At 55.3% G+C, this 130,069-nt stretch overlaps 3 protein-coding genes across 9 annotated transcripts; 1 reads left to right on the top strand and 2 right to left on the bottom strand.

Moving 5' to 3' along the window:
- The first annotated feature begins 14,414 nt into the window (after nucleotides 1-14,414).
- CMKLR1 (chemerin chemokine-like receptor 1) lies at nucleotides 14,415-26,506 on the top strand. 3 transcript variants are annotated; one of them, XM_074887052.1, is made up of 3 exons: nucleotides 14,415-14,553; nucleotides 22,192-22,306; nucleotides 22,873-26,506. In XM_074887052.1, exon 3 carries the CDS (start codon nucleotides 22,876-22,878, stop codon nucleotides 23,959-23,961), a length of 1,086 nt encoding a protein of 361 aa, XP_074743153.1. In that variant the 5' UTR covers nucleotides 14,415-14,553; nucleotides 22,192-22,306; nucleotides 22,873-22,875; the 3' UTR covers nucleotides 23,962-26,506. The 3 variants fall into 3 exon arrangements, with proteins under 3 accessions (XP_074743153.1, XP_074743155.1, XP_074743156.1); XM_074887054.1 differs by lacking the exon at nucleotides 14,415-14,553 and adding an exon at nucleotides 16,283-16,365; XM_074887055.1 differs by lacking the exon at nucleotides 14,415-14,553 and having other exon boundaries at nucleotides 22,066-22,306.
- Nucleotides 26,507-30,827: 4,321 nt separating this feature from the next.
- On the bottom strand, nucleotides 30,828-61,155 carry WSCD2 (WSC domain containing 2). Its single transcript, XM_074887452.1, has 9 exons — nucleotides 60,465-61,155; nucleotides 49,098-50,076; nucleotides 43,085-43,199; nucleotides 41,784-41,968; nucleotides 40,605-40,726; nucleotides 39,672-39,846; nucleotides 38,526-38,690; nucleotides 36,135-36,335; nucleotides 30,828-32,937 (listed from the first exon to the last, which is right to left on the bottom strand). The coding sequence occupies exons 2-9, from the start codon at nucleotides 49,471-49,473 to the stop codon at nucleotides 32,585-32,587; spliced, it is 1,692 nt and encodes a 563-aa protein (XP_074743553.1). The 5' UTR covers nucleotides 49,474-50,076; nucleotides 60,465-61,155; the 3' UTR covers nucleotides 30,828-32,584.
- Nucleotides 61,156-83,516: 22,361 nt separating this feature from the next.
- On the bottom strand, nucleotides 83,517-119,488 carry RPH3A (rabphilin 3A). 5 transcript variants are annotated; one of them, XM_074887273.1, is made up of 21 exons: nucleotides 119,372-119,488; nucleotides 110,306-110,522; nucleotides 109,823-109,837; nucleotides 108,887-109,030; nucleotides 100,693-100,822; nucleotides 100,272-100,358; nucleotides 99,629-99,794; nucleotides 98,606-98,647; nucleotides 96,034-96,186; nucleotides 94,574-94,666; nucleotides 94,340-94,399; nucleotides 94,027-94,266; nucleotides 92,758-92,837; nucleotides 92,320-92,394; nucleotides 91,057-91,166; nucleotides 90,362-90,488; nucleotides 89,812-89,868; nucleotides 89,467-89,618; nucleotides 87,603-87,684; nucleotides 86,949-87,045; nucleotides 83,517-86,581 (listed from the first exon to the last, which is right to left on the bottom strand). In XM_074887273.1, the coding sequence occupies exons 2-21, from the start codon at nucleotides 110,380-110,382 to the stop codon at nucleotides 86,451-86,453; spliced, it is 2,118 nt and encodes a 705-aa protein (XP_074743374.1). In that variant the 5' UTR covers nucleotides 110,383-110,522; nucleotides 119,372-119,488; the 3' UTR covers nucleotides 83,517-86,450. The 5 variants fall into 5 exon arrangements, with proteins under 5 accessions (XP_074743374.1, XP_074743376.1, XP_074743377.1 ...); XM_074887275.1 differs by having other exon boundaries at nucleotides 94,340-94,390; XM_074887276.1 differs by having other exon boundaries at nucleotides 94,340-94,387.
- Nucleotides 119,489-130,069: the final 10,581 nt, after the last annotated feature.

Genomic DNA, 130,069 nt, shown 5'->3' with positions numbered 1-130,069 from the left:
GAATTCATTAGCACAAGAACTTGTCTTATATGAAGAAAAGACTGGAGGAAAATGGGAAGTGCGGGAGTTATCATGAACATAATATATGAAGCAATTTGAATTCAGGAGAAGGCAATTTGAAATCTTATTAAATTTTCTTTTATTTTTTTTTTTATTGTGTGGGCATGCTTGGGCGATTTCTGAGGGAGCTGGAGATTAATAAAGTACATGGACAAGAAGAAGTGACCTTCCCTTGCTGCTGGGCTTGGGCTGTCCCCGCCGCCTCGTGGCTCTCGGACAGGGAAGACACGAGGGCTCAGGAGTCTGAAAAGCTCTGAAATCCACCCAAAACCAGAGCAGCCCATGCCTGATCATTTCACTTTCTTTTCCTAGTGAGTGCTGGAGTATTAATAACCTTTTGGTGTAAAATTACTCCATTTTAAAAATTTCATTATGTCTCTATATCATGGGACATAAAGCAGAGCCAAACCTAATTAATTTAAGGAGAATTAAACTGCTGGCCCCTCCAGCAAAGCCTGGGGGCAGGTGGATGATCCCTCCAGCTTTGCAAGGGATCCGATTTACTCAGCTCAGCTCTTCTCCCACCAAATCCAGGGCCGAGGTGCTCAGAGCCATAGGGAAGGAGCCTGGCTCAGCCCCTGCGCTGGCCGCGGGGAAGCTGGGGCAGGAGGGAAGTGATGCTCATGGCAGATTCATTTATTAAGGTCCGTAATTAATAGTGAAGCCATCCGTGGGAGAAGGAAACTGTCACCTCCACAAGGACAGGGGGAGGGTGGGATGGTTTTGGTGCTGTTTAAAGGAAAATCTAAAAATGCACCAGGCTGCAAATACTGAAGTTCCTGCACTCAGCGAAGCTGGTTCCTCCATCAGTGTCGATGTGGCTTGCACGGGGGGGACAGTCCCCAGCCCGGCTCCCGCTCGGCAGCATCCCCGCTGCTGCCTCTGCATCCCACACCCCGGGGCTGGTTATTTCAAAATACTTTTGCAGCCCTTTGATGTGGCCTATTTCTAAAACTCTGGCAGCAATTTGCTGAGGATTTCTTGCCATTTTGGGCCAGCCCGGGGCAGATGTAGCCAGCACCTTGCCAGGCCCCTTTGCTGAGCCACTGTTGCCTGCTGGTGTGGTGCCGGGGCAGCTGCCTCAGTGGCGTTGGGAGCCTTTTTGGTGTCAGGGGATGAGAACGACACCGCAGCCGTGGCACGTCATGCCGCATCCTTCGGGAGAGCGCTGTATCCATCCCCACTGGCGATGCCAGGGCTGTCTGGCGAGGTGAGGGGTAATTAAAATAACTGCTTATCAATAGAAAGGTGTGCTCCCCGTGACAGGGGATGTTCCCCCATGCAGGGGGACACAGGGCCAGATCCTCCTCCTTCCCCATGCATTTGAGAGCCAGACCAGACATCGCCAGGCTGCCGCCCTTTGCTGGCCTCAAGTTCACTGACACGGCCAGTTGCTTGTCCCCACAGTCCCAGGGTGACTGGGTGCAGCGGTGACATGTGGGACCCACAGCCCAGTTCAGGCCGGCTCCTCTCACCCCACCCCACATGCTCTGGGGTGCAGTTTTAACCCCCAAACCCCACCAAGGGTGCCGGGGGTACCCAGCACAGACCCTTCGGGCTGCGTGGTCCGTCCCGGAGGAGCCTCGCTGGGGCTGTTTGGTCTCCTGGGGCAGCAGGGAGGTTTGGTTTTGCTTTTTGAAGGCAGAGAGCCCCGGTCTTGCTGCTGTTCCTCATCTTTTCAGGTCCATGAGCTCCACTGGCAGATCTGCAGCAGTCTCAGCACCGGCCCTGCTGTGGAGGTGCGATGCAGGTGCTTTCGACAGCGCCGCAGCCCAACTGGGACCAGGAGCAGGGTCTTTAATCTGCTGATGCTTTGTTCCCTGTGAGATGAAAATTAGGCCTGGGCTGCTCTTGGAGATGGTCTCTGGAGGTGCTGCAAGCATGGCTGTAGAGGTTCGGATAGGATGATGTCTCACCCCCCCATCCCTTGTTTCTCCGTAATTGCTCCATACGTTTATACGACGGGGCTGGTAGCGATGCTGGGGGGCTGGTACCCTCCCCCCTGACCATGACCCACCCCGCTGCCCCCATGAGGACAGAGCCACCACAAAGTCACCTGCTCCAGCTGAAATTTCAGGTGCTGCTTCACTTGGTGCTGCAGGGAGGACACTTTTAGGCTGGGGAATAGTATTTCTCCCCATCGGGGACTACCAGCCACAGCAAATAAACAGCAGCTCTGCAAGGAAAAACACTTGGGAGATAATTACAACTTGTGACGAGGGCTCCGGAGCGCGGTATCGTGTGGGGAGGGTGGCTCATAAACCTCCTGCCCCCCGGGGAGCAGTGTCTCCGCGAGATGCCCAAGGCCACCGCGTCCGGGGCTGGAAAAGGCATTTTCTCTAAGTGGCAGTGTCAGAGGGAGCCACGCTGGCCTCTGCCTTGCCTATAATGACATTTTTAAACTAAACTTCCAGCCATTTATATATATTTTATTTTTTTATATATATATTTATTCTTTTTTAATATCAGCTCAATATATCCGCAGCAAGGTCGCCCAGCCCAGCACCCGCTGTGCACAGGCTGGGATGATGGGTGCAGGGACACCCATCCACCTGGGCTCCCCGTGTTCTTTGGGCCCCACAGGTGGGGCCGTGCCGGTGCTGACTTGGCAGGCTGGCAGCACGTGCCCTTTCTCTGACCATGCATCCCCCACAAACCATATTTTTAGGCAGTTGTGAACCCAAGAAGTAGAGTTCTATATGGGGTTCCCATTTTCTGCCCCAGCTGATAATGGAGACAGTAAATGCAGCTCATGTGTTATTTGCCGCTGCAGTTTAATACCTGTTACTCAGAGGGCTCAGGTTAGAGCCCTTTCTTCCAAGGTAAAAAAAAAAAAAAGCAAAATTGAAGTGATTTAAATAGACAGTTTATGCTGCTGGTGTTCCAGCAGCTATCACCAGTTCTGTTTGGTGCGGTATGTATTATTTATGAGATTTCATTAATATGCAAATCCGCACCACTTGATTGGCCTTCCTGGCGCGCTTCCAAGGCCCTAATAAATTATAGAAGTGCCTGGCTGCCTGGCCCCACTGCCACGCTGGGGCTGGGGTGAGCGGGGGGCAAGCGGGGGGCCAGTGGGAGCCCCGCGCCGGGCTGGGGCTGCCGCCAGTGCCTTGCCCAGCTCTGCTCTGCTCCTGCCAGCCCAGCATCTCCCCTGATCCCCCATTTTTCTCTCCTGCTTTTTCCCACTCCAGTCTCTTTGCAGGCAAACCCAGGGGTTGGCGTTGCATTTCCCAAGCTGTGCTATTTGGGGGGGGGAGCTCAGGATTGTTGGATCAGCTCTGCCTCCGCCGCGGGATGTGAGCGAGGTGGTGGGAAGCCGGGGGTCCCTCCCTACAGAGGAGGAGAGGAAAAAATCCCTCAAAAAGCTGGGGCTGGCACCGGCGCTCGGTGTTTTCTCTCCCAATCCCCAACGTGGCCGGAGCAGTTTGTTTTCCATGGGCTCCTACCATGCAGCGGGAAATTGCGCCTCATCCCGCACATCCTGGATAAAAGTCGTGATGCAGATGCATCTGCAGATTAATTAAGAGCGAGCAGGTTGCCCGGTGCAAACACCACGCTTCCAACCCTGCAGCCACGGGCAGAAACCTCTGCCGGCTCTAATGTGGGATGGGGGAAACATCCCAAGAGCCCAGCTCCCGACATCAGCCCTTTGCTAATTTTCTGCCCAGCTGCAAAGGTGTGAGCAGGACACAGCGAGCGGCCCTTCACCAGCGCTGAGCTGCCAGCCGGGAGATTCCCAGGCTCTGGAGGACACGTGGTTGTGGAAAATTAAAGCTGGATAACTGCAGAAGACCTCTGGCAGGGCATGTAATTAAAGTGAGGATTTGACAGCGGGTGGATGAGGGCAGCTCTCCCGGCTGGGCCCAGGGGTTTGACAGGGTGGGAAATAGCTTCTGCTTGGGAATAAAAAACCGAAGACAGAAAATATTGCTTCTGCAGGGGATAAAACATGAGAAATGATTGTCCTGCTGCTCCCCGGGCAGCATTTTCCCTTGCTCCTCCTTTAGTGCACACAGATTTGAGAGCAGAAGTCTGTGGCGGGAGCCCAGCAGAACTGCTCCGGATTTACACCGAGGGAGTGGGGCAGGGTTGGGGCAGCCCTGGTGCCAGCGGGGTCCGCAGCATCCCAGGGCAGTGGGGGGACCCGGCCTCTCGCCAGCTGTCTGTCTGTCCAGGAGCAGTCTCCTCGGAGGAGGGATGGGTTTCTCTTGGTGTGGGGAGCCTCGAGCTGTTGGTTTGCCGGTTGGGACTGAGAGGAATCGCGCCGAGCCTCTGGCTCCAGCGTCAGGGTCTGGGGCTTCAGGGACCAACACGGGCATGCAGGAGCCAGCGACTTCAAAACCTCATCGGGGGCATTTCAGGCCCCAGCTGGGACGTAGGTTTGAGCTGAACATGAAGGAAGCCCAAGCCCCCAGCTTTTAAATTATCCCAGTGGCCAATTTAATTTGCAGGAGGCAGCAAGAAGGCAGCAGCGATCCCGACATCGCCCACCCCACGCCTGCACTCACATGCTGCTGCTGCTGCTCAGCTGCTGGGGCCCTATGCAGACAGAAATTGGGGAGAAAAGACCTGAAAATGTCACTTCCCTGTGGGGAGAGTCTGTGGAAGGTGCTGCCAGAGCTGCCCATCCCTGCCTGCATCGCTGCTGGGGGCTCCCAGACTTGGTCCCTGCCCGTGACGGGGGATGAGTTTATGATGAATTAATCTCTGTCAAATGAAAATGGTGATTTTCCCACCTGGCAGATGCCACTTTGACTGCAGGTCTGGCGGCGGGTAAACATTAATTGCGGCACGCCTTTAAATAGAAACAAAAAGTGACAGGACTGAATTACTTCACTCGGGTCCCCTGATGCCAGGGTATAAATCACGCGCTGGAGTTTATAGAGACTTTATGTGTCTTGGGCTGGGCAGGATCAAAATTTTCTGAAGAATAATGACATGTTAATAATAGCCTGCCTCAGAGACAAAATTAGCAGAGGGTGGTTTTTTTTGCTTCTATTAAAGTCAAAGCTGGGTTCTTTTGCCTTCATATTGGTCTCTTACATGGAGAGAAATCCCTCGTGGGGTTGGATGAAATGATGCTGAGCTCCTTCCAGTGAGGGATGGTGAGCCCAGAGAGTCACCAGTGTGTCACCAGTGCGGTTAGGAACTGGTACATCCATTAGCTCAGCCATAAACTCCTCAGTATCTGAGCAAGTTGCTCATTTACGAATGTTTTTTATGACATCCCCTTGTCATCACAGCACAGGCTTGATGCGTGTTTAGCCCGGCTGTTGCTGGCGAGAGCATGCGTTGTCTGTGGCAGTGGACGGGCAGGGGTGGGTGTGCTGGCCGCCCGCTTTACACCCTCTTTAACCCTCAAAAACTCACATTTGCCCACCCGCAGGTCACACAGCCCCATCATGGCCTGGGGGGGGCTGTCACCGGGCAGGCAAACCCGCCTTGAAGAAGCATCACCGTTGGGATGAGGGCATGTCCCCATCTCTCTGCCACCCGCTGCAAGACTCGTAAGGGTGCAAGACTCGTGGGTTTGAGCTGAGACCTCCTTAGCTCATCACACGTGTGTGTGTGCAAAGCCAGCCATCACCTCCACGTTCCCTGGGAGCCACCATGAGCCTGTGCCCCAAAAAACCACCGTGCAGCACATCCCACCCAGAGGCAATCGCTGGCTGGCGGGTGTTAAGTCACTGCGAGCAGCAGAGGTGACTCATTTCGGTGCCGCTCCTGGGGGGCTGCCAGCTGCTCCCCACCCTCCCACCCCTCCAGCCCCCCACTCGGCCCCGGGGCTGGTCCTGACCCAGCCTCGGCCAGGAGGTGCATCCCAGGCACCCTCCCAGCTCCCGGGGTGATGCCACGCTCCGGATGAACTGCGCATCTGAGAACAAAGCTGAAATTATTCTTTTCCCCTAATTAAAAATACATTATTCATTATTCGCCGCTGCTCTGCCAGCATGTGCTGTGTGTGCCAGGGTGTCCTGCTGCCTGTGGCTGCCCTGTCCCTTGCCCTGGGGTGCCTCAGCTGCAGGGATGCTCTTGCCTCTCATTCCTGTGCCAGGTTTACAGGCGCTGCGGGATCAGCCTGGTCGGGATAATCCTGAAGGTGTTTTTTCAGCTCAGGATGCAGCCCTCTGCTGTCATAAAAAATGTTTCAAACCATCACCCTGAGTCAGAAGGGGAAGGGCGGTGTTTTCCAGCCAGGCTGTAAACAGGGACACGAGCCTCTGGGATGCAGGGAAGGGGGCTCCGGTCTGCTTGTGTTGCTCTGTCCTGTCTTACAGACAGACGGATGGATGGGCAGTGATGGATCAGGCTTGGAATGGTCGGGATGGATGGATGGATGGATGGATGGATGGATGGATGGATGGACGGATGGACAGGAAGCATTGGGTGCACGGCCAGAAGGGTGAGTCTTAGAAGGTTCAGAGCGGTCCAGATGGACGGATGATGTTGGAGCGGTCTGGACAGATGGACAGACAGACAGGCAACACCGGAGTGCTCCGGCCAGAAAAGGACACTGACAGCCAGAGCTGGCAAAGGTGACAGTGGCCACATGTTTCACCTCTTTCTCACCTTAAATCTCCTTGGTGATAGATGATGGATTTGATGTCTAGGCTGTGGTTTCCACCTGGATGGAGTTGACTCCGCACCTGGCTGGAGCTGCGGCAAACGGCTCCCGGCGCTTTGCAGATCGGAGCCGTAACAAGGCAGGGATTTACAGCTGCCATTGAGAGAGGCGAGGGGCTCTGCTCCCCCCAAAGTCCCCCCCGGGTTAGATTAGGCTGTCTGCGAAGAAACTTAATTGATTCTTTAGGTTAAAGCCTTTTCATCTGCGCAGACAAGCTGAAGCATTAATTCTGTATAATGTGACACAGAACATTTGCGTGCAGCTCTGCGGCGCGGCTTTCCCTCCCCGTGCTCCCTTTTGGGATCTGGCTTCCATCAACAGCGCTAATTAATCCCTTTTGATATATCCCAAAATTTATTTATTTTTTAAAATAATTCTCAGATAATGGGTGCATTTTGGGAGGAGGCTGCATTGTGCCAGTCCCAGGGGAGGATTGCATCCAGTGCAGCGCTGAGCTTTGGACATCAGGATGCTCGAGCCACACCTGGCCATGTGAATAAGCTGTGGGGGGACGCCGGTGAGGGCTCAGGTATCCCCACGGCTCCCCTGGCACCGCTGAGTGACTCTCTCATCACTCCAGAAATATCCCCCCACTGGCACGGGCTCGGGAATAAAACATATTTTGCTGTTATTTTTAACGGTGTGAGGGGAAGCACAGCTCTGGGGACCTGCACCAAGGCCACCCCCCCAGCCAAAACTAGACCGAAAATGGCATCTCTTGCTCGGAGCTGACAGCCGGAGCGGCCAGGACCTGGCAGGGATGCTGAGCCTTACTGCAAGGAAGCAGCGGCAGTTCTGCTTCCCAGCCCGGCGCCCCGCAGCCCCCGCGCCCGTCCCCACCGGCTGCCAGCGATGGGAAGTGGGACGAGGCCCTTGGCACCAACCAACCTCCAAAACACTTGTCTCTGCAAAGCCTTGCTCCGTGAAGCGGCGATTGCCCAGAAATTAATTGCAAAGAAAGCTGGTTTTATTTATTAAAAAAAACACTCCATAAAGAAGGTTTTCTTATCGGTGTTTGGGAAGTTGAAGCCCTTTGCTGTTATTAAGACAAATCCAGCCGGTGCCTTAAATAATTGTGTATTTCCTGAGGGGTTTATCAGCCGTGCCACATCGATGCTTCTATTTTTGCCGTGGGATTACAGGAATACTCGCCTCTATCTGTATGTTATATCTGGCCGCTGCAGTCCCTGCGCATGGGACACCGGCTGTGGGAAAAGCCCAACTTGCAGATTTTTCAGGTGATGCTGAAGTGTAGCAGGAAAGATGAGCCTGTATGAAGCTCCAGCAGTTTCGTGGTCAACACAAGGCATTAAAGACCCATCAGATCCTCCATCTCCCCAGTGGGATGCTCAGCATCCAAACCCGGAGCCCTGGTAAGGGCTGCGTTTAACCCCTCTCCATCCTAAATTACCCCATGGCCAGGGGTTGGTGGCCACTGGGCCACCAAAGGGAGAATGCAGGGACCTGAGGAGAGGGCAGGGGTGCTGACACCAAGCCTCGTTCTTGCACCCACCGAAGTCTGGAGGAGGTGGCTGAGCTTTGCACGATCACAAATGCCTGATTCTTCCTGTTTTCCAAACCTAGAGCTTGTGGGGTTTTTTTTCTTCTGAGATGCAGACACAAGCAGCCCTGACCTGAAGTGGTTTCCCACAAAAGATGTCACATTTAAAAAAAACACCCTAAGTGGGAGAAAAAGAGACGAATGACACATTTTCTGCAGGAAAGGGTTTCAGGGTGATGCAGTGCCTGGAGAAAACACTCAGTTCTGGCAAAATTAACAATTTTGGGGTAAATTGGGGGTGCTGAGCAGGGAAGACCTGTGCTGATGTCAAAGCTGTGTGGCCACAAACCTGTTTTAAGGATAATAAAAGCCCACGCACACGCCCAGCATCCCCCGTGTGCCAGCTTGCTCTGCCCATAGCGAGCTGTACAGCCATTGCCTCCCGCCTCTGCCAAACAGCTGGGGGAGAAAAATCCTTAAAATCGGATAAAATGAAATGGAGGAGCAGCAGCACGCTTGGAAATTCAACTTTCTGGCCCTCATGTTTCCAAACCACCTTCCAGGAGGAGGAGAGAGTGAAAGAGTTTGTTACGCCTCACCGACATGTAAAGGGCCCCGGGGAAACCCGTTTGTGAGTGTGAATCCCAAAGGATTGGGTCGTACACTCACTCTGAATATTTATGCAAAGGCGCTCGTTGGGGCTTTTTCCAGATTTATAGTGATGTCCCAAGGTAACAAATATAATTTTATATTCACCATTAATCTTGTACAACAAAACACACGGAGAGGATCCTGCGGGGAATTCAAATTAACTGATGGAGGCACGTCCTTCTCAGAAAGGAACCGAAATGGTTGTTTTAATCCCTTACTCGACGGCCTCGTTTCGTGGTTCCCGCTGCCTCCGTACGGCCGGCGGATGGGATGAACGACCCACCAGCACCTGCTGCCTCTCTTTCCTTGGTGGGAAAGAAAATAACCTCATTTTCTCCTTTATTAATAAAATCCAGCCAGAACCAGCCCCGTTCCCTGGCACAGGGATTTTCTTTCTGCAAGGGCTTTTACTCACGGAGTTTCTTAATTTCACTCATGCTGAAAAAAAAATGGGAACACGGAGGAGGGAATTAAAGGAACCTCTTTTAAAAAAAAGGGTCACATTAAGATATTTGTCTTTTTAAACTAAAGCTTCATCCTGCAGATGGGCACGATGAAGACCTACCCTTGTCCCTGTCCACACGCCTGTCCGGGAGCTCATGAGTCTCCTTGGCTGAAGGTTTATCCTGAAGCATCTCCTGCAATTTGGGATTTATTAAGGGTGGATCAGCTGTGTCCTTACCAGAGTGCCATTAAATTTCCAGAAATTAGAAGCATGAGAGAGAATTTAAATGACAAACGGGCTCCAATGAGCGGTGGGGCAGTCTCCTGGGGCGGGGAGCAGAGTCTTTCAAAGCTCAGAGGTGTCTCAGCATCGCTGAGAGGCACGGGGTTTACAGCAAGTGAACTAGAGACCCTCCGGGGAAACGCCCTCCAGTGACGGGAAATAAAAATAATTTTGAGAAGACAAATAAAAGGAATTTTATTTCATCAGCTGCTCTGAGCAAACAGAAATGCCCCGCTCTCGTGGTGTGGTTTTGGGCTGCGAGGTGGCTCCAGGACGCTGGGGTGATGAAGATCCTGTGATGGGGTGGATGAAGATGCTGTGATGGGGTAACGAAGATGCTGTGCTGGGCAAAAGCGGGTGGGGGTGGATGCCAAAGGAAGATTTAATTATGCGATGGATGAAGCGCATCTCTGGCACATGGGGGAAAAAGCAAAACCCAAACCAGTCACAGAATCACAGAACCAGTGCCATGGTTTTGTAAGGAATCAAGCTGTGGGAGAGAGAAATGCAGACTGAAGCTGTGCAGATGCCCAGCGTGGACGCACCAAAGCCTTTAGCTCTGCCCTGGCAGGGGAGACAGATGAGATGAGACGTGCTCGTTACCAGAGTAATTGCTTCCTTGGCTGATGTCGTGTGAGCGGGGCTGGGTCACCCGCACCCCTGGGTGGGGGATGAGTGTGTGGCTGCAGGCAGGGAGCCCCAGGCAGGGTGCCCTGTGATGCTCAGGACGTTTCACCTCCTGCTTTTCACCTCAGCTGCAGTGTCCCCTAATTCCCACTGACGCTGATTGAGTGCCCTGAGCCCCAGGGGATGAAGCGCTGTGTGCCAGAGCCTGGTGCTGCTCCTTGTCTCTCCCTTTGCAAAGGGAATTGTTATTCCCCCTTGGGTTTTATGACTCCAAATAATTTTTTTTTGGTGGAAAGATGTAGGAAACTCTTGTTCTCACCCCCTCCCACGGCTCTGGGCAGAGGCAGGGCCTCCCGTGGGAAAGGGGTGAGGCTGGTTGATGGTTCCTGCTGAGCAACAAGCAGCTGCTCATCCCAAATTTTCCTTGCTGTCTTGGGGACCGAAAGTGGTTCCTGGTGAGGACAGACAGACCCCGGGGTGCTGCTGGATCCGTCCATCCCAAGCATCGGTGCTCCCCATGCCTGAAAGGGACCTCAGCTGGGATGTGATGCCAAGAGCCACCTCTGCTCATAAATTGCTGGCTCGGTGATGTCCTGTCTTGTCACCCACTGGGGGGCTCAAAGGCAGGGAACAAGTGACTTGATAATTCTAGAAAGGATGCCCTGGGCTGGGGTTTAAAACTAAAACAAAGTGCCGGTGCCCAGCAACCCCTCATCCCCACGCCTGGAGCTGTTGGTGGCCCTTGACAGCTCCTGCGCAAATCAGAAACCACCAATAAATTGCCCAGCATGGGCACGTCCATCAGTCCCCCGGCTCAGCAGCTCTCCCTGGGGGTGAGCTGTCATCCTGCCCCCGCGACAGCTTCTCAGCCCCTTTTATGATGGAGGCGGATGGGTGGCAGCCGATGGGTGGGGGTGTGGATGGGGCAGGGTCTGCTGGCATCAGAGCTGTGTGCTGGGAGTGTTTCCAACCTGTTGCAACATCCTGGCTTTGCAAAGGGTGTTTTTCAGGTGTAGGGGGGTGAGAAGGGGCAGTGCTGGAGCAGTACCCCAGCCCATGGGTGGGCATTGCTCTCCTGCATGTGCCACTCGTGTTTCTGAGCGTGGCCCAAGTACCTGACAGTGGGGAAAAATGCTGCAAAATTGGAGTCAGAGGTGGGGAAGGTGCCAGGAGTGCTGTGGGCGGTGGTACCGGGAGGGTGGTTTGGGGCTCAAACAGCAGCTCTGGGCGCAAGCCTTGCAGCCTGGCATGGGTGCAGGAATGCCCTGGCCGGGCTGGCCCCGTCCCAGCGGTGGGATGTGGTGGGATGTGGTGGGATGCGGTGGGACACGGTGCCTCCTGCAACCAGCAGCACCATTTGCAGCCTCGGGACGGCGGCGGGTTTCGGCAGCGTGGTCCCAGCGCCGACACGGCTGTGTGGAGCCCTGCTGGGTTCCCGTGCCGCGTTGCTATTTATAAGCCCTGAGTTGCACAAGGTTGGGACTGTTTTTGCCATGATTGTATCAAATCAGCGAAACGGGGAAAGCGAGCAGTCTGTTTGACATCCTGTATGTGGGTTTTTTTATTTGTGCAGTGAGTTCTCATTTCCACTTGGATCGCGAGGCAGTAACGGGATACGTAGCTCGTTACTGCAGTGGGTGATGAAGCCTGGAGCAGGAGGGATGAGCTCCCCGCAGCCCGCCCGTGGGAAAGGCAGGGCAACCGTTATCCGTGGGGATAAACCCAGCCCTGAAACAGGTTTGGGCCTGGGAAATGTGGTGGGAGCACCATGTCGTGTTCTCACAGCTGAACCCAACTCCCTTTCCAGCCATTTCGTGTGGTCTTTTTTCCCCGTGGCTCTGCCCAGGGTGAGGGAAAGAGCTGCTGAATGACAGAGAAAGCTCCCCCGGCGAGGGAAAAGCTTCATGCAATTTCTTCCACATTAAGCGTGACATCTGCTTTGGGATGACTCAGGCAGGTTCCCACCACCCGCACAGGAGAGCAGAGGAGGGCGAGCATCCGCGCCGGCTGGGTCGGACCCGCTGGGCTCGGCCCTTTCACCCCGGCTCAGCAGGGAGGTGCTCGGGGGGTTATAATAAACCTAAATCAACCAGTTCCTGATACCACTGAATTTAGAGCTATAATTGCTTTGCTCGGTGTGGGTGGCACTGGCTGTGCTTGCCAGGGACATGAGGGATGCCAAAGCCTCCGCTGGCTTTGGTGCCCGGCATCGCCGCGGGGGCTGCCAGCCCCGTGCACCGAGCTGTTCCCCGCGGGTGCTCCTGCCGCGCCGCCGCGGCTTTTCTGCACAGTCGCCGTCCGTGGGAACGGGGTGTTTGTCCTTCCGCAGCCTGCTGCTCTTCGCAGTGGTTTGCTGAGCAGACGATGCCGAGCGCCTCGGAGGGAAACCCCAAACCATGGCTCAAGGCAGACACTCAGGATATGACATTTTATCCCAAGTCAGCGTGTTTTTTAACTTCACCAGCTTGCAGGAATAAGTGCCTGTGGGCAGGATCCTGCATCCTGCCTCACCCTGGGGAAGTGGCAGGTGCCTGGGAAAGGACTCGGTGGCAAAGGGATGGACTAATCCTGCCCAGGCACATCGCCCAGCTCCCGCCTCAGTGCCGTGGGGTCTGCAAAGCTCAGCCTTGCTGGGGAAACTGAGGCTGTGCCGTGTTTCGGCTCAGGACCCCTCGGTGCTGCGGGACTGACTGTCATCCCAGCACGGCATCGCTGCGGTGCTGTGCCCTGAGGTCACCCCTTGGCAAGGCCACGTGCTGGAGCACCCTTGGCTGAGTATCCCCAGGTTTTCGGGAGCCCCCAGGTCCCACCACGCTGCCGGTGCCATGCTCGGGCTGTGTGCTGCCCGGTGCTGCTGGGGGCTGTGCATCTTTCCGGGCCTCACCCAGGACCTGGTTTGCAGTCGCAGCGTTTGACACTGAAGGAGACAACATTAGTTTGTTTTTCCCCGCTTGCTGGCTTGGTCTGTAGGATGCTTTGTGGGCTGTCTTTACAGCCAAGGATAATTAATTAACTTTAATTAATTACCCTTAATGTATGAACATCCTTTCTGCTAGGGACATGGTGAGCTGGCTGGTGCAAACCCAGGGCAACACTGGAGCCACTTGAGCCGGTGCTGGTGTGTCCCAATGGGACAAATCCTGCTCCTTCCCCGGGCTGTGTCCTGCCAGAGGGAGGAAAGTAAAATGGGGGCATCACCCCCAAACCTGCTTGTGCCTCTGAGGCGATACTTTCGCACCCAAAACGCGGGGACCCAAATCCTGCGCTGGCTCTTCTCCTGGCTGGGTTAAATGCCAGGGCTGGAGCAGCTGTGGCTGAGGAGCGTCGGGGCTGTGTGAGGAGGGGAGGGATTCTTCTCAGTGCCACATCAAGCGTGGGGTTATCTGAGCCTCCTACTCCGTGTGGGTGGGGGCTGGCCTGGAAAACCTCCCGGTCTCCTCCCCATTTGGGGCTGGGGGCTGGGGTCCCCCCCGTAAACCCCATCCCTGCATCCAGCCTTGCCTGTCCCTCCTGCCTGGGGGAGCCCGGTGCCTCTCACAGCCCCTCGGTGCCCCCCCAGAAGAGTTTCTTTGCATGCGTTAATGGGGCTGGGGGGGAGGATGGAGCTGCTACCGCAGAGCCCCCCCTGCCGTGGGCTGGTGAGCGGGGCTGGGGGTGCTGCCTGGAAGCAGCTGCTGCATCCTGGGGGTAATGAAAGCCATGGGGGAACCAGCCCCTGAGCAGCAGCCGCAGTGTTTGGGAGCCAGATTTGACGAAGGGAAGTGACTCAACGTCTTGGAAGGAGTTGGGGGCGGCGAGGGGGGGGGGGGGCAGTGATGGAGGACAGCGGGTGACCCAGGGTGGGGACAGCACAGTGGGGTGGCTGGTAGCCACCTGCCTCCCCTCAGGGTCCCCAGCCGGGGCCGGCATCACTCCAGGACCCTCTGTGCTTCGTTAGCCCTTGTTAGGGTAGCCCGGCCGGGGGGGACGGGACAGGAAAAGAGGCCCCTTGGGAAGCGGCGTGTTGCTTCCTCGTGCTGGGTCGCGGCAGGATCCAGGCCAGCGTTCCCAGCTCCCGGCGTCACACCCTCTCCCAGCTGTTGCTCGCCGAGCATCGTGCTGCCAAGAAAACGCCGGTGATGGATGCTGCCGCCACTCCTTCCCCCTCCCCTCGCCCTTAAAACCGGCAGCACCGTGCCTGCGCCTGGCCCCGCTGCACCGGGGTCCGCACGGGGATGAGAGCCCGCTCGCTCCCAGGGAGCCTTCGGCTGTGGGGTTGGGCTGAGCGGCTCCTCTTCCTCGCCGGGCACAGGGTGGCCCTGGCACCTCGACCTCATCCTCCCCGGCACGGAGCAGCGGGAGAGCGTGGCACCGCACGAGGTATTTGGAAAGGTCACTGGAAGGCTTGAGAGGGGGATACTGGGGGGACTGGGGTGTGTTACTGTGGGAGAGGACAGGGTTGGCTCTGCTGGTGGAGCAATGGGGCAGAGTCAGCCCCTGCAACCCACCCCAGCCCGGACCATGTTTCTCATGTTTATTGCTTTTGGGAGTGAACTGTGTTTACCACTGAAGTGGGGGGACTGCGTCGCCTGGGCGCATTGGGGCGCAACAGGTTTGCATCCCGCTGGGGACCTGTCACATGCCCCAAATGCCACGAGCTTGGCCGGACTCTGCATCGCTGCTGGCACCCAGCACCCCGTGGAGCTGCTGCCCCATCCCAGGGGTCCTGCGAGGCCCTGGGAGTGGGGTGCCAGCGTGACAGTCACGAGCCCCCCGAGCTGGCACATCTCTGGTGTGGAGGTCTGGGCTTTTTGCGTCTCTTCTCCTTTCTCTGGTCCAGACCCGCTGATCTGGGCACATCAGCAAGTTTCCTCCTGATTCAGCTGCAGGGGGATGTTGTAACACGGCGTTGTGCAAAGGCGGACGTCAGCCTGGGCTCCAATTCCTCTTTTTAGCTCCTGTGGGAGCTCGGCCACATGTGACAGGGGTTAATGTCCCCACTTGCACAGGGCATGGCGTGACCGCAAGCTCCCCAGAGGCACCGCTCCTCGCCGGGCATCGCCTGCTGTCCCCTGGGTCACACTTGGGTGGCAGTTTTCCAAATTGCGGTGCCGCCAGCTCTGAGGAAATTGGGATTAGTCCCTTGTGCATGGCTGAAGCTACAAGCCAGAAAAAAAGTTGATATTGATGATGGCGAGCGGGTGGGGGCTCTGTGCCAGGATTGCTGCTGGCTCTGACTGACCGTGATGCTACCGGCACAGGTTGTGGTTCTGGATTTTTCCAGCCTCGTGTGCCCGTATTTTTAGTGTCTCTCTCCCTCTGGATGGGCTTCCCTGGCTCAGAGTGGAGGTTTATGGCCATCCAGGCTCAGCCCATGCCGGATCACCGCCGGCACAGGGCCGAGGCCAGGCCCAGCTGGACAAACAGCTGGGAACAGGCAGGACCTGGCGAGCGTGATGGAGGGGGCGTCACGGCAAAGCGGGGCGGGGGGGGACGCGGTCCCCTTCTGCCATGTGCCCCAGGGACGGCTTTGGGTTACCCCTCTCCTGCGTGTGCGAGGCCAAGAGCAGCCCAGGCACTGGGGCAGGGATGTGGGGGTCCTGGCGAGCGGCGACGTGGGGCAGCCTGGGGTGGAGATCCCCCAGCCCGGATCGCAGGGGGCCCTTTGGCTGCGCTCACCCCTCACCAAGAGCAACAAGACCACAGGGTTTTTTGCACCAGTAAGGGATGCCCAAACCCTGCCCAAGGGATCCTGCAGGACTCCTGAGCCAGCCGCGGGCAGCACGGGGGCTGTGGTGGCTGGGACACAGCACCGGCTGCCCCGTCCCCTCTCCGTGTCCAGCTGAACCATGCAAGAAAGTGCCTCTACCCAAGGTCCCGAGTTCTCACGTACTACCACCGAGCATCGCTTCCCCCTTCCTAGGCGCTGCCCAACTCCGCGCCGAGCCTGGCAGCTGGTTTATGCCACCGGCTGTGGGTTTTTTTTTTCTCGTGGCCTCCCATCGGCAATACGTGCGTGTCCTTCTCGGGATGAGAAAGCTCAGCAATATCCACGGCACCCTCTGCTCGGATGCCGAAGCGACGTAACCCCAGGGTCGTTTGCATGCGAGCCCTAACGAGGTTGTAGAAGAAGCAGAGATGTGCAATCCAGGCTCTGTGTGCTCGAAGTACCGGGGGATTTATCAAGCTCAGGTAAATACCTCCAGGTTTATATATATGTATGTATGAATTTATATATTTTTATCTATATTTGGGAGGGAGGGTTTTGCTGCAGCTGGCTCAAAATCATTGCTTTGCTCAAGGGATTTGCAACCAGTTGAGGTTTTTTTGCTCCTCTGTTATTATAAAGTGGGTTTGGGGTTTTTGGGTGGAGGACAGCGGGTGGAGGTGATCCCCAGGGTCCAGATACACACTACACATTGGGACCCAGGACGTCATCACCACCCATCATTCTCTGCCCCAAATCCCTACTTTTTCTAATTTTCCATAAAACCCCCAGCTCTTTTGGAGATGGGTTTTGCAGCCTGTGGTGATGGGAGCCCCCACGGTGGCTTTGCACGTGGGAAAGCCGCACGGAGGGGAGAGGATTGGGTGTGAATTGGGGGGGGGGTGTGTGTGATGTCCTTATAGTGTGGCAGTGTCCCCCCGGTGAGGACAGGGAGAACAGGGGGCTTTTCTTTGCCGTGCTGATCAGCATGCAGCTGGGAGCGCAGCACGCAGCTGCGAGCCGGGGGCTGGAGGATGCTCCTGCGGATCCGGGGTGACTTTCTCACTTGGGGGGGGTGGGGGCTGAGCTCTGCCAGCCCTGACTGTCCCCCAGCCCTGGCACAGTCACGTCCGTCCCTCCGGCAGCAGGAGGGACAGATTTATTTCCTTTTTCTTGGTTTCTTTCCTCTTTCTACACTCAAAATCCCAAGCGGTTGAGAGCAGCCGGAGCAGCCCCGCAGGTGGCACGCGAGCTGCTGCCTTTCGCCTCTACGCTGTGTCCCCAAGGCCGGTGCTGGCTTTGTCCCCCAGCGACCGTGATAAAGCCCGGGCCATGGTTAGGGACACCCTTGCTGGGCTGAGGCAGGTCCTGGAGCCCTAAAGGGGAGGATGCAAATCCCCTGGGATCACAGTGTTCCATGCCTTGTCCCACCCACCTGGGCTGCTGCGATGCGGTGGGGAGGATGCTCAGAAAAAGGGAGTTTTATTGGCCTTTTTATTGCCTGCAAATGCCAGGAGAGCCTAGGATTAATAGCAACCTATATATATTAAAAAAAAAAAAAAAAAGAGAGAGAAGAGGAGATGAAAAGAACTTTTATTATCTTGGAAGCAGCTCCAATCATTTTAAGCAGCACAGAAACACAAACTGCCCTTTTTAAAGAAAATCTTTGCCTGTGTAAGTACAAACGCCCAAGATTTTCCCCTTTAATACTCAACCCTCACAAGAACAGAAAGGACAGAGAGCAAAGGGCCGGGCTCTTACTGTCGGGGCGTCTCTTCACAACCCGGGTGCTTCATGCCAGGTTCCTTTGCCCGGCTCCTGCAGGAGTTACACCCTGGGAAAAGCCTTGTGTGACCTGTGTTTTGAGGTTAAATTCTGGCTGGATTGGGGTGTGCTCTGCATCGGGGTGACCCCACACCGTGGCGGGGGTCAGCTCGTGGAGACCCATCCCATGCCGACCCGTCCTGTCCCGCGCAGCCTGGCCGGCTCTGCCCAGACAAACATTGACTCATGCTGTTATTCTGTCCCACCCTGGGCACAGCCGGCTTTTTTTAAGGCTGCCTTTTCCAGCTATTCCTTTTTTTTTCCTGTTCACACGGGTGGGGGACGAAGCTTTAGCTGGTATTGCAGGGAGCAGCCGGGGGTGCCGAAGGCTGCCAGGCGTGGGGGTCCCGGCGGAGTGAGGAGGCGAGGGCAGCTCTGCAGCGCTGAAGCGGGGATGTGTCCGGGTGCCGTGGGTGCAGGTAGGGCTCAGGCTTCCCCCCGTCCTGCAGCCAGCCTTGGGGCAGAGCTCGGTGCCTCAGTTTCTCCTGTGGGGACTGGCTTTGTCCCCTCCCTTTGCTTTGGGGGTCTGAGGGCTGGGGCTCTATCCCTGGGCATCCTTGGGACTGGGATGCTGCGCAGCATCTCTCCCCGTGGCAGCTGTTGCCATGGCAATTGCTGGCTAAAATAAGGGTGAACTGAAGCTAGGTACCCAGAGCTGCTTCCCCATTCCTTTTGTTTTCTTGCTCCCCCCACCCTGAGCTCTGGCAATCCCCAGCGTGGGAGCTGCTGCCTCGGCACTGGACACTGGATCCTGTCAGGGACGTCCCCCCGCCCCGTGTGACCCCAGGCTGGAAAAATGTGGGTGCCGGAGGGACGGATGGGGTGGCCTCAGGTGCCATCCTGGCATCTTCCCCAGGACAAACTCCCGCCGGCAGCAACGGGAGCTCGCTGCGCTCAGATTCTGGCCCTCAGGGTGGGACTTGAGCTCGACCAGAGCAAAAAGCCCCCACGGGACTGGTACCAGCATCTGCTACTGGGGGAAATAAATCCAGGGCTGCAGCAGGGCTCAGAGGGGACCAGTGCGGTCCAGGGGGGATGTTGGGATGCTGCTTCGCCCCGTGCCCTTCCTGAAGCTCCTCAGATGAGCGACCATGTGTTTCCCCCAAACATCTGCCTGCAATTCCCATCTCCTGGAGCAGGGCTGTGCCGGGCTGCCTGCGCTGCGTGGGCAGCCTGCCTGCGCTCCCCCCACGCGTGCCGGAGGAAGCGGGTTTGGGTTTGGGGTGCGCTGGGACCTCGGAAACCGCTGCTGGGATGGAGGGGAGGGGAAATGCTGAAATGAAAAAAAGGCGGAGCAGCTGACCTGGGGGCGGCAGCAGCTGTGCAGGCAGGGGTGCAGGCAGGGGTGCAGTGCACAGGGGCTGGCAGTGGCGAGTAAAGCCCCCCCCCCGGTCATCCACCTGCTTCCCGGGGGGGGTTTGTCTGTCCTGCCCCTGGGTGTCCCTTGCACCCTGGGGGTGCTGTGGGGGGGACAAGCACTAACCCAAGGGCACCCCCAGTTTCCCCAACACTGGGGGAGAGCTTGTGGGGACCCCTGCCCAGGCACACGCTGGTCCCAGCCCCGTTTCATAGCATCATGCTGGTAAAAGCACGATGCCCTTTGACAGCTCAGGCAGGATCTTGTGTGCTCAAAAGCCGGTCTCATTTTTTTTTTTTAATTTTATCTTTTTTCCCCCAACCTGTATCAGTACCCCCAGTAAAAGCATTTCCCACAGGCGTCAGGGGAGGCAGAAGCAGCGCTGGCAGCTTGCCTGTCTTTAGAAATGCCTGGTGCAGGCAGCTGAGAGCTGGGGCAGCCCCCGTGCCTGGTCAGTACCCGCTGCCAGGGAGCTGAGCATCCCCTGCCCTCCCTGGGCATGGCCCTGGCTCTGGCGTGCGGATCCGGCCGAGCTCTCCCCATTTCCCTGGTCACATCCGTCCCCCACCCGTCTGGGCCAGCCACGGAAGAGCTTTTGCCCAGAAAAGCTGGATTTGAACATTTTCTGCTGTTCTCTCCGTTTCCTGTTGCCTTCCCAAGAACAACATCCCTGACCTCATCCTCCCCCGGTACACGCCGGGATGCTGCCGATGCGCGAGTCGCCCGTCGGGAATCCCAGGCCGGCGCCCGCGGGCCGGACTCAACCTTCCCCGGGTACCAAGACAAATACAGCTGCAGGAATGACAGGGCTGGCTGGACTCAAAGGCTATTTTGGGTAGATCCTGTGCTCATTTTTGTTGAGGTAGGAGGACAAAGATGAATAGACCAAATGGAGAGCGAAGCGGTTTTGGCTCAAGCTGGGTATTTTCAACCCAGAGAGAGGAGCATTGAAACACGCTTCTGAGCATGGGGCTTTTTTTTCCCCAAACTTTAAGTTTTTTTGCAGTGACAAATGGGGAGGTTTTGTGCAGCTGCCCCTCAGGCTCTCCATTTTTGGGAGGGTTTGGGGAGGCAGGTGGGAATTTACTGGATGATTTTCCAGCAGGTCTGGGCTCCAGCTCCCGGTGCCCAGAACCATCTCGGGAGGTTCATGATGGGTTCAGCAGCTTCCTGTCCGCTGCCTCGGGGGTTGCGATAGCTCCGCACCAGCCCTGGAAACAAACCCGTCATCTGCCAAACCCCGTGGGGAAACAGAGCCCTGCTGCTCCTGCTGCTCTCCGAACATCCTCACCCCTCATCCCAAGTGGGGATTGGGGCCACCTCACTCCCCAGCCTGGCAGAGGTCTGGGTGGGTTCTTTTACATCACCTGCCTTGAGAAGGGCAAATGTTAAAGCCAAAAAAAAAAAAAAAAGAAGAAAGCAAGCTGAGGGTAGGGGAGAAAAGCAAAATAAACAGACAATTCAAATAAATAATCCATTAAATGCAGCTTTGAAATGTCAAGCTGAATGTCATGGCTCTCGCTGAGCTCAGCGATTAAAACATAATAATAAAGAGGAGATTTCACATTAAAAATATATAAGTGGGCATAGTTGGAAGAGGAGCTTGTAAAGCTGCAGGAATCCCTGATGGGCGCTGCAGTGAATGCGGGGTCTGGCTGACCTTGTGGTGGTGAGGGACAGTGCTCAGACCCTGGGGGTCCCTCGCTCACCCCACGGGTGACACCGGGGTGGCAGTGGCAGGCGGGTGGCGCTCTCGGGGGTTTCTCCCCGGTGGCAGAACGAGTCCCAGGGAGCTTTGGGGCTGAGGGTGGTGGGGTGGGATGGGATGGGATGGGATGGGATGGGATGGGATGGGATGGGATGGGATGGGATGGGATGGGATGGGATGGGATGGGATGGGATGGGATGGGGTGGGATGAGGTGCGATGGAGTGGGATGGTGTGGGTGGGCTGGAAATAGGGCTCCGGGCTCCCTCACCTTTCTGTGGCTTTGCCTTTGGAAAGGTGATGACACGGAAACTGCTGGTCCATAAAGGCAGCGATCGGGGCGGCTCATTACCCAGGAACATTAACACCAGTTCTGCTGATACTGTTACTTCCACCGGATCATCAACTTTAATTCATCCTTTTGACGACCAAGGTTTTGCCAGGGCAAGGCCTCCTTCCAGCTCAAACTAATTCACAAGCTTTGCACTAAAAGTTTATTTATTCTGGCTGCTTATCAGCTCCTGGAGCTCAGCGAGGGGGGAGGCGATGGGGCTGTGATTTAAGCCCCTGGCCAGGGATTTTGCAGCGATGGGAGCAGCAGCAATCGCAGGAAGGAACAAGAGGAAAAGCCCAGGGAGAAACAATAGGTTACAACACAAACACCACGGGGATTTCAAGGCAGGGCTGGAGGGGAGGGTGATGCTCAGGGGAACCTTTGATCTGAAACTCCCCAAAAACAAGAGGGTCCAGCGTGGATGGACAGAGCCACGTCCCTCCCGCAAGGACAAGGTCAGGTGCGATGCCCCATGCCCGGGTTCACACAGCTCTTGCCCCTCTCGCCATGGCTCGCTCTGGCGTGCTTGGGCTTTGCTAATTGGCTTTGGTGGCTCTTGGCTTTAACCCTCCCGTGACTGTTCACAGGGGAGTGGTTGAACTCATTTAACGCAGGGCTCTAAGTGGCTGGTGGAGACCAGCTTCTGATTATGGCAAACGATGCTGTTAGTTATCGCAATTAACATTTTAAAACACACAGGGCACTGATTTAATCAGAGAAATAACTGTATGAGAGTCCAGGCACCTCACGCATATTTATGGCTTTAATTATTCATAATAAATTACCGTGGGCTTGATTGTAGGGTTCTTCACATGTACCTACTGATCCTGGCTCAGGTTGGATGCTTGTACCGAGTGCATCCTACAGGATTTTTGTACTGGGTTATCCCGAAAGCTGCTGGGATCATGATAGGACCCCCACTTCACTAGCTCCATGGTGGGGGTTCCTCAGGCCAGCACAGTCCCCGCACCAGCCTGCCAGGGAGGCTGCACAGGGTTAAATCACAGCGGCGGCTGCATTTCTGTTTCCTCCCTTAACCCCACATCCGAGGGTGAGTGGCCTTCGTTTGATCTCAGTTTTCATATTACAGCTCCGTCCCTAGACCCGTGCGGAGGGAGCTGCCTTTGTGCCGTGGGACGCTGAGCCGCCGTCTCTTCCCGCCGTCCCGCCGGGCGCCCAGCACCACCGCCGCGCCGAGAGGAGAGGTGAGAGGCTGGGACCCACTGCCGGGTGCCTGGCATCAGTGGGGCACCTGGTGGGCTGCAATGCTGGATTTTCAGTCTGATTTTCTGGGTGCTTGGGAGAAAAAAAAGAGAAGAGCCATAATATTTTGCAGATTGGAAGGTCTCAAAGCTGTTAATGAGCTGTTAATAAGCATTGGCCTAGTTTTTCCCCTGGAAGTAGGCGGATAATAGACATTTTTTTTAGGATGAGGCTACAGCCACATCCTGGTGGAGACAAGGGACTGAATCACGTCCTGTGGCGCAGGGAGCTGATGTCTCTTGGTCAGGGGGTGGAAACCCAGTGAGGAGCCGCGGGAGCATCTTCCTCCAGGGCCAGCGGCGGGGTCCCCACGGGATCCCCCGTACCTGTGTGCTCTGTCCCCTCTCTCCATGGCCTCTTGTGCCCGTGCGTGCTGGGGGGTGGGCAGTGTCCCTCCCATGGGCTGTGCTCACTGTGATTAACACCATGTGTTTGCTCAGCAGAAACACACACAGAAACATCACCCGCCGGAGAGCCCGGGACTAACCAGGCTGTAGTTTATTTACAGATAATGGCGCTTTCCAATTTGTCCAATTACTTGGATGATGTCGATAACTACAGCGACTACCCAGATTACACCTATGAGGAGACCAGCAGCGTGTGGACAGACCCGTCCCACGACCCGAAGGATGTTGCGAGGATTCTCTCCGTCGTCATCTACAGCGTGTCCTGCGTGTTGGGCATCCTGGGGAATGGCCTTGTCATCGCAATCATAACTCTGAAGATGAAGAAGTCGGTCAATGCCATCTGGTTCCTCAACCTGGCCATCGCCGACTTCCTCTTCAACATCTTCCTGCCCATAAACATTGCTTACACAGCCATGCGGTACAACTGGATCTTTGGGACAGTCATGTGCAAGTTGAATTCCTTCCTCCTCATCCTCAACATGTACACCAGTGTCCTTCTGCTCACCACCATCAGCTTCGATCGCTACGTGTCAGTGGTTTTTCCTGTCTGGTCTCAAAACCATCGGTCGACCAACCTGGCGTATTTAGTTTGCTTGATTATCTGGACCGTCGGCATCATTATGAGCTGCCCGTCTCTCGTCTTCCGAGACACAGCACAAGCCCGCAACTCTGTGATTTGTTTTAGCAACTTTTCCCTCTCCAGGAATAAGTCTTACCAAGCCCTGGCACTAATGAGGCACCGAACAGTGAACATCACCAGGTTCCTGGCTGGGTACATCCTTCCCATAACCATCATCACTTTCTGCTACATCGCTATCGTCTTCAACTTGCGTCGAAACCGTCTCGCCAAGTCCAAAAAGCCCTTCAAGATCATCATCACTATTATAGTCACCTTCTTCCTTTGCTGGAGTCCCTACCACCTGCTGAACCTCCTGGAAACAGAGCCTGACATGATCCCTCACTCCGTGTTTGAGATCAGCATCCCCTTAACCACGGCGCTTGCTGCCTCCAACAGCTGCATGAACCCCGTCCTCTACGTCTTCATGGGCCAGGACTTTAAGAAGTTTAAGGTCACCATCCTTTCCAGACTGGTGAACGCCCTCAGTGAGGAGACGGGCCACTCCAGCATCGTTCACAGGAGCTTCTCTAAGATGTCTTCAATGACTGAAAAGGAGACGACAGTCCTCTAACTCAACCTGGATGCCTGCAGGAGGCCGTAGTCCTCCAGTGTTGCCCATGCCCATCACTATGATGGTGGCCACCCTTGCGGTGGCCCCTGGTGTGAGACGAGCATGGTCCAACGCTGTCCTATAGCGCATTCTTTGACTGGTCTTGCTGCCTGGGGGCTGGCAGATGTTGGAGACCAGCGCTCTGTGCACGTGGAGAGATACAACGGCCTTTCTTTGCAATTGCAAAGATTGCACAAAACTATTTAAGAAAACATTTCAGGGCATTCCTATCAAATCTATGCATTGCCTGGCCTGGCAAGGGTGTTCCTGCCATTTCCAGAGACACAGTTATGGGGAGATGGGGTGGAGGACGGGTATGGGAAGGAACCCCCACTGCCAGGCTCCTGAGATGGGCTGGGTGAGCACTGGCCATGGATGATACCTGCTATGGCAAAACTGGTGATGGTCTTCCTATGTATGCATACAGCTACTCCCGTTAAAGTTCTAAAGTGTATTGGTACTCGCACAATATGTTTTTAACTGTGTTGGGAGCACTTTGTTCCCAAAGAGCTCCCAGGAAGTGTCTTCATAAGAGGGGCTTGAATATCCCAACCTTGATGAACCGGGAAATCTCATGTGTCTTCTAAGTGATCCAGACCCAGGGCCACCTGCCAGGGTGGGGATTGGGCTCATGCACAGCGTCACCGTCATGGAAAACTGGGAGAAAAAAGAGGGAAAGATTCATCTGAAGTGTCTTTTGAACAAACCCCACTTTGATGGGGTTTCACATGATGCGTTTTGCAGAGCGGTTTGATGCTTGGGGCTGTGAGTCCCAGTGGCTCCGTGCAAAGTGGCACCGGGGAGCAGGTCCATGGGCTGGGGAGTGGGGTCGTGGGGGAGGACCTGCTGTCTCCTCCTGCATCCAGGTCGACCTGGGGACTGGCTCCACTGATGGCTGCTCCCTGGTGTGATCAGTTGGACCTATGGGAAGATTTTGCCTCTTCCCAACCAGGCAGCAAGCTCATCGTCAGTGGGGGACTCTGCCGCTGCACACAAACCTCTGCGGTGAAGGACTGGCCAAGCCACCACCCCTATCCAACTTCATGCACAGTTAATTTGGGAGATCCTTCCCCATTTGGGCTTCTTGACTATGACACTGGTGTCACTCTTATTCATGTCTTGGTTTCTCCGTGTCACCTACAGCCTCTCACTCCCAGAAGAGTGAGGAACAATTGACTCCCCCACCTGTGCTGGGTGCCGGGGCTGATCCGATCCCTGGAGCTTGGTCTGGACAGTCCCCAGTGGCACCAGGGACATTTCGGGGGGGCCCTGGGGGTCCCAGCCCATGGGGAGCTTTGTGCAGGGGCTGGCACACTGGCAATTGAGAGTCTGCTCACAGGTGCCTGCAAAGGCTGAGATATTTATTTTTAGCTTTTTTTTTAAAAAAATGGGAATAGAGGGACGTGGTGCTGCCTGCAGCATCCCTGCCCGGCGCTGCCAGCTCCAGGCACTGCCTGCATCGCCCCTGGGATGGGGATGCTGATGATTCTGGTGCATTTGTCTGCAGTTTTGGTGCTGTTGGATGGTGGCATGTTTATTCCCCCACACCGGGGCAGGGAGGTTCCAGTCTTCACCAGTGTTGCAGGGGATGCTGCAGATCCAGTCTGCTAAAAGTGGAGTGCAGAGGGCTGGGGGATTTATCCTGAAAACAAAAGGTGTCCAGCCTGAGCCCAGAAAGGAACACAACGGGGAGATGGGGATTATAATGGAAATTTATGGCAGATTGGTGACTGTCACCTGTTGGGTGCTGCTCTCAAGTGCATGGGGTGGCTGCAGGGCACCCAGCACCCAGCCGCAGGCATCTCTGTATCCCTGAGGGGCTGGGAACAGACAGGCTGAGCCACAGTCCATAGCCTTGGAAGATGCTTTGAGCGAGGAGGCTGCAGGGGAGGAAGGCTTTGGCGGTGGGAGGAGGCTCCCCTCGCTCATGTTACACACTATTTAATTATCTGCTGGAAGGTCGCAGGGTTCCTATCAGCAGTCAGACAAGACGGACGGACAGGAGGTGAGGGGGACATGCAGAACGAGCAGGGGCAGGGCAGGAGCCCAAGACCCGTTTGGGGGACGGGGTGCGCCCCAGAGCCAGCAGCCACTGATGCTTTTTGAGCTCAGGGTTTGGGGCAGCTGAAGAGCTGGGGCAGGAACAGCCTGTGTGTCTGGGCTCACCTTTCCCTGCCATGGGACGGGTTTGGGGGCAGTGTGGGATGGGGGGAAACTGGGCAGCCGGCGTCCCTCGAGGACCCAGGGCCATACCATTCCCCCTTGGTCCGCTGCCGTGATACTCCCAGTCCGTGCTGGAGCAGGGATGCTCCTCACTAATTTTCATGGCTGGATTTTGCAAGCCCATCTATTATTACCGCAAACAGCTTTCCAAAAAAAAAAGTGATGGCTTGGTACATAACCTTGGGTTAAATCATCATTATAATGACAGCTTGGGAAACCTAATATTTGAGTTTGTCTTTGTAGCTGTTTGCCTATTTAATAAAAAACCCGTTTTACATACAAATACCTGCTCAAGCTTGTTGCGTGGAGCGGGAAGGATCCCAGGGCTTTTCAGTAAGCTGTTGCTTTCCAGGGTGTATTCCTCATCCGTGGCGTTAAATTTAGGATTGCAGGAAAGCAGCCGGGAGCAGAGGGGCACAGTGATGCGGGGCTGGGTCTCTCTGACCAGGAGCCAGCGGCTCAGATGGGAGCGTGGTGCTCCAAGCCTCTCATGTAGGAGATCTTCCAAAGATGCTCTCTGTGCGTTTTCCCCTTTAATTTGTCCCTGAAGAGGCCAAATGGCTTTTTTGGGGGGAAAACAAAAGTATCTGTGCAAAAAAAAAAAAAAAAAAGCAGCTGAAAGAGCATCATTTCCCCTGTGCCTGCATGTGGCGCTGAGTCTGGCAGCGGGGGCCGGTGTCTGCTCCCCCCCGCCAGCCTCTCCTCCCGGATTCCTGTCAGCCCAACATTCTGTCTGTCAGATAAGATCTGGCAAACGCTCTGTTATACTGATTTGAAAGAGGAATTATTAATGCTGGCGCTGAGATGCTGAGCTGTCTGCATCTCGCCACCGTCTCCTGCACCCCACGAGCCCCCCAGTGACCCACCCTGTCCCTGGAGCTGTTTGGGGGCACAGGGCAGCAGGGAGGGAGTTGGCTCCTGCACCCCAGTGGGTGCCCCCCCACCTCAACATCCATCCAGACACTCCAGGACAAGCAGCACGTTGCTGCTCCATCCCCTCCCGCTGCTGGTTCCCCCCATCCCGGCAGGGTTTGGGATGAGGATGGGGAAGAGAAAAAAATCCCTGAATTCTGTCCGCTGGACCCCGTAACCCGCCAGGCACCGAGCGAGCCTCCCCGGGGAAAATCGGTGATTTCTGTTCCCATGTCGCCCGTCGAAGCAGGCAGTAAACAGATCAAACAGAGAGCATTAAAAATGCATATATACAAAACAGAAACAGGGCAGAAATATTCATCATAAAACTTCAGCAGCAGAACCGCTCCGTGCGCACGAGCTTCTGATCCAGCTTTTTCTTTCCCTTTTGGCAGCGCGGCAAAGAAATGCAGCTCAATATTGCCCCAATTCCTCTGATATTGCCTCAGCACTGCAGGAGCCGCTGCCACAGCCCCGGCATCTCATGGGGTGGGTGAAGATGCAGCCTTTCAGCTCTCCTTTTTTTGCAGTGCCGGGGATTTTGTTCATCCAGGGGAGGAAAGCTCGCGCTGCCATGTCGGCTGCAGTCCCCTGCAGTGATGGGAAGGGCCAATATATTAAATTGTGGGTCCTTGGAAGCGTCCTGCTGACCCCAGTCCACCTCCCTCTTGCGGGGACTGATAGACTCGCTGCTCAGCTGGGAATTGTCCTTAGCTATGAATTAACGCTGTCCTCTTGATTAATGCCGGCAGGAGGCTAATGACACCGCGGCCAACTCGAGGGCAACGTGCAAAAACTGTAATTAGCATCGAGGGAAGGGGCTCGGTGGGAGCCCCAGCTCTGGGTCTGGGTGGCACAGCCAGCCCTGCTCTGTGCCGGCGTGGTGGCAGCCGCCCAGCTGGGGTCTGGGGCCCTTTTGGGGCAAGAGGTGGTGAAATCGGTAACTGGGGCTTTAGCATCTAAGAGTCAAGGGGTGAATGGATCCAGAGCCACCACCATCCCCATGAGACCTGCAATTAAGGCTGTCGTGGGGATCGTGATTTTAGGTCAGGCATGGCCGGGAGAGAAGAGCAGCAGGTTTTGCTCAGCCCTGGGACCCTGACCCCCATTCCAGGACCCACACCCCCCTACAGAACCCCCCTGTCAAGCCCTGGGACCCCAACCCCTGTCCCAGGACCCCCATCCCCATGCCAGGACCCCAATCTACAAGCCCAGGACCCCATTCCCCAGCTACAGCTACCCCCCCTCTCCTTATCCCCCAAGCCCATCGCATGCCAAACCCTCCTCGTGCCTCTCCATGCCCCCTCCGTGCTGCTGCCTCCCCATAATTACCTGCCGCCCGCAGGGCCCCAAAACTTGGGGCTGGGTCTCATTTCACACAAGCGGTTGGGAAATTACTCCAGAATAGACCAAAATCATTTCTGTGGAACACATTACCGTCCTTAATGACTGCTCTTTTTCAATTAGCTGTCACGGCCCCGAAATAAAGCTGTGCTTTCCTTCTCCAATAAATCACTGCCTTTATTTGGAATTGGAATTAAGAAAAAAAAAAAAAAAGAATAAACATGTTACCCTTTCCCTTTCCTCAATGCCAGGCGGGTTGGAGCCATGTTTAAATTATCTCTGCTGCATTCAGGCAGATTGTCAACTGTAAATTTTACAGAAAACAGTAAAGCCGATAAATAAACATGCTCCTTTTGTCAGGGATGAATATTACTGCTGCTCAGATTTATAACTCGCTTCTCTCCTACATTATAGAGCTTTTGTGAAAGTGCTGTCGCAGCTTCTGTATTATGCTGCTGCGGTGGGTTATCTCCCTCCCGGTAAAAGAGCAGCATGAACTTCGTGTGTGATTTAATTTCAGAGGAAGGGCAGCCCCTTCCCTCTGACCTGCTCTGAGCCCTCCCGGCGTCATTTGCATCACTGGGGTCATTGCCCAGAACCCCCTGAATTCACCCCAAAGGGGCATCCACTACCGTGGCTGGGAAAGGGAGCCCTGGACTGAGCCGTTCTCCAGCATCATCTCCTCCAGCATCATCTCCTGCATCGCAGGGACCGGCCTGCTGAGCACAAAACCCACACAGAATTGGGGGAAATGCAGGGAGTTTTGGTGCAGACGCCGTTGCTAGGGCAACAGCTGAGTAACCCATCCAGCCCGGGAGGGAGGATGCTGCAGCCTCTGCCAGCACCGGGGAGGCAGGAAAACACCCCCGGGGATGAGAGATTGCAGAAAATAGATGATTTTTAGCGCAGAAAGCTGGGGACGGTGGTCAAGGTCCCCCCTGGCAGCCCCCAGCCTCACGCTGGGGCCGTGTGAGCCGCCTGGTCCCACCCAGGGATGCTCGGGGCTCGCTGAGGCTGAGTCAAGTGGAAAGATTCGCTGCTGTTAAAAATCATCGTGGAAACACGGAGCGTTGCCTACCCTGCCTGCACATTTCGGTGCTCTCCAACGAGCCAGGCTAATGGCATTAAAGAGGCAGCTGAGCAGGGCGGCTATTAAATGTCAAGAGCTTTGCACATGAAAATGATGCAGAAAGGCTGGTTGGCTTCTTTTTTCCAGGAGGAATATAAATTTTATTATTGCATGCCAGTCCTGTGTGGTAAAAATATAGCCTGGCGTTTAATAAATAAATAAAAATGAAATAAAATAAGCCGTAAACCTTCGGCTTCTGCTTGTGGCTTGGCTGTGTGTGTGGGGAGAGCAGGTGCTGGCAGGACAGTGATTGTGCAAAGGCACCAACCCTCCTAAGGCCGGGGGGTGGGTGTGGGGTGTGTGTGCAGTCAGATGTGCAGCACACACTTACGGGGAGGTAGTGACGTCCAATTGCTCCATTTCATTGCAAATTAAAAAAAGAAAAAAAAAAAAAAAGCAATTGTGGTGAAATAAAAGCATTAAGCTTCAGTGAACCTTAAAGCCACAGTGGGGAGAAAAAAAAGAGGTAAGCTGGCACTGGTGGTGCTCAGGGAGTTTTCTCTGTCCTTTCGCTATCGGCTCTGAAGTTTGGTGAAGGCGGTGATGCCCCCCAGGCTGTGTGGATGGGGGTGTCCCCAGGCTGGCGGTCCCCGTGCTGGGCCAACCCCCCTCCCTGCTCCCCACACCTCCCCTTCCACCTTACAAGCTGCAGCCCAGGACCCCAGAGCATGTTGGCTGCACGTGATGGTGCCTCTTAATTGTTTTATCCTGGAGATTAATTGGCTCTTTGGGTTTAGTTACTTCTAAGGGGCAGGAGGAAACGCTGCCCCTTCCTCAGATGATGCCTGTCAGAACAAATCACGCTCGGCGTGCGTCTCGATTGCTGCAAACCCAACACTTTTTTTAAAAAAAAATGGGATTTCACCAACTCCAGATAAGGCGGTGATCGGCCAAGAGAAAAGAGATAAATTGCACCGAGCCTGCTCTTGCTCTGGAGCCGAGGAAGGACGGGAGGCAACAGGAATAAAGCCTGCAGTAAATCTCCCCGCTCCCACCATGCAGCCAAATAAACCTGTCTTTAAGGACACTATAAAAGTAATAAAACCCCCAAGAAGGAGTCACTTTGGTTGCGTTGTCAGTGGTTTAGATGCAGGAATACCATTAATGGGATTAAAGGCAGGGGGAGAGGTCGCTCCCACGTCCCGGGGGACATCCAGCCCCTGGTCTGGGATGGGTGGAGGGTGCTGGGGTGGCCCCACAAACACACGGGAAGGCAGAATAGCAACAAAAACTCTCCTTTAATAGCTGGATTGACCTGAGGATTTGTTCTGACCGAGGTAGGCAGCCCCGGGGCCACTGTGAGCGAAGGAGCGTGGGGTCAGCTCGATCCCCACTGCCGGGACAGGGCTCACCCGCTCTGCTAGAAAACCTCCAGCCGTTTGTCAAGGGAAGAGTTAAAAACAGGGCAGCTGCTCCCTATAAACACATTCATCCACCTCCGTGCAAAGAAACAGGGACCGGGAGCCCCCCCAGCCTTGGCATCGCTGCCCATGTCCGCTCCGCACGCACATTAGAAAAATATATTTTATTTAAATTCTCCTTTTTCTCCGTGGAGTTTTCTTCTCTCTCTTTGAATATAGATTGAGCGGTGTCTCTAGATTTCAACCTGTGCATGTATTTCTATCAAGATCAAGAGTTAAAAGCCAATCATTGAACACCTAACTCTAGAAAAGGCTGCGTACAATATTATGGCTTTTGCACCTACATCCAAAGGGGACTTGCAGGTTGGAAGGAGGGGAGGGAGCTTGTTTGCGGCAAAGCCAGGACAGGGAGGGAGGGAGGGACGGCTGGGGACCGCATGCAGCTCTGCACAAAGCCAGCCTGGCGAACGGCATCGTCCCGACGCGCACGGAGATCCTTTGGTTTCGCTTGCTCGTCGGCAGGCAGCGGGCGAGGGTGCGGGCAAAGCAAGGGGACCTGTCGCAGGACTGGATTCGGCTGGAGGGACACCTAAAACAGCCCCGGGAATTGCTCCCCACTGCCACGGGGGTTTGATGTGGCTGGGCTGGAGCACGGTCCCTGCTCGCGGCCCCCAAAACTGCTTCTGGGGAGCTCTTCTGGTTCGTAAACTTTTGAAATGAGGCACGGACGAGCTTGTGGGTCCTGTAAGCTCTTCTGTCCAGGGCCAACATTACCCTCTCAAGCATCACCCTCAGGCATGGGGGTGGCTCCCACCCACAGCCCCCCTGGGTGGGGGTCATGGGCCCCTCCCTGGCGCAGCAGGGCTGGAGCAGTGACCGCACAGACAGAGCAGCTGGGGACACCAGCCTTGCCCTGGGGACACCCCCTGTCCCCAGGCTCGGGGAGGGTCCCCATGAAACCAAGGGAGGGTGCATGGCTGGGACAGAGCCACCTCATTGGGACGCAGCACTCTCCCCGGTGCAGCCTTCCTGATTTCCATAACCTCCGACTGGGATCCATGCAAGTATCGCCCATGCGGTGCCAACCCCCTCCTTGGTCTCTCCTCCCTTGGGAAGGGCGATGGGCTCCATCTGGGGATGGGCAGCAGCCTTCCAGGGCTGGCCAAGGAGCGAGAGAAATTTCGGGACACTCACCCCGGGGGAGCTCAGCTCCTGCAGCACCGTGGCAGTGCCAGGGGTGGCGGGGGGTGTGTGTCAGGCACAGCACAAGCAACGCGGCGTCCCCCCAAGGGTTGGGCACAAATAACCCGTTGCGTTGCCAAGGAGGGTTGCGGCAGCCCAAACAGGAGCGGGATGGAGCAGGAATCCTGCGGTGGGGAAGGCACCTGCATCCCCTCAGCGGTGCCGCTGCACCCGGGTCCGCATCGGTGTTGGCCAAGCAAGCTCAGCGATGGCTGGGGACCGTTCGTTGCTCATGCAGGGAGTTGATTAACAGCTAATAGCAGCAGATGGAGACTTAAAAGAAAAGCCACCCACTGGGTGGAAGTAGGCAGAGGCCGGGAAGACCGAGCCTTTCCTCGCCACGCAGGGTCAGGTTCCCCCGCCCTCGTCACCATCATCTCGGGTAATAATCATCCGGGACCCCTGACAGATTTTGGAGTTTCAGAGCCGTGTCCACCGTTTTGATGTAGCCACTGATCATCTTCCTCATCTCAGGGGTGTAGGGGTCATACTCCAATTTTCTCAAGCCGGATCGCTTGAAGTTGCCATCCTTCTGCCCCTCGACACAGAGCAGCCGGTCCTCGCAGGCGGCGATGCCCAGCAGCCCCACCATCCGCTGCAGCTGGACGAAGAGGTCCCGCTTCAGGTCCTCGAAGTGAACCACCAGCACCTTCTTGCCGTAGCGCAGCCAGTCGAGGGTGTGGGTAGCCCACCACGGTGCGTAGTTTGCCACAAACTCTGGCCACTCTGGAAGGAGCAGAGGTTAGTGGGTGTTCCCGCCGTATCCTCCCACATCCCCCATCTCAGGGCCGCTCCCTGCTGAAATCTTTCAATTATCCTTCTTGCTAATTGATCCTCCCATAAAAATCAGGTGATAAAAGGGATAATGAAACATCAATTATAAGCCACAACTCTCCTGGCAGTGCCGTATACATCTATCCCATGACGCATAAAAGCTCTGGGTATCTGCCTCTTCCTCTTGTCCTCCCCCAGAAACCAATGCCTGATTAATAGCTTAACTGTATTTAATTCCCCAAAGAATCATTAAACACAGTATCTGTTTCATTAAACAGATACAGGACAATTCACCTTGTGTAATCATATCACATAAAACTTTGCTTTGGAACCGCTCCAGGGATATCGTAAAATTAATGTCACGGAACCAAACAGGGGTTTCACAGCGCCCGCAGCCTCTGCGGGCTCCACGCAGGGCTGGCAATGGGGAGGGGGAAGGAAAAGCCTCCCCCCCAGCACCGGCAGCTGTGGGCAAGGCTGGCGAGAGGGCCCAGCTGCTTTTTTTCCAAAATTGCCTCAAAATTAGTTCCTGAGAGAAGTAAACAGTTTGGAGAGCCGCGCTGCAGGGAGCAAGGGGCTTTCTGCAGGGAAGGCTGGGATGGGACCCCCCTACCCTCTCTTAATTACTCGCCTGTAATCCCTTTTTTTTGTTCTCTGGATGATTTATTTAACCACACACCTGAGCGCTAATTGCGAACCTGGCACAAACGAGCTGTCCCCGCTGAGGGTTTGCTTCCTGCGCTGGTGGGGGGGCAGGGTGGGTGCTGATGGTTCCACAGGGACCCCTGGGCTCCACAGTCAGGGTCCTCCACAAGCTGAGCAAAAATGGGGGGCTCTGACCCCTCCCCAGTGCCAAACCACAGCTCTCAGCAACTCTCCGAGCCCGATTAAAGCCCTCAAGTGATGGAAAATCTCCATCTTTCCAAGCAAGTTGATCCAATGGTTAATTAACCTGACAATTAACCCATCAGCTAATTACACCGTACATCTTCTGGAAAGAATTTGGTGATGTATTCTGATGTGGGTCCAAATCGGACCGTGCTGGGGTGGAGGGAAGGGTCCCCTCCGCCTGCCCCCCTCCCTCCCAACTCTTGGGGACACAAAGTGTTGGACAGGCCGAGGGGGTTTGGGACTTGGAAAGCACAGGAGGGTGCCCGTGGGGTTGTCCTGCATCCCTTCCCCCCCTCCCGCCCCCAGCTGTATCTGCAGTTTGTAGTTGTGCTTTGAGGTGCAGCACATGAGGATAAAAATCTAGCAAGAGGCTCGTACCCCTCCACGGCAGGGGCGATGCCAGCCCAGGGACCTGTCTAGGGAGAAAAGCCACTGAGGAAGGAGTGGGATGTTTCTCTTCCCTGGTTTTATGGGATGGGGTGGGGGGGGGGGAGTGGGGCTGGGCCATCTCCGGCACGGCAAGCACATGGCGATAATGAAATCCAGGCACATAACAGCAACAACAGCAAAAGCTCCCCTTAAATAAACTCTGAATTAAGGGTAGCAGATGTTCAATCAAGCTAAATATTTTAACTCTTTCCAATGAAGTCAATTCCACAACAGCAATTTGTAAATTGCTATAATTAACAAGCCTCCACACTACGCCTCTGTGTGGGAAAGGTAGCGTCTCCAGAGCAGCTGGGTGCACAAAAATAACACCCTGCCACTGCTGATGTCCACAGGGACGGGCTGGCGGCTGCCACCGCACGGCAGAGGGGCTGGGGGCTTCCCTGAGGGCTGGGCCCATTCTCCTGTGCCTCCGCCTTGGGGAAGGACAGATAACGAGGGCTTGGAGGGGATCTCCTTCCTCCTGCTAATTAGAAATTTGGGGGTGTGTGAGATGGCACTGGACAGGCAGAGATGGAGGCAGGTGGGTGAGCTGGCAGCAACGGGCAGGACCTGTGGGAGTTACAGGGTTTATTTCCACCCCCTGGGTGCTGCCTGTGGCAGGGCTGGCTCTGCTGGGGAGCAGGGCTGCCCATCCCCTCCTGACCCCCCCAGGCAGGGTGGTCCTGCTGGGACCCCGCTTCATTGGCAGCGTGGAGATGCTGCAGCCCCACACCGACATGTGCACCCACCAGGTGATGGATGATGTCTGATGGATCCTGTTATTATTTTAACCTCTCCTTGCGTTCAGGCTAGCTGCCCTTGGCCTCAAAGAGCTGCTCTGAAGAAGGGGCAGAGTTTGGGTCCTCAGGCTCCTGCCCACCCAGAATCATCTGGGTTGGAAAAGCCCTTGAAGCTCCTCCAGTCCAACCATGAACCTCACACTGACCGTTCCCAACTCCACCAGATCCCTCAGCGCTGGGTCAACCCGACTCTTCAACCCCTCCAGGGATGGGGACTCCCCCCCTGCCCTGGGCAGCCCATTCCAACGCCCAACAACCCCTTCTGCAAAGAAATCCTTCCTAAGAGCCAGTCTGACCCTGCCCTGGCACAGCTTGGGGCCATTCCCTCTTGTCCTGGCGCTGGTTCCTTGGCTCAAGAGACTCATCCCCCCTCTCTGCACCCTCCTTTCAGGGAGTTGTAGAGGGCCATGAGGTCTCCCCTCAGCCTCCTCTTCTCCAGACTAAACCCCCCCAGTTCCCTCAGCCGCTCCCCATCAGACCTGTGCTCCAGACCCTGCATCAGCTCCGTCGCCCTTCTCTGAACACGCTCGAGTCATTCAATGGCCTTTTTGGAGTGAGGGGCCCAAAACTGAACACAGTCATGAAGGGGCGGCCTCACCAGTGCCAAGTACAGGGGCAACATCACTTCCCCCTACCCATCCCCTCCCCGCTGGCACCAGGCTGCTGTCAGACTTGTGTCCCCAGGCACTGCCACCTCTCTCTGCTGCTGCCCTTGTGACCCAACACTGAAGAGCCGAGCATCTTCATTTCTCCATCCCATCCCATCCTGTTCCATCCCATCCCATCCCGTCCCGTCCCGTCCATGCAGGAGCCATCAGCTGTGCCAGATGATGCTGCAGGTCATGCTGGTTGCATCCCTCCAACACAGGGATTCCAAAGGGGTGGCACAGCCCACACTTCCCCCATGGGGACCAGACTTGGGCACTGCTGGGCTTTACCAACAGCTTTATGGCTCCAGCAGCCAGGCTGGAGCTCGCCCACCCGGGTTCTGTGGGAGCGGGACGGGGGTGGCCAAGCCCACCAGCCTACCTTTGCCCTTCCAGTGGGCGTGAGCCGCGAAGCCGATGTGTCCCCCGTATTTGCGGTTGAACTCTGCCATTAGAGCCTTGTAGGGGTTTCGGATGAGCAGGATGGCCGAATCAAAGGATTCGATCTCCTTCTGGCCACTCTCGTGAGTCTTGATGCAAATCGTCCTCCCGCTTCGCCAGTGGTCCCTCTCACCCTTGAACCCTGCCGGGACAGAGTGAGTGGGTGCCTGAGTTAATAAAAATAATAAAAGCGAGCTGGGGAAAGGGAATGATGCGGGGATATCGGGTTGCAAAATAGAGTCGGATAAAAGCAGATGGGGCTTGAAGTAGAATTTGCATTCCTCTCCCAGATGGAAATCATTTATTTTCCCAAGTTATGAGTCCCGTGAAATTCATGTATGAGAGGGTGGGTAGCGGGCATGGGGACCGAGCAGGGCTGCCTCCTCCCCGGCCATGCTCAGCTCTTCTCAGCGAGAGGGTCTGCAACAGCCTGATATTGCACAGCCCGTTAAATAACTGCATACTGCATTAATGTACTTTATGCTTGTATTGGGTGGTCAAGAACATATTTTTATAGCTATAATCTCCCTGACCAGTGTTTAAACTCTCCCAATAAATTAAGAAGAGGAAAAAAGCCGTGCTCGGGGCAGATGGGCTGCAGTGATGCCGTAGAGGGGTCCAGAGAGGGGACCACCATCCCTTGTGCCCCTGCACAGAGTATTGGGGCTGAGCCCAGCATCACGCTCAGCCCCTTTGCACCCCCATCCCCTGCAAAGCACAACCCAAACTACCCGGGAACAAGGCGGCAGCAGCAGAGCTGAGCCGAGGAGGGAGATAAGCTGTAAGTAGCTGTACTACATCAATTATAGATGTGTAATTTGCTTTCAGCAGCCATGCTGTGCGACGCAGGGACGTGATGGCTAATCTGCCAGTTGCCTGGATACCTCCGGGCCCCTCCGACACGTTCAGCCCAGAATAAACATGAAACCCATGCGCGGTCGGATGAGCAAAACCTCCCCGAGGCTTTTGCCCGGAGGATGCTCCCACCCATGGGAGGTGTGATGCCAGCTGCACCCTGGGGTGGGTGCCATGGCCGGGGGCTGATAGACTCCAGGCTCCCTCCGTCAGCGCAGAGCATCTCTAAATTTGGCAAATCTTGAAGAAATGGGTGCTGCTGCATTTGGTGTCAGGCAAGCAGGGCTTTAGGGGGTACCGTGGGTACAAACCCCGGCCAGCTGCACAGGTACCCCAGGTACAGACCCCACCAGCTACGTGGGTACCCCAGGTACAGATCCCAGCGCCACCATGGCCAAGGAGGGAAGGAGAATTTCCTCTCAAAGCCACAAAAGGGGAAGGAAAAGCAGGAGAAACCTTCAAGATCTACAAATAAAACTATTGTAAATGACTATAAAATGGGGGGAACTGGTGTTTTCTTTCCCCCTTGCAATCTGGTGGGTTATTGGGAGGAACTGGCTTCTGCCTGAAAAAGCTTCATGCCTGCCTCAAGCGTTTTTTGGCTTGAAACTTATCCTCGCTGCTTAATTCAGGGTCCCCAAAGCCCACGTGCTGTCGGCCCTGGCACCAATACGGTAGGCAGAGCACTGCTGCTTTGCCCCAGAGGGAACAACAGCATCCCTCCTCCGTTAAATATTTACTGGGCAAATACCTGTGTCACCCAGGATGGGAAGATGGATGTCCACCAAACCCTTCAGCCCAAGGAGAACAGGCAAATGAGATCAGCTCCCTCCTCCACCCCACCCCATGAGCTCATCAGAGCTTTTTTGAGCCGTGAATATTCATTAATTTGGGTGTTGGTGTTCCCCGGGTGCTGACATGTTGTTATTTTTATCTGCAGCTACTTGGGAAGCACATGGGGACATTTGTTCTCCAGGATACTGGTGCCACCAGCACCACCTGCTCCCAAATCCTGAAGCTGGAAGGCTGCACAAGTCCTCCTCACCACACAGCTGTGGCTTTCTTTTGCTTCTTACTTTATGCATCCTGGGACAAGAGTGCCAAGCTCGTGGGGAAATCTGATCAAAAACCCCAGTTGGCCTTTTCTTGGGGCAAAAAACTCAGGAATTGCTTTGTTTGCCAGGGTTGGAGCTGCTCCGGTTCCTCCTCTAGAAAGTTCCAACTCCCACGGTGGGTTAAAAATCACCACTGTGATGGAGAAAACCCAGTTCTGCCCCAAATCAGTCCTGGTCAAGGTTAGTGGGCAGCACAGGGAGGTTATGGGCAGGGCACACGCGATGCCCAAACCATCCCATGGAGCAGCATCAGTGGCACCCGGCTCTGCCCTCCCCTTCCTGCAGACCCAAGGGATGGCACCAGGACCTTCTCCCGGCTCAGATGGGACTGGCGCACCCCTGGCAACAAAGCCCCATCTCACCTTTGTTGTAGAGAGACCCATCAAAGTAGTAGCTGCCGGTGTAGAAGCCAGTGGCCAGCTCGATCAGGTGGCGAGCCCAGGTGTTGCCGGCACCGGGGAAGCTGGCCAGGGCCACCAGCTGCTTGGCACGGGTGGGGAGAAACCTCCGGTCCATGCAGCGGTTGTCTGCAGCGAGAACCAGCCAAGGCACGTCAGGGCTGTGGCACGGGAACGTGCTTTTCCCACAGAGCTATCCCGCTTCCTTACGGCGTGCTGCTGTCTCCCGGGAGGATGCTGGGGCAGGGTGCAAGGAGGTGGCCGCTATAGGGAAAAGCGCCCTGCCTAAAGCACACAGGGACACTTCAAAGAATCCTAAACACCCCCAAAAAATCCTCAGAAGAGGGCAGGAGGTGCTTTGCCATTACCAGCTGCTTGCTGCCTTCGTGATTAGGGGAGAGTGAGCAACACGGGTGTCTTTGCCAAGCAACACTCCTGCTTTTTATATCAACAAATGGACAAGCGTTTCCAGCACCACCCAAACGCCGAAGCAGGGATCATGTTGAGACTGAGCCGCTCTGAAGCAAAACCACCTGAATTTGGAACCTCAGTTGCTCCGTTCAGGCCTTTCCTCTCCCAGTAACAGGTTTCCCCTTGCCCTGTGCTTCCCTGTCCCCACTGGTCCCACCACTGGGACCTGCAGGGCAGTGGGGGACAGGAGCCCTCTCTGTGCAGCCTCCCGGGGACTTTTTGCCTGGTCACAGCTATTTTCCCCCATATTTTTCCCCAGAACCTGTCTCCTCTGGCTAGCAAAGCCTCAGCGGGTTCACTGGCCGACTGTAGGCTCTGGCTTGCCGGTACTGCCGGTGACAAGGAGGGACAAGCACTGGCAAGGAGGGATCCTGCCAGAGGCAGATGGCAAACCGCTCTCTCCTGCCGCTGAGTCAGGCAGTAATTAAAGCTGTTTGTTCGGGGGAGGATTGATTTCCCAGGAAATTAAAATAAATGGTAATTTTTAATGAAAGCCAAATAGATGCTGCAAGCTCACACGCACTTTCTGTCGGTGTGCCTGGGAAGGGGTTGGGAAACCAGTGCCAGCGCCCAGGCCGGAGCGGTCCCTGACTGTCCCCTTGCCTGGCAGCAGGCAGGGCAAGCCCAGTGCCAGCTCACCTTGCACTTGGGTCTGGTAGACGAGGAGATATTCGGCGGTGCCGCAGCTCTCGAACTCCTCGCCGGCGCATTTCTGGGCGCAGAGCTGCTCGTCCTCGCGCTCGTGCAGGGTGAAGAGTGTGGTGGGGAAGCCACAGTGGCAGGTGGTCCCGGCCAGGGCCGACAGCGGGTACTCCTGCGGGGACGGGCGGAGGGAGGGCAGCCAGCAGCACTGGCCTCAGCCCCCGTGGCAGACCCATCCTCTGCTGCCCGCACTCATCCTCACCGCCCCGGCCCCGCTGTGCAGCGTGGGGGGGTTTGCAGCATCCCCAGTTGCACAAGCAGCTCATTGCAGACACCCAAAATCACCTGAGCCCCGACTTTTCCGTGGCACAGCCCAGCAGAGCTGTGGCACGTCATTTGTGAGTTTGCCACCTGCACCGAGGTCACTCAGAGCCCTCAGATGACCCTGTGGTGGCCTCGCCGGCATTTCCAAGCCCGGAGTCACGAGGCCCATTTGGCGGCTGATGCGATTGATTGCCAGGCTGCAGCAGTGCCAGGTTAATCGAGGGGCTGCGGTTATTTACACCTCCCGGCCCCGGCTCTCCCAGCACTGATGGGAAAGTGGAGCCAGCGATGGAGCAGCCACTTGTATTTAACTGGTGGGATTGTTTATTCCCCACCCTCCTCTTCTGGGGAGGCCATGAAGGGAGAACAGGACTGTCCCCACCTGCAGGTCTTTCTCTTCCTCTGCCTTATAATTTACTTAATTTTAATTAATAAATACCCCAGCAATGCCCACTGCCAACCTTTCCCTGCCTGTTTATAGGCATCGTGCCCCAGCAGCAAACTGCATCGCAGCATCCCTGGAGCAGAGCAGGACCAGTGTGACCCTTTCTGATGATGATTTAGATGATTAAGCTTTCCACCTGCACCCCCCCAGCCCCCCGGTACCTTCTCGGTGCAGAAATCCACGCACTTGTCCACTGACATGTTCAGCATGAGCTGGCTGATGGGCAAGGCAATGGAGATGTTGTCCGGCCGGCGGAAGCACCCCCGAAATATTGCGCTGCCATCTGCGAGGGAGAGAGGACACATGTGGCACTGGGAGCGATGCTGAACCGGCCACGAAGAGCCAGGGCTACACCCCAAAAATTATGCCAGTGCCAGCCGGTGCGCCCCAGACTCGGGAGCAAGAGCCTCTGCGTGTCCCGGCGTCCCCGTCCCTGTCTCCCACCGCTCCTCTCCAGCCGCTCATCAGCACAGCGGCTGCTTTTCTCCAGCTCTCGTCACCCTCCGGCTGTGAAGCCACGTTTGCTGACAAATCTGAGTCATTTTTAGCCGTGCCAAAACAAGGGCAGACGCGATGGGCCACGGGAGCCCCATCACGCTCCCAGCCGCTCGCTCGGCTGCTTACGGTGCATAATCAGAGCAAAAGCAAAGTTGGGTTTATTTTTTCCTCCCTATTTTTATCAACTCATTGATCCCAGACTGTATGAGCAATGGAGCCAGCGAGGAGAGCAGAGCTGGGACTGGCCTAGTCCCCCCACATCAGCACTGGTGCCCCAAGGGGTCCCATCCCAGGTCCTCGCCCACCGCTGCACATACCCGGGCACCCTCAGCCCCTTCCCAGGGTGGTCACTCCACCAGGTGCCTGGTGGTGGGAGCTCTGAGAACTGCCACCTTCCTTCCTATAGCTTGGGGATGAGGAAAGAAAAGCAGCAAGTGTGGGTAATTATAGTGCTGCTTAATTGGGAGCCAAACGAGCACTTCTGATGAGGAGAACCCTCGGCTTTTCCTGGAGCTCCCGCACATCCTCAGCCTCCAGCCAGCTCTGAATACGATGATGGTCCTGTCTGGCCATCAGGAAAGAGTTCTTCATCCGAAGTCCCCCAAAATGCCCTGAACAGGAGTTTAGGTCCTTGGGGCTCCCTGCCTCACCCAGCAGTCATCCTCACAGGGGGATCCCCACGATTTGCAGGAGCAAAACTATCCCACTCACAGACCTGAACCGCTTCCAAACCACCTCTCTTGACCCATGACCTGGCTGACGCAGCACAGGGATGCCAGGGACCACCCCCACCACCACCATGAGGGGCTGAACCGGGAGCCGCATCAATGCCGCCAACTTACATCTCCGGGCAGACTCCTGGGCCAGCTCCAGGCGGTAGATGGAGAGGCGGTTGACCCCACCGCAGATGTTGCTCCTCTCCCCCTTGCACTCCATGTTGCACTCTGACTCGCTGGCGTTCGATGCCTGGACCTTGTGTCCACAGTAGCACTCGGCGCCGAATTCCAGCCCTGCATAGAGGTAACCCCTGGGGAGAGGGAGACGGGGGGGGGGTGCTCAGCACGTCCCCAGGCATACCCCCAGCTCCGTGGGGTTTCACAGGAGCATCTCTGCTGCAGGAAGCTCCCACCCAGCGCTGGAAGCAGCACTGCATCCCAAGGATGCATTGTTGGATGAGATGATCATTGCAGGTCCCTTCCAACTGAAAATATTCTATTCTATTCTATTCTATTCTATTCTATTCTATTCTATTCTATTCTATTCTATTCTATTCTATTCTAATTCTAATTCTATTCTATTCCCCCTAAAGCGGGGGAGCTGTGCTGCTCACTACAGACTGGATCTGGAAGCGGGGGGATTGCAGCACGGGCAGGTGCTTGCCAAGTGCCAGCGGAGCTGGAAACCCGCCAGAAAGGGGCAGTGCTGGTGCTGCAGGGGGGCTCTGGCGTGGAGCAGCCCCGTGTTGGCACCGCCAAGGATGCGCCGCAGCCGTCGATTCGGCTCATGGCATGCGTCCGTCACGGCGAGCATCCTGCTGAAGTGGGTGAGCACTGCGTGGGGGACGTGCCACTGCCCCGGTGACTGGCGATGGCCCTTTGCAGCAACGTCCTTCGGTGCTGCGGGATGCGGCGCAGACGGGCTTCAGCTCTGGGGGAGTTTGGAGGCAGCAAAGTGCCACCCGCTCCCACCGGCACAGACCACGTTTAGGGCACATCCTTTGTGTAACACTGGGAAAAGGAGAAAAATTCTGCAGCAAGGAATCCGTGTGTCTCCCCAACTGCTCATGGAGGCGTTTTGACAGCTGGGAAGGTCTGGGGAGGGTGTTTTGGTGGGGGACGGCGTTTTGGTGGGGCTAGCCGTGGGTGGAAGCGCTCAAGACTCCCCCAGCCCCGAAACAGAGCCCTTACACCCCCCTGCCCTGTACGAGGATGGAATCCGTCATCCCCGCCGACCTTTTTCTGGGGGTCCTGGAAAACACCAGTGAATTGAAAAAAAAATAAATCAAAACGAGATAAATCTAAATAAAAAAGAAGGAAGGCGAGGGGAAGGGGAAGGGAGCAGCCAGGGCAGGGAACTGTGACAGCAGAGAAACACTGGTGTGTGTGGGAATTGATGGAGACACGGTGCCCGTCTCCCGCCCTACCGTTCGGCACAGTTGTCCTGGCAACGGAAGACTGTCATCTTCTTGTAGTCGAAGAAGGACACGCCGCGCAGCGTTCGCCGGCGAGTGTTGTCCACGTAGCAGCCGATGTATCTTGCTGGGGGGAGGGTAGAGGAGAGGGGGGTAAGAATCAGCCAGGGGTGAGCCCACCAATTCCCAACGCCCCCCCTTTGGATTTTTCCCTGAATAGGGATGTTCAGCAACGTGCCCTGTTTGTTTTAGAAACACGCGCTCTGGGTATGTCCTGAAAAAAAAAAAAGGTGAAGTCCATAAACACCCACTACAGATAGAAAGGACGCTGGGGCTCTGCACTGAGGCTTCTTCTCTCCATCCTCTTCCAGCCTTAAAACCGAGCAAAGTGGCTCCAAAAAGAGATGAGTTACATGGTAAAATAACCAATCCCCTTCACTCTGCCCTGCCAGGAACACAGAGGTGGGCAGAATGGCGAAAGATGGTTTAAAACAAATTTTCCTCAGCCAGCAGCTCGCTTTCCCCAGCCCCAGCAATCGATGCAGAGGATATTTGCCCAGTGCTAACACTTGGCAAAGTAAAGGTTGATGCCTGTGCTGAGAGCAAATGAAGATGCTGGTAGACAGGGAATAGAGCTGAATAAATAGCTACGATGAAATCATTTATTTGACAAATGTAGCCTTTTCCAATAATCTGAAAACAAACAGCCATCTCCTCGCCGGCGTGTCTGTTGCGACGCTCCGTGTCGGCTGTGGGATCTTGTTAGGGGCGAGCAGGTCCACGAACTGTCCCTGTTCAGTCTCCTCATTAGGTGCCCTCATTAGTACCCTCGTTAGTGCCCTCATTAGTGTCCTGCTCCTGCTCCCACCTGAGCATTTGCTGCGGGGAAGAGGTATGGCTGCCGATGCAGGGATGCGGTGCTGGTGCAGGGATGCTCAGCATCCTTACTGCCACTGCTGCCCAAGGAGGATGGGGGGTTTGGGAGCTGATGGGATTAGCCATCTGGTAATCAGCTAACGAGGTGTCCATTAACGTGTTCTGGCTTGAGGATGTGCAGGTTAGCCACACAGTATGGGTGTCCCAGGGGAGGGTGGCCCCAGGGACCAGTGGCAGGGTCTTACCAGCCCGGGACTGATGGCAGAGCTGGTTTGGAATCCCAAACCAGTCAGGTTCCCTGTTTCGGGTACACATCCTTGATGAATATAACGGCAATCTTCCGCTTTTCATAATCCTGAAATTGTGCTCCACTCTCAGGGCATCTGCAGGACGCTGGCACAGGGTGACCCTGTCCTGGAGTAAATCCCAGAGCCCATGTGGTGGCCACTGGCCTCTGGCTTTGAGCTGCCGCTGCAGAGTCTCAGCACGGGGACACAAAAGGAGAGGCTCCTGTTCTTTCAGGGCCACTGAATCCCAAGCCAAGGAGTTGTTTTTCACAGCAACAAACACCCCTCCAGCTGCGCCACCCAGGGCTCTGGTCTCAGCACCCCGGCCGAGGGGCTTTGGGAAAGCACCGGGCTACCCGGCAGCACGGACTGGGCAGGAGCAGTGGCGAGGGCTCCTCTGCTCTGGTCAAGAGTGCAGCCATTGCTCTAGGCAAGAAAGCTGCATCTTCCTGTACACGATAACCACCCCGTGTCTCTCCTTCCTTCTCCACGTCTCCCATCACACACCGAATTATCCTTCTAAATACAGAGCATCTCGTTCCACTCCAACACCAAACCACACTAAGGGGTAATACTTCTCACCTCCTGCTTGCACTTTGCATCTGGTGGGGGGTCCCTGAACACACTCCACGTGTACACCCCATCAATGGGGCGCCCCACACAAAGACCCCCCACCCTCCCCACCATCTCACATGGTGTAGACCCCACCAGCGCTGTAAACTGGCTTCCCCAAGCCAGCCTGGGGGAAGGTGGAGCAGAAAGAGTGAGAGAAATGTGCCTGATACAGCTTTAACCACCAAAGAGCCATAACTCACTGCTCCCAATTACTCTCAGCACAACGTGGCATTTCCGCAGCGCTGAGCAGGTTTCAGCAGGTCAGCTCATTTTGGTCGTGACAGATCTAACCAGTGCAGGATTACTCCAGTCATTTGTGCAGAGCCGGTGACTGATGTGCATAACCTTCAATCCATTGCTCTTGACATATGCGTGCTGCAACTTATTAGGAAGGCAACTGGAATAATTAGGGAGATGCGAGGACAATAAGTGAAGGAGGAGCGAGCAGGGGGAGATGCTGAGAGGTGTGTGGTCGGGTTAGGCGGGGCTTGCTGGAGGGTGCTGAGCAGCGAGAGGGGGACCTGACCCACCACACAGGGGCCAAGAGGAATTTCGGAGTAGGTTGGAAACATGTGTGTGGAAAGACACACAGATCCACCCAGCAATAGTCATTCAATTCCCCAGACATCTCACTCTTCCAGGAGCTAGGCTTGGTCACCGGGGCCGTTGGCATTGCAAATTCATGTTTAATATCTGAATGTAAAGCTTAACGTAAAGTTTGGTCTTCCAGAGAGCGCCACAGCTCTTGGTTGTGGTGCAGCACATGAGGACAAACCACTTTGGTGCTGGGGTCCCTGTTGGGTGTGGGCACGAGGTGCAAGTAGGGACCCCCCAGGCGATGCGCCCGCGCTTGGGGCCAACTGGTGACCCCGCTTGCGTGGGGAAGTGAGTCGTACCCCTGCCATGCCGCCCCGACCCGTGGGGTGCACTCTGGACTGCTCCCCTGTCCCGACAGCAATCGCTTTGGGTCACTGATGACCCCCCGGGGAGCATCCCAGCAAATCCCCCAGCCATGCTCTCCAGAGCAGTGCCAACACCCAGCTCCCATGAGCTGGGAATTGGCACTGGTCTGTCTGGGGGCAACACCTCCATCGGTCCATCCTCCCTCTCTGCTCGAGCAGCCTCAGCCCCTCGCCGGGCTCTCCCAGCACCCACCGCCGCCGTTTAGCAAGCTAAAGTCAGAACAGAAATGTTTTCACAGGGCTCTGCTGCAGGGTGATGCTTGAAACAAATATCTGCCCTTGATTTTCCAGCTGGTTGATCAAAAGCCTCACGCTGGGCATGGAGCCCTCCCAGCCCCTCAACGGCAGCCATCTGCCCCACAGAGCACTGACAGCTCACCAGCGATGGGCCAGGGGCTTGTCCCAGCTGCCTCAGTACAAATCCAGCATGTGAGGAGGGAAATGCTCCACGTGAGCATGGGAAAGAGCAGGTGGGTGTTGGTGGCAGCAACTTCAGGAAGGGTGGCCCATGCTGACCACCCCTGGGACAACTGTGGCGGTGTCAGAACATACAGGGACATCTTCAGCTGCGTGCCTGGGGTGGCTGGTCTCCCTTTCTTCATGGCACTGCTGGCTCGTGTGTCACAGGGAGCCCGGCCCTGGCTGGGAATGGCTGGAGACGTCCAGCTAAGGACCAGAGATGGACACGGCAGAGAGGAAGCCGGGCATGGCCAGGCTGGGGCCGGTGCTTGCTCCCTCCGGCTTCACCCTCCAAAAATGCCCCCGAATTTGAGGCAGGAGATGTGCCTTCGCATGAGGATGCAGACAAGTTGAAGCAGACAGGGCTGCCCTCGACCTGCACCTTGGCCTGACCCTGAGGCTCCACCAGCACGGCTGGGAGAGGGAGAAGGAGGAAGATGAGGAGGAGGAGGAGGGAGGCACAGCGCCCTGGCAAGCCAGAGCCACACATCACACTAAGCTAAACCAGCGCTGATTTTAGGAGCAGCATTCCCTCTGGAACGATTTCACATGGCAGAGCCTCCACAGCTGCCTTGTTAAGCCATCCCCTGCTTAATTACCACTGCCATTAAAATCTGCCTGCTCCTGCCAGACGGCCCAGGGAAGCAGTGGGCACTTTGGAGGGGAGCAGGGGAGCGAGGCAGGTGCTCAGCACCGGTCCCCTGAGGCTCCGCCAGCCCCACGGGCACGTCAGGCTCAGGGGATTTCTCAAGCTGGAGAATTTCTCCACACCATCCTGCTCAGGAGCTGCCGAACATCTCGTGTGGTGGCACCGCGTCCCCTCCAGCTGCCAGTTCTGCGTTGGCTCATTAACCGCTGCCCACGCCGAGCCTTCCCACATGAGATTAAAAAGGGGAAAGACGATATTCCCAGACCACCTACGAGCCGCTAAAGCCAGCGATGCCCGAGCCCAGCATCCTTCCCCATCCCTCGCAGTCCCCGCCGTGGCCGGGCACCGGCAGAGGTTAATGGTGGTGGACACGTTGCATATGGCCGGGGCTGGGAGTGCTGCTTGGGGGTTTTATGGTGACCGACAGCTCGGGCTTGTGAACCATCTGGTGAGGATTCACTAAATGTCACTTTGCATTAATGGAGCCACGCAGACACACGCACCTCGGAAACGCTCCTGGAGACCCCTCAGTGCAGGGGCACAACCGGGAAACACCCTTTCATCCCATTTTAGCATAAGAAAGTCCCTTAAGCACCACATGCCATTTTTCCTCCTGCTTCCAAGCCTGGACCGTGCATCTTGCCCGGAGTGAACAGGAGCACAGACCTGCTGTGGGGCTGGTGGCCGAGGAGGAGCAGCCTGGGGCGGGGGCACCAAGCCCAGCTCAGCCTGTGAAACACCCAATTTTGCACAGGGTTGGGGTTCCTGCTTCTCTCCTGCTCCATCAAGGCTCCAGGGGGATGCCCGGGGAACTGCAAGTCCGGGGCAGCTCCTGAGCAAGCCCGACTTTGGGGCACAGCCTTCCTCACAGAAATCAGCCTTCACAGGCACCAGGGCTCCCCATGGGCGTGCACCCCTCACCCTGGAACTCAGGAGAGGGGATTGAGCAGAGAAGAGCCCAGCAGCATCCCAACACCTCTCCAGCAGTTCCTGTTCCCAACTCCCTTCCAAATTTCCTCGAGGGGCCGATGCTGTCCTGTACACCCAGGCACCCCGCACGCCGCTGCCACAGCTGCGCGGGGCTGGAGCTCGGAGCTGGATTGCTCCTTCTCGCCGGCCCACGTTAGTAATGACAAGAAATTGTAACGGCTTTCACAGCAGCTGAAGGCACGAGATGCTCCTTTGTCGGGGGTGGGGGGGGCTGCGGAGCCAGCGGAGAGGGGACTGGGAGGGTGTTTGGGTGAGATTTGCTGGCACTGGGTGCTCGTGGGTGCCAACGAGGGCAGCAATCAGCCGAATAACCACTGGGATGCGAAGAGCCCTGATGGGCAGCTCTCAGGCACCCAATTTCAGAGCAGGTGGGCAAGTGTGTCTGCATACAGCTGCCTTCAGGATAAATAGATGACATTTTAAAAATCAATGAGATCTACTATATTCGCTTATTCTTGTTCATTAATAACAGTCCCACTCGACAATACACCCCGCAGCCCAGGCAGCGGCCAGGCAGGGATCTCCTGGCTTGAAAGGCCAAACCCCAGCCCTGCCTGCACCCACGCCTGCCTGCACTTCAGTGCCTGCCAGGCAACGGCAGCCAGCCCCTGCCTGAACACCCCAGCAATGCAAAAAACAGGCCACAAATCTGGTTTTAGAGTTCATTGGGACCAACAAAATTAAAACTGAATTTGGCCCATGGCACAGCCAAAGGATGGGATGACGAAAGGGTGCAGCCTCTCCCCAGCTGGCACCCCCAAAAGTGCCTGTCCCAGCAAGGTGCGACTCAGAGCTTGATGATGCACAAGTCGGAAAGAGTGAAAATGGAAAAAGGAAAGTGGGTTACTGGCACCTGGGCAGGGAGGAAGGAGGGGAAGGAGGGAGAAGATCTTTCTGGGAACATCCTCTGGAGCAGCGATCTCCAAAGCAGGGTGCTGTGCCTCAGGGGATGCGCAGGGCAGCCTGTTGGGGTGTGGGAAGGAAACCTCAGCGCTCGAGTAGCACAAGCATATGATTTATAAATAAATAAACACATATTTACTGGAGGTGCATGATCAGAAATTTGTCCCTGGTAGGGGTGCACAACCAAACCAGCTCAGAGACCACTGCCCCGGTGCATGAGGTTTTCCCCGGGAGAGGCCAAGAGGAGGGACCCCCACCCAGACGCGTGTCCCCCCAGCCCTTACCTCTGTCCTCCTCCTTCTCACGGCCGCTCCTGCCCCTGAGTGCCCGGCTCCGGGTGCTGCCGTAGTCTCCGGCTTTGCCCCTCTCCACCGGTTCCTTGGAGGTGCTTTTGAACCAGGGTCCGTGCCGCCGTCCCCCCTCCGGCATCGTCGCCGCCGCCTTGAAGCCGTGGCTCAGCTGCATCACCCCCAGGTAGGGCAGCCCCGGCCCCTCGCCGGCCCCGGGGCTGCGCTGGCTCCCCGTCACCGTGGGCTCCCCGGTGAAGCCCGAGTGCAGGAAAACCAAACTGCCGGCTGCCAGGTAGAGAGCCAGCAGCGTGAAGAAACGCACGGGTTTTCGCCGAAAATACCGCTGGAGTTTTACCAATAATTTGGCCATAGCGTCTTCATCCCTTCCCCAGCAGCCAACGCCGCGGGGGAGCTGCTCTCCGGCCCCAGGGGTGCTCTGAGGGGGGGTTTTGCCACCCCCCGGGATAGAGGCGGCTCCCGGGATGTACTGGGGGAGCAGATGGATTCCCCAAAAGCACGGCGGGGGCTGCAGGGTGAGGCCGTGCAAAGCTATTGCCCGATCCTAAAAAGTGGGAGAGCCGGGGAAGGCAGTAGGGCGGATTTGGAGCCCCCCCCCCGCCGTGCACAGGGTGTTTCTCCAGCGCTGGCTGTCGCCGCTGTCCCCAGTTTATTCTCCTGCCGGCAAAGCCCCCCGGCCGTGCCCCGGAGACTCGGCTGATGGAAGGATCATGTTAAGGAAATCGAGGGTTTGAAGGTGATTTGAAAGCCGATCAGCTGACACAGCTCTTCTTGCTCGCCTTTCCGCTCGGCGGCACCGGCTCTCGCAAGCATCTCTCTAATGGAAACGGCACCGTCGCCCTTTCAGACAAAGAATGAAAAGTCCCTGGACGCGTCTCGGGGCCTGAAACGCTGACTGGGACCCTTTGTCTAAGGAAGCCCCATTCATCTCACTCCCAGGGCAAGAAATCTCCACCTGCAATCAAAGAGAAAGGCACACTTAGGAAAGCATCCCAGGACGCGGGGAGGATCGCAGCCCCCGGCCCAGACGCCGGGGCTCTCCTTCGCCTTTCAGCCCCGCAGAGGGGCAGTTCAACCCCCCGGCACGAGGATGTGGGACAGGAGGGAGATGTCAGGGTGGTGGGAGCCGTGACGGGGATGCGGGGGTGAGTCCTGACTCCTGAGCCCCACATCTCTGCCTTGTCGTGCAAGAGAGGGGCTGCAGGATGGTGCTGGGGCACGTGGCGTATTTCTGATTTCATCCGATTTCACCTGATTTCATCTGCAAGAGGATGAGTGCTGCACACATGCATCCACGTGTTCGTGTGTGCGCGCACACTCGTGCACCCACATTTCACCCCTAGATCTGAAGGTCTCTGTGCACCAGCCGGCCCCAAGCGAAGCCCCCGAGCCCTGCGAGATGGGTGGGCAGCGGGGCAAGAGGCTGCCACAAGCTGCTGCTCCCCACCCGGGCACCCTGCAATGCTGGGATGCCCCTCGCGAGCATGATGTCCCCACATTGTCCCCAGCGTGGCTCTCCCGCAGCTGCATTTCAGCCCAATATGCCCCCAGAGAGGTTTTTACAGACATTGAGGCCGCAGCATCCTCTATTCTCCAGCTGGGACTGGAGGGCTGACCGTCCCTGTTCACACCCTGCCAGCCGGATCAACACGGAGCTGCCCCGGGAACGCCGCAACCGGGGCTACCAGGGCCATCCCTGGTGGCTCTCAGCATGGGGAGACAGCCAAGCTTTTCCCTCTGGGGGGGCATTTCTCTCCTCCAAACCCCCCAGCTATAGAGGATTCGCTCCAGTCCTGCCCGGGATAACACCATGCCAGGCTACGTGGTGGCTTCATGGTGGGAAATGCCACTGTCACCGCAGCCCACCGGCACATCAGCGGTGGTGGGGACGGCCCCGTGCCTGGGGTGTGCTGCCTGTCATAGACTCGTCTTACTTTAGGAAAGGAGACTAAAATAAATGGAAAGACAAAGTGCCATTAGTTTAATGGCCTCTATGTTCTTGCCATCTGTCTTCAGTTGATTAAATAAAAAATATTGGTGGAACATATGGCATGAATTATACATAAATATTTTAATTTGGGTTCCCAGAGTGGTTATTCAAATACCTCTGGCTCTGCCAGGTGAACTTTTGTGGAGCTCAGGGCTGGGCAGGCTGCGTGGGGCAGATCGCTGGTGGGGCCTGAGCCCCTCGGGCTCCCCTAAACAGCCCCCTCCCTGGCCACGCTTGGGGCCTACACACCCTGAGTGAAGGCTGAGTAAACTCAGAGTAGCAGCCGAGCAAGAAGACTGCTTGCTATTCAGGCTTTTGCATCTGCAGGCACCTCTGTGGCAGGACGAAGGCGTAGGCAGGACCCTGGCACACCAGGGCGGGTGGTCCAGCCCCTGCCACGGTGGGCGAGCATCCCCCAGCCCGGCGGTCCCAGGGACCTGTTGGCGCTTGGCCACTCTCCCAGGCTCCCTGGCCAGTGGCCAGCAGGGAAGGGCCGCTCCGTGGGAACTCAGAGCTTCCCTTCCCGTGCCGGCACAAGCTGCTGTTTGGCACTTCAACCCACTTTCCCGGGGCTTTATATGGGCGCTGAGTACGGGGCAGTTTGGGGTGCAAACTGGTCCCCAGTGTCCCCACTGCCACCCGCCCTCCTCCCTGCCTGAGCTTGGTCCTGCCGGGCTATGGCAAGGAAGCATGGCATATAAAGAAGGGGCTTAAATTACTATCATTAAGCCATCTGGAGCTCATCCTTCTCCATCATGAACTGCGGAGTCGCAGGTCAATTACTGCACATTTGCATATATTCCATTAATGCTTCTGCTAATTGTCTGGAGGAGATAATGTGCTCGGCTTACGGCTCCCTCGCTGGCTATGGCTTACAAACAGCGAGCGTGGCAAACAGAGCCGGCACCAGTGCTCCCAGTATGAGCGGGGGCTTGGGACATCGTTGGGGGGGTGACTGGGGGGGCCTCACCCTGCTGATAGCCATCCAGGATGGGGGATGCTGGCCGCGCCCCGCAACGCTGCTCTGTGCACCCCACCAGCCCTCCCTGTCTTGGAAGGACGGATCCAGCCCCCCAGTGCAGCAGCATTGGGGTGGAAGGACTAGCCACCTCGGTGGGACCCCACGGGTCCTCAACCCCCCCGCAACCTGCAACAGCAAGTGTCCCCCAGGGGTTGCATCCTGCCCCCCTGCTGCCTGCACCCCTGTGCTGCTCCTGCCAGGGCTGCGGGTCAGAAGCAGAGCTGGTGCCAGCCCAGCCTGCGGCATGGCTAGAGAACAGCAGTGACACACTTTACCAGCCAAACTACCGAAGCTAACGGGGACGTTAACCAGCCCGCGCGGTGCAGTGGGCAGCAGCAAAATTCAGCTTTTCCAAGAATGATCCCCCCATGGCTGGAAATCTCCCCATGGCTGGCAGCGCTGGGGGTGGGCCATCCTCCCTGCTCCCCCAGACCCCATTGGCACCCAGAGCCACAGCCGAGGGGGGATCCTTTCCACAAGCAGACAGGGGGGCTGGTTCCTCGCCTACTTCCATCACCACACTCCTGCCAAGAGCCAAAACCCTCGTGCCGGCAGCGGGATGCCTGGCCGAGCATCACTCCACACCCAACCCACCTCCCTCTGCGGCGGCAGCGGCACCGAGGCCGGCAGGGAGCAGGCAAGCTCTGCCCGCAGGTTTGGGGCTCTGTGATTACTTGTTGCAGGGCCAAGAAAATCCTCATTAATTTGCAAGGTTTATCTTGCCGCCCCCGGTGCACGGGGAGGTGGGTGCAGGTCCCGAGGGGGCTCCGCCGAGCAGCGTGAGCATCTCTGCGACCGCTCGTGACCGGGATGAATGAAACGGTGATAAATTATACATTTGGGTCTTGTCTCCAAATTGCTCTGCAATTATTGAGCACCAAGGTTCAGTTGCCTTCAAGCACCACCTCACATCTGACCACGGCAAAACACGCTGAAGGGCTCACGTGGTTCCCCCAGCACAGGAGAACAATCAGCCCATTAAAAACAGCAAATTAATGAACACAAGAGTTCCATTAGGAGGAGAAGGCGACCGAACTATCCAATTTCATCACATCATTAGCATTTCTTATCAGAGGGACAGGGAAAGAATAGGGCTTTAAAATACAGAGGGATGGGATGGAGTCTAATGACCACAACAGGGCAACGTGCCCGGGGGCCCCTGTCCCGCCGGAGGGACGCTGTGGGCACCAACTTCGGTCCCATGGGGGAGAGGATGGTCCTGCACCCGCCTGAACACCCTTGGGTGCCCAGCACAGCTTCCCCGCAAAAGGCCTCTGCTGAGGTCTGGAAATGCGGCGGCGTGCAGGACCCCGTGCTTGGTGTGAAAGATCCAGTGCTTGGCATGCTCCTGGGACCTCCTGTCACTCCAAAGCCATCCCCACTTTGATGCAGGGACCACGCGCCTTCTCACAGAATCATTCAGGTTGGAAAAGCCCCTCGGGATCATCGAGTCCAACCCTCAGCCCGACTCTACAAAGTTCTCCCCTACACCACATCCCCCAACAGCTCATCCAAACGAGCCTTAAACACATCCAGGGATGGGGACTCCACCCCCTCCCTGGGCAGCCTATTCCACTGTCTGACCACTCTTTCTGGGAAAAATTTTTTCCTAATGTCCAGTCTGAACCTCCCCTGTTGCAGTTTAAAGCCGTTCCCTCTTGTTCTGTCACTAATTACCTGTGAGAAGAGACCAGCACCAACCTCTCTACAACGTCCTTTCAGGGAGCTGTAGAGAGTGATGAGGTCTCCCCTCACCTTCTCCTCCTCACACTGAACAGTCCCAGCTCCTTCAATCGCTCCTCACAGGATTTATTCTCCAGGCCCTTCCCCAGCTCGTTGCCCTCCTCTGCCCTCGCTCCAGCCCCTCGAGATCTCTCTCGTATTGAGGTGCCCCAAACTGGACACAACACTCCAGGTGTGGCCTCACCAGTGCAGAGCACAGGGGGACTATCACCTTCCTGCTTCTGCTGGTCACACTATTTCTAACACAAGCCAGGATGCTGTTGGCTTTCTTGGCCACCCGGGCACACTGTTGGCTCATGTTCAGCTCTTATCAACTAGAACCCCCAGATCCTTTTCTTCCAGAGGAAGCCCCGTGTCCCTCCATCCCCACCCACGGCTCCGCAGGGTGACTGCTGCCACCGCAAAGCAGCTCCTGCAGCTTCACACCCTCGAGCCTTCCTGGTGCAGGCAACGGCACCAACCAGTGACACCAGCATGAACACCCAGGGCACTGGGCACCCTTGGGGGTGGCATCCCTCGAGCCTTTCAGCCTCCATCCCCAGGAGCAAACTGCGGTGGGAGCTGGGCATGGCTGTCTGGGCAACTCCCAGGTAAACCTGCCACCTTCCTCTTCAGCCCCCCAAACCCCTTACTCACTCTTTAGAACAGAAGCAGCAAATCAATGTAAACACCAGTACTGCTGGGAACGAAACTGAGTAAACTGGGATGTTGAAAATCGAGGTTTCCGTCACAGCAGGGCACATCTGGACTGTCTGAAGCATCTTCCCCGAGCACCCAGCACCCACCAGCTGCCTCTTCCAGGGGCGAGCGGAGCGCACCCAGCAGTCAGCTGCCCTTAAGTCGAAGGAAAGTTTATTTATTCAGCTGCTCCCTGCCTTAATTTTGCCGAGAAACGTGTTTGTGCATCCCCTCCTCTGGGAAGGGTGTGGTGGAAAGGTCGGTGTGCGCTTAGAAAGAGCTGGCTTGGCGCTTTTTGGATGTCACAGCGAGCGGTGGCTGCTCTGTCCCTGCCCGGGGAAGCAGCTCGCCCCAGGGACCTGCGTGGGGCAGGCATGTGCTTCCCTGCGGAGCTTTTAAACCCCTTCCGTAGGCCAAACCACCAAGACATGCAAAGGAAAAACCTCTCATTTGGGATTTATTGGCCTGATTTGTAAATCCAGAGCAGGACTTGCCCATTGGCTGATAGATTTTTGTGCAGGGTTTCCAAGCGTGTTGCAGGGTTTGTAAATCTTCCTCCTGGCTGGGAATCGATGGAGGGGTTTAGACTGAAATTAGGTGGCTGACTTTCTCGCTTATGGGCAAAAACTGATTTTTAAATATTCTGGAGAAGATTTATCGACAGTCTCAGCACTTGCCCAGGGCGAGGGGAAGCCGCAGCCACAAGCCCAGCTGGGCACAAGGCACTGACCTCGGGAAGTATCACAGATCCTTTTGTCCGGAGGGACGAGTCTGCCCCAGACTAATTGATTAATGTCTGTAAAAGGCCTCAAGAGCCACAGAAATGGGGCCGTGCTAGTTGCACAGCCTCCTATAAGCGCTCCCTCCACTCTCCAGAGGATGAAAACCCTCCGAGGGCCAAGTTATAAATAAATCCCATGGCGATGGGCTGGATCCTGCTCTGGGTTATTTCGATGCACCAAGAATGACCGGCCAGTGCTACGCAGAGAAGCCCAGGGGCTGCAGCGTGTCCCAGAAGGGCTATTTTATTTAACCAAGCTGATTTAAGCAACCTTAACCCCATTTTTAAATCTTACATTTGCTGTTGAGCTACCCAGCACTCCAAATTCCCACAAACACCCTAGCCCCCCGCCCAGGGGATGCTCGTCCCGCTTCAGACCCCGCAGCCATCAGACTGAAACAAATCCAAGCCAGGGTGCAGGAGGGTCATCCAGCCCCTGAAAGCAAAGAAATGCAGTTGCCTTCAGGCCACTGATTTCCAAATAATCCCACCTCTGCAGCACGCAGAAGCTTGTGGGGCTCCGCTCGCTTCCACTCACTTCCCGTGTATTTTGCTTTACAATGGCCCAAATGGAGCCAAAAAGGGGTTTTTTTTGCCTGGCACTCTGTTCTTCCACATGCAACTACATCAAAGCCCCTTCCAGCCTCCTGTAGGATGAATTCCCCTTGCAAGTGTGAAAGTGGCTCATAAAGAAAAATGTTTCAAGCCACAAATCATTTAAAAAACACACGCCACGATGCCGAAGGCAGAGAAGGAAATAGCTGTGTATTCTGGAGATTCCGGCAGGCGGAGGATACCGGGGAATCCGTGGGGTGATTTAAATGAGCTGGCACAACAGAGATGCTCCAGCCGTTGTACCCAGTATCCCCATCCCAGCTGCTGAAATGCACCCTATATTACAGCATTATTATTATTTTAATTAATCTGCAACAACCCCAAGCCCGTGTTTATCTAACTCGCTCCGTCAGCATTATTCCATCTGCCAGTACCCGGGTTTCCTCTGGCCGGGCCAGAGCGTGTCTGTGGAAGGAGCGGGGAGCTCCCTCATTAGCTGCCGTGGCTAATTGCACTGGAGAGCCAGGCACAGGGTGGGCGCTGGGGAGTGAGCAGGATCCCTCTGTGCTTTCAGCAATAGAAACTAATAACCCAGCTGAACCCTCTCCTGCTGCATCCCCGAACATCCCTCCCGGAGCATCCCTGCTGCCGGCGGCAGCCCTATCCCCACGTGCAGTGCTGAGAAACCTCTATTTCCCCATTATTTCCACATTTTTCCTTGCAAGGCCAGAGCGGGAGCTCCATTTGGATGTGAACAGTGTCAGGCCTGTGTCGGTGGTGACATATGGCGGTATTTGGGAGAGGTGACCCCGGGGAGGTCGGTGACACCAAGGGATGCGCCCCGGACTGCCGCAGGGTCTGCGCTCCCTCTCCCCCTTCTTGCCATCCTCGCCCGTGGCACCCTTTCGACAATTAAGCCCTGTGAAAAAGGTGATTTAACCTCATTCAGATGACACTGTGTGTCTGTAAATGGGCTTAACCTAATGAGTTTTAATACGTATTATGTTCTGGGCATTTTATGCCCAGTCTGCAAAATCCAGTTATGGTTTTCAATAAGACTTACTGAGCTGAGACGTGCACTGGAGTGGATGTGCGCTCACACGGGGCTGCTCCAAACCGGGCAAAGAGGAGGAGGAGAAGGGCAGAAGGAAGGCAGGGGATGTCCCCCAGAGAGACACAGCTGGATCCCAGCCAGCTGCTGGCTCAGCAAAGCCCCCCCATCCAGACCAAGCACTGCCTGCAGCTGCCTCCAGCAGCCGGGGAGGACGAGGCTGAAGGTATAAGGGCTGGCCTCTTCCAGATGCGAGGCCAGGGAGAGCACCGCCGGCTGCACTGCAGCAACCACAACCAGGCACCGTCCTGCAGCGGGGAAAGCAGCGGGCAGCCGGCCCCCAGGGGGGTGCACAGCCCCCCATACCCGTCCGGCTCTGGAGGAGGCACAGCTCAACATCCCCAAAGCCTTCAGCTGCTCCTGCACTGGCTGGGCCCTACCCTGGTACAGGCGGAGGGGACAGCGCGGGCAGAGCCCAGGGACACCTGCACCATCCCCGCCGCGGTGGCAAAGCAACCCCAAACTACCGCCACCACCACATCCAGAGCCTGCGGGCTCCTTCTTTCAGAGAAGGCCACCTGCTGCTCTTGTTCTCAACGATGAGGGACAAACCCCACAGCCTGGTTTTATCCTGAGGTTTCGAGCACCGGAGCCAGTCCCGGCCCCCGGATTCACGGGAGGTGACAAGACTCAGGTGCCATGCGCCGCAGGGAGATCCCCAGGGGAAAACTAAACACACCCCACCAGCAGCACCTACGGGACCACCCCCTCCTGGTACCTATAGCAGCATAAATCCCATAGAGACCCTGATGGGGTCCATGGGGGCCACCACTTGGGAGCTGGGAGGTGTGACCCCCCAGGAGGGGTGGCTCAGCCCCACAGAAACATCTTCCATGGGTACTACGGAAGAGCCCGGCACGTTCGGTCCACAATTAATCCCCATGCGCCTCCCAGGCAGGTAAGAGCCAAAACTAATTTGCCTGTAAAGCCCACGCTCAGCTCCTGTAGCCACGGAGACTTCATTCAGCCCTCAGTAATCTGGGATTATACACGGCACTGGGGCAATTAAGAAAAACAGTTTTTCAAGCAGCAGACAATGCCTTCTGCAGCCTATTTAAATTAATATAGTGAGAAAGGTGATTTCTTGCAGCCCTTGGTTTAAAGCCTCCTCTCCCGGGGGGGCTGATTTCTTTCTTTTCCTGCACACCCAGCAGCAGTGCATCCTGCTGCACGCGGGAGACAGAGGCCCAGTTTGGGAAGAGATCTGCCTTTCCTGGGAAAGCTGCAGGCTCAGGAGGGACCAGGGTTACCCTGAGCCAGGGGGACAGACCCGGCTGGGAGCGGGTGAGCAGGGCAGGGGACAGTGACTGCCCCTGCTTGTCCCCGTGGGATGGAGGCGTCACACAGCAGCCATCTCCCCCCAGCCCCCCTGGCAACGCTACCGGACCCCTGCACACGGCAGAAAACCCAGCACATCCCAGGTTTTTTCTTGGAGAGCTTCCTGAAAAAGCCCAGCTGAGAGGGAAACCCCTAGACCCACCTCAGGGGCAACGTCCCCCGCAGCTCGGGAGGAGCAGTGGGCACTGCCCAGGGGTCACTGCAACTCCACAGCTCTGCAAATCACACCCCAACCCCCTGATGTATCCCTTGGGGTCCCCCCACATTGTCCCCCTGATCCCAGAGATCCCCATCCCACCTGGGGCGATGGAGCAGCGCTGAGTGATGTCCCCCTGCCCCATGCTCATCCCCCCATCCCAGGCTGAGGTCTTCGCTCCAGAGGGACATCATGAAGAAGTTACCAAAGCACAGAGATTTCTATCCCGGAGCAGAGCCAGCTCCCTGCACAGCTTGGGGGGATTGAGGACTTGGGGGGAGGTCAAAGCCTTCCTGGGGTCTGCTGGTCAGCAGGGACCGAGCTGGGAGAGATGCTGAACCCCCAGGAAGGCTGTAACCCCCCATGGGGCAAAGCTGGGAGAAGGGGATCCCGCCTCAGTCCTGGAAAGCGTGAATTTGGGTGGGAGGCTGAAGGGCTGGGGGGTGGCCTTGGGGACCCAGCCCAGCCTTGTGTGGGGGACACGGTGCTGGGCAGAGGTTTGGCTCCAACATGAGGCTGCAGCGAGCATGAAAGGGAAATAGCAGCAAAGGAAACCTCAGAGCACGGTGCAGCTGGAAGCCGGGGAGGGGGTAACCCCGTCCCAGGCTGGCTGGAGCCCATGGGCTAGTGGCCAGGGTGAGAGCGAGAGCAGCTCGCTGGGGTGCTGTGGGGCTGGTGGCACCCCCATCTGCTGCCAGAGCTGGGGGAAAAGACCCCCCAGGAAGGACAAGGCTTCTTTTGTCTCTAGGAGAGGAAAAGCGGCCGCACGCTCTGGCTGGGCTGCGAGGGGACGAGAGCATCAGGGACCCTAAAGCCAGGGGGGAGATTTGGGCAGGGGTGAGCCAGGCACCTGTACCCTGGGCTCTGGGAAAGCCACCCAAACCCCGAGCAAAACCTCCTGGGGCGCACACCGCTCCCCCCAGCCAGGCCCATGCAACCCCCTCCTCTCACGGGCATGCAAGAAATTAATAATAACCGCTAACGAACCCCAGCTCGGAGGAGGAGCCCCTCGTGCTTAGTGATGCCGGGGACCAGCCGGCACTCACCATCCAGCCAGGCCAGCAGATTCCCGAGCCCAGGGAAGGGGCAGCCACTGTAAAGGATAACTCGGGGCAAATCCCCGGAGAGGGGAAGGTTACGGCCCTCGCAGGGTGGGAGGGTGCAGGTGGGCCAGGGCCAGGCTGGGTGGTAGCACCCCAAGGCCGAGGGCTTGGTCCCCGCTGCCGGATTGGGCTTCCCCGCTCCGGATTGCCAAGAAACTTTATTTAATCCTGCTGTCACGGAAGAAATGTTTTCTAATGCTCAGCTCAAGGTAACCTTCACGCCGTTCTCCAACTGCCTCTGCTTTTCCTGCAGATGTTTTGTTGGGTTTTTTTTTAACTTTATATTAAAATATTCCAATAAGTTGTCAGCGTGGAGATCGAAAGAAGAAAACAAACAGGGGAGGGCTCTTTGGAAGGATTGCCATCTCTCCCCATTTCCCTTGCTGAGATGCTCCTGCACAAAGTCTCGGGAGGAGGAAGAGGAGGAGGAGGAGGAGGAGGAGGAGGAGGAGGAGAAGGAGGAGGAGGAGGAAGAGCTCTCTCCCCGCCTGTCTCCCGCTCCTCTCCGAAGCCAGAAACCCTTTCGCAAGCAGCACGATACCGAGCGAAAAATCTCTGCCAAGGCGAGAATTATTAACAAAATTCCTGCAAAGCATCCTTAACCCGCGGGGCGCCGGCAGGCTCTCCCGCCTCCTCCCCAACTTCCCCGCACACCGCCCCCCCGAGCCGCCCCCCCCACCCCTCGCCCGGCGCCCCCTCCCCTTATAAAGATTATTTTAAATCTTTATCCCCCCCCCCCCGTTTTTAACCCGTCCCCCCCCGCCCTCAGCGCGGTTGCCCCCCCCCTTCCCCCCAACTTCCCGGCGCAGCCCCCCGCCGCCTCCTACCCGCACCGGGCGCTCTCCCCGGCCGCCGCCGCCGCCGCTCCATCCGCCGGCCGCCCCCGGGAGCGGCGGGGGGGGGGGGTGGGGGGGTGTGGGGGGGTGGAACCGGGGAGGGGGGGTGGTGGTAGGGTGGGAGGGGGGTGTCCGCCGGTCGCTCACTGCGGCTCGGCCCCCGCCGGCCCTGCCCCGCCGCCGGGGCTCGGCTCATACCGGCCGGGGCTGGGGGGGCGGCGGGGGGGGAGCGGCCCGGCGCGGCAGCTGCCGCTCGGTTCTGCCCGGGGCCGCTCCCGGGCGCCGTTACTTAACGGCTCCATCCAGCTCCGCTGCGGCTCCGCTCCCTCCGCCGGCCTGCAGCGCTGCCTGCGCTTAACCCCTTCCCTCCCGGCCCCGCGCCGCCGCCCGCCTCGCCGCTTCAAGATTTTTATTATTTGAATTTTTTTTTTTTTTTCTCGTATTTAGGAACGAGGTTGGTGACGGATAAACGGCTCCCGGTCAGCCCCTGCCCCGCCCGTGTAGCTCAAGGACAAGGGGTGCTGAGGGGGTGTGTGTGTTTGTGTGTGTGTGTCCATCCCACATCCCCAACCCCGGGGACCCGGCCCCAGCGCTGCCCCGAGCCCCGGCACTCGGGTCCAGCCAGAGATTTAGTGAACGGGGCCAGCAAGAAAAAAATAAAAGTATTATCTACTTATTATATATAAATATAATTATAAACAATACCATATATTGATATAGAATAATAAATAATGTATAGATAGAATTATTAATAATACTGCGTATTGATATACAATAAACAATATATAAGTATATATAAATATATAAATAATGTATAAATATAATTGTGCAAAGATATATAAAAATATAATTATATAAAGATATCTATGTAAAAAATAAAACCAATATATTTATACATATTTGTATCAGATCACCGAAAAATGATTTTGAAAACTTCCTGACTCCAGGAGTAGGAAAAATGACAATTGTGAAGTGATTAAGGTGAGAGGGGTCCCCCCCACACCCTTTGTTGGCATTTGGGGGGATTTTTAAGGTGTGCTGGGGGCAGCGGGAAGCCCCATCGCCTGCCCGGCTGCCCCCCGCTCCCCCCCGCACGCCAGGCCGCAGCACACACCGAGTCCCTCCGGGTCAGGAGATAATTAAAAAAGGATCTAGAGAAAATCCCGCTGTCTTCACGGGCTTAAGGCAACAACCCTCCGTGGGCATGGACTCTCCTCCCGCAAGCACCTCTGCTGCAGGCGGGGGTACGGGCTCAGGGGGCGGCATTTTTCTGGGTGCCCCCGGTGGCGCGGGGGGACCCCGAGCGATTTGCCCGCAGTGGCTGCGATTTGCTGGGGTCTGTGGATCCCAATGTCCCGCCGGCAGCCCCCCGCTCCCGGAGTGGGGAGGCCGGGAATTTCAGGAAGGCAGCGGCTGAGGGGGGGGATGGATCCTGCTGCTGTCCCTGCCGAGGCAAACTGCGGCCTCGGCTGGGTCCACGCTGGCTTCGAGAGCATCCATGTGCGAGGGAGCCATCCCGAACCGCCCCAGGCAGGCGCAGGCAGGCGCAGGCAGGCGCAGGCAGGCACATGGACCACGGAGGCTTGTTTCCATAGGAAACCAGGCTGGCGAGTGCTGCCTCAGCTCCAGGCTGGGGGCTGAAGAGCTCTTTGTACTATTTTTATCCTCCCCGTACTCGGTTTCTTGGGTTTGGCCATGCAAACGCCCCCGGCAACGCTCCCTCCCTGCTGGGGGGGACTGGGGGGGGTCAAGACCTGCCATGGCTGGGGTCAGCAGCAGCAGCCACACAGTCCCCTGCCCAGAGACCCCCACGCTGGGTCGGTGAGTCCCACCACCCAAGGGCTTTCCCTGCTTCCAAACGGTCCCATTTTCCCCACAAACCCAGCAATTCTGTCTTGCATTTTGTAAAACCAGAGATGTCTCCTCCACAGCTCCCCAGAGGGGTGTTCACAAATATTCCAGATCTCCCAGTGGGATGCACGGTGCCTTCCCCCTGGACGAGAGTCCATCAGAACAAAGTTTGCTTCCTGCAAATACCTTGTTGGCTTTTCTTTACACCCTCTCCTGCACCATGGGCTGGAATATGCACAGAGGGTGTATATATGCACGGAGGGTGCTGCAGGCAGGCAAGGGGCAGCGGCGGGGGAAGCTGCTGAGCAATGCCAACACATGCCGGGGGGATTTTGCAGAGCCCACAGGCCAGAGGAACAAGAATTTGGCTAGCTCTGGCACATGAGCCGCTCAACAGCCATTTTGATGCGTGCGAGGCAAGATTTAGAGTCATTGGTTTACAATAGCACTCACAAAAACAACTTTCAAAGACTGTTTTATTTTGCTTTTTCTGGGCTAGGCTTGTCCCAAGAGCAATCAGGGATCGTCCTGAAACATCAGATATATTTTCCTTTTTGGCCATGACGTAAATGAAGCCGCTCCAAATAGTGATCAGCAGCCTGAACGGCTCCCGGCGATGCTGCACCAGAAGGACCCAGTTCTACAGGGCTTTAAGGGTGTTTTTTTCACCGCAAAGACCTCGAGGTTATTGCCAGGGGACTTTTGACATTGGCCTTAAGTGTCCCCAAGTACATCAAATAAATCCCTACGTCAGGGACAGTGGGTTTTGAGCCAAAAGTGACTGCTGAGGTTTCTGCAGACAGCTTTATCCGGGGGAGCGGAGCCCACGGCGCTCTGTGCCCTGGCACCAGGGTGACTTTCACTGCGTAAGGGCTCGGGGTGAACGCCGGGTCCCCGCTGCCGTGGGGACGCTGGAGCAGCCATTCCCTCCTCCCCGCCAAGGCAGCAGGCTGCAGCCCTCATTTATGGGTCTTTTCAGAAACTTCTAATTACCCAGACTGTCTCAGGAGGAAAAAAAGAGGATGCGGTGCATTATAATAGTAAAAAAAGCTGCATGAAATCTCATTTTGAGGATTATGAAGTGCCAGCACAAAAAAGCTGTAAACAGGATGTCTGAAAAGATCTTAAGCGTAAAGGTCAGAATCTACAATTTAAATGGGTTGCTTGTTGCTTTCTTGCTCTGTGCCACTAATGAGCCGGGATGTAGAAAAACAAGTTTGGTTTTGAAGCCACATTTTGGTCCTTTTGTGATTTGACGTCTCAACTTTTTAGCAGCAAATTTTTTACCTGGGGAGGGTGGAGGGGGGTGCAGGGCCTGCAGCTGAAAGGGGTTTCTCTCCCCCTGGTCCCCAGCATCCCCATGGCAGCAGTGGGAGGAGACAGGGATGCTCCAGCCTTTGCGGATGGGTGATGCTGCAGCAGCATCCCAGCCCCTGGGCCATGGCACCAGGCTCTGCCTTCCTCCTGAGGATGAGGCTGGTGCTTGCAGACGTTACTAAGGTGGTGGCATCCAAAGAAGGGCAGGATAAGGAGCCTCATTTGAGTCATTTACTTATTTATAACTTTGCTGAGTCCCCAATGTGCTTCTCCGGGGTCTCCCACCTCCCAGGGAGTGGAAAATGTGCCCACAGTCCCGGCTTTCCCGGGGGTTTCAGTGCCTGGGGGAGCTGGTCCGGGTTATCGGGGAGCAGCTGATTAAAAGTCAATAATTCAGCAAATCTCGTGCTCTCAGTGCTTGTCTCTGCTTTGACCAACCTGCGCAATGTGGGGCAGAAAACAGGGAGCACCTAGAAATAATGAATGCTGCAAACTAATGAGCTTCTGCGGGCTATGCGATGCCTTTCCTCCTCTTCTTTTTCATTTACAGTTTCTGTCATTACAACTTTGGCAGGAGCAAGCTGAAGTAGCTGGAATGGGGGCAAGGCAGGATTGCCCCGGTGGTTTTTAATTGCTTGCAGGGGGGAGTTTTGGGGTCTGCGAGGTGTTGGAGGCAGGAGGTGTGTGTGAGCTACAGCGCCCCGAGCATCACTCACATCCCCAGCACCATCCTGGGCACTGGAAAGCAGGGGCCAACCCTTGGCAGGTGGGGGGGAATATTGTGAAGCAGCTCTTCTTGGCACGGGAAATCATGCAGCGTGACCCCCTCCAGCAGGCACCAGATGCTCGAGAGTCCTCCCCAATGCCAGCATCTCCCCAGCCCCCCCGGGGAAGCAGCTGTGTGGCCACCATCCCCTGGGACCAACATGAACATCTCCTGCATCTCCCAGTAACCATCCCCTGAGGACTCACACCTCTCTTGCCCTGATTTTTCTTAATTAACTCATTAGGATGCCAGCGACAGTGATGCGAGTCTCCTGGGAGGGACCTGCTCTCCCGGTGTAGGCAGCGCGGGCAGCGACGGCTGCCTGAGCCCTGCTGCCTGCAAGCTCAAGAAATACCCCGTGGCTGCAAATTGAGGGGGTCATTTTAGGGTAAGAGAAGGGAAAAAAAAAGAAGAGGGATGTTGTAATGCTGAAACAGGCTTCTGCGGTTGCTTGCCAGAGCCGCAGGGCCGGGAGGATGGACGCGGGCCTCTGGTGTCTTGGTGTTGTTTTTGTGATTATTTGGAGTGGGGGGGAATTAATAATAAAAAAAACAACAAACAAGAAAGAGGCAACCATGTGGATTAAATCTGGAAGGAAGTGGATTAAGAGATTGAAGGGAAAAGAAGTGCAGAGAATGCAGATGGAGAGGATATTTCCCCTTTCAGCCATTCTGCCTTCAGAAAAAGGGGGGGGGAAAGATTTTGATAAACTCTTTTAAAAATTCATGAGGTTTCCATTTCTCTGTTTATTTATTTGTTTCCCAGCATAAACTCCTGAAATACAACATCTCATTTGTCAGCAGGTCCCAGAGGAGCAGGGCATAAATCAGATTGCCCTACTAATAAATTATAAAAAGCTAACACTCTGCAAACTGGGCTGCCATGCTGGCCCGGGGCAGGAGGGGACATTTTGGGGCAGTAGGGGATGGTTTGGGGCAGGAGGGGATAGTTCGGGGCAGGAGGGGACATTTAGGGGCAAGAGGGGATGGTTTGGGGCAGGAGGGGATGATCGGAGCAGGAGGGGATGGTTTGGAGCAGGAGAAGATGGATCAGGGCAGAAGGGGATGGTTTGGGGCAGGAGGGGACGGATCAGAGCAGGAGGGGACATTTTGGGGTGGGGGGCATGGCTCGGGGCACATGCAGGAGGGTGGGCAGCAGCTCTGCATTGCGGGGCTCTGCAGATGATGTATTTCTGGCTGGATCCAGCCATGGCCCCCCCCCATGCAAAAGCAAAGGGGCCCGACAGCCCCACAGCCCCGGGAGGACTTAACAGGGTGAGATGGGTGGGAGGTGGGGGGGCTGCACCCATGGGGATTCGGGCTCTCCTGCTGTGTGTGGTGGGGGGGGAGGAATGGGAGCAGACATCAGTCCCCCCCATCTGCATTTGGGGAGAGGCTCAGCTCACGCACCCCATGGGGAAACCCCCGAGAGGGTTCCCACAGGGCAGCACCATCCCCGCACAGCCCAACCCCGAAGCATCCTCAGTGAGATCCATTTGCCCCCTAAATGCAAAGCAAGAAACGGTGCAGGAAATCTCACCAGAAATGGGCATTTTGCAATCGATGGGGCTGCCACCGGGTGACCTTGGGCCTAGCGTTTAATTCTTCTGGGCTGGTGCAGTCTAAAATGCAGATGAAAATACCTCCCAGGGGTGTCCTGAGGCTTAATGAGGATCAGAGAGATGTCCTGAGAGCAGCACTGCAGTCCGCCCCCCCACAGCCTCCGTGACACAGCCCAGCACAACACCACCTGGTAAAATTCAAAAAGAGATTTAATTTTAATTTCTTTCCACTCACTGATGGATCTGGTTTTGTCTTTCAAGTGTTTTGTAGCTTGCAAACTGCCCGTTGGAGCTCAGCGGGCGGCCAGGCTGTAGCCGGTGTCACCAAACCCTTTCTCGTAGGTGCCGGTGAGCAGCTTCTCCGTGGTGAGAATTTCTTCCTGATCTGTGAATCTCTGGCTTTTGGGAAAAAAGCGTTTGAGAGAGGGAATTTTTATGCCCTTTGGAGGGTCTGCAAGGATCCCCCAGCAGCACCCACCCCAGGGGACACTCTGCGCAGAGGGGATGGCAGCAGCACATCCAGGGCTTGAGCAGCTGGGATGTGGGGAAATAAATCATCGGGGCTGAACCGTGCCGGCAGCAAGTCCTGGGGCAGCGCGGGTCTCAGGCATGGGTCACGCGTGATTAAACACCCGGGAGGACAGTGATGGATGTGGGGAAGGGCTGGGGCAGGGGCACGGGCGATGCTCTGCCCTCTGCTCCACGGCAGCAGCTGGCCCTGGCCCAGGCAGAGGGCAGCTCCGCAGATCTTAAATCACAGATGGAGAGAGTGTATGGCAGGGCTGTAAATTTGCCGGTGACCAGTTTGTCCCCACCTCTAGAAGTGTTGGGGCTCAGCCTGCAGCTGTGGCTGCTCCTGGCCATGAGTTGGTGGGTCAGGGCATCCCCACTCTGAACGGGTCCCCAGATCCCGGTGGCAGCGGGTTCCCCGCCGGTGGCCGAGGCAGCACAGGTGTTTCGCTGAGGGAGGAACAAAAAAACCATCTGTGAGCACAGGTTCATCCTGATGCTTCAAGGGAGGAGCAGATCTGGAGGTGAAATTGCTTCGCGTGGCTTTGCTATGGGATTTCTGCGTCTTGGTTTAGCGCTGGCTGATAAATGAGCCGGCTGCTCCCCCGTGCTGTGCCAGGCGGTGCCGAGCGCTGCTGCTGAGGAGAAGCAGAAGCCAGGGATGCTCCTTGCCCTCCCTGGGTCTGGTTTGCACTCCAGATGACACTAGATGGGGAAAAGATGGGGCACAGCAAGACAAGCCCAGTCCTATTACTGCTTGGAATAGGGAAACTCATGAAAACCTTCCAAAATTCCTATTTTCACCCCGTTTTGCCATCGTTCCCCAGCAGCTCCTGCATGGCGATGGTCAGTGATTGCTGCTGGCAGAGTGAGTCACTCTGATCTCCTCTTCGCTGGTGAGGAGCATCCGAGGACTGGGATGAGGGCAGGGGGATGGCCCCCGTGGGGCTTTGCCCAGCTCTGTTTTGGGAATTGGGGCTGGTACAGGGATGGAGCAGCCACTCCGCACAAGTGCAGCTCTCCTCTTCTTTCTTGCAAAAGGGACAAGGCTTGCCTGTGCCATCTGGAGCCATTCTCCTTATCTCGAAGGTGGCCTTATTATTATTATTATTATTATTATTATTATTATTATTATTATTTATTATTATTTACTACTACTACTATACACCTGGCTGAGAGCAGAGCTCAGCGAGTGCTGCCCTCCTCCAAATGATGCCTGGGAGACTTCTGCAGATAATTCCCGTCAATGTTAATGCACTGAAGGCAGAATAAAGCCCATAAAGTCCAGGTCTGCTTGTTCCTGTACAGAAGACAATGACTATTGCAGCCATTCCCTGATGAAGGCCAACAGTACATCACAAATTAACCACCGATAAAATACCTGGTGCTGGTGCTGGGGAGTGGGGTCGCTTTTGGGTGGCTGGGCCGGCAGCTCCGTGTGTGCCGGGGTTGAAGACTAGCACAGGGCAAGACAGGGCGAGGGACAGCGTGGGGTCCCCTGTGTGCACACAGCACTGCTGCAGGGCCTCATCCTGCCCTGTGCCAGGCAGCCAGCCTGGCTCTGACAGAGCCACAATCTGCCCTCGATGGTGCTGTCCTGGCTCTGCTTCCGTCCCCAAACCAGCTCAGAGGTGCCCAAGACCCAGTATAGCCACAGCCCTGGTCCTGGTCCCAATCCTGATCCTGGTTCTGGTCCTGGTCCCAATCCCACAGGTCTCCCACCCTGGAGCCCACATGAGAAGCAGCTCCAGGCATTACAGCAGGAAATTCCCATTGGAGATACAGAAAAAACCTCACTGCCATGAGACCTGCAGGCCTGGGACGGGAACACCGAGGGCAGCTAAAACGCTGAGGTTTTGGGGCTGGAAGAATTTTTTTTTGACAGATGCATGACACAGCTCGGAGCCACTCACCACCCGGTTCTCACACCAACCATCCTTCAGTGCCCATCACAGCCCGAGCTCCCCCCGCATCATCTGCCGTTATTATTGCTGTCTGCTGCTCACGTTTCCTCGGTGCTGCCTTACAGAGGAGCCCAGCACACGCCGACGTCTGGGCGTGCTTCTCCCCTTCAGTAAGAGGGAATTAATTGCTGGTTTAAAAAAGAAAGGAAGAAAAAGAGAAAGGACTTCCCAGGCAAAGCAGTGCCCATCAACTGGTGGAAACAGGGTTTGTAAGGGAAAGAACCACTTAGATGTAAGTATGTTTATATTCTATATATATGTATATATAGAGGCATGTGTGAGGGCCAGAAGCTCCGTAGTGATGGCACCCAGTGACTCCCCAATGTCTAGTAAGGGCTGGACTCACACCACAGCCTCATTTTCCTACCTACGCACCTATTTTCAGGAAAAAAAAACCTGTTTTGAGCTGCCTGCCCCTCTGCGGAGCCGGCTGGCCGTGGCCACAACCGTGGCATTGCGGGTGGGAAGGAGGAAGGGACACATGGCCATCACTGCCCGGAGGTCCCCAGGCACAGGTGACATGGCTGCGGGGTCCCGCAAAGCCCCAGCACTTCAAATGGGATGAGGGGGTCCCTGGGGGTGGCCACCCCCTCCAGCCCCTCCCCTGCTGCCAGCAGTGCAGGATCTGGAGCCTGTGGAGCACTCGGACACCCGGCAAACCCGCGCCCGCTGCTCCCTGGCCGGAGGGCTGCCAGCACGCAGCCTCCCCGGCCCCGACCGATGGCAGGAGATTACTGTAGCTTTGGAGCAGACACGTGTAATGGCTGTGTCCTAGTTTTTGAGAGCAGAATCCAGCATAAAAAAAAAAAAAGCGCCACGTTTGTGGTGAGAGCAAATATAGTAACTTGCTCTCACTCCGGCTCTTCCAGAGTGTTACTAGCTGTAAAGCCATACCAGGGTCACATCCTCCCAGGCTGGCATGTCCCCTAGGAATATGGAAAGCGGTTTGTTTGTCCCCCACCTTCTTCTCCTCCCCAGCGTAAAAGCATCTCCAGACCTGTTTCTGGCTGTGTCTGACACAACCAGGCAGTTGTCTCACCTCCTTCAGAGTCAGCAGTCAAGTCACCTCTCTGGCAGTGTCCCCATCTCTGTCCCTGTGCCCCTTCCTGTTCTCATCCCTGTTCCCATTCCTGTTCTTGTTCTTGTCCCCATCCCCATTCCCTTCCCCATCCCACCCCATCCCATCCCATCCCATCCCTTCCTCATCCCATAAGGCACAGCTCATTCCCATTGAAAGGGAAGTGTTAATTTCACCATCGTTACTAATTGCTAATTACTAATTGGGAGCCCTAACTCACCTGGAGCAGAGGCTCTCGGGAAGGCACAGGAGGGCTCTGCTCTCGTTCTGGCACATCTCACCCAGATCACCCACCCCGGCTGGAAGCATCAACCAAAAATGGACCACGGTGGCTAAATCTAACATCCTCACCTGGACGCCCAAATTATAAGAATCAATTAAAGCCACTTAATCACCAACTGGTGGCAAAAGGGAGCTGGACTGGGGTGGGGGCAGTGGGTGCTGCCGGGGTGCACCCATTGTCCCCCCCAGCATCACCACCCTGGGATGCTGTAGCTGAGCTGAATGCAGCTTTACTGCCTCTGCTCCATTATCACCAATCAATATAACAGTTATTACTTAATGGGCTAAAATTGTCATTCTAATGTCCCAGATCTGCATGTTACGGCGCAGCTAATTGGTACAGAGCTGATTCGGGGGGCTTAATGAAAATGTAAATTCAGGCACATTAATCAAACAATTATTTTGTAACCACGAGACAGACATTGCTAAACCTGATTAAGAAACAAACAAAGTTAATCAGTGAACAGAAAACATTTACTAATCATATAGATATGTTGCAAGAAAGAAATATTAGGGAATAATTTATTAAAGATTCCCAAACCTGCTCCTCTTCTTAATAACCCAGTGCTCTGGCTTCCAGGAAGCACCATCTCGGTTTTATTAAAGCATTTGTTCTGCTTTAAGGTCTACTGGGCACCAGAGAACAAAAAATATATTACTCTGCAAGATGAATAATTGCATCAATTTAAAATAATAGGGCCGGGGACTGAACGGGGATGTGTGGGTGACACCTAACGTTGAGACCGATGCATTTTGGGCTTAATTATCAGTGGTTAGTGCTTTTGAGCTCAAAAGTTAATTCTGATTCAGACATAAAATTTGCAAAAAGACATAAAGATGAAAGCCAGTGGCATTTCTCTTTCCTCTGCCTGTTCATAGCTTCTTGTCAAAACTTGCTTGTCTGGCATAATTTCTGTACATAAATGGGAATATTTCTCCCCAAACTTCCTCCTGCCTGGTGCTGATTCCCACTGTGAGGTGATTTGAATTCCCTGCAGCACCGCTGTGCTCCCCGCAGCCTTGCCAGGGAAGGCTGCCAGGCTGCGGTCTCCCATTGCCGAGCATCCCCAGGGGTCTGGCCCTGCTTTTGGCAGAGGGGGAGGACCACCCGGGGTCCCCCCACCCCGGCTCCCCAAGTGTGCCGGTGAGACAAGATGGAGCCGCCGACGTTTGCTGCACCGTCCCCAAACCAGCCCTGACGGATTCAACACGGAGCCCTTAGTGCCAGCGGGGATGGAGAGCAGATGTGATCCCAGGGCGGTGGGGTGGCTCCAAGCAAACCATTGCCCCCACCACTCTTCCACGGGATGTTTTTTATGGGTTTTCACTGCAGATTGGAAAGGAAGTAAATTTCTGAAATACCAGTTTCCCAGCAAACCATCACTCGCAGGACGCACCGGCTGCCCCAGTTAGGATTCACCACACCCACCAAATGCCATCGAGGGGATCCCCATGGCCCTGATTTCAGCATCCACTTACCCAGGGGAAGCAGAAGGGCCTGACCCACACCTCAACACTGTTTTTTTGGGTGATCCAATCTTTTTGGGCTGCCCCATTGGGGGCACGCACAAGCCTTGCTCTCAGGGCAAGGTGAAACCTGCCTGGGAAAACCACTCAGCTCTGCCAAAAACACCTTCTGCGTTCTCTTTGGCACAAGGTTTTCCCCAAAATCCAATATTTGTGGTCCCAAAGCTGCTTTTTAGTTCCCCCTTTGGCCCTGGAGCAGCACTGGGACGTGGCCCTGGGGTTTTATCCATGAATCCCTCGCTGGGCAGGATTTTGGTGCTCCCACCCCATTCCTGCTCCTCTCCCATCTTGGGGATGGAGGAGGGTGGGATGGGGCTGAGAGCCACTGAGCTCGGGGGGCTGGTAGCAGACCCCAGCACTGCCCTGGATGCCTCTCCAAGCCCACCATCGCTCCTTCCACTTCCTTTTTTTTTGTGTCTCTCTCCAGAGCCATTATTAAGTCCATTTTCCCCACAGCCAGGCTAAGCTGTTTATCAAAAGCCTCCATCATTAGGTTAATGATTCTCGGCAAATTATTTCGTACACAGCCCGGTTCATCCAGAAAATGGAGCAGCAGTGTTGACAGCTCGATTGGCTGCAGGAGGGACAGCTGCCTGAGCTGCGGGGTGCTCGGCACCGTTACACCCCCATTTGATACTCCGCGATGTGCAACATACCCGGTGCTGCTCAGGACCCTGATCCCAGCTCCAGCAGCACATCTTTTCCCTGGAAAAACAGACCCACCGAGGAGCAGGGATGGTTTCTGTCTCCCTCCATCCCAGCCTGGCACTGGGCATTTTATTCTGGCACACAACTTATTCATCAGACACAGAAGCATCCGGCTCTGTTTGACAGCTGGAGCTGACAGGGGGGTTTCATGAACCCAGCAACGCTGCAGCTTCACAGGAGCATTGCGACATGGTGGGGGCACTAAAAAATAGGGGGGACAAAGCAGCTTTGCTTCAGCTGCAGCCTCCATCCTCCTGCTTCCCAGGCTGGGGGCCAACCCGCCGGTTTTCCAGAGGGATGTGCCGCCTCCTCTGCACCACGCCATGCCGGGAGCATCCCTCCAGCAAAGCCCCTGCCCGGGAGCAGCCCTGGGAGAGCAGGAGCAGGCGGAAGGCTGGGATGCTGCAAGGACAACCCAGGGTAGATCAGCAATCCTCCAGCATCAGAGGCACCCCAGGACCCGGGGACAAGGTCTATTTGCCCACCAGCCCCCTGGGTGCTCCTTGTCCTGAAAGCACCTCGTGTCATCACTTGCGTCCCCAAGACCACAGCATCAATTGCATCTATTCTGAACCGTGCAGCTTGGCTCCCAGGGCTTCAAAACACAGTTTGGTTCTTCTGGGAATGGGACACGCCCCAGGGATTGAGGTGGCATCGGTTGGGTGGGGGAGAAGGATTCCATTTTCAGCTTTCTGGGCCCAAACGGTGGCTGCTGTTGCTGCTCTGCCGCACTGGCCTCGTTGGCATTCACCGGTGGTGCTGTACACCCGGTGGGACCAGCAGCCACTGCAGAGCCTGAATTATTCAGCTCAAGCAGGGCCCATTTGCTGATGGAGCAAGCGAGGACTCGTGAGCAGGGCTGAGTGCTCGGCTGTGTCGGGAAGCTGTTTCTTGGGCGAGCTCCTGCGGCAGTGCCCTGCCTCCCTCCCTCCCTGGGCCGTGTGGGGCTGGCACACATCCCGGTCCCTGGCCTCCAAGCTGGTCCGTGGCACCGGCACGATGTGAGAGAAAGCCCAGATCTGCTGGCTGGATGCTGCTGTCATGATCTCAGCAGCAATAGATCCAGGGCACTGGTCACACCTTGCCCTAATAAGTATCTGTCTAAAAAAATATAAAAAGCTGGGGGGAAAAAAAGGACATAAATAAATTGCTGTGTTTAAAAATGTCCCTTTCTATGCTGAGGATAAAAGTCATAAATAAGTTGCCACATTTAAAAAGGCCCTTTCCACACTAATGCTTAAAACACCCCCCCCCACGGTGCAGATGTGTGCCTTCCACGCTTTCACAAATTAATCGGCATTTAAGGAGCTGCAGTTTTAGGTCACCACGTTCCCAATCAGACAAGGACTGACCTTTCCATGAGCTAAGGCAGAGCGATGGCTTTCCACTCCACCGTAGGTCTTGTCCCTTGGTCTCCAGAAAACCTCTGTCCTCTGTGTCTGGGAGGGGATCTAAGAGGTCCTGTGTCTCACCCAGCCCCCAGCCAAGGTGTGGGTCTGACACCAGCGCTGCCGACAGCAGCGTCACTGCCTGGTCCCAGGACTGCAATACCCAGGGACTGACCCAGGGTCCTGTTCCAGCAGCAGCCATGAACCCAACCCCACACCGATCATCATCACCCCGACAGCCCAGACCTGCTGCTCCCCAGAGGAGAGGGACCGGTGCTGGCTCGCTGCCACCGCTGTGACATTTCAAGTGGCCACCATGATGTTCAAGGTGGCCTTAGTGGCATCTTGGCATGTACCGGGTCAGCAGCGCTGCTGGAAACGCTCTCAGCCATCCCCCGGGATTTACTGGGATGTGCCCATGATGGATGGCATGAAAGGGCCGAAAATCAATCCAGGCATCTGCCAGCATCCAGTCTGAGCTGCTAATTCACCCAATTGCTTAAGTGCCGGGCGAATGTCACTCTGGCCTGATGGAGTTGGAAATGCTGCAGCTGGGAAGAGCAGCTTTTAAAGCCATTTTTGTCAGGCTAATGCTATTAAAGTGCCTGGGAAGGGATGGCAGCGGCCAAGCCTGGCCCTGTCCGCCAGCAATCCCTGTCAGGACACGTGTATCTCCAGCACCCTGATTGTTCCCAGGTCCCTGGAGGGGGCTGGCAAGCCCTGGCTTGCAGTTGAGGACAGTTCCTCCACCCAAGGACGTGTCCCCGAGTCTCTCCCATCACCCCCAGAAAAAGCTCATGGCGATGCTCCTGGCTCACTTTGTTTCACTCTTTGGGAAGTGGGTTTAATGCTCCTGGGTTTGCACTTGTGGAGGGTCCATGTTAGTGGCTCAGCTGTTGCCACCTCTGCTGTCACCCTGGGGATGCCATCCCCTCCCCTGGGGACAGCGTGCAGATGGGGACAGCCTGCCAGGGCTGCTCCCCAAACCACAGGCAACGCCAGGGAAACTGTACATCCAAATAGCTGCCAAAATTTGGGGGGGGCCCAAGTCCTCTTGCTAGTTTTATTCCCCACCTTTGCAGACCTCCTGCTACCCAGACAGGGCTGAGCAAGTGCGGGGAGATCAGGGGGAGCAGGAAAAGAGCTGGTGGTTTCTGATTTATGCCTCAAGGTTTTTTCGAACAAGCATCATAAAACCACTGTGAATTGGACATCTCAGGGGAAAAAAAAAAAAATAATGAAGTGGAGAGAGGGACCTGCTCTTCAAGCGCCGGTGGCAGCTGAGGCTAAAGAGAGCTGTCAGGTTGGGGGGTGTAAGAGGGGTGATGGTGGGGTGTTCCCTGCGCAATCGGGTGGAAGCAGAGATGGCACAAGATGGACCGTTTGGGTTCGGTCAGGGGAAGGACGTGCGACAGTCGGCCGAATGGCCAAGGTGACCTGCCACGTCGCCTCTCCCCTGCAATCTGATGATTAAACCAACCTGCTGCCAACAGCCTCCAAATCCCCATCCTGCGGGGTGCCGAGAGGCGCTGGCCCTGGGCCAGCCCCACGCTCCAGTGCAGGCATGGGACACGTGCTAGACCCCAGACACGCTCCACCGAGGACCCCCCCTGCACCCCTGGGGCTGGAATCACCCGTGAGGCTTTTTATTAAGCTTTTAGCTTGACCTGTACCACAACCCCAATGTCACCTTTTGCTCCCCCTGTCCCCAGATGCCTTTTCAAAAGCAGGTCCTGGCCAGGGTTATTGTACCCCTGGGGTGAATGTCTCCCCCACACGCCAGGGGCAGACCAGCATCCCCCTAACCATGGCTCTCCCATGCTCTTGACTGCAGCTGGTTGGCACCAGAATAGTAATTTTTAACTCTATTTCAGCCTAAATCGTTGTCTGAATTAAATGTCAGCACACTCCACCTCCCTCTGCACGCTCCCTGCGTAGGATGTTGACAAGTGTCTCAAGCTGATTAGGAAAAGACACGGGAGATAAACTGGGACAAATAAACATTGTACCACCACTGTTTCTACAGATGGGTGGTCCCGATGCACCCGCTGCCCCCCACCTCCCTGTCATGCTCTGCCCCAGGGATGGCAGCCAAAGCCCCATCTGCCAGCGGCTGCTTCCACCAGCACAGGAAACCTTGCAGCACCCTTATTCACCCCGTGGGTGCTGCAGGACTGAGAGATACTGGCGACCAGGAAGGCGTGGGGTGGCCAACACCATCCCCGGCAGCACAGGGGCTCTGCGGTGTTGGCAGCGTCCCCCTGGCACCGTGCAGGTCCCCAACCTGTTGATCAGCATCTCCCCGCGCCGCCGGCAGCACCGTCTGACCGGTGTTCAGATTGCCAGGGCACAAATGCCTTTCCCGTGTCATTTTTCAAATGATTAAATATAAAAAGACGCAAGTGCAGCTCATATTTCAGTGTTAATGTTGCTGCCAAATATTATCACGTCAACGGCGCTTGTAAAACAAAAGCAATCGATAACATTATACCTCCAGGAGAGCCGCTGCGGCGCAGGATTATCCTCATGTGCACTGAGACATGTTACTGGTGCCTGTCGGCTCAGCACCGGAGCTCCGCTGTGCACCCCTGCACTGGGGACTTTCTGGGTTTTCTTTTTCCCTTTTGCTGGGCTTTTAATTCGGCAGATGGTTAATGCACTTTGCTTCACGCTCCTGCTTTCTAATGAGAGCTGCACCCTGCAGCCCAGAGCAGCCCGTGGGTTGAGATGATGAATGATGGGGAGGCCGCTGGGTGTTTAGAAGTTTGCACGTGTTTCTGCGGCCAGGAGGAAAGGTGTTTCCCCAGGCAGGGAGGAGAAGGCATGATTTGGGTGGTCCAGCCAACAGTGAGCAGAGATGAGCCCACGGTGGGCGCTCGGGACCCGTTCAGGTCCCCGTCACACCCTCCTGCTGCTGTGAGCAAACACAGCCATAAAAACCAAACTGTTTGCCCGTTGCATATGAAAACTGAGCTCACGTCTCTCTCTGAATTATTCACGCTTGGCTCTGTTTTCACTAATATTAAAAAGCTGCTGTTGTGGGAAACGTTGTTCCTTTTTTTTCCCAGACGTTGTTCCAGACGGTTCTGCTCAAGCCCTTCACTGAAGAGCAAACTGCGGCTCGATATTTCTGTTCCCTGTATCCAAGCAGCTCAAAGTGGGGCAGAGAGGAAGAGGAGGGCTGAGGAAGGGGGCCCAGAGCACGGTGAGCTCTTTCTCCTTGTGCATGCAGGGCCCACACACATGAAGGGCAGCACAAGTTGGCTGCATGGGAAGCGTGTCCCGTGCCACTGCTGCCTCCATCACTTGTCTTTGTCCTGACCAACACATCTTCTCTCCTGGTTGGTGCAGGGGGGAGGTGAGGACCAGCTTGGGGTACACCAGAACCCCACAGCAGGTCTGGTGAGTAAGAGCATCACCCTGCAAGCCCAGCTTTGCAAAACCTGCCCTCCAGGCCAGCCTTAAAATGAGGGTGGATCCAGGGCTTGTCATGCAAAATGGGACAGGAATAAGGTCCCCAAATCCTGGAATTATTTTGAGTCCATCTACAGGCCAAGCCTGGAGAGAAACCCTGGTCTTTGGGAACCCAGCAAGGCCAAGATTCCAGCTGTGGGGAGGCTTCCTGGCACAGGAAGATGTAATCCGGGGCTCCCAGCTTCTCCCCACCATGGGAGGAGAGGATCTGAGATGCCTGTGAGCATCCCCCGCTCCCCTGCATCACTTAGCGTGATATCTCCACCAAGATGTGGCTTCTTTGGGCAGCAGAGCCTCTGTGGCAGGGTGGCAGGATGTTTCCAAGCATTCCCCCCTCGTGAGGAAAGGATTACTTCAGGGTAATCCTGAGCATCCTGCCTGGGATGCAGCGACTTGTACATTAAAACCACTGCACATATGGAAACAGGTGGAAAAAGTGGTTCAGGACTTGCTATAAACTTCTGCATGGAGCAGGCTGGATCCAGGGGCCTCAGGTATAAATAAATACTATATATTCGATATATAGGGCATGTTTTGATCTACTTTCCTCCAGACTGGCAGAATAGCTCTCACTTAGGCAGGTTTTCCTGCCTAGTTTTCCTGCCTAGCTGTGTCAAAAAGCTTCTTTCCCTGAAAACTTTCCAGCTACTGGATCACAGCAAGTTTTCAGGGCCAGGCCATTAAATACACACCGAGAGCAGCAAAGGGCTGGGGAAGAAAGCGATGCCTGCGCATGAACACCAGCAAGGTGAGGGCAGAGCTGGGCGTTCATTAACACCCTGTCCTTGGGGACAGGCAGAGCTTAGGAGATAAGGCACATAGCTGAGACATGCTGAATTCAGCCCCTGGAGATCCCACCTGCCTTTCACAGCCAAGCAGGAGTCATGCATATCTGAATAATTTGGATTTTCAAAGGAAAATACTCTTTGTTAGCAGACTGAATAAAAGCCTGATCTGCTGAGGCTCTTGAGATCTTGGCTGTACCACTCAGGGTTTCCATGGCAGGGCTCCTATCGGGTAGATAACAATCAGCTATTCAGCTCTGCCTATCTGCCCCTTAATTAATAATGCTGACCCTCATCCCAGGAACAAAGAGGAGTGATAGAGACACCCATGAATTTCTTAGGCTCCTTCTTTCTCAAATTCAGCCCATCCTGTTTACAGATACCCTGTCCTTTTATTTTCCAGTTTTGACCTGATCAAGATGAGTCTTTTTTTGCTTTGACAGTTTTTGGAAGGAGCTAGTTTGTTGAGATTTTTTCACAGCGCCGCCAGAAAACCTGAGAAATCAGTTATCTCTGCAACGCTAATGGATTCAGACAGAGAACCTGCTCAGCTCTCTAAATGCAGATAACTTCAGTTTCCATCTCGACTCCAGTTACTCAATTCAGCTCTGAAGCCAGGCGCTGGGCTCCCGCTGTCTCCTCTGCCCGGGGCAACGTGGCAGCTCGCCTGCTCCTTGCCCTGCCGCTGCCAGAGGAGAAGACAACTCACAACCTGAGGTGAGGGGCTTTGATTCATTGCCTAGCATCCCTGAAAAGGTGCCCTCTGCATGCTGCCTACGTCGTGGGGTGAGGATGCAAAAATGGGTTTGCGTTACCCTCCGTAGTGGTGCCACCCTGGCAAAGCCCCCACGACATCCCGCGGCTTCCCAGCTCCCATCACCTTTCCTGCCAGGCCCACGTTCTGCAATACACTGTTCCCAGCTAACATTAACTCCACCTGGATGACAGTAAAATACAATTTTCCACCTCTGACTCAGTGCGGTGGCATGATGCGAGGGGCTGTACCAGCATGGCAGGGACTGTGGGCTGCTCTGGTACCACAAAATCAATTTTAGTCTTGCGAAGGGCTCTCAATCAGAATTTTCGCTTATTTATTCACTTGTTTTCTGCCAAGCCATGGCTACTTGCAACCATGTGTTTTAATCCAAATCCCAGTTGTGAGTTTTATTTAATTTGAGCTGTCATATAACTTAATCCGTACTGATTAGATTAATGGAGGTGTCACCAAAGCAAAGATCAAGTAAGGACAGCCCACCTCAACCTTTGCAGAGAGATGCTTTTAGGAAAGATGAGCTGAAAGCAGTGGCCTCACTTCCAGCATCACCTCAGGGGCTGTCACAACCCAGTACTGGTACCTAGCACCCCACTTTCAATGCCCAGCTGTCCCACTGGGCTGCATCCCATCCGGAGGGGATCCATCCCAAACACCCATGGGAGCACACAAAAAATGCTGCTCGTTGGAAACGCAGTCCCCAGGGGAAAGCTCTGGCTCCCGGTAGCTGATATGGGCTCAGGGTGACGATCAAGCTTCGATCGAATGGCGTTGGCTGGAAAACAGCAAAGCCATTGACCTGAATCCATGAATCCGTGAAGTTCAGACCTACGTGTTTCTGATAAAATGCCGTCTTCCCCTCCAAACTGGGTGACGTTGGCCAGCATAGGGTGTGCAATTAGCAGGTACACAATTTTATTACGGTTGAGGCTGGCATCGATCCAGCTCCCACGTGCCAGACCGCTCCATCCCACACTAGCAGAAATACCGCAAGGGTTAGTGCATTGTTACTCCGACGCTGTCAGCTGGAGGCAGGCACACCTTCTGGGGCCTCTGCCTATACAAGAAAATCGGCATTATGCCCCAATAATATTCAAGTAGTGATTAATCAAAATATTCTACTCCCTGTTCCAATTATGCTCGCTGTTTGCCTGTACAGCCTCTACTTTTGTTTAAGTGCAAGCGGAGTCTATTGGAATTGGGGATTTATGGTAGCTGCCAAGCACTCCACTCTCCAATGGCAATAAGTTATATTCCTATTATGCAGCGTGTAATAAAAAAGGCTGATATTTATTCTTTGGATTTTTCTTTCCCAAGAAAGTCGCCAAAACTCACACAACCACTAAAACGTGGCTCCATGTTTCACAGACGATATCACCACAGCCACCGGTGCGTCAGGGAGGTGGTTGGGAAGAGGTGACCACCACCCAGGTGTCTTCGCTGGCCAACTTGGCTCGGGACCCAATGTTACCCTGCAGAAACGAGATAACCCTAACCCAAACCATCAGTTTCCCCCTGGGAAAGGCTTTGTGGACACTCCAGACCCCACCACAGACTGTCGCCAGCTCCATGGCTGCTCATAAATGGTTCTGCAGTGGGCCAGTAGCCCAGAGGAGTTGCTAGCCTCAGCTCTGTGCAGCTGAGTGAAAGAATAACAGTTTATTTTTAGGCTGAGCACTGACGAGATGAAAGCCATTGATCTGAGCTCATAATTACATCGTTATCTGTGCCCTACGAGATAAAGAGATTTCTAGCTGCAGGCTTTTTGAAAAGCTGAGCTTGAAAGCGGATAGAAGAGGGATTTATTTAGTTTAGCTTCTCTATTTTTTAAGTGAAATGTTAAATAGTAAAAGTTTGCTTTTATTTATTTTTTTTTTTTCCCCAGAAGATGGAAAGCTGTGGAAAGTTTCTCTCCTGCTCAGTGCAGCAGGAGAGCATCAGTGCCCTCCTGACACCCTGGGATAATCCAAGACATGTTATCAGAGCTCCATAACATGTTCTTTTTATGAATTATACCCCAAGGAGATAGGGTAGAAGAGAGCACTATAGGATGCTGGCATGAGTTGGGTCATTGGGCGCTGCCATGACCTTCTGGAGCAACATGCACCTTGGAGAGGAGCCGTTTGGCCATACGCTGTGTTTTGCATCTCCCACTCCAGGAGAGGAGCAAGAGCCCAACACTTTGTCGATGTCTTCAGTCTGGTGCTCATTCAGTGGGAGAGGTCTTCTCCATTCACTGGTCCTGTAGCTTTTCCTCTCTGATTGTACTGGCCACTCTTCAAGAGCAGCAAGGGTCTTGCTTCCATGTCAACTGCTTAGCATGCCTGACGTCACCCGTGTTTTACAGCCCTCTCCACGAAGAGCAAATCTGTATTGATTTCAGAACAACTAGAGCTGTAAATTACTGGTCATGACTGGCTTGGCCAGTACCAAGATGAGAATCTATTGATTTTACTGAAGGTCTAAATCTAGTTAGCACACAAGGAAACTGGTTGGAACAGCAGAATGATTCAGATGTTCTGAGGTGTAATTAAAACTGTAAAGCCACCTACAGAAGCAGAACATGCAAATAATGGTTCTGATCAAGCGCGGTTTGCAATCCAAGGGCTTCCTTTTCAGAGAGGCTGAGGAGAAAATGGGAGCAGAAATATGAATCAGGGGCAACAAAGGACCCTCTTTTATCTCCATGGGCTTGCTCAGAATGCCTCCTTCTCTCTTTTGAAGCATTTTCCATTCATGACCTCATCGCCGACCACAGCTGGCACTGCTTTGCCCACAGTTAATCAAGGTGGCCTCTTAATTGCAGGGGATACAGGGGATGTTTGCTTGGCGCTCGGCCAGAGCTGAGTGGCCTCTCCACTGGAACCTCTTGGCTGGGACCTCTCAGCTGGGACCTCTTGGCTGGCCACTCGCCACCCAGCGCTGGGCAGCAGCAGAGAGGAATAATCTATGGGAAGCTCTCATGCTGAAAAACACTAATAAAAGGAAGTTAAAGCTCAACTTTAAGGCTGTTAGACATTTCTGGGAACTATTTTTTCAGAGGACGAAGACCCAAATGTTTCCTACCACTAAAGGTTTGGAAGACAACAAGCTTTAGCAACAGAAGAAGGGGGGATGCAACTGGCCCTGGTGTTCTCCATGTGGCTGGTAGTTACGGGGATGGTGGTTTGCTCTTTCTTCCACCCACCCCACCTAAAACACCACCGCTGGCAGTCACCGGGAGCAAGCACGCGTACAGCTTCACCCTTTCTGGAAAATGACCCATTTTCTCTGCTCAAGCCTCTTAGCATCCAGCATGACATAACCAAAGAGCTTTGTGCTCATTGTCCTCACAAGCCACCGCTCTCCTTGTCCTCTGAAGACATGTCAACGCATCCTGCAGCTCACCAGGAGCTACTGCGATTTTCCTCCTTTTCCTTGGAGTTTTCCCCCAAAGAGGAGACCACCTCAGACAGTTCAGTCACTGCTGTGTATGTTTAACTGTCACCGTGTGTGAGAACATGAGGTCTTCTGACTGGTGGGAGGCTGAGGGTCCTCATTAAGAGCAGTATATACAGACACCACACGACAATTTTAAACATCTTAGAGATTTTCAATACCAATCATTGCTGCTGTCTCTTACACAAATGCTCTAATTACTACAAAGTGGTATCTAACTTGCCATTTTGACCTTTTTGCTCCAAGATGAGTCCAGCTGACCACTAGTTGTTCTGGGAAAGGTGATCCCTGGCCTGCAGGTCTCTCCTGGGCAATTATTCTCAAGCCAACTGCAATGCCCTGTGATGGCATCTCATCAGCATAGACACCGCAGGAGGCTTTAACTGCCCACAGACCACTCCTGAAGAACCGCCACTGGCCTGGCCTCAGGGAAACCATGGGTTAAACCTGTGTTGTGTGGGAGCAGCCATGGGGCTGGGGCAGCTCCACCACCATCCCAAGGCTGTCATCCATCGAGGCTCAGCCACAGCTTGTGTGAAGACGGCATTTGGGGGGCCACCACCACGATGGGTGCTACTGAAGGGGTGAGGGGTCCCACCACTGAGATGGGTGAGACTGAGGGCGCCCCACCACCAGGATGGAGGGTGCTGAGACGCCACCAGCCCTGGTCGTGGGCATCCTTCTGGCACCTCCTGCCCATCCTTCCCGTGCCATACCTGGAGCATCAGTGACATCTGCTGCTGTCTCTGGGCATCGGCACCGGACTCGCCACGCAGCCACCTTCCACGGCTCAGCTCCATCCCCACGGGCCCTTTCTGGGTTCACGGAGGGTGTGGGTGTCCCCAGAAAGGCGAGGCCACCACCCACGTCCCCCTGGCCAGGGCTGGGGCATGGCCCCCACGGAGCCGCAGTCTGCTGCTGTTCCAGGGTCTCCTACAATCCCGGCATGCCCTTCCCTGCAGCCTGCACCTCAGGATCTGCTGGAAATCAAGCCTAAAAATGCCAAAATTAAAAAAAAAAAAAAAAAAGAAAAAGGAGAAAAAAAAAGCGTTTGGGCAGTGCAGCAGCCAGAGGGGTGTTTTCCTGCAGCGGCGCAACAGGAGCTGCAGCTACACGGGGCAACAACTCCTTCTCCCCCAGTGTGGGAACAAGGGCTGGGGCATTAAGAAGGGCACCAGGAGGTTCATTTCTCAGGGGGTGTGTTTGCTTTTCGAGAGGACACGTAGAAGCACCAGCAACCACCTCTGCACGTGCCACCGTCTACCCCAGCAGCACGCACCCATCGTGTTTACCCTCGCTGAGGCAAGGGGGAACCCATGGATATCTTGCCTGTGCACGAAGGATTTTAACTCAGACTGTTCCCCAACACTCATATCATCCCTGTTACCCCAAAGGGTGCAGGAGAGCCAAGTCAAGCTCCGCAGAGCTGGGACCTTTCCCCCCAGAGAAGGGGCTGCACCCCGCCATCCCAAACTCCTCCTCAACCTCTTGAACCCAACGCAACTTTCCAGCACTGCCAGGCCCACCATAAATTCCCACAACCAGGACAACTGCCCACCCCTGCCAGCCCATGCGGGGGTTCGTATTGCCTCAGGGAATGAAAGAAGCCAGAAAACATCATGTTTTGTTGGTTTTTTTTCTTTTCCAATAGTCTCACTTTATTAGATACCACATCAAGAGAGGATGTTGTGCTGCATGCAGCGGAAGACTCGAGTAGTTCTAGTTCCTGTGTAACATTTTCTTTTTCTCTTAATAGTTGTAAACTGATATTTTGCTGTAAAATCACTGCATGCAAGTTTGAATGCAAACAGCAGTAGAAGAGGCTTTTTTTTTTTTTTTTTTTTTTTGCACCATTCCCAATCCATATGTGCATGCTTTATTTACAACGAAAATAAGTCATTCAGGGCAGAAATTACCATCAGAAAAACTGAGAAGAGGGCGGCAGAGACGAGGACTGTGGTTTGCACAATACCGCGAGGGGGATTGGCAAGTTGCACTTTATTTTTATGGGTGCAAAGACATAATTTGAGTATCATTTATCTGAAAGGAAAGCAGGCTGAGCAGAAAATGTCAATACAGGACATGGCTAAAGGCAACCTTAATTTAATTGTTCTGCACACACAAAGGAGGCTGGGCTGCTGCAGGTCTGGAATAAATTAAGGAATTGTCAAATTTTATTTATTTTTTTTTAAAGGTAGTTTCATCCCAGTGCCACATTTCCCCAGCACAGCTCTGAAACACACTGTGCCCAGCTGCTGCTCTGAGAGATATAGGCAAGGGCTGTGCAAAGGTTTGGGGCAGGTTCCTCACTCTGGAAGGGATGACAGCAGCATCCTACACCTGAAAAACCTCGGCCCAGCAGGGTGAGGTTTCAGGCACGACTGCACAGGACACAGAAGGAAACAATCCGAAGGAACCAGGTCCTTTGAGTCTTGGTCCTGTGCAGAGCCCATGATGAGGGAAGCATGGCTCAGGCTTGTGAGAACATTGCCCTTACTGCTGCAGAGTCAACAAGTGCATGAATGGGAGGGGAAAGCCATTTTTGGAGTGTCCTGCCCCATTATACTCTGCCTGGAGCAGCTCCCAGCTCAGTAGCCAGGCTCCAGGCTGGGGTGATGGAAGAGCTGCCCCAGCTCGGGCTGAAGGGAGCAGCAGATGCCCAACACTGGTTGGGTTGGCTTCCCCCATCCATGGTGCGAGCGTGTCTCTGGGTGGAAAGCTGGCTACAAGGAGCTGGCAGCACCCAGGCAGGGCTTGGACCCAGATGGCCTTGGACGTGCAAGCCTGGAGGGGGGGCTGGGGAAGGGCTGCTCTGCAGCAGCATCATCGCTTGGCACAGAGGGGTGAGCACCACGCAGCGACGGCGGCAGCGCTCAGCACCCAGCCCTCGCCTGCTGCGGGAAGCGCAGCCCTGCAGAGATGCTCCTTGCGAGGCAGCGCTCAGAGCAAAGTCTGCTGGGGGAGGGTGCGGGGGGGAAATTAAAAATAATCTAGAAGAAGAAAATAACCCATCCAATTCAAAAGAAAGAGCTCTGTGGTACAGCGGAATTGAGAACAAGCCACGCAACAGCGCGCCAGAGGACGACAGCAGCAGTTACAGGGGAAGTCATGGGACGACAGCGTGACCCGAAGGGGCTGGGTTCAGGTTTCATACAACATGCGCAGTGTGCAGCTGACCGACAATATATTCCAGCAGTGCTTATTGTGCTGCTATCGATGGTGCTCTGCTTGAGGTTGTCCAGAGACAGCAAATGGTACCAAACCCGATCAGCATCAGTCTGAGAGCCCCTTGACTCTCCTGCTATCGAGAACAAATCAAACACCTCCAGGTGATCATTAAAGCGCAGGTTGAAGACAATGGTTCTTGTGCAGATTTGGGAAAAAAAAAAAAAAAAACAAACCAAAAAACCAACAAAAAAACCCAAACCACAAACCCAAAGTTTGGAAGACCTCTAACTGTCCCAGCCAATTTCAGTATTTGTGGTATTTTAAAGCAATAATCCTTGCACACATCAGCTAGTTGGTGGGACGTCTCTTCTCCCCCAGCTTCCCTTCTGCATGTGGTACAGCAAAGGGTCGACGATGGAAAGGGTAGTCGGAGGAGGGCCCAGGGCCTGCCCTCAGGGTTCAGACAGTCTCTACTGCGCAGCTAGGACATGAAGAGGAGGTAGTCACAAGCTTGAAACACGGGTGGGCTCCTACAGCAACAGAGCGTGTGAGTTTCTTGGGGAAAAGGAACCGCACGTGGCAGCTGGAAACAAACACGAACCAACCCAAACCTCTGTTTCCCTGCGAGCACACAGTGGATCCCTATTTCTTGTTATTGTTATTGGATTACTGGTGGATCTTCTCAGCAAAGGATGTACCACAATATTGCTCAAGTGTACCAGATCAGAACTAAAGCTCAAGCAGGACTCGCAGGATTACATCAGTGACACAGGCTTTAGCCTAATCACAACAACACAGATACCAGGCTACAGTTACGACCCACACCAAAGCCAAACAGCTTTTTCATTATTGCAACTGAGGTATCGATATCACACAAGCAGAATGGGTCGATGCTCTGACACCGGTGCTCAAGCCCACTACGCCGGGCGAGAACACGGCCGGGCCGGTGGCCACAGGTCCCGCTGGGAGAGAAAGGAGCCACGAGCTGGTGGGGATGGGACGAGCCACGTGAGCGGAGGCTGGAGGAACACAGAGCATCACACACACACACAACAGGAACGCTATCACGGCGTGCGTGAGACTAGTGAGAAAGAGGAACAGTCAGAGGGTAACTATTGCTTGACAAAATTACACACCAGGATAATTCGATGACACCCCCACCCCCCCCCAAAAAAAAAAAAAAAAAAAAAAGGAAGAGAATATAAAAGATCTGGGTTAGTTTTCAGGTGGGAGGACACAGAGGATGCTTGGAGGAGGCAGGAGAGCGTCGCTGCCCTGGGACCAGAGGCGTGTAGCAAGGCATGACTGCACTGGAAGACGGACATCAGAGATCTACAGGGGCTTGGCAGAGGATGGGCCGTTTGGGGAGGTTCGGGCAGCGACTCCCTTTAATCACTGGCAACGTGGTTCTCATTTTGGAGGGTGTGCCAGCGTTCAATCTTCTTGTCCTTGTTCTTCAAACATTCATACCAGTGTTTTAAGCGCTCCCCCTTAGCCGTAATGCCAAGCTGACAGCCACCTGGAAGAAAGGGAGGAGAAGAGACATCCTATTCAGAGGTGATGCTGGTGGTCCAGGAAACTACTTCCATGGGGATAGAACCCATGTTTGCAGCGTTTTCTTCCATCTCCTGGATTTAAAATGTAGTAGAAACAACTAGAGCTGCTCTGCTTGCACAGAAGACCCCCTGGGATGCTGGAGATGGGGCAGTACAGTGGGTGCACTGTATGTGATGGCCTGATAGCAGCACCCAACCAACCTGCATGGTCTCACCTCAAAGCTCAGCCTGGGGTCCCTCACAGGGCAGGTGATCTACACACCCCTCCCATACAGCGAGCACTGTATCGGGCATCAAAACCACACCCCAGAGCACAGCCTTGCAGCTCACCGATGTAATCATTCGATTTTCCGATGTCATAATCCCATACAGAAATGTCCAGTGACTTCTTGGCCAGATCGCTGTGTTTTATATCATAGAAGAACTCCTGCAGAAGGATAACACCCACAATCACCCCACACGTCCCAGGAAAAACCACCCAGAAAACTCCAGTTAAGGAATTGCAAGTGATCTCTCTGTACAGCCTGAATTCAAAATCCAGTGAGATAATATTTAAAACACACTCATAAGGAGCAAACGCCCCTTCCCTGCAGCACCCCTCCTCCCAGGACCACAGCATGCTGCACAAACCCATAAGCTGAGCTCACCCCTTGTATCTAAGTGAGCACTTTGCAGGTGTCCCATCAAAGCAGCACCAGCCACAGGACCCCCCCGGGGATGCTCGTCCCACCCACACCCCTGCCCGCGGTGACAGGGAATCGGCAGCACCGGCAGCAGGGAGGTTTTGGTGTGTATGGTGCTGCCCAGCACTGAACTGGTGAGATCTCCCATGGCAAAGTCCTTCCTAAAATATTCCTGGGTGCAGAGCGGGGAAAGGAGCCTGAGAGAGGAACCAAACCTTGGGGAGTTTGTCTTCTGTCTCCTCCACATGACATAGTGATTAGCTAAATTGATTTAATAACATAAAAATACATCCATCCTTACCTCATTAAACTCAGGATTCAATGTTTTCTTCTTAATCTGTGTCTTGTGCTTGGCCTTTTTTCCCATGTCAGGTTTCAGCCAACTGGGGGCAACAGAAAACAGCTCAAAACTCTAGTGCAAGAACAGTGTGAGCTTATAAGCTTAAAAAGTGAGGTTTGGGGCTAGAAAAAAACAACTGAAGATATTTATTTAAGGCAAAGAAATGGGTTAGCCACTCTCCCTTCCCACCTTCTAAGATTATCTAAAATAAATGTAAAATGAGTAAAATCCTGATTATTCTTTTTTTTCCCCTTGGATGGCCAGATGAGACATGGGAAACCATAAAGACCTGCTTTGTACTGAGTGCTGAGCTCAGCAGAAACTTTTCTGGGGGAGCATCTCTTGCTCAGAGCAGCTGGGTCACGTTCAGAGGCCAGAAAGCAGCGAGCCCGCACACGCACTCTTGACGTCCTTCCAAACCATGCACCGGTCCCAAGGTTTTTTGCCCCAAGCCACTCTAAAAGAAATGGTTGTAGGTGTTTTACAGAGTAAAAACAGGTGAACTCTGCATTTCGCTGGGGAGGAACCTGCTGAGGCCGACAGCGGGGAGCAGCTAAAACAGTCAGGGAATATGGAAAATGAGCAGCCAGGTTTGTCGCCAGCAGACGAGGGCAATGGCACGGCTGGTCACCGAGCCTGGCCCCTGGAAAAGCCAGCCAAGAAAGTGTGAGCACACACAGAGATGGGGAGAAATGGGGGGGGGGGGGGGGGGAATTAAAAAAAATAGCCCGTTAGTGTTTAATACCATGCAGACTAGTGTACTCAGGCAGGTAGGTTCACCTAGAGAATGTGGGAAAAATTAGGGCTCGGGCTTTGCAGCCTGACTGCAGACCCAGAACGAAATTGTAGAGTTGGCATTAATTAGATCGATGTTGGAAGTTGATTTACAAGCAGAAAGCCACCATCTTCTGTTTGTGGGAATGGAAAATATAAAGAAATAAGAGAGAGACTGAGAAGGAAAACTATTCAGTTCCACTCAGCTACAAAAAGATGTGCAAAATGTTCAACACAAGAGTTATTGAATGACTTTTAGGGAGAATACAGGTTTTTTTCCCTGAAGGCAAAGAGAAAACAGCAATGAAAACCCATCTGCAGCCGCAGCTGCGAGCAGGAATGACTACAGGGTCCTCTCTGTGTCACAGTTTATGAGGTTCGAGTTAAAACAATCTTATTCCCCCGTGTTCACAGGAGCCACCCGACAAGCGCTGCTCCCCCGTCGCCTGCCTCCGCAGCTGAGAGCGCCCACGGGCACGCTGCTCCACGCCGCGGCAAGGCATTGCCAGCACGAACCTCAGCAAACGCTGCTGTCTGTGTTAATTAAGCTGATGGGTTTGCAGCAAAGACACGGCACGGGACAGGGAGAGCACGGCCATCTCTGGGCTCCCGCCACAACCAGCGCGCGGAGCTGCAAGCGGGGGCATGTGCTCCTTGTCACACACGGAGGGACGTCAAGCCCTCCCCACCCTGCAGGCATGGGGGGTCAAAGCCAAGGAGAAGGACCCCTTGTCCTCCAGCTCTGCACCTACAAGGTGGCTGTTGGGTCTGTGCGTTTGGGAACCTCCAGGGAGTGGATGGATCCAGGGCGGGGCTCAGCCTCACGGAGCTCCAGCCACAGCAGGGGCACTCGAGCAGAGCGTTACCACCTTGCACAGGCATCGCCGGTGGGCAGCTCAGTCCTGCGTGAGGTCTCAAGGTGCTTGGGAAACGCTCTCCTCTCTCCAGCGGTTTTGGAAGGAGCTCTCAGCCCATCAGCCACTGCCCAAGGATGGTGGGTGGCTCCATGACCACACATTATGGCTCTATGCCAGCCCCAGCCCCCACTTACAGTTTAACGAAAGGGTCTGAGTATCCGTTGGCATCCATGGCTGCTAAATGCACGCAGCGTACGATGCCGACGATCAGGCCGCCCTGCTGGGTGCTGTACATGAGGGACACGAGGATCTTCCCACGCTCTTCCACGTCCCCACCACGATCTACCTGCAAGGGGAAGCAACCAGAGATGGGGACACGGGAGCTGAGCGAGGGAAACGGTCAACTGCAGAGCAGATGAGACAAGATGGATACAGGGGAACCTTGTATCCCCATGAGGGGGGCTGGAAAAAAGGGGCTTCTACATGAGAGATGATGGGTGAAATGTGCATGGAGCATCTTGTCCTCCAAGGACTCTTACCTCCTCTTCGTACAGTGCCATCCCACGGGATGAGCCAGTCGTTCCAGCACGCTTCATCTTGGATGGGGAAGGGAAAAAGAGAGGCTGCCATGAGTGACCACAGCTGGGAGAGGGACCATCCTATCGCAAAAACTCCCCCAGGAGCCCAGCCCAGCTCTCTCACTGGCCTCGGGAGTGGAAGGGGGCTCAAGTATGTTCATGTGCTCCATCAACCTTCACCTCAGCAGACTCAGCACCTCACCCACAACACTGGGGAATAGAACTCAGGGATGGAGCAACCTGTCCTCTCCTCCACAGTGACATACATCAGCATAGGCTGGCAATGCCACCAGGGAGGTCCCCAGAGTCACTTCCCATGGATTCCCACCATGTTCTTATCTCCTGGCCTTGATGTGTCAAATCAGCCCAGACATGGCTGGGAATCCAACTCCTAAAGACACCAGTGAAGTCAGGCACCTACAGCTCTTGGCTGGTTCCACCTCCAAGCTCACCACTAACTCCCTCACATGCCATTTGTTAGCAACCTCAAAGAAATTTCACATAAACTCACTGGTATTACTCTCTCCAAGCAGATGTTGAAGTTCTTTTTCTGATTGGCTTTGAGCTTTTTCAAGGAAACTCTAGTTTCTCCAATAAACTCGTTGTGGCCAAATTTGTCTTCATCACACACGGAGATCCTGAAGGGAACAGGAAAGGTGAACATCAACCAGATTGGAGCAGCAGTACCTGACTCGGAGCACAAAACCACTCCTGCAAGGGGGTGGACAAAGCAAAGCCCCACCAAAGCCTCCATCCCTCTGGCTCTCCTGACCAAAAGCAGTCAGAAAATGGAACTTCTGTTTTTATGAGAAAAATCAACAGTTTAATACGTGCTCTGCAATGGGGCAAGAAATCAAAAGGTGGAGATTTCCTGTAGGAAGGAGATGCCAAAAATTTTTAGAGACATCTGAATGTTTTGCTGACACACAGTCAAATCATGCACAGATATATAAATCTCTATGCTGATCATATTAATAATAATTTAATATTAAACGTCAGGGTCAAAATGCCTTTCCTTCTCTTTTTAAAAGGAGAGGCAAAATCAGCACGTTCATACGAAGCATGGCGGTTTGGACCAAAAACTCTGCATTTCCAGGTGCCTTAAACTTTGCTGCCAGTGCCCTCCTGCGGAAGGCTGGTTCCCTGCGAGGAGACCCACAGTCCCCATCCCACCGCACCGCAGGATACCGCAGCTCCTCGGCTTGCCTGAGGGTTTTCCTTTGCATGTCCTCGTCTGTGATGCCGTGGTACACCAGGGTCTCATTCCACACGGGGTTACGGGTGTTGCGCAGTGTCTTCGTCCTCAGCTTATTTGACTACAGCATTGGCACAAAACACGGCAGAATTACACCCCTGAACTCCTCCCCACCTAAATTTCAGCTCCTGGCAGAGGAGTGTAAATTAGATGCTCCATCACCTCTGGCTCACGAGAGGTGGTTAGGCTGGGCTCTGCAGGACATCCCCACTGCCTGGGTGAGCCATCAACTCCAGGTGAGCATCACCAACCCAACAAGGTGGACCTTTAGGCAAGCACCGGGGACTCAGTTGCCCGCAGTGGCCAGGGCAGCCTTCACCACCTGGCTTTTTCCACTGTCTGGGGTCTACTCCCTCAAGGGCACTTGTACAAGAAAAAGTAGCACAGGGCAGGCTGTGCAGGGCTTGGATAACAGCTCTCGTGGTCTACAGGAGATGACAGCATGGGAAACGAGGAGCTCTGCCACTCATTCACATGTCTTTTACGAACAGACATGCAAAATAAAAAAATTAAAAGATCGGCGAACAAGGGAGCAATAGAAATCAAAGCAGTTCCCAAGATCATGGCGCCTTGATTTACTCTGCACAAGACCAGAAAGTCCCCGCACATAAAGTAAACCTGTAAATACCAATCCAATGGTTTTATTGTCAGTTTTGGCCCTTGTTTTACACTTATTTCCTCTGAACAAAATTCAGTTGCAGGAAAGAGCTTTGCAGCCCCCGAGCAAGGATCCAGCATCCCTTGGGCACCGGGCCAGTGGTGGTCATCCCTTCCTCAAAGGTTCCCCCCCTGAGATCAACTTAGCTGGGCTGGGGAGTGAGATTTCCAGGGCTTGCTTTGATAGAGGGAGTCAGAGTTTACTCTTCACAGACCTAATGAGAACATGCTGCACCTTCAAAGCAAACAGATCGTTCAAACTCTGGTAATAATGAGATTTTGTGTCAGGTGTTTTGCGATGCATTAACAGTGTCACCTCCTCTGGAGCTCCCCTCCATCCTTAAGCAGATCCCTGTCTGCAGGATAAGCTCTTCCTTGGGTACAAGAGAGCATCTGCAAGCATCATCACTTTTCAGAGATACCTCCTGGGTAAAATAGCAGCAGTTGAGCGACTCAGCAGAGAAATCAAGGGGAGGAAGTCTGACACAAGGAAGGGACCTCAGGGGCTTTGAGAAACCTCTGCTCCATCTCCAGCCCAAACCCAGGCAAAGCCTCACCTTGCTGGCTCCAGGCAAGAGGTGCAGTTTGACGTAGGGATCTGCCAGGCCATTTGAATCCATTGGTTTTAAGCCCTAAAAAATAATAAAGAAAACATGATGCATGACTCCCCCTTAAGCAGAGCCAGGGAAGAGAAAAAGCTATCCATGAAGCAACTCGGTAAAGAGAAAACGTGTTCAGCAAGCCAAAAGCCTCATTCTCTGCCCTGAGAAGGTGTGGGTGCCACGACGTGCTGAAAAATAAGATCCACTCATGGAAAAGCCCCACAGAGCCAGCCAGGACCAGCAGTGCTAGGCTGGGTCTCCCAGGGAAGCAGCCTCTGCCAGTGGCCATGCTGCTTCCATCCCATCGCACCGGGGGAGCTGGGAGCTGCACGGACTTAAATCGGTGAAAGAAGGGGGGGAAAAAAAAAAAGAAAAAAAGAGGGGACCACTTACTTTGGCCTTGATGAGGGTGCAGTGCAAGGAGCTGTTCTCCTGGTCGTAGAGCAGGCTGAACTCCAGCGCTCCCAGTGTAGCTGACAGCGAGAGAGAGGAGGAGGAGGAGTTGGAAATAGCACTTCGTTAAAACCCCAGCCAATAACTGTGTTTAATCAGCCCTGATTAGTAATAATTAGAAAGATTTGTGGTTCAAATGTAAAAGCCATTTAATCCATGTGAGACTGCGCTGGCATCAGCCAAACTGCCACACACAAATCCAACCAGATTCACGAGCTCTGGATGTCAAAGCTTTACAGAGGTGGAACTGCCCAGGGAGGGCAGTTTGGGGCTTTTAAGCCAACTTTAGTATTTGCCAGGCAAAGGAGGATGTAACCCTAGGAACCCTTCTCAGGGCAATGCCCCCCCACGACTACCCTGAGGAGGTGTTTCAGCTCAGAGGGCTGACATCTCCTCCCCCCAAGGCTTGGGGCTCAGCATTTGGCCCCTGTTTTGACATGTTTGGAAGCCAGCTCACGCTTGTGTTCATGGGCTCACCAGGAAAAGCTCACAGGGACAAAGAGTTTGCACAGAACCTCAGCTGGGTCCATCTGCTCCTATCTGAGCTCAATTTCCTGGCTCTTCCCATCCTGGGTGGGAACAGCCTGGACAGAAGAACTGCCCTGCTACAGATGCTCAACCTCACACAGCAAATTCACAGAATCACAGAATCCTTCAGGTTGGAAAAGCCCCTTGGGATCATCGAGTCCAACCCTCAGCCCGACTCTACAAAGTTCTCCCCTACACCACATCCCCCAACAGCTCATCTAAACGACCCTTAAACACATCCAGGGATGGTGACTCCACCCCCTCCCTGGGCAGCCTATTCCCTCGTTAGGGGAGCAAACAACTGAACACCGAGATCTCACAGTGTAAAGGTGCTGAAGCCACCAAGACTCTCCTACAGACAGGTCTGGTGGTGTTTCTCGCAGCAAAGGATGCTCTGATGGAAAGAGGCAGCCGCCTTCAGGACTCAAATTTGGAAATGGGAAGGTTGTGTCAGCACAGAGCCTAAACCAGCCCTCGTCAGAGCTCCGTAATTTGGTGCAAAACTGACTGAAGATCCCACAAGCTGCGCTGAAGTGAGTGAGCAGGGACAGCCTGCGAGTCCCTTCCCGGGGGGAAACAGCATTCCTCAAGTCACAGTCCCACAGCAACTACTTCCTCAAAATCCCAGATTTCCCAAAGAAACCGCTCCCTCCCCTCTGGCTGGGCGCCCCGGGTACATACTGCCTTCATCAGAGTCGTAGCTGTTGGCGTCCTCCTCCTCTTCCTCCTGGGGTGGCTGCCGCAGCGGGGCAGCAGGCGCCGGCGGGATGGCGGGGGGCTGTGAGAAGGCGGGGGGCTGTGGGAAGGTGGGGGGCTGCCGGGCTGGCCTCTCCTCTCTGGCAGGGGGCACGGTGTAGCCCCCTCCTCGCTCCTCCCTGGCAGCGGCACGGGCCAGCTCTGGGGGTCCCAGCGGTGGGCTCGCTGTGGGAGGGACCCCATTAGCCCTCCCCAGTGCATTCTGCCCCCCAGCCCCTCGCAGGCAGCCACGTTTTACCTTGTCTTTCCGGGAACCGGCTGGCCGCCCCAGGACCCAGTCTCCCCGCTGCTGGTGGCACTGGGGACAGATGCAGCATTACCGGGGCATTTGTCTGGGTGATACCCTCCATCCCTCCCCCACCCTAGCACTGGCACTGGCCCGAGCAGTGGGGGGGTCCCCACCCACGGCAGGGCATTGGGGTTTTCCCCCCCAGGGACTGAGCATCCTGGTCACATCCCCCTCATGTCCTACCTGGGGGTGCTGCTGGACTGGGACCAGGACTGGGGCCGGCAGTGGCTGGTGGGGGTGGCCGTGGGGCTTGCAGGGAGTTGGTCCTCTTCACGCCTGCAAAGAGAGGGGAGGATCAGGAATGGGGTTTTGGACCCCAGGGGGTCCCAGAGGAGGGGGGGTACAGCCAGAATCGGCCAGGGAGAGGCAGCTGGAGGCAGCAGAGAGGTGACAGGTTTGGCTGATGGATGGAGGTGGCTGAGATAACGGCTCAGCCCCACACGCTTTTGGGGTCAGCGCTGCGGGGAGCGGGTGCAGCGCAGGCTGGAGCAGGGAGCGTTTCACCAGGGGGACCTCGTGCCACACTGATCCGCCCGTAAAAAGAGGGAGATACAGGAGAGGTGGAACAAGGAGGACGGACGTGGTTGTGACCAGGTGCCAGTCTGAGCTGGAAGGGGAACAAATCCATGAGCATCGCTATGATGCCTGTCACACCCTCACATCTCCCTGCACACCCAACCAGCAGCAATGCCCCAGGACCACCCCTGGGGTGCACTCACGTCTGGGGGCACCAGTGGGGCATGGGTGCACAAGGGTTACCCACCCAAACATGAATTAAAACACTGGCTCCCCCCAGGCAGCCCTGAACATCCCTCTCCAGCTATTACCCAACTATCCTGCCATTGAATATTCCTTCCTTCCCCAAGGAATTAAAGAGGATTTGGACATTTTCCAGCCATTTTTAGCTTCACCAATTAAATTTGCAAGCTCAGCTCCTAGATGAAAAGTGGTCTCTGCAAGTGTCTTTCCCCTTCCGGAGGCACCTGGGGAGGATCTGGGCCCCGCCGAACGCTGTCAGCCATCCATTCCTATCACAGGCATTTACAATAGCTTGGAGCACATCAAATTTTCATGAAACAAGAAATGACAACCCCAGCCAGGCCCCCGCCAGCAAAGCACGGGCTCCCACAGGCAGGGCTGGCCCATGCCAGCTCCTTTGGGAACACCCTGCGGGGCACGTGCCTGCCCTGGCAGTGAGGTGGGGGCACAGCAGCATGAAAAATGCTTCTACTCAAGATCCCAACTTGGTTGCATTTCATCTCTGCTTAAAATTCGCCTGGTAAGCGCTGAGCCCACTTCTCTCTTCACTTACAGGTCTCGCATTGCGCATGGGGCTTCTCAAATTCATGTCCTTCCACCGGCCAGGAGATGCCCCTTTGCAGGGAGAAGCACAGCAGGATCCTGCCTCTCCTCCCTGCACGCTGGAGAAGGACGGGGATCTGCCTCCACGCTTCCCAACGCCCCCGGACCTCCCCATCAGCAAACCCCACGGAGCAGTGTAAAACATCAGACACGGGCGCTCTGCGATGCGAAATCCCTCAGCATCACATGGAGCGCAGACAACCCCTGTACAGCTCCTGGCTTCGTGCCCCCCAGCCCTCTCCCTCCAAGCACGCAGAAGCGTGCAGAAGCGTAGCTCTCACCAGGGCTCCTGCTGACCCCGCTCTCGGCAGCGTAGTCGCGGCTGTCGGCGTCCCCGCCAGCGTGCTCGCTGCCGCACGGGCCCGGCCTGCCCTCGGCCAGCCTGCGGCCGGGCACCGCGGAGCTCCCCTGGGCAGCCGCCGTCGCATCACTGCCTGCGGGGAGAGGGATAAAGGCAGCAGTGAGGCTCGCACCCCCACCACCCCTCCATCCCCAAAACTGGCTCGGAGAGGAGCCGCTTGGGTGATGCCCAGCCTGGGCATGAGCAGGAGGAGGAGGAGGAGGAAGAGGAGGATGGGTACGGCTGCTGCAGCATCAATCCCAGAGCACTGGGGACTGCGGCCATCCAGCATCCGTGGTTGGGAAAGCCCAAAGGACACTCCAAAGGACACGGCAAACCACAGGGACAACAGGAGACACGAGACCCCCATGGGAAAACAAGGCCAGAGGCATCCATCAATGGTCCTCAGCACTCATCAAACCCCTAATGACAATCCAGCTCCATGGTCCCTGGGACAGGGGGATCATATTTTCTTTTTGCTGATCATCTTCCATTTATTAGCGAGACAACGGTGACAGCTGCCTTTGCCTCTCGCTTCCATCCACCCAGCAGCGGCCGTCCCAGCGGATAAATCCCAGCCGCACGCACCGGGGTGCCAAGACCTCTTCGTGGTGATAAATTGCAACCCACAGATGTGATGGAAAAGGTCTCGGTGCTCACCTGGCTTGTGCCGGAGGCGCCAGGTATAAATCTTTGCTGTGACATAAATGGGATGTTTATCCTTGGCTGGGCTCTCAGGGTCACCGGGCACAAGGAGAAAGCGAAATGCAACAGATTGCAGGTGGGGGATAGGAGGGGGGGATAAAAGTGCCACGATGCTGGAGAGGATGGAGGAGGGGAAACGAGCATCCCCAACCAGGAGCCCCATGGTGCAGAAATAGCAATGCAATAAACAATTTTCCAAGGGAGCTTTAGGAAAATCATGGGCATGTCGTGAGCATGATGATCACCAGGAGGGAGCCGTGGAGCCTGACAAACCCTCCCCAACTGGCAGGTGAGCCGGTGGCTTAATAAAAGCAGCCTGTTGTGGGGCCGGGAAGCTTAACGGCACCAGCTACCATCACGATTAAATAGTCTTAATTAAGTGGTTTCCCCAACTGCTGCTGCGTGGGAAGATGAAGATCATCACTCAGCACAACCGGGCTGGGCACAGCCTTGCCAAGGCTCAGCCCGAGCCCCCTCACCAGAGCTGGGAGCTGGAGTATGGGCTGTGGCTGAGCCCGGGTCCTCCCTCCATGGGTACCCCAGCCCAGGTACACTCCCATGGGTACCCCAGCCCCAAGCTCACCCCACACCACCACCCAGATGCGCAGGATTCGTCTCCATTGCAAGAGGTGCTACGGAGTGGAGGGAGCATGGCTGGGCACAAGGCTGTGGCACCCATGCTGCCTGCTGAGATGCTGCCTGCCCGCAGCCCTGCCCGCAGCTCCAAGCAGTTAAAACCAGCTGTTAAAACCTCCTGCACACCCACAGCCAGCTGGGCTATCACTGTCACAACAGGCCTTGGGCTAAAGGAAGGGTGGGATGGAAGAGACTGCTCCGGGGGGGTTGTGTCCTCAGCCCCCCGCCACCTCCTCCACGCAGCTGAGGAAGGGGAGAGGAAGAGGAGGGTTTGCAGACACTGGGCTGCTCCCTGCCTGATCGTTGCCCAGCTGGGAGCAGCAGATGCCGGAGGGAGGGGTGGGGGGTCAGGTCATCTCATCGCCCTGGCGCTTTGATGCTGAACTCTGAAAATGGGGGCTATTATTCCAAATTAAGTCCCAGCAGTGCAGCTGGTTCAGGAGCCCAGACCCTGGCTCCTAGCAGTGCCAGCAGCAGAATCCAGGGGATGTGGGTCCAGAGCAGCACAGGGCATATATATATGAGGTTAGAAATTGGGGAGCCCTCGTGAGGAACATGGCTTCGCTCCTGTAAGCGGGAGGCACCAAATTGCTGTGGTGTAACGCAGCCCCCTCGGCCGGCGTCACTGTTAAACACAAGGCAGAGCCTCAGGGGGCTGTGAGTGCTGGAGGGGGCAAGGTATAAGCATAAAAAAGACTGTTTCATCCTCATTTTGCTCTGGTACCCACACACAGCCCAAGCCTGCGCACGTGGGGGACACCTGATGTGGCCAGCACAGAGCGGCTCGGCTGCTCCATCCCTCGCAGACATGCACAAGCCCCCCGCAAGCTTCCTAAAGTTTCCACAGGAGGTTTTCTAAGGACTGCCATTAAATAACCAGAGAAAAACACCTGCCAATCAGCAGCAGGAAACACCACCTACGGAGGCAATTCTGCTCAGCACTTTCAATCGCAGCGCTTCAGCCCAGGCGTGTGCAGTAGGTGGGGAAGCCCCAGAATAACTCGGTCCCTGCGCGGTGGGTGGCAGCAGCAAGGAGAGGTCCTGCCGCTGCAGCCTCCCGTGGGAAACCCTGCGGGAAAACACCGCCAGGAGAGCAGGGAGGGAGGGAGGGGGCTCAGCACAGGCAGCACCGAGGCAGCGGCACAGGGGAGGGTGCGGACGCCGGTGCTTACCATCGGAGTCCTGCTCGGCCGGGGGCCTAGCGTCCGCCTGGCCTTGGGGGCACAAACAGAGCGAGAAGCAGTGAAGCTGCAGCCCATCCACCCCGCCACCACCAACCCGGGACCTGCTGCTACTCTTTCCCCACGTTTCCTTTTTGTAGTCTTAATTTTTCTAGTCTTTCTGCATCACCATGTTCACACTCAGGCTCTGCCCGAACCCCTGGCCAGGCATCACAGATCACAAAATCACAGAATCATCTCAGTTGGAAAAGCCCTTGAAGCTCCTCCAGTCCAACCATGAACCTCACCCTGACCGTTCCCAACTCCACCAGATCCCTCAGCGCTGGGTCAACCCGACTCTTCAACCCCTCCAGGGATGGGGACTCCCCCCCTGCCCTGGGCAGCCCATTCCAACGCCCAACAACCCCTTCTGCAAAGAAATCCTTCCTAAGAGCCAGTCTGACCCTGTCCTGGCGCAGCTTGAGGCCATTCCCTCTTGTCCTGGCGCTGGGTCCTTGGCTCAAGAGACTCATCCCCCCTCTCTGCACCCTCCTTTCAGGGAGTTGCAGAGGGCCATGAGGTCTCCCCTCAGCCTCCTCTTCTCCACACTAAACCCCCCCAGTTCCCTCAGCCGCTCCCCATCAGACCTGTGCTCCAGACCCTGCACCAGCTCCGTTGCCCTTCTCTGGACACGCTCGAGTCATTCAATGGCCTTTTTGGAGTGAGGGGCCCAAAACTGAACCCAGTCATCGAGGTGCGGCCTCAATCCCCACCACCCAGGGCTGCTTGGCTTGAGGATGTCCCTGCAAATTCAGCCATCCTGACTAGGACAGCTCAGAGAAAGCCTCTGCAGGCAGGGAGGGCAGTGGGGTGATTTCTGCACCCTTAACAAAACAAGCAGCAGCTCCACGACTGCTCTGGTTGCTTTTCACTAGGGCTCACCCTTGCAAATGATGGGGAGGAGACCCACCACCTCGCTGGCAGGACCCCTGCCCCTCGCAGTGAGGGAGGGGATCAGCACCTGCTATCACCTACCTCGGGTGGGCGCACGGGAGGGGAGTTTCGGGTCCTGGGTGGGCAGCTCTGATGGGCCGGGCTCGCTCGGAGGTTGGGGTCCCTTGTTCTTGCTGACGGGCATCGGCTGAGGCAGCACTTGCTTGGGCAAACCCTTGAAGAACCAGGCACCGGAGCGCTTCCACACCTGGGGGGTGCAGGCAGCGGGGTGGCACCCATGTCTCAGGGGGATGCTGGGTGCAGACCTGGCAGTCTTCACCCCCCTGCATCACCAGGGTCCTCCTCCAGCAGACAACATGGAGGACATGCACCCCACTACCCCACAGCCTGTCCTGCTAATTAATTAACTCTTCAATTGGCACGCTGTGGGTGGCAGGGAACCGATCTCTGGCCACAACAGCCTCTTCAACCTCAAGATTTTGTTTTCAAGAAAACAAACAAACAAACAAACAAAGGTATTTTACGTAGAAAACAAGATCATCCAGTAAGAACTAGACTAAAGTAGCTGCGGAAGGTTTAGTGGTGCTGGGGGACAGATGGGAGCACCCCCCAGTCTGGAACTAGTCCCATCTGAGGTCTGGGGTGGGGACAGTGCACAGGGTGAGCCCAAGGGCAGGGACCGCGTCCCCACTCCGGTGCAAACCCCCGGGGTTACCCGGCTCACCTCCCGCTGCTCGCTGCAGATCTTGCAGAGCCAGATGGCGTGGGGCCGGCTGTTGGTGGTCTCCACCCCACACTTGGTGCAGACGTTCTGCAGAGAAAATACAGATGAAATCACAGATGATGCTGTGATAATAAAGCACCAGGTGGCAGCAGGGACGCCAGGGCCACCGAAAGGTCCCACCGCACCAGCATCACCCCTCGGGAGCGTGAGGTTAATGAGAGCTGGTTAACGAAAGCTCTCCCGACACAAACATCGGCAATTACAGAAACCCCCAGGGATGTGCCCTCATGCCACATGCAGAGGGATGCCGGGCGATCAAAACACGTGCCAAATGATCGTGGTGCCCATTTTTGCACCAGGGGAGGCTGTGTGGGTGCAAGGGGGGCTGCCCCCGGCAGCGGGGCGCGGGGAGATGCCTCACCTTCTTGCAGTCCTCGCAGACGACGCAGGCGGAGCCCCGCGGCCCCAGCTGCTCCCCGCAGAGGATGCAGCGGTTCACCCCGTCCCCCAGCACGCTCCGGCGCATGTCCTCCAGCCGGGTCATGAGTCGCCTGGCAGAAAGGGGACAACAGGGGCTCTCAGGAAAAGCATCGTGTCGCCGGGATGTGGGGGTCCCGCTCCCAAGGGGCAGCTGCTGCCTTTGGTCCAGCCGCTCCTTTTCCTGGTGCGGCTTCCAGCAGAGCCTCTCCTCCTCCCGCTATGGGAATGCAACCAGGGGAAAAGACACATCCCAGGTGATGTGTCGGAGTATTATATTCCCCCATAGCTTTATATCACATGACTATTAACTTCCACCGACACTGCCAGAGAGCGGATACCAGCCCCAGCTCCCACATACACACACGTGCATAAAATCGATCCAAGTCAGCAGCTTTGCACAAAGCGGTTTGGTGTCAGTGAAGCATTTTTTTCCCCCAAAACCTTTCCCCCCAGTCCCAGCAACTGCCCACAGAAGAGCAGCGAGAGGAGATCTTGGAAGAGCTCTGGTGGGAGGACTGAATGAATAATTAGTTGTCTCATTTTCTAAGAAAAAATTGGCATATAATTTACTTTATGGAAATTCTTAGCCCTTTGAGTAAAATGCAAAAAGCCCGCTGGAGAACAGGCTATAAAAACACATCTGTTTACTGCAAAGGTAAAAAACCTAAACAGTTAAGCAACTTCTGAAAAACACCAGCACTGGCAAAAGCAGTTTGCAAAGCAGGAGCAGGGGCGAGCTGCCTGCTGAGCACCCAAGAGCTGGCGGTGAGTTGTACGCTCAGTTAACCCAGAATCTTGGCCCTAAAAATAGCACTAAAGGGAAAAAGGATGCATTATTTATGCCATTCAGCGAGGAAGGAGAGGGAATGAAGAAAGGGAGGAGGAGACCCAAGCCCACTGGCGAGAGCAGCAGCCCCCCTCGCCGCGGGGCTGCCATCCGCTCCCGTGGCAGCCTGACCCAAATCTGACAAAGCCGCTAACCCGGTGTGCCATAAAACACACCCGACACTTAAAAGACATTTTCCCACATGTCTGACGACAGCTTCGGATTTATGGCAGCTCGGCTGCCAGCACCTCTGAATCGCTCATTGACAATATGAGAGCTCCCCTCTGCACAGGGTGCCTCTGCAGTTGGTCTTCAGCCGCTCGAAGGACGGCCGGCATCCCCTGGAAATGCAGCGGTGTTATTGTACATGGGTGCTTGGTAAAGGAACAGCAGCAAGTGGGGGAAAATAAACCATCGTGGAACATGCAACCTGTTACAGTTCATAAAATGCCCCATCGGAAACTCGCTGCAGTCAACGGGAGCATCTCGAAGCACTTCATCAGCCACTGAGTCAAGCCCAAAGCAGGGACGTGGCTCCGTGACTCAGCATGCATTATCCAACCAACGCCGCGTTATTACAACATCTCCTTTAGGTGGAAGACATCGGCCGGGCTAAAACCCACTGGAGAATGTCCCACTCCTTCCCGCGCCGGGGCTGAGCCGCCCAGGCTCGAGGGCTGCTGATGCGGAGGTGCCTCCTGACAGTTATTAATGAACCTGCAGCCCATCTCCAGCGAGGGGACAGGAAAGCTGGGCCGGGCAGCCAGAGGGGCCAGACGGAGTCAGCAGCCGGGAAAAATCGCTATTTTTACAGCTACAGTGTCACCAGACAGCAGATGGGTGAGCTTGCGAGTTCCTTCACTCTTCATTGCCTGAAGCGTCGGCGGTGACATGACCACGGGCTTTCTAAATAGAGCAATTCTGGTTCTCACCCTTTTGCTGAAAAATAACATCGGCAGACCGCAGCAAGGCGCTGCGATGACTTTCTGCTTCGCTCTTACCAGGGAAGCTATCTGCTAGCCTAACTCCCTGCTCCAGCATTATTCCCGAGAGATGTGGCTGTCTCTCCCTGCCCTTCAGCATCTCTTACTGCTTTGCAGATGATCCACAGGTGACTTCTTCCTACGGAATAAATCAGGTGCTGGAACCACCATCCGCCCTTGGTGCCTTCCCACGCTGCGTGGCCGATACACCCTGCTGCAATCACGGAGGGCCCAGTGATTTCAAGAGAGCTGCATCATCCCATAAACGCCCAGCCAGCAACGAGCAGCGTGCCAATTAAAACCTGGAAACTGGCTGTTCCCCAAACATTTCTTATTTAAATGAAATGAATCACACCATGGTTGTTCCCAGCCCACGTCCCACCACATGCAATGAAGGGTCCCCACAAAGAGCCCCCAACAGCAAATAACCAACAACATCCAGCTTCTGCTGCAGAACATTGCTCCCACCTCAACAGGGGAAATATTTTGGGGGCAAAACCTTTATTTTCATAGCAGAGGACGTGTACGAGCCCTGTATCTTCTGCAGTTTCCCCCCACTGTGCTGCAAGAGCTCTGCTCCAAGAGAAGCAGCTTCCAGTTTGAAATCTGCAAGCCCAAACAAACTTATTATAGAAACTAGAACAAATGGCACAATCAAAGGAGAAAAAAAAAAAAAAAAGCCTTTGCATTTCAAAAGATTCATTATTTAGCTGCAAAATCTTTCCCAGTCTCTCATTTACCAGAAGCGGCTTCTTAAGAGGTTTTTTTTTTTTTTAACCAGTGGAAGAGCTTCAGCAGTCAGTACACACCTGTGGCACCAGTTTCAAACAAAACACATTTGCCTAATTACAACATCCATTCAAGCCAGGGAAATTGGGCTGCTTTTCTGAATCAAACGCTGCTGTGAGAGGACTGTATAAAAAGTTAAATTTTAAGTCCTGGCATGAACCTGGCAGAAAGAGGGCAGGACCTGGGAAAGGGGGTATCGCACCGAGACCCATGGGCTGGGAAGCTCCTGGTTAAGTTGATAACAAGGAGCGAAAAGCCCAAGTGTCTCTTCAATTCCATCCAGCACCACCCTACACGTGGGCCAGAGCCCCACGCACGCGCTGTTCTCCCACTGATAACCGGAGGGATGCCCTGCTCTTCCCAGGTAGCAGCCAGGAACAAGTTTTCTGCCTTCCCAAAAGCTTCTCTCTCCCCTAGACATCATTTGTTTCTCATTTTTACTGCACATAAAGTAGCCATGCAATCCATCACTCTCCCTTGCACGTCTCTAGGACTACAGCAACATCTTCCTTACCATTATGCCCATCCCTCTGGCCTCTCCAAGACTAACTTCAACGAGCGGGAAATATGCTTCAGATTGTTAAAATAGGGGGAAAAAAAACCCAAGAGAGGAGTAATTGAGGCTGGTGGCAGGGAGCTGGCTAAGCCCAGCACCCGGCAGCATCGCCGCTCCTGGAGACAGCCCTGCGGAGAGGGAGAGCATCCGTCATCTGCCAAAGAAATACGTATTAGTCACTGATGGGAGCGAGATATGAGAACCAGGCGATACGCTGTATCTGAAATGCTTAACATGCACCTGAGATAACAGCAATAAACCAGTCCCCTGATAATGTAATACCTGCCTGGCCCCATAAATATGGTTTGGAAGAGAAAGGCAAGCAGCCCCAGGGCAGCGAGGGGTGGTGGGAGACCTCCCCTGCCGCCTCCTGCCCGCACCGAGGAGCCCCGGCGTGGGCAGGGGAAGGGCTGGTGTTCGCAGGAAGCCCCACAAACATCCCCCGTGGCTTCGGGCAGGCAGAGGGTCCCCCAGTGATGCAGCAAAGACTGCTCGCCGGGCTGAGGGACCATCCCGGGCTGGGCTGAATCTGGGATAGGATAGAAACTCGCCGTGCTCCGGCGTCAGCATTTGCTCCTGCTCTAGGAGCGGAGCGATCCAGAGAGGGACGGAGAGTCGCTGGCATTAAGTGTTGATGATCTCGGGAAACAAGACTTAACAGCGGGGCAGGCACGCAAGAGTGTGTTGTGTTTAAATATTCATTTCCACTCTGCAGAAACGAATGGCTAAAGATGTGCCTAATGGGTTCTAAATCACGTCGGGGAGGACGTTTAATGCAGCAGATGACAAATTGCTGCACGGGGGCAGGAGAAGGACCTGACCTGTGAGGAAGGACCTGATCCAGGGCACCGTGAGCCAGGTGCCCCCCAGCCCCATGCGGGAATGGACACAGCCACCACTTAGGTGGCAAAAAGAAATTCAACACAAAGGAGGTCACAAAGTGCCTCCAGAATTAAGCACTGACTTGCCTCCATGGGGAAATCATGTGCCTTAAAGGGCTGAATATTAAATTAAGGCTAATTTTAATGGTATAAAAGAGACAAGAAAAGAAGCCAAGCTACAGATTAAAGAAAACATAATTAAAATCAGGGTGAAAAATTAGAAGCAATTTTCTTCCCTGACAAGTGCACAGGTAACTAAAGGTAAAGCATCGTTTGAGCGTTCACAGGTCGACTTTCAGAGCTCATGAGCCCTCACTCTGGCAGGAAGGTGCCCAGGGAGGCTCGGGGGGTTCTTGCATTTCACAGTGTCCCGCTTCGTGCTAGTGCATCACTCCAGGTGCTTGCTGCCTCCTGTGATGCGTTACAGGAGGGCTGTAATTTTGCAGGTTCATCCCAGACTCAGAAATAAGAGAGCAGGGTGGTTTTTTTTTTTTTAGGAAAAAACCAAAACCCCACAAAAATTCAAGAAGCCTGTGAGCTGTCTTCTGGCCATGAATTAACCTCATCTCTTCTAGAAGCTGGCATCTCAGGAGACATTTCTGTCTGCCTCCAGCAACTACCCTGCCCTTCCCAGCCCCTATTTTTATTTTTGTGTTGTCTGAACACGAGGAAGAAAATATCAGACTGTGGCCCCCAGAGAGCATCTCTGCTGCTGGCCACCACAGTTAATGACTTAATCCCCTGTGACTTCAGCCATCTGCTCCAGCATTACGCACGTGTCATCCCAGCAATAAGCAGCCAAATTAAAATGCAATCCTGCTTGATAGCTGGTCCTCTCGGGGGAAAGGTGAGAGGCTGAGACCCTCGGGGAGACAGTCAAACCATCGCCCTTTCAGAGGGGACTGGAGGGAAGGGAATAGCTGCTCCCAGGCAGGGGCATGGCCGGATCCAGGAGCCATGTGTCATGTCACCCCTGGGAGAACCAGCTCCGTGCCACAGGCGCTCTCCAGAAACAGCGATTTCTAACTTTGGATGGTTTAAGATATTTCCTTCGATGCCGAAAGCACGATGGACCTCATTAGGCAGCGGAGCAGACTTGGTGGGTTATTGATGGCACCCAATTATAGGTGCATAACAGAGCCAATTAGTGCCTGCAGGTGCTCCCACATCAGCAAGGAGGAACAGGCTCCTCGCAGGCTGCAGCTGGAGCACCACCACCGCACAGAGCTGCCCCAGGGACCCCCCGAGCACCAGCCCAGGCCATGAAGGGAGGGAGAAGGGATGAGAATAGATCCATCCCTGCCACAGATCTGCTTTGCCCTCCAGCTTTCAGCCCCTGTGCCTCTAAACTGGCCCAAAAAGATTATCCCAACCCCCAGGCAGTTGTAAAGTCCTTCATCAACTCACACTCAATGCACTCTCACTGTATCACTGTTTAAGATCATTTCAGCTCCTGTTATCCTTCTCTATGCTACGAGACAACGACCCAGCCGAAAAAAAACCCACACACACCAAAGTGCCCCTGTCCTACAATCCTTATCAGCATCCAGATCACGTATCCCACAGGCCTCCATCCACCCCTGGTGCTAAAAATACTCTTTTGCTAGATTAATTTGAGCTGGGTTTGACACGAAGTCCAATTCCACAAACATCTCAGCAAGCAGCATTGATTTGTTCCCACCCTCCCAGCTGAGGTAAGGGGCTCGTGGGACGGTGGATGCGGGAGAGGGGACACGAGAGGGCAGGAGATGGAGGAGATGGATGGCACTAAATCAGGAAGGACTTCAAGGCATGAGGAGGTTCATTTGCAGCCAGCACCCAGCTGTAGACTTCATGATTGCTCAAATATTATACATAAAGCTCAAATGCAACCCCTCAAACACATCCACTTATTAAGACCAAATATTTACCGCATGTTCCCCCTTTGGAAGGCACGTTCAAGTAAGCTACTCCTTATATTAACCAAAACCAGGTTTTTAATGGATGTTCCTTTTTTTCCCCTGACAGGAATAGAAACTCCCAGAAAAAAAATCGCTGAAAATCACGCTTTCCAGGGGTATCTCCCAAAAGCAGCTTGTGCAACCGAGGGACACTGTCACAACCGCTGCATCCCTGCCAGAGGCCAGCCTGGCAAACCCGGATTATTTTGTAATATAAGGAGCTATTCTGGATAACATCCGAGCAGCTCCTGAACGGGTGATTCTGTACGAGACTGATATAGACACTGTCCCATATTTCTGTAGCTGCACATCCTACAGCTCTTGTTGTGCAAGCCAACAAACACAAAGGAGCTGGCAAGGCTCCTGCTACGCCTACACGCAGGAGGCAAATCAGCTGTGACTGCACATCCGCCAGCCTTCCCCTGCTCTACTCTGAGTACGGCACGAAGTCCTCCGCCTGGCTTTTTCATGAATGAGGATGAGAAAACCTCCTCCAACTCGACTAACGAAGGTAAAAGGGAGAGTTTCTGCAGGTTTGCAAACAGCTGCAGGAATGCATGATGCAAAAAAAAAAAAAAAAATTTAAAAAAAAAAATCGCTCTCCCCCACTGCTAAAGTTGATTCAAGCATAACCCAGAGAGCATCACGTTTGAGAGTCATTCTTACTGGGCTGCAAACGGGCAAAGCTGGGAAAATGCTCTTTGTAAGCACTTTTGGGGAATGAATCACCACCATTCATAGCTACTTTCACCTGGTTTCTGCCAGAAAGCCGGGAGAGGAGAGCATTGCACATTGCAACGTGAGGCAATGCCAGCCGGGGAGCCCCCCCCAGCCCAGGGGAGCAGCACATCCATGGGGCACACGCTGAGCCCAGGCAGCGCCAACAGCTGCTGTCAAGGCAATACCTGCCTAAACTGTTCCCAGACTCGCTCCCAACAAAGCATTTCTAAAAACGAGTAAATAAATCCACCGCTTAAGAGGCCACGGGCTGCAGCCACCCTTCCGTGCTGCAGCTGGATCACCCCGTGACCACATCGCAAACGCACGCTCAGTATTTAAAGGTTATTAAGCAGCTGGGGTGATGGATTAAAGCTCCAGCTGCAGCGTGAGGCTTTGTGGGTGCAGGCAGGTCCTTGCAGCGTTTCACCAAGCAGCTGCCCTGCGGGGCCACGCGCCTGTTTGCTGAGCAGAGCTTCAAGAGGGGCTTTGCCCTTCTCTGAGGCAGCAGAGAGCACTGGGCCTGCCTGGGCCTGAGTATTTTCCCTGCAAGGGGAAAAAAAAGAAAAAAAAAAAAAAGCAGTCGATGCTTAAACTCTTAAACTCAGCAAGAATAAAATGCTCCTCTAATGAAAAAAGGGATGATGCCTCACAAACGGGATTATGGAGATCCCCTCCAGAAAACCAGCCCCAGCAGAGCAAGTCAATACTTAATTATTAGGATCATTTCGCCTGGCACCTTTGCCCATGCAGGGTAGAGATGCAGTAAAAGCAAACACAGGCACTTCTCACCCTCTGCTCCATGCCCTGTGGATCGGCACCAGGGATGCCCCCAGCAACTGTGGGTACCCCACTGTGGGTGCAGCTGGGGCAGCGCCAGCCCCCCCAGGAGCTGGTCCCAACACGCGCCCAGCCCCGAGGCCGGGCATCGCTCAGACCTACTCAGCTTCACAGACAGCTCATTTCTGGGTGGCAGGAGGGATTAACCGCCGGGACACATGGCTGGAGGGGCTGATGGATCCACCCGTGTTCCCAAAACAAGACAAAACACCTTTTGGTGAGCCGTGGTTTTGCCCACGCTCCCAGGTGCTCAGGGTCAGGACTGGGCAAGCAGCTTCACTCCACGAAATGAGTTGTTATTAATGATCCCTTCTGGGCCAAATGGGGAAAAAAAAAAAAAAAAAAAGAGAAAAATCAATGAGACTATAAATTCTTGGTCCAGAACACAGCAGCAGTGGCACACCGAGCAGCTCCCTCCCCTGCTTTCAGGTTCCTCCTGGCCAAGGACCAACGCCAGCTCAAAAAGATCCCCCGCAGGCTCCCGTTCAGGAGAAACACTGCAGTGCAGTAGCTGCTGGCCAGGAAAGCAGCCAAGCGAGCGCTTCCCCCGCGGGCACCGGCGAGGCTGGGGGTCCCTCCTGTCCCATCCCGCCACCGCCTTACCCGATGCGCTCCTGCTCCATCTCCTCCATCTTCTCGGCCCGGGCGATGACTCGGTTGATGATTTCCTTCTCCTCGTCCGTCAGCTCCTCGCTCTTACGCGGCCGGTCAGGCTGGCCGCCCCGCGCTGCCCAGCCGGCGGGGAGCCTGGGGGGAGAAGGGAGACAGGGCTTCGTCCACAGATCATGCACGTGCACACACATCTGCAACCACACGTGTGTGTGGGCAATAGCCAGGCACCAATCCCCGAGCCCAGGAAGAAGGGGTACGATACCCCGTCCCCCGAGCTCTCTTCTAGCAGGAAGCCTGCAAACAGCCCCCACCCACCAGGTGGAAGCTTTTAGTTCCATTTTTGGGGAGATTCATATGGCAACGCTTGTTCCATATGGATAAAACAAATTTCCTTTTCAAAAATATTCTCATTATTTCCATGTAAAGTGTCAACTGATGGTTAATTTTGCACCCTGCTCTCCGCCGTGTAACACGGGGTTTGCCCACGAGCTGCGGTAACAGGGCAATGGCCACAGGAGCGGGTGTTTCTTTGGGTACATTTCATCAAACAGGGGAGTTTTTCCTCTCCTAACATCATTTCCAAAGATCCTTTCACACAGCCTGGGCGTCCGGCAGCTTTAACCTGGTGACACGGTAACGTCTGCCACTCAGCCTTGCAAATTAGCAGGTATCAATCCTAACAAGGGATGCAAAAGGCAAACTCCCCTCATCTCTCTGCCCATCTAAAGACCTTTCCTGGGCCTTTTCCCCCTGGGCTGAGCAGACCTGCATGGTCTTAAACCTTAAATTCATTAAAACCGTGTGCAACGCTTCCCAAAATTAATTGCTTTTTTTTCTTGCATCCAGAGCAAGGTTTTTCCTGTTCTCTCAAGACCATCAGAGCACAAGGTAAAGAGCAATAAGCCAAAAAAAAAGCGAGATACTTACTGCTCCTTCTCGCTGCTGGGAGGCACAGAGAAAGAGAGGGAACAAGGATTAGGTGAGAGAAGAGACAAGGACAGCTCAGCCCAGGCACAGTTCCTCTCCTTGGACCTCCACTGCTCCTCCAAAGCAGCAAGCTCCAAACACACGAGCTTTGCCCAGCCCCTGCATCATCCAGGCACCCAAATCCAGCACCCGGGGTGCTGCCACCCCCCATCCAGCCGAGACAGAGATCTGCCATGCGGCGGGATGCAGCATCACCCTGCACAGCGGCCACCTGGAGGGCGTTGGGACAGATGGACGGGGCTTCTCAGGGGGTTGAGGAGGCAATAGGGCAAGATGTCCCTATCCCATTGGCGCAAACCCAATTCCCAACATCCCCAGAGGATGAACTGGGGTGGCTGCACCCACATCACCTCCCACCCCACAGGGACTCTCCTCCCTCCCGCACCCAGCAGCATCCCGCAGCCCCTGGCCCCCTCCTCTCACCTGGCCCGGAGAGACATGGTCCTGTCACCAGGGCACATCCACCGGTCAGAGCTGCCACCCACCACCGTGTCGGTCATCGCTGGCTGCCCAGGGGACGCGGGGTGTGGGTTTGGGCACACTGGTGCTCCACTGACTCGGAGTCAAGCACTGTGTTCCTCTGCCTGTGCTCTCAGAGAGCAGCGATGCTGATGGAGGTAACCCGGTGCTTTCAGCCAGGCTGCAGGGGAAAAAAAAAAAACAACAATCAAACAACAAAAAACACAAAATCACGCTGGGCAGGGCTTTATTTTTGGCTTTAAGAGGAGCGAAACCAGAGACACGGAAGGAATGTCACTTCAGTCACTGTCTTGGTATCATGCATGAGACGCAGGAGCCTACAACCACCACTCTCCCAGGAGGGCAATGCAGCTGCGCTCGGCACGGATGTAATTAATGAGATACCCGACCTCACATTAATTATGAGGCTTCAGAGCTGGGAAGGAAGAGGATGCTTCCGTTCTAGAGACAAATCTACAAACTAGGAAACTTTCTCCCCAAAACCCAGCACGCCTCGCTGTCCTCCCCCAACCACATTCCCTCTGGAACAAAACTCCTCCTTTTCCATTTTTGTTTACTAAAGTTCTTGCAAAATGAAACCAGGAGAGACACTGAAGGAGGATGTGGCAACAGGACCTGAACATGACATTCTGTCTACTCATCTCCAACAGATTCATCAAGAAAGGGACCTCTTCAAACCCTTCTCCTTTCAGCAAAACTGACAGCTTTTATTAAAAACCAAATTGATGCAAAATTCAGAGCCCGAGTGCTAGTTTATTCCCATTTTCTGGGGGTGTTTTAACCCTCACCCACTGCCCCTGTTCACTGCATGGGGACGGGGACTGGACAGCAAAGCCCAAGCTGATGCTGACCAGCATCCCCCACAGCACAGGGATGGATCCATCCAGCCCACCATCTCTTCTGGGGGAAAAGCAGTGCTTTTAAACGCCACAGTGTCCCCCAGCCCAGGGCAGGGCAGGATCCAGCCCCCTGCCCGGCCTGTGGGACGCTGCGATGACACCATGAGTCACTGTCCCACCCGCACCTCTCTCAGGAGGCTCCCCGAGAGCAGAGGGTGCAGCTTGTGGGTCCACGGACGGCATCACCCACGAGATCTCACTTTGCAAAGGGAGAAGCTCGGGTCGAGCCTCCCTTTACGGTCAATAAGGTGGAAATAAAAGAGCAAAAGCAATCCATCCACGAAGGGCTTGGCATTGCTGCAGCGCTAATGAGAGTGCAAGGCACCGGGGAGGATACAAATCACCCCTTCATTAGGACACCCTGTTGATGAGGGAAGTTTTTGTGAGCTCAACTATTTCCCATCTGCGGGTTTTTCCCCTCCTGCCCATCTCCTTCCCATAGCACTGAAGCGGGGCCAGCATGGGGCACCCACTGGGACCCCCCGGCAGCAGCAGCCTCCCACCTGCATTACTTGCAGCCCCTGCATTTGAATTGCTTCCTCCTGCCTGCAGCAGAACTGAAAAAAAAGAAAACCCACAAAAACCCAAACTCCTCTGCAGAGCCCAAATCTGCTGCCCTGGGAAGATGCAGCACAGAAGGGTCCACTCAGCCGCCTGCATCCCGCTGGGTCCCAGCACCGCAACCAGCATCCCAGAGCTGCCAGAGGGTCCCAGCAGGACCAGAGCTCAGCCCAAACCCCACAAACGCACCTTTGCGGGGCACAAAGTAACTCCAGCTCTCAGCAAAACTCCAGCAGTGGCACCGGGGAGGTTGTCCCAAGGAGAAGATGGAGAACGGGAGCTTGTAAAACTGCCCCACTGAAACCACAAACTCTGAGCCATGAAAAAATGTGCAACTATCCCAGAAAGGGGGAAAAATGTAATACCCATCCTCCACTTTGTGCTCTGCAATATTGCAGGGGTTTCTCCATCACTCTCTGAAGAGTCAGCGGAGATTTGAGGCTCACCTTTGCTTCACTGCTAACTTCCAAAAATACATATATATAAAAAAAAAAAAAACAAAAGAAACGAAGCATGTGGGGTAATTAGTGCTCTGCCGGTTTCATACATTCCTGTGCCAAACCAATAGGCTCTGATTGACAAGGTCAGTTAAACAAGCAAATTGTTCATTTAAGTCCCCACCATCACCACCTGCAGTGCAGCAGCAAATTGCTGCCGGGGCCGGAGGGTCCCACCGTGGCTGGGAGCGGGGGGTCTCGTGGGGCTGGACATAGATTTAATGGGGTGCCCTGAGGGGAAGGGCAGTGCCGTGCCACCAACACCTATTTTTGGGGCGATGCGGGTGAATAAGGGACTTGCCCAAGGTCATGTGGTGCAGGAGCAGCCGCCCCAACCCCACAAATAGGGGAAAAAAATCACTGTTTTTTCCTAGCGAAGAGGGTAGAGGGAGAACTGGCACTTCAGCCAGTGGGGAGGAAAACTCCTGCTCCGGACTAGAACTTTCTGCTAATAATAGAGAGGCCGCGGGTGTTTCGCTTTGTTGCGGATGGAGAAGAGCCCGGGGATGGCTCCTGGAGGAATACACAAGCCTTTCCCTCCCCTTATAAATAATAGATTTTTGAAGATCTGCTTTGCATGACTTCCAGCAACTACTCTTGCTTGTCCTAATGCTTGGTTCTGCATTTTTAGCACACGGTAAAGAACGGAGTAACAGCTTACAATGGCTTTTTCCCCCCACCAAATCCTCGCTCACAAGCAAAAAGATGTGGCAAACCAAGTCGCGATCGATGGGATGCAGCAGCATTTAGTTAATGAAATGGAAATATCCCATCCTAGGAGGATGCCAAGACCTTCCAGGGTTTGGCTGTCCCCAAAGGGTCCCAGGACCTGCCCCCGCCCAGGTCTGCGAGGAGCCCTCTCGTCCCTACGCGACGTCGGCTGCTCGAGATTCCCCGATTGCAGGCGGAGGCCGGGCGGCAGCTCCCGCCAGCGCGTCCCGGGCAGAGCCAGGAATAGAAGCGAGGTCTTAATTTCTGGCCTTAAGGAAGAGCCACATGACTCTAATCACGCTGCTCCATTACTTCTGTATGACGGGGCCCATGAATTTGATCATGCCTTAATAAAAAGGGATTGAACGCCTTCCGTGAATCACTCTGCCTCTCCCTGAGCCACCGCTCGCTCCGAGCCAAGAGGTGCCGATTCACGGGCCCATCGCCAGCACCCAAAGTCCGGCAGATGCAGTGTCAGCAGCCAGCAGGTCCCTGTCACCTTCCACCAGCCCTGGGTGGGCAGGGAAAGGCGGCACGAGCCCCACAGCACGAGCCCATCCTGCCCCATGGGCACCAGGAGGGACATGGGGCTGCTGGTGCCCGGGGCAGGACCTGAAGCCACCGGTGCCACCCACACCACCACCCCCCGCTCCCCGGGCATCTGCAAAGAGAGACAGTTACAGGGCTGCCCAAACACCCTGGTTTAGCCAGCTGGAAATAACATAGCCGGGTAGAAAACAGAAGATTCAGTATTTTAAAGACTCCCAGTGCAATAATCAGGTTTTTACAGTGAGCTCAACATTTCACACTTGGCGGTGCCTGCAGAGATCGTCTCCACCAGCAAAGACACTGACACAGGCAACCTATTTCTCCAGCCTTCTCAGCTCTGCAATGCAGCTTTCTTAAATATTGAATAAGTCTGCTGCTCTACACCACCTGCCAGTGCCAATGATGAGGTAATTTTTGCATTGACAAAGCCTAATGTGATTAATCTGGTTTGAAAGAGTAGGTTTTAGAGCCCGTCCATTCACTCAGTGAAACACACTTGCAGACAGAGCATCGGTGGCAGCTTGTTATTCACTGCCAGTAGCCAGACCCCAAACAAATAACCCAAACTGCTGCTCGGATGCCAAGTGAGAGATTATTTCTGCGTGTCATCACCAAACGGGAGGTTTTGAACTCAAACAGATTCAAACACCATCCTCCATCAGGCTGACGGGGTTTTCACGCCAGCTCCGCGGCCAGCCCGGGCACGGGAGCTGATTTACGCTCCCCGGCTGGATGGTGGAGCCAGGGATGGGGAGGGAAAAATAGGGTACGAGCCTGATGGGGCTCTCCAGCCCCACGCCCAGGGAGAAGGGGTATTTTGGGGTGACAAGAACCCAGTAGGAACCCCCCCAAGCCGAGCGGTGAGAAGAGCAAATGCAGTGGCCAGGAACCGTCCCTCCCCGCTGCTCAGCGCACACACGCGTCCCCAAACACCGTTTTTAGCTGGAGCTCTCTCCCAGCTCACAGTGACATTCGCCACCACCTCACAAGTCCATTGGGGCCAGATCCTCCACGCCTGGCACCCAGGAACGCTGTGCAAACCCCAGGGGACTCCAGGTCCTTGGTACAGACATTGCACACCCCGTGTCCACCTCTGCCCTGAGCATCTCACAACATCTGAGCTCTTTCTTTCCCAAAAAAAAGAGTTTGCCCAGTGCAGGAGCCACGCACACCCCACAGCATCCCCTATGGCATACATGCACGGCTATAGGGGTCACACAGAGCTGCCCGAGCAGACAGCAGGGTGCTCACTCCCCTCCACGGTCAGGCAGGATTTGGTACTACTGGATTTACCTGCGGGGGCCAGGGCGGGGAAGGTGTAAATAGCCCCAAAAAAGCTGCCAAAGCAGCTGTGTAATGCTGCAAAACAATCAGATGGAGGGGCAGGAGGGCAGCTCAGCCCCGCTGGGTCCCCTGCACCGAAACGCCCTCAAATCCTGATGTCCCTGGGCAGCCAGTCTCCACGCTTTGTCTCATCTCAGATGCAAATCATTTGAGAAAGTTCGGGCAAAATTGGGAAGCTGCTTTATGGATGGCACTTCAGGAAACAGCCCACGTTCGAGACTTTCCTTTAAAAAAAGAAAGGAGAGAGGCAGACCTCAGCTGGCAGAAACGCGTGGAAGCAGCAAATTGAAGCTGCTCAGCCTGGAGACACCCGCGGCCACCAGACAGGTCTGGCATCGGGGCACGGGACAGCGGGACAGTCACCCCGCGTCTCCAGGTGAAGCATCAAGTGACCCACAGCCGTGGCAGCACATCCTGCCCGTGCTCCCGCCGTTTGGGACCCACACGCCCCAAACACCCAGCAATGCTGCTCCAGGGCGAGGTGGGACCAGACCACAAGGTAGAGAGCCCTCCAACCACACTGCAGCAAAGCGAGGAAATTCAGCTTTTGGGAAATGCAGCTTTTGGGAGAGACTCAGAACCAGCGAGTCCTAAACCCGGGGCCATTGCATCCTTCAGCCCCATGCCAGACCCTTACAGGGAACAGAGGCCCTGCAATTTCCCAGACACTAGGTGGTTAATTAAGGCTAAACGTGGCTCTGCAGATAATGGCTGCAGTCCACAGGTGACATCGACCCACACATCAGAGGTGAACAAGAAACACAAAGCAACGAAAGTCCTGGCCATGCTCTGGTGCCCTGACCCCATGGCTGCCCCCCCACAAGCCCACCCGCAGCACCCACCCAGCCCCACGGCACCCACCCAGCCCCACGGCACACAGGGACAGGACCTGGCACGTTGCATTTGGCCACGCGGGAGCCCATGGGGCTGCTCCTGCCTCTGCCACCCTCCAGCCAAATCCCCACCACAGCCCAGCCCAGAGCAACAGGGCTGGGAGCCCTCCCGAATGCCAACACCTTTGGTTTGTCCAATGCCTCTGCTGCCTTTAAACTCACATAAGGTGCTGAGAGATGCCTTTTTTTTTCCCTCCCCTTAATTCCCAGCTCCCCGTCATCCTCCCCAGATCCATCCCAAGGCAGCTGAGCAGCAGCGCACAGTCAATTGTATTTAAGCAGCACGTTGACATTTCCTCCAGCAGCTCCTTCTCCAACCGAACACTGTTATGATGCTGTCACGAGGATTTACTCCCGTTGATTAATTGCATGAAAGACAATGGTGATAAAAAAAATATAGCTTCTGGGTTTATATGACTTACCCATGGCTGCTGGAGCTGGGGGTCCCCGGCCAGGCGATGCCCGAGCGCACCCCAAGCCTACCCAGGGCAATTAAATGCCGCGGCAGCGTTGCCATCGCTCCTCTCGCCGTGGCAGAGCTGCTCCGAAGGCTGCTTAGCAACAGATCGCTGCACATCGAGTGGGCACGCTGCCCTCGATTCGGGCACCGCTGGGGACCGGGCATGTGGCCGAAGCCACCGGGCTGAACCAGCCCCACCTGGGATGCAGGCGCAGGGACCCCCACGCGACAGCGGCGGCAGCTGAAGGAAGTTGGGCGACGTGAAAAGGTTGGGAAGCGCCCGCCAGCCCGGCGATGCAAAGCGTGCTCGGAGGCAGCAGCAGGTCCTGCTCACTGCCAGGGGAGGTTTCCCAAAGGCAGCAACAGTCCCCGTGAGATGCCCCCGCGGTAGGTGAGGAACACGGCGTCGCGCTGTGCCACAGGAGCGATAGCCGGGGGTGGGCGCAGGCCCCATCCCCAGACCACGACCCTGAGGGGAGGATGCTCAGGGCTGCAAACCTGCCCTCCTTGGTGCCCAGCTAGGGAAGAGGAGCCACAGGGAGCCAGGCACCCCACCATAAGCCTGGGCAGAGCAGGGGGACCCCCCAGCACTGCAGCCTGACCCTCCCCAAGAGCCACAGGGAGCCCAGGCACTGGCAGAGAGGAGCAGCAGCCACCCAGCTCAGCATCTGCACCACCCTGGGAGATGCGGGGCTCCCAACATCCCCCGTCGCTCAAGGCAGCTCCTTTCTCTCCCCACACGCCCTCGTTAAGCATCTGGTTTCACCCAGCCAGACCTGCCCCCCATCACTGAGGCATCAGGCCCAAACCGGAGAGCCCACACCCACCTCCCTGAGCTGGAGGAGAGTGATGCTGCTCAGACCCATGCAGGTGCAGGCAGGGATGGAGCCAGGGCATCCTCCAACACCTTATAAACCATCACGTTAGCCCCAGCCACTCCCCAGTCTCCAGCTTAATGGGGGAATTAATCAGGCTGGCCTTGGGGGGCACTGCCTCCAGGAGCAGAGCCTTCCTCCCTGCCCAGACGATGAGTGCTCAGCTGGGACCACCTGGAGCAATTCGTTACCTCTCATCACTAATTGGCAATGACTGCAGTGACATCGTCACCTGTCTGCAGGCTGGAGGAGGGCACTGGGCTGGGCCCACCAGTAGCGCTGGCGAGCCGGTCACCACTGCCAGCACAGCCATCGGGACCTGCAGCAGGCATGGAGGACCATCGCGTTTTCAGGTCCCAGAGAAAGTCCCTCAAAACTTAAACACAAAAAGAGGCTCCAGAGCCAAGGCCCCTCACCCTTCCTCAGCAGTTTTTCTCCTCTCGCCCTTTTTAAAACCGTTTAACACCAGCACACATGTACCCACGCGGCCACGGCGGCGCAGCAGAGTCCCGCAATGAGCTCCCAGGTTTCACCCTCGCTGCAAAGGGTGCTCCACACACAAAAAATGTGCTTTTTCCACATTCAGCATGCTTTTTGGCTCTCCTCAGGAGCCAGGGCAGTGCAAAAGCAAGGCTGTGAAGGAGGAGCGAGCAGACCAGCAGGCTGGAGCCAGTGCCGAGCAGGGGATGGTATTTGCACCCAGGTGGGTCGCTCCTAACGGGGTTGGGGGGTCTGATGCGGGGGGGGGGCTGTGCTGGAAGCTCACCCCACAGACCAGGCACACAGGTGACGGCAAACAGCTCCCACCGCAGCGCCTGGATACGGCACAGCCCGCCCGGCTGCGGGGCTGCTGCGGACGAGCATCACCCCCCACAATGCTGCCCTCCTGGGGGATACCCAAAGCGCCCACAGGATGCTACAGCAACCCCCAAATTCACCCCGTGGGGCTCAGACCCACAGCTCCACGTCCCCCGGGTTGATCCCCACGGAAGGGCTGAACGCAGATCTCCTGAGTCAGCCCCTCCAGCAAAAGGGAGCAGCTCCCTAAATCCCTACCAGATGAATGATGCATTATCAAATAAAGCCCAGTACCACAACATTAACAATATTTATTTTCAGGCTAAGCTGCAGCCTGGGCTTTTGATACCAGTAATTAAAGCAAATGGTTCATCTGTTATCATCTTTGCATCCCTGGAGCCAACTGTCCGCGTTTTGAAGCCCTGTGTTATCTTTTTTTATTGCAGCCTCCCGGGAAGCGGGGGGGGATCAGGCTGATCCACACACACTTTTTAGATCCCAGGAGCAGTGTAGCATGGACCGAGCCTAAAGCCAAGCCACGTTCCAGGCAGCCACCTTGCTCGGAGTGTAATGAAGAAGTGTTAATTGCTCAAAGACAAATTGCTGGTCTGGTTTATACCTGAAACCGGAATTAATTGAAAGACACCAGCAAAGACAATCAGGTCCCCTCTCTGAAACCAGCCGTCCCTGGGAACAGCAGTATTAGCAGTCTCAGCCTATTTTCCGAGGTGGCTGGTTTCAGGCTACGACTCCAAACAGCTTTTAACCCCGTTTTCAACACTTTTGTCCTGGGAAAGGCGCAGAGAAGGCACCTGCTCAAGCCCTTGAGCCAGCCCTGAGCGGGGCAGCGATGCCCTTTCGCAGGCCGAAACGGGAGCAGAAAACCCAGAGCAGCCTCGCAGGGTGCCCAGGACGGTCCCTGCACCCCACCTCTGCCAGGCACCCAGGGATGGGGCTCAGCTCCTGCTCCCACGGCAGCTCTCCCTGTTCCCGCTCCGGGAAAAGGATCAAGAAAAAATTTTAGGGGCTTAAACACCCCCGAAGCACCCAACACGCTCCAAAGTTGCCCGCCACACCGCAAAGTCCAGAAGCAAGGACCAGAGCAACCCTCCCCCTGCAAGAAGGTGCCCGAGGGGCGATGCCAACCCCACGCACCACCCGGGCACCAGCTCCGGCCGTGGGGGGTCACCCCCCACCCGCGCAGCTCCGGGACGCTGCAACTTCCCCCGGCCGGGCGAGCTGGGTGATGGGGATTTGCCTTTAGCCGAGCATCCCCCGACCCCTGCCCCTCCGGAGCGGGGACACCCCGCTCCCCCCCCACCCAGCCCGGGGGGAGAGAAGCGGCGAGACACCCCCCCGCCCCGCGGCTGCCGCTCTCCCCGCTCGCTCCAGCGCCGTGGGGGACCCCCGATCCCCCCTTACCTGGGCCGGGGTCCCGCCGGGCCGGGGACCGCGGCGCCGCCAGCCTCTCCCCCCCTCGCTGGGCTGGGCTCTGCTGGGCCGGGCTCAGCTAGGCTGGGCGCAGCACGGCTCCACCGGCAGCACTGCGGAGCGGCGTGGGGGCGGCGCGGGGAGGGGACACGGCCGGGGACCGCCCTGGGCGCAGCCCCTTTGCAAAGCGGGGCGGGACCCCCGGGACCCCCCCACCCGCCTCCGGCTCCCGCAGCGAGCTGCGGGGGGGTTGGAGGCAGCCGCACTCGCCCTCTGCCCTGCCCCAGCCCCTCGCCATTCCCCCCCCCCCCCTCCCATCCCCTCCCTCCCCATCCTTGGGGGACACAGCAGGTTTTGGCGCACACCGCCCCCCTCCCTGGGAAAAACTGGGCTTTGGGCATGTCCCCCAGCCCTGCCCGACGCCCCCCCAGCTGCCTGCGCCAGCACCTCCCCACCCACACGTGGGGGCCCGAAGTGGGGCAGACGCTTCTCTCAACATCAGCCAAAACCTGGGGGAGCTGCCTGACCCCCCCTGGGCTGCCCCTCACCGGGGTTTTGGCCCCGTGCACTGGGGTTTAAGCAGCACAGGGGATCCCACAACCTGGTAGCTCTTGCACAGATTGACCCTAAACCCCAGCCTGAGCCCTACTCAGGAGTGGGGAACATGCTGCCTCTGGCCAAGCTCTACGGGGGCTTTAGCACTGCCCAGAGCTCCAGGAGAGCTCCCATCCTGCCCACAGCACCAGTCATGGCAGGGAACTGGGAAAGCGGGTGATTTAGGGCACAGCGGGAACCCGGTCCCCGAGCTGAGGTACCCATGGCCTCATAAACTGAGAGGAGCTGCAGCCTGAACCCACCCTCAGGCACCACCTTGCACCCCCCGGCCAGAGATCCCCAACCTCCCTCCTGCTGCAGGCACTGGGAGAGGGCTCGGCCCATGGCCTGGAGCGAGCTAGAGCCGGGCTGGGACAGAGCCCAGCTCACCAACACGCTTTCCTGCCAAGTTCATCAGCTCCAGCAGCTCCGTTTTACCCACTCTCGATATTGCAGGGGGGACCCGTTACACCCTCAGGCTTTCATGACTTCCCAAAAGATCTGCCAGTTGCTCCTGCATCATCTCCCGCCAGGTGAAGCGAGGAGGATGGATCATCTGCGGGCAGGAGGGGATGGAAATCAGGGCTGGCCTGATGCCTTGGCACAAGCGGCTGAGGAGGGAAAGTTAATTAAAAAGTTTGATAAAAGGATGCTGCGAGATGAAGCCGAAGGGGTGAAACATGGCTCTGGGATTCCTTGGCGAGCAGGAGGAGACCAACAGGTTTTGAGCAACGCTCAGCCATGGCCAAGGATGCGATGCCTGAGCCAGGGAGGGAAGGAACGTGTCTCATTCCTATAGCTGGATTTCACCACTTTTATATAAAAGATTTTTAACCAGCTGCAGGTAAGCCTTTCATGAAAATCCTACTTTTTTTTGGATTTAAAAAGAAATCCCCAAAGAGACAGAAATCCTTGAAGGATGGAGCATGTTTCTGCCTTCAGCAAGGGAAGTATTCCACCACTCGAGGCTGAATGTTGATTGGCATTCATCTAGATGCTTGATGGACACCTTCTCTTCCAGGCTCAACTATGTATTTTTATTTAGTGAAAGAATGCCTCGCTTATGCAAAGTAGTTGGAGAGACAAGCACAGTACTTTCAAGCTGATCTGTCTTGACACCTTCCTTGGAGATTCACAAAAAGAAACAGCATGTGCAGAAATTTGAAAATCAGATTTAAAACCCGCTTTCCAAAAAGGAAAAAAGCAACACCTGCAATTCTCTGTTCTGAATACCTGGCACTTTCACTCCCCTTTTTTAGCCCATCTTCTAAAAATAAAAGAGCGGGTTTGATTTTTGTCGAATTATAAATACATCTTGGCAGTCTGGCATCTCCTGCAGCAGATCAAAGCATGGGAGTTTTATTTATTTATTTCCTCTCAGGTTTATTTTTATGTTCGCCAGCCCTCTAATTCTCAAAGATTTGTTATATTTCCCCTTGTGATCCGACTCAGCACGCAGCAAAACGCTCAGTGCAACCCCAGAGCCATCCTGCCCGGAGGCTCGGATGGAGCCCGTCTGCAGTGCTTGGCCACAGCTCCGCGCACCGGCAGCTCCTGCCTGCATGCTCAAGTTCAAGTGCAGAGGCAAAAATCCTGGAGGTTATGAGGGCAGCGCAGCATTCCCTGCTCAAGGTTGGAGAAGCTCAGGCTGGATGCACCCGGGGCACCGCTGCATTGAGCGAGCCTCCGTCCTGTGGTACCTACGGCCTTGGGTCATTACTATCGGCGACCCCACTGATTTCAGTGGGAATAACTGAGGAATAAAACCAAGTTCATGGCTACAGACAGCCCCAGGCATCAAATCAGCACCAGAACCAGAACTGGAGGTGGCGGGGCTGGGCTCTGCCTCACCTCCAGCCTTCTCCTGTCCTTGGCTGCAGGGGATGGAGCCGGAGATGGAGTCAGGGATGGAGCTGGGGATGGAGCCAAGGATGGAGCTGGGATGGAGCTGAGGATGGAGCCAAGAATGGAACCAGGAATGGAGCTGAGAATGGAGCTGGGGATGGAGCCAGGGATGGAGCTGGGATGGAGCTGAGGATGGAGCTGGTGATGGAGTCAGGGATGGAGCCAAGGATAGAGCTGGGATGGAGCCAGGGATGGAGCCAGGAATGGAGCTCTTTCTCATGGGAAGCATGGCCACACAAGCACAGCCTGATGGCAGGGCACTGAAAACGCATCTGCACCTGCAAATTAAATCATCAAAAGTGCGGCACGTGCCTTACTGCTGACTCAGCTATTGCCGCCCTTGCACTGCTGCTCAGATGCTCGGGGAGGAAACCTCTCCCCTTATTTTATAGCCCAATTAGTCGCATCTAATTGAAGTGCTGGACAGGAGATTGGGAGTGGTGAGCCAGTGCCAGGCTGGGGTTATCCCTCTGATGTCTGCAGAGTCAGGCAGTCCAATGGAAAAAGGAATATGAGCTTTATAAAACATTTTTTCTTCACTGTTTTTAATTAGGATTAAAAGCGTTCCAGTGGAAATCTATAAACTCTCAGAGCTCGAGCACACAAAAGCTCTGAATAACAGCTGCCGTCGCTGACTCCAATCAAGGGGAAAATAAACCAGGAGCACGTCAAGCCCTCCCCTCGCAGCTGCAGCTCCAAGCGGTCGCATGAGTTAAATTAAAATGATTGATGGTGGCTCGGGTGCCCAGGAGAGCATTTTTCGCTTCTGTAAATCACTGAAAGCTGAGCTGCTGCCCCCCAAGCCCGCCTGGCCACAGATCCCGACGGATGCCCCCAGGAGCTCCCTGGGACACGACAGCAAGAAACACGCACCGGCTGCATCGTAACTCACCGCCAACCGCCTTGGCACGTGCTCCCCACCGCACTCGACCCAAGCGCTTTAGTGCTGACTTAATTATTTGACATGCAAGAGAGATGGGACAGGACCCACCGTCTGACACCTGAAATCCATAACCAGCTGCCCGGCGCAGCCAGCGCAGCTCCTCTCTGTTAAATGATGGTTTGGAGAAAGAGGTGGAGGAGAGAAGAGGGAGAGGAGGATGGAGGAGGGGGTGATGGGCACCAGCCTGAGCTCTCCAAGCAGCAGGACAGACCCTGGCAGCTGAAACTGGAGGGGGGTTATGCCCAGCACTTTGGCGACTGGGAAGTTTGCACCTACTTTTTCAAGAAGAGAAAACACCAAGCCAAGATTTAGGCCAGAGCGGAAGAAAACCATCCCTCGGACTCTCCCCTGGGACCTGCACGGGATGCAGCCGGATCCCCGCTATTTAATTAACACCTTGTCCCCCTCCAGCCCACCCTCCTGCTGGCTCAGAAAATAACAAGCAAGACACAAGCCAGCGGAGACATCCTCGATTAATGCCCTCGATTAAATTGCCAGAATTAAAAAAAAAAAAAAAAAAAAAAGACATTAAGAAGGAAAAGAAAGGAAGTTTCCCCCCTTGCCACTTGATTCGGGTGTCAGGGTGTCACAGGGAACCCAGCTGCCCCAAGAGCTGGTGATGGGATTTTCTCTTCTGCAGGAGTGGCTGGAGAAACAGAGGAAAAGCACCTTGTGAGGGACATTTTTAACCATTCCCTGTGCCTCTCCACGGCGTGTCAGCCCTCGCTGGCCCCATCCTGGCCCCGTCCCTGCCAGAGACACAGGAAAGCATCAGCAGCATCACACCCCGCTCCCACCCGTCCCAGGTGCCAGCAACCCCCAAGAGAAAATCCCCCTCCCCAGCCCAGTTACCACCTCGCCCCAGTCCCGAGAAAACCCACAGGGACCCCAAATCCCTCCCCAGCACCCTCGTCTCCCCTTCCCACAGCCCCCAGAGCGGCACGGGCAGGATCCGGACCCCCAGCTCAGCCCGGGGGTCTCAGCCCATGGTCCCAGCAGTGATGCGCAGCCCCGAGCTCAGCAGGCCCAGCTCAATCATGTAGGCAGCTCATTACACTCTTTTAATAAGATATGTGCTAGTTTTACATTCATTTTTCATTTCTGATAACGCTCTGTCCTATATAACTGCACTATTATCCTTGGTGAGGTGAGGGGAAGAATATATTTCCTAAAAGACTGCCTGCATTAATTTTTCAGTAAGTGCCATAAAAGATTTAATCTCCAGCTTCTCTTTTGTTAATGGGATTAGTATAAGTTATTTACTGATTTAATTAATTGGCGTGTCTTCCACTCCGCCGAATACAGCGTTTCAGAAACTTACTGGTTTCGGCTGGGAGTAACTGGGTTTCATTTAATTTTAGAGACTGCAAAGAGCACCTGCCTGCAAGCTTTAAATTATTTGAATTATTTCTGATAGGGCACATTAAAAAGAAGGGAGGAAGAAGCTTTATCTCCCCTTCTACCTATGAATGCGAAGCACGGGCTGTGCTACATCACTGCCAATATATATTTGATAGCAGTTATCGCTGGTAACACCCTCCAGAGCCGGGAGGGATCGGTGGGACCTGCCCGCAGCCCACCCGCTGCATCCCTGCGTGCCCAGCTACACCGCATCCTCGCCAAACGGGGGTTTTATTAATTTCTCCATCTCTCATCCCCTCTGAAGTCCAGAGCAACAGTGCTCAGGGTGCCCATGGAAGGGTCCCGAGCTGCAGCCCCAGGGCTGGGGGCTCGACACCCCCCAACACCTCTTCCATTGCTTTATATAGGTCACCCTGTGCTCGGCGGCACGGCAGCCGCGCTCGCAGCGGGGGAGGTTGGACTTCACACTCTTGCTCTCCGAGCTGCTTTTCTAGGTCACCAACCCACAGCGGTGTATTAAAATAGAGTCTCTCCACTTCCCATTTCCCACGGCCGTAGGCTGAGCTGCCTGGGCTGTCGCAGCCGCCAGCCAAAGGGGAAGGGGTGCGAGAGGGCGGCTGCACCCCCGGGGTCCGTGCACGCCCCGTCCTCGCCCCTCCGGGCACCCTCAGCGACGCGTGGGGCAGGCTGGGGGAGGCAACGCTGCACCCCTAAAATAAGCAACTCCAAGGGCGTTTGGGGTGGGTGTAGCAAGATGTGCCCATGCGTGGGGCCACCACCAAGGCGGGTTGGGGACCCACAAACAGGGACCCGGTGCCCAGCCCATCCCCTTGGCACTGGGTCTTCCCTCCGTGCCCCAGCGGGTGACCGAGGATAACCGCCCGTGCCAGACTTTATATAAGGAGATAATGGATACCAGCCCCCAGCTCAGCCTGGGAGGTGCAGCCTCCAGCAGCGATTTTTGTTCGATCTGCAATAATTAACTCACAGCAAATAGCGATGTCCAGGCAGGCGGCCACATTCCCAGCCGGGCACAGAAACCTGGAAACGCTCTCCCGCGGAGAGGTGGGCTGCTCCGCTTTGAAACAGAAAAGCATCACCCTGCTCTTATCTCATTCTCCAGCAGCTTCCAAATGGAAATTTTACACCAGGAAAGAAAAGCCCAGCCCGGCAGCAAATGGCACCACGCAGGTGTCCACTCGCTCCCCAGCCTGACTCCAAGAATATCTTCCCATTCTGCCAAAACATGCAGCAGGTTTTGGCTGGCAGCCCCGCCATCTCTCCCCAGCCAGGGACTCGCACACAGACCCACAGGATGGAGGCAGAAAGGGTGCTCGGGGCGGGGGGGGGTGGGGGTGGGGTGGCAGCGCCAGGTCACCACCACACTTCTCATCGAGACACCGGAGACGCCACGGCTGTCCCTGAGCCAGACCGACAGCATAAATAATTTCTTGGTCTTTTCAAGTAGCGGTGACCATGACCACTGGTCGTTATCGCATCCAAGGGCTCCCTGGCAGGGCGCGTTGGGTCTTGCCCTTTTGGGTTCATTTGTTATAATTTCCTTTCTCTTTGATTTTTAGAGGGCTCCCTTTTGGGTTCATTTGTTATTATTTTTCTTCTCTTTGATTTTTAGAAGGCTCCTTTTCCTGCACCCTGGGCGTGCTGCTCTGCCCCTTGTTTCAAGATGTCAACCCTGGCAGAAGGTTCCCTCTTACAAAAAAGGAAAATAATAATATTTAAAAACTCCAAGGAGCCTCAGGGAGTCATTCCTAGAGTGCTCCAGGACTGAGCATCGTCCCCTGCCCCGCCAGACCCGCCGTGCCCAGGGGCTGAGGTCCCTTCCCAGTGCTGGGACGTGGCTGTGCAACAGCAGGTTTTGTGGGGACCCATCTCCATGCTGTATGTGCTCCTTTTTCTATATGAATCCACAGCAAAAGTCTCAGCAAGTCTGAACACCCCAAAATCTCTATTCTTCACACGGCAACTATGAGGTTAAATCAGCACGCATTACATTCACACTAAGCGAGAAGGGACGTTTTCCAGCGAGTGCAGCTTGTTTAACAAGCTTCGAAATCAATACTGTCGTCGAGTCCTACCCAAGCGACAGCGCGAGTGAGACACCGCTGCAAAGGGATTTGGCTGTCAAGTCTTCCCAGCACCGAGCGATTTGCTGGGGCTGATCCCAGGGGCAAATCCCAGCCCAGATGGGCAAGCCCCAGGGTGGGGTGGAGGGTCCAAGGGCTGCGATTTGTGTCCCTGGGGAGCACCAGCTCAGCGTCCCCTCGCACCCACGGGACAGGCTCAGCCCGAAGCCACCAGCCACCATCTTCTATGAAGGGCTGGTTTCCAGCTTGTTTTATTTCCCAGCAAAACCTGCAGGATATCGATCGCTGCTCAGGCCGCTGCCTTGAGGGTAACGATTTGCTTTGAAAGATTAAAGCAGCAGCAGCTGAGTTTCTCACGCGACTGGGAGACGGGGCTGCAAGTGGAAAGGTTGCTTGGCCGGTAGCGCAAGGCTTTAACTCAGGAGCTGGAAACTGGCTGGTTGGAGCTCCCAGGACATGCGGATGGTGTATTTACAGCTGCCCTCGCCACCAGCATGCCCTGCTTCGGGAAGAAACCCAGCAGACATCCCTCATCCCATGCTCAAGCCAGGCAGCAAACTGTGCTAAGAGCAGCCTGCCAAGATGCTCCACTCACCCAGCGAGGACAAGCAGCTCCTCGCAGCCGGCCGCGGAGCAAGCTGGAGCCTCTGCAAATCTCCCAGCACCTGGGAAGGGTTAAACCTGGAGTATCACTGCATGAATATTCTCACCACCACCTGCATCTCATCCGCAGGGAAGGGAGAGGAGAGTTTTTGAGATATGCCAGAACTAGTTGCTTTGATCTTTAGTGCTGTGGAGTCTTATTGCTGCTGCTTAAAGGAAAAACAACCTCCAAGGACTTTGATATTCTGGAATACACAAACACTCGGAGAAAACAGCAGGCTGAGAAACGCTCCCTAGTTGTTAACGTGTATTCACACTCAATTCTGTTAACCTGGATAAAGAGGTCTGTCATGAAAAACCTCAGCTTCAACCTGAGCATCCTCACAGGAGGGTACTTGTACGATTCCTCTTCCAGGAGAAATGTGCAGAAGGTCAGAGAAAGTCACCCAGATCAGACCAATAAATACAAGTTACCCATCGCTGGGCAAACTGCAGTCAGTTAGTTGAGATCTATAGCTCTGAGGTCTCCTACTGAAGATAAAATGCTGTTACTGGACTTGTGACCCAAGAAAGGGGCGCAGCGTGGAAGCCACATACTAAAATATATTGTCGGGTGTTTGCCGGACAGACAGACACACACAGCCAACGTCCCTCCTGGACACAACAGCAAGTGATTATTTTTTGTGTTGCTGCCCAAGAACCACCTCCCGTGTGGGGATTTCCAGGCTTTGCCCTGACTGTGGGCAGTATCTCCTCAGCCAAGTGGCTGCTCCTGCTGTAACGCTGCAAACGCAGATTTCCCGGCTCCTCGGCAGCAGGGACGATTGCAGGCAAGAGGGTTAAGGCAGGACACAGATGGCTTGAGCTCAGCGCTTGGTTTGACAGACCTCATTTGATCCCACTCCCCAGAGGATGCTCCAGCATGATGCTGCCAGCACGGGCCTGTCCACCAGCCGCAGGGTCACAGGCAGCACCTTCCCACCCCACACTGCAACAGAACCACAAATGCACCTGCAAACTCTGACCTGGAATTTCCATGCAAAAACCTGACCACAATTTGCAGTCCTTCCCCAGAGGATCAGATCTGGGTGTTCTGGTGAATTCAATCTTTGCCACAGCAGACACAGCCAAGATGGATGTTCCCTCCCAACTATTACATTGGGAAATTATAAGATATAGTAAACACATTCTGTTTGGACCAAGAGATAACTAGGGAAGAGCAAGTGACTTGGAAATAGCTACAGCCCGTGCCCAGCCACAGAGATTTGGCCGGGGGCAGCACAAGGTCCCTGGAGCCGCCGGCAGCGCTGGGAGAAGTCACTGGTAGTGCCATCACCGTGCTGGCTGATGGATTAGGAGTGACAGCCCAGGGCCCTGTGGCTGTAAATCTCTGCACATCTATGGAAGTCAGGGGAGATTCACAAGGCAGTGCTTCCAGGTGAGATGCTGACCCATCTCTGCGTCCCTGCTTGGGAGATACAGGGCAAGAAGTTCAGCCGTAAGGAGCAGCTACCCGGGGTTTAGCACACAGTGCTTGCAGAGGGACCCTCGGTGCCAACAGCACCAAAGGTTGGCACCAATGAAAGGACGGCACGGACTGCCCTCGTTGCAAGAAAAGCTACCTCCATCCCGATTATTTTCTCCTTACAGAAAGTCAGTGTTGAGCACAGCAAGACACCATCCTGGCTTGCACAGAGTGGGATGGAGAAGGCATCTCCACTGGTCAGGAATGCCGGCACTGCCCAGAGCTCAGGAACCGGTGGGGGGGAGCTGGATGGAGCTGTGGGGCCGGCTGGCCCCAGTCTCCATGCCTGGACCACCCCCGGCACCATCACCATGGTCAGGAGGGATTTCTGAGGTGCCTCCCCACACCACCACTGGAGAAGTGACCATCAGGACCAGCCTCTCACTAAATTAGTGGAGGCAAACGTGAACATTGCAACGTGCTCCATCATCTGTCCATTCTCCTGCAAAGCCCAGCCAAAACACAGCCCATCTACATCCGCAGCTCCCGGCCAGCACCCAAGCGTCTACATCTGACTGCCTGAACGCCCTCACAGCTACTGATCTCAAAAACATTTGTGAAAACTATTTCTTCTTCCAGGAACAGATTATAGTGACCTGATTTCCAAGACTGCTCAGATGCACCTGCATCCATTGTACGGACCTTGCTATTAATTATTTCCTGAGCTACCCAGCTATGTGGCTGTGGTCTGCACGGCTGCTGCTGGCCACGTCCCGCTGCTCTGCGGCCCCCTTCCCTTCTCTGCTTGTCCCCACGGCTGGTCTGAAAGCGTTTGCAGAAGGAAGAGCGGGATTCCTGGTTATGCCTGTGATCACTGGAGGAAGAGCTGAGCGGCCTCTTCCCCGCTTTGGAGGCAAAAGGAGTTACATGTCCTCCTTAATCTGTCTTCAGCCAGAAGCAGTGGCTGTAAATCTGCGGCCGTGCTGCAGTCCTGGTGTCCCAATGACATCTCAGGGACACCTCAGCCACAGCTTCAACACGTGGCCGACGGAGCATCCTGATGGGTGGCCTAAATCTCTTTCCACGTCCCCCTCCAGCTCTGGCACATCCCCGGCCACGGGCGGGAGCTGACCCAGTTGGGGACACACACACACACACACACACACACACACACGTCCCCCAGAGCCTCAGGGCTTTGGCAAAAGCATCCCCGGTGCCAGGTCCTGTGCCCAGCCGAGGGCAAGGTCCGGGTAGGGAGGGTGACCGTAACTACGTCACAGCATCCAGCCAGCATCCCTCGGACAGAGACCACGCACAAACAGAACCAGCCTGTCCCAGGGCCACCTCCTCTTAAGACAGCAGGAAAAAAAACCTTAAAATAACCCAGGATGAGCTTATCTCCCTGGACACCCCCTGCCGCAGCCTGAGTCCACAGGTCTGTGCCCACAAATGCACCTGCAAAGCTGACCTGAATTTCCACGCAAAAATTTGCAATTCAGCGGATCAGATCTGGGTGTTTGGGTGAATTCGATCTTTGCTTTGGCAGCATCGCTTTTCCTCGTCCTCTCCTGCGGGCTCAGCGGGGCTGTGCACCCTCGCAGCACCCTGTGCTGCTTCCCATCGCCATGTCCCAGCACCCCAGGGTGGCACTGGGGACAGGCAGGACCGAGCAGCGTGGCTGCGCTCGGCGGCTGCTGCCAGCGCCGCCGGAT

This window comes from Strix uralensis, chromosome 17, assembly GCF_047716275.1.
Source record: "Strix uralensis isolate ZFMK-TIS-50842 chromosome 17, bStrUra1, whole genome shotgun sequence".
NCBI classification, from domain to species: Eukaryota; Metazoa; Chordata; class Aves; order Strigiformes; family Strigidae; genus Strix; species Strix uralensis.
Note: the sequence above shows the minus strand (reverse complement) of the source record. Positions and strands in the feature narration are given on the sequence as shown.

Bases quoted from the DNA above. Each gene is read 5' to 3' on its own strand.
- WSCD2 (XM_074887452.1), bottom strand. From the start codon at position 49,473: ATGGCCAAATTATTGGTAAAACTCCAGCGGTATTTTCGGCGAAAACCC. The intron at 41,969-43,084 runs GTAGGGCGGGAG...CCCTCTCCCCAG, and splicing joins CAGGACAACTGTGCCGAACG to GGGTTACCTCTATGCAGGGC. The intron at 39,847-40,604 runs GTACCGGGGGGC...CCGTCCCCGCAG, and splicing joins TGGATTTCTGCACCGAGAAG to GAGTACCCGCTGTCGGCCCT.
- RPH3A (XM_074887273.1), bottom strand. From the start codon at position 110,382: ATGACCGACACGGTGGTGGGTGGCAGCTCTGACCGGTGGATGTGCCCT. The intron at 99,795-100,271 runs GTGAGCCGGGTA...TGCACCCCCCAG, and splicing joins TCTGCAGCGAGCAGCGGGAG to GTGTGGAAGCGCTCCGGTGC. The intron at 89,869-90,361 runs GTGAGTTTATGT...TCCCCATCCAAG, and splicing joins GCTTGGAGAGAGTAATACCA to ATGAAGCGTGCTGGAACGAC.
- CMKLR1 (XM_074887052.1), top strand. From the start codon at position 22,876: ATGGCGCTTTCCAATTTGTCCAATTACTTGGATGATGTCGATAACTAC.